General features: G+C 42.0%; 1 protein-coding gene across 1 annotated transcript; it reads right to left on the bottom strand.

Annotated features, from left to right (window-relative positions):
• Positions 1-353: 353 nt before the first annotated feature.
• Positions 354-96,932, bottom strand: CASTOR2 (cytosolic arginine sensor for mTORC1 subunit 2). Its single transcript, XM_058164300.1, has 9 exons — positions 96,464-96,932; positions 62,719-62,789; positions 22,263-22,456; positions 18,194-18,326; positions 16,863-16,986; positions 14,831-14,941; positions 13,198-13,280; positions 7,469-7,563; positions 354-3,674 (listed from the first exon to the last, which is right to left on the bottom strand). Exons 1-9 carry the CDS (start codon positions 96,592-96,594, stop codon positions 3,609-3,611), a joined length of 1,008 nt encoding a protein of 335 aa, XP_058020283.1. The 5' UTR covers positions 96,595-96,932; the 3' UTR covers positions 354-3,608.
• Positions 96,933-121,896: the final 24,964 nt, after the last annotated feature.

Genomic DNA, 121,896 nt, shown 5'->3' with positions numbered 1-121,896 from the left:
GGATCATGGTTAACCATGAGCCGAATTAGGATTGACCTCCTGGCGCTGGGCAGAGTCAGCCTGCAGTATTGCATTTTAACCACTGCGTCACCATGCCTCTTCAAGCAAAAGCGTGAAATGACACTTGACACACATTCTGATGAGAGAGGTTCCCTGAGGATGGGCTCCGGCATGAGTCCGAAAGCATGGAAAACTAAACTTCTGGTCCTGGCGACCAACCCAGATTGGATCCTGCAACATGATCCTAGGACATGTATATTCGCCTTCATTCATGAGTAGGTTATGATTTGCCATCCAGTAGAAAGTAGAATGGGCATAAAGAGGGGAGAAAACATTCAGAATGACACCAAAACTTAAATTTTGCACCAAAGATGTATTGGGAGGCCGCAGAAGGCTCTCTTAGAGGTATACAATTGCAGCAACACAGAGGAGATTTTTCTAAGTATAAGTATTCAGAAATTGTATTTTACATTTCCAAAACACTACAGCTTGGGCGCAGCCCTTTTAGTAATCTTCAATAGTTCAAGAAGGAATTACATTTTTAAAAAAAATTAAAGTACCTTTTTTTCCTCCTTGCAGCTGAACTGGATGTAAGATAATCCAAGTGCTTTGAGAGGGGGCTGGGAATTTCAAAGAATCGTAATGCCCATCTTGTTTAGAGGGCTCCAGGTTGGTGAATGTTACCCCTTGGGCAACCTGAGCCAAGAACTCGCCCATTATTATTATTATTTTTTTACACCAGATGTTGCACCCTTTCCCAAGCTGGTGAAAAAAATGAGCTAGATCATGCTGGTTGAGAATTAACGGTGCTGTGGTCCAGCACATCTGGAGAGCACCATTAGTGGATTAAGTAACAAACACACAGGTGCAAAATTCACTGCTGTTTTTAAGCAGCCTTCACCCAGACAAAGGAAAATGCTGCAGGCAGGAAGAAATTCTATGTTAGGCTTGGCTATCTGGACAAGCAGTTCAGTCTCGTCATTTCTGGCTGTAGTGGCTTTCAAGATTTCGAATAGGGAAGGATCGTTTCGCTCGGACCGGCCCTGGAACTTTTTCAGTGTGCAAACTATTCCTGCTAATTGATGGGCCAGCCAGCTCTAATCACCCAATGACATCTTGCAGTTAAAGGCTTCTCCATGGTCATTGTGGAGAAACACAATGCCTTTTTTTTGGAATCCAGATGATTTCCTTTCCTTTCTATAATCTGGAGGAAAGCAGAGAGGAACAGAAGTCCCAAGATAGATTCCTCCCCCCCCCCCGCTCCACACACACACACATACACGCACACATTCAAAGGGAGACCAGGATATGCAGAATTAGGCAATCTTTTCCACCCTTTGGGAATGCCAGAGCATGTGGGAGCTGCAATTACAAAATGGCCACTTGGGTATATGTGTGTGTGTGTTCATCCACAAAATGGCATCTGCAAATAATGCAGGTCTACCTATCACAAATCATTCATCAGAGGGAACACAATAAATGAGTCAGTTGGTGAGAGCTTTCCTGCTTGTCAGCTGCCTTTTGACTTAAGATTTTTGTTTTGTTTTTGTTTTAAAGAAAATCAGATGTGGAAGGAGGCCTGCTGTGACAGCAAGGAGAACAGTCTAGCTACGCACGTAACCATGTTTTCAGAATAAATCCAATTGTCTGTGTTAGCACAACAGTCAGAATCGCAAACTAACCAGCCAGAATATATTTCACATTCATTCTAGTCTCAGCTTGTGCAAACGTTTGTCAATGGTCATCTTAACGCATACTATTTCAGCCAAAATTTTGGGATAAAAGGCCTTTCACAAATCATTTGCTTACACATCTGGCATTGCCATCCATGCAAATTTGTGAAGACTGCTATTACTGAAGAACTGTTTGTGGTATTAATCACAGCAAGGTTATTCTTAAACATTGTGGGGTTCCATGGGAGGTCTAAACATGTGTGATCCAGTGTCCCCCCGAGTATGTGTTGATTTGGTTCCAAATCCAGGGCTTTCTATTCCTCTATTTTCCTCTCAATGCATCTTTTATTTTTCTACTTCCTTCCCAATAAAAACTGGAGCATTCAATTTTATTTTTCAGCTGCAATGTTAATAGCACAACCAGAAATATTCCTGGATTTCATACTAAATGTAGGACTATAGTCTAAAATGGTTGGTTTACTCAAAAGGAAGCAACACAATTCAACATTTTCTTCTCCTTAAGTATGCTAGTCCACCATCCATCCATACAATCTAGTTTCTGGTTGCTAACCAGCACGCTGGCACTTGCGAGCCAGGCTGGGTCATCTCGGAAGCAGCAGCTGGCAGAACACAGCTGCCAGGATCAAGAGCCACCCTTTTCCCATAGTGGCAAGTCAGAGCCAAAACAAAGACTACTATATATTTGGCTTAGTTTAATTTAAATGAACTTAAATCTGATCCATTCACATGATTACTCCCTACATATTAAACAAGTTTCCCTATCAATCACATGAACAATCTTAAATTTAGTAATTGGCAATGTTTGGAAGAGTTGTGTGTGTTGCATCCAAGGGTTGAGGGAGGGGAGACAATCTTTAAGTTCCTAGGCTAACATGAATTTATCAGAGAGGGAAATCTTAGTGTTATAATCTAAACATGGGCTCTGGCTTCTTGCTCTTCTAATCAGACCAGCTTTGTCAAATCAACTCCAGATCAGGATTTGCGGAGACAAACCAAGAGATAGGAGGATGAGCATGAAGCCTAATCAGGACTCAGCAACCTTTCGATGAGACGGATCTAATCATTCGTGATAGCAGGGACAGACAGACAGATAGACAGACACACACACACACACACACACACATATATACAAAGAGATGGGTTTTGGCAATGTCACCTGAACTCTCAAGGAGATCTTACGAAATCCTGCTAGATTTGGCCATTGCAATTGCAACGTTTCGAAGGCCGTTCTGAGTTTTGTGGGCACCCACAAGGCGTGCCCCAGGCTGGAAGGGTATCCATGAGAGCTTGTTGCCGATTCCTGAAAAGCCACGTCGGTTGAGAAGTTAGGAAAGTCCAACACATTCACAAACCTGGATTGAAAAAAAAAAGCTACTTCCTGTTCCAGTCATTTCTGGGTACGCTGACCCAATCTGGCTAAGCAAGAGGATCTCCAAACAACATGAAGCACGCTGCTTTTTTCTGATCAAATGGCACCATCAGCAATTCCAGGTTCGCATGTTCAGTGAGAATGCAACTGTGGCACATACCAACTACACCAACCAAAGGAAAAACAAAAACAACAAAAACAAACAGCATAATAGTGACATTTCGCTTCAGAGCGGAATGTCAAAAAAACAAAACAAAACCCTTCACAGTGCTTTAATCCCAAAGATTCTTTCCTCATCTCCTCCCTGCCTTGAAGATATATATTTTTTGTATTACTATTTTTGTAAAAAGCTATTGGGAGTCACTTTGCCTATGCAATAGTCTTTTGTTTCATCACTTCTTCGTGGCATGACAATATTTCTCCCGTGCTCTCTTTGGAGTAAAAAAGAAAAAAGAAAGAAAGAATCACCCACCCCATTGCTAGGAAATACTGAGAAGAATTCTTTGTCTTAAAATACACCTAGGTCCCATTCTGGGAAAAAAAAATTAATATTTTTCAGGTTGACTGACTTGGAGTGCATTGATAACACCGTTGATATTTTCTTCTGGAACCTGTGAGGGGGAAAAAAAACCAAAAACAAAGATTGGAGTTTGGCTAGCAATAACATTTAGGCTTATATACCGCCCCACTGTGCTGTTCAGCATTCTCTGGGTGGTTTACAATGTAAGCATTATTTGCCTGCTGCCCCCAACAATCTGGGTCCTCATTTTACCACCTTTGGAAGGATGGAAGGCTGAGCCGGTCAGGATCAAATTCCAGGCAATGGGCAGAATTTGCCTGCAATATTGCACTTTAACCACTGGGCCACCAGGGATTGTTTCTCCTGATCAAATTCAGCCTACCAGTGTGTTCAAGCTTTGCTGTTCTAGGTCCCCACCAGCAGTGGGAGCTCTAAGGTGGCCCCCATGTTATAACATACTTTGCATTTGTGAGGTACCTTCTTGCCTGCATTTTGCAGAGCAGAGATAGCCACCCTGTTCTGATGGGACAGTTGGTGTGGATGATAGTCCTGGTCCACATCTTTTGGATTATATTGTAGAATAGAATAGAATAGAATTTTATTGGCCAAGTGTGATTGGACACACAAGGAATTTGTCTTGGTGCATATGCTCTCAGTGTACATAAAAGAAAAGATACGTTCATCAAGGTACAACATTTACAACACAATTGATGGTCAGTGTATCAATATAAATCATAAGGATTGCCAGCAACAAGTTACAGTCATACAGTCATAAGTGGAAAGAGATTGGTGATGGGAACTATGAGAAGATTAATAGTAGTGCAGATTCAGTATTAGGTTAGGTTTATTTTTCTATTATGCTTGTAGGCCAGTACTTCTCAACCTTAGCCACTTTAAGATGAGTGGACTTCAACTCCCAGAATTCCCCAGCCAGCATAGAATTCTGGGAGTTGAAGTCCACTCATCTAAAATTGACTAAGGTTGAGAAACATTGATTTAGACCAGTAGATTGTCTGCAGAGGAAAAAGAAAAGGAAGAAACCCCAACCTTTTTTGTTAGACCCACCCTCTGCTCACCTCTGATCTGAGGTTCCCTTATATTTTCATTGGAGTGTGGGAAGTTAAGCACTATAGGAAGTCCTCAACTTACAACAGTTCATTTAGTGACCAGAGTTACAACAGCACTGAAAAAAGTGACTTATGACCATTTTTCACACTTACAACCATAGCTGCATCCCCATGGTCATGTGATCAAAATTCAAATGCTTGGCAAATGACTCATATTGATGACATTTGCAATCATCGTATGACCATTTTGTAACCATCTGACAAAACAAAATCAACGGGGAAGCCAGAATCACTTAACAACTGTGGCAGAAAAAGTCACAAAATGGGGCAAAATTCACTTTAATAACTGTCTTGCTTAACAACAGAAATTCTGGGTTCAGTTGTGGTCATAAGTCAAGGACTACCTATATTATGCTATGAACCAATCCCTTGGAAATAAAGTAAGTACAACAGAACTGAACACACTCAAAACCGTAGAAATGGTGGTAGACTTTAGGAAAAACCCTTCCATACTTCCACCTCTCACAATACTAGACAACACAGTATCAACAGTAGAAACCTTCAAATTTCTGGGTTCTATCATATCGCAAGATCTCAAATGGACAGCTAACATCAAAAACATCATTAAAAAAGGACAACAAAGAATGTTCTTTCTGCGCCAACTCAGTAAGCTCAAACTGCCCAAGGAGCTGCTGATCCAATTCTACAGAGGAATTATTGAGTCTGTCATTTGCACCTCTATAACTGTCTGGTTCGGTTCTGCAACCCAACAAGAAAAACACAGACTTCAGAGGATAATTAGAACTGCAGAAAAAATAATTGCTACCAACTTGCCTTCCATTGAGGACCTGTATACTGCACGAATCAAGAAGAGGGCCGTGAAAATATTTGCAGATCCCTCGCATCCTGGACATAAACTGTTTCAACTCCTACCCTCAAAACGACGCTATAGAGCACTGCACACCAGAACAACTAGACACAAGAACAGTTTTTTCCCGAAGGCCATCACTCTGCTAAACAAATAATTCCCTCAACACTGTCAGACTATTTACTGAATCTGCACTACTATTAATCGTTTCATAGCTCCCATCACCAATCTCCTTCCACTTATGACTGTATGACTATAACTTGTTGCTGGCAATCCTTATGATTTATATTGATATATTGATCATCAATTGTGTTGTAAATGTTGTACCTTGATGAACGTATCTTTTCTTTTATGTACACTGAGAGCATATGCACCAAGACAAATTCCTTGTGTGTCCAATCACACTTGGCCAATAAAATTCTATTCTATTCTATTCTATTCTTCTCCCATTAACATTTCACCATTTTTTTCTTCTTCCCTTTGGAAAGTACACAGCTTACTTTTATTAAGCCAAAGGAAAATGATCAAAACTAAAACTGGAATAAAGATTTGGTGTTGCAAAAAGCAGAAAAGGAGAAAATACACGAGCTACCTAAGCTTTCTCCCGTTGATTCAACAAATTCTCTGCCTGGAGCTGATTTATGGGTAGATGAGCATTAGTAAGGTGAGAGCTTCATCTGAAGAGGTAGGGCCAGATGTAGACGTTATCACATGAGTGAGAAATAGGTCAGTGTGTTAGTTTTGTGACAGGAGTGGATGGGCTTATCTCACTGCTTTGGTTAATGTTCAAGGAAAGTAAACCCAACTGATCTAATCATTTGACCTTCGCTATCTGAGATCATGTTGACTTTCTGCCCTTAAATACACACCAGCTTCCAAGCTGGAAAAAGAAGGTGATGCTAATAGCAAAGAGACAGGGGAAAAAAGGAGGTGCAGTTTGGACTTTCCTGCTCAAGCTTTTAATGGGTTAAAGGTCAGGAGGTGGAAAGGAGCTTAATGCCTTGTTAACAGCAAAAATAATGGACACCCCATGAGAATTGGAGGGGATGTGTTGGTAAGGGCAGAAATACACAGTGCCTGGCTTGAAAAGCTATATGATCCAGGTGTGGACCATATAGAAGAGGAAAAACTGTTGAGAATTTGTGTAATTCTCAACACCTCCCCATAACGATCAGGTAAAGAATGGTAAGCAATGGTAGATTTTGGCATTGACGTTTGTTGGAAGTGAATTTGCACACTTCACCCTCGTGAGATTTTTGCTGGATGAATGTGAGGTGGGCAAAATTTGGTTTCAGTTGATTCTTCTCTGAGGGGAAAATATTTTTATATTTCTTTTTTTTTTAAAGTATATAGCATGGTGGAGGGTCGTTCTAGGAGGTGTTGGAGAAGAAACCAGGATTCTCAAAAAGCCTCCAGGTTTTTCAGATATTCTTGGCTTTTTAATAAGGAAACAGGAATAAAATTCCCACAGCCATCTCATGTACAGTACTTTTCAAAAAATAAATCCTAATTTTTCTAATTTTTCTTTGGAGGGGGAGATTGCACTTTTAATGAAAATGGTAAATCAATATAAAATGAAAAGTCATCCCTACTAACAAGGGGAATTTGAAAGGTTTCAAACCTTCAGTCAAACGAAGGAGGGAATTTCCTTAGGTAGATTTCCTCTATAAGCCCCATGCAAATAAGCAACACAATCTTATTCTTTTTTATAAGGAAGATTAAGGAATTGCCTGAGGCTTAGTTGGGAAAAACATGTTTCCAATATCTGCAGGGTAAAATTACTTTTGAATCTAGGGACAACAGGTTAGTGGTCATGCAAATAAACTTTCTCCAAGTCGGGGTTCTTCTGAGGTGTTAGCCGGCTAAGCCTGTCTGGAGATTCGCAACAGATGAGAAAGGCAAGCGACAGACTGAGAGTAGCGTAGACATTATTAATCTCAATCAACTCACCAGTGCATGATCAAACTTAAAAGTACTGATGTAATAGGCAGGGATGTCTGCGGCAGCTAAAGGTTCAGAGATCTGAGCCACGATTCCACACTCATCTGCGGAGAAGAAAAGGCTCATTACAACTTCACAACGGGAAAAAAGAGAGTTTGGCTGTAATTCTCTGAGTCCCAATAACATCCAAATTAGTTTACAGCAACACTGTCCACTCTGAAGCTGGCTAGGCAGTGGCCATCTTACTATTCTACTGGGGTTTTCAATGCTGATACAGATTGGAGTTGAAGGATAGGGAGGGGAGTGTAGAGATAGCTGGGGTGCTATAACCAAAACAACAATCTTTCCCCTGGGAACCAAGGTCATGTGTGCAGGTGGTTGGGAGGTGGAGACTAAGGTCATCCCACGTCTGGACTGTGTGCTGATTGGACCATGTGACTGATGCCTCTGGGGAAGTGAAAAACTTTTAATTACAGGGAAAACCGGCGGGAACATTTAGATCCGGTTTTCACCAGCATCGTGCCAATATAACATGCTCTAATAAAATGTTCTTTGAGGAGACCTCATGCCTCAGAGTTCTTTTGTTTGGGGGTATGTTAGTTGGAACCCTGACAAATACTCTGCATAGAGTGGCCTATTCACATTATTCAGAAACCTCTGCTTAAGTTTATGAATCAGAAATCCCTTTAAGCATTGTTGCAATAGAGATTTCAGCAACTGTCCCCCGTCACCTAGACCAGGAGTCCCCAATCCCCAATCCGTGGACTGGTGCCTGAAACCGGTCCGTACAAACAAGTGAAGCCCCATTTGTGGGATGCAGGCAGCATGCAAAACCACGCCCCCTCCGGTCAGTGGAAAAACCTCCCTCCACAGAACCGGTCCATGGTGCCCAAATGGTTGGGGGCTGCTGTCCTAGACCTTGTGAAATTTCAAAGCTCATAGACAGCTCTGCTAGGGAAAACTAGTGAAATCTTGCCAGACTGGATCCATACATCCCCCCCCCCAAAAAAAAATTAACTTCAGAGCTTCAGAAAGGGCCACTTTTAGGTGCTGCATTGTTGGTAAACTGTAAATTAAATTTTAAAGCAGAAGCACACGTTTGTTTCAATCTGCATGGGCTATCGGCCCACATTTTCACTTGTTCTAAAGAGGATGCCAAATATAACAAACAGATATAAACAGTGGCATGTGTTTGATCATTTCTACCAGACCATTATTAATTTAGTGGCCTTTTGCCTATGGTAGCAATTCTTTTTTCGTCGTTCTGGGGTATGCCGGAAAAAAATAAAATGGTGGACAGTTGCAGCAGCAGCTTGCCTGTTTCATAAACATGAAATGATGGAAGACGCTAAGAAGTTGCTGCTAAAATCAGCCATGTAGCAGGAGACAGAAAGAGCTGTTCTTCCTGCCTGTTTTTTTTTTATTTTAGAAACTACAGCCGTTCAAGGCAATAAGGATAAGAGGTGAATAATACATTCCAAGAGATATTTAGTTTAGTCCTACTTATCATGTGGACACAGATATATGCAAGGTGATTTAGCTGGGGGAGGAGGGTGCATAGTTCTGGCACTATTTTTAGAGTGAGAATAAGGATTTAAATCTTCAGAACTTGTTTGTTTGCTGATTTTGCAACAAAGCAAAGCCACTCCTTCTCCATTACGTGCCTCAGTGAGGAGCATTCCAGATGTTCTGCCCCTGATCTTCTACAAACCTACCTCTCAGTGAGCGAGGACTATGGGAACTGCACTCCAAAATGCTAGAAAATAGCAGGCTAAAAATGAAGCATGGATGTGGCTCAGTTAACTGATATATGCTATTTCAGTCTCCACTTTTCCCCAAGGTGTTATAGACGTACTGAAGCTACAATTCTCTATATACAGAGCATCTAACAATGGTTGGATTATTTTGCTGACTTTCTCTATGGAAAATGGTCACAAGCAATAGTAAAAATGTGAAAGCCTCATTAATATTAATACTTTTGTGTCGGAAGCACCAATGTGCTTCTGTGGCGAAAGGATTTGCTGGTGACTCCACCGTTGCCCGGGGAAGCCCTGTTGGGGGCTCCTTCCATGTCCCCGCAAAGTTGCCCACTGGAGTGGTACCCATTCATCTACTTGCTTGCTTTCAAACAGCTGGATTAGTGGAAGCTGGAGCATGTGGCAAGAGCTCACCCTGCCCTGCGACAGCAACGGGTCCCGAACACGAGGCTGCCAATTGTCAACCTGGTGTTCTAAACTTGTGAGCCCCTGCACTCCGTTTTTGAAAGCCTCACAAAGGCCTTCTTCTCTCGTCTACTGAAGTCTCAGATTTATGAGAGGTTCCTCCCTTCCCAGCTCCATTGAAACAAAGGCCCCCTGGCATATTAGAAGAGACTGCAGAGATTGTAGCAGTGACAATATCACTGCCTTAAAAAAAAAATCTTACATTCCTGTAACTGATCCTGTAAGTTGGCTTGCAAGAAGAATTAATGGTCGCTGTCATGTAAAAACTAATGGGACATATCTGCCTTCTTTTTCTTTCTGTCTCTGAAAAAGGGATGTTTCCAGAAGGTCATCCATTCCCTTGCTCTGAGTTGTTGGTCTTCTCATACCGGCATTTCCTTGGCCTCAAAGTGTTTGTGAATGCAGGGGAGAGCCGTTAAAACAAGCCATAAACAACCATGTAGGCTACAAAGTACATAATCTTTGTTGCAAGGAGAAGGTAAGGAAGGGCTGAGAGAATAGGGGAAGCCTGCAGACTTAAAAATGTGGGATTTAGCACTGTTAAAAATCCCTCCAAGGCAAAATAACAGAGGAAGTTGAGATACGGAATAAAACTTTAGGTAATAGGGAGCAGGCTGCAACCAGGACCAGCCCTGTTATTAGACAGAATGAGGTGACCGCCTCATGCAGCAGACACTGAAATATGTTGCAATGTATTTTATTCAGACATCCTCAGCAGGGATGAAATGTAAAATTTGTTACTACCGGTTCTGTGGGCTTGGTGGGGGGAGGGTAATGTGACTGGGTGGGTGTGGCCAACTTTTTTTTTTTTTACTTTTAAAAGCATTTTTTTCTACAACCTCTTCAGCCGAAGAGGTTGTAGAAAAAAATGCTTTTAAAAGGCTCCTCTGGCGATCCCAGCTGAGTTGCCTGATCATCAGAGGCTTTTAAAAGCATTTTTACAACCTCTTCCGCTGGAAGAGGTTATAGAAAAAAAGCTTTTAAAAGCCTCTGATGATCCCACTGAGCCGCGCGATCATCAGAGGCTTTTTTTTTAACTTTTAAAAGCATTTTTTTGGCCAAAGAAAAAATGCTTTTAAAAGTAAAAAAAAAAAAAACCTCTGATGATTGTGCAGCTCAGCTGGGCATGGTGGGGGGCAGGGATTTTTGCTACTGGTTCTCCGAAATACCTGCTGCCATCACTACTGGATTGGGCGATCCGGTCTGAACCGGGAGCATTTCACCCCTGATCCTCAGCATATGGAACTATATATCATATTTCTTAACCTTTTTGCCCAGACACCAAAAATATCTCTGACTGGGCCTGGTTGCAAGGGTCTATGACAAGGGGTGTCAAACTCAATTTCATTGATGGCCGCATCAGGGTTGTGTTTGACCTCAGGGAGCCGGGGTGGAGGGGCCAGGGTGGACGTGACCAGCTCTACGTCACTCCTGTCAGGGGCGCCTGTGGTGGCCCAAATGCTCTGCCAGCGAAAACGGGCTCCTGAGCTCTGTTTCAGGCTGCCACAGCCTCCTGCAACCCTCTGCCAGTGAAAATGGAGCTCGGGAGGAGCCCAAAAAGGGTTACTTAATCCTAATACAGACAATACTCAAATCTTAAAGAGATCTGGATTCATAACATAACATAACATAACATAACATAACATAACATAACATAACATAACATAACATAACATAACATAACATAACATAACATAACATAACAACATAACATAACATAACATAACATAACATAACATAACAACAGAGTTGGAAGGGACCTTGGAGGCCTTCTATCTAGTCCAACCCCCTGCCCAGGTAGGAAACCCTACAGTCAGATGGTTATCCAACATTTTCTTAAAAATTTCCAGTGTTGGAGCATTCACAACTTCTGCAGGCAAGTCGTTCCACTTATTAATTGTTCTAACTGTCAGGAAATTTCTCCTTAGTTCTAAGTTGCTTCTTTCTTTGATCAGTTTCCACCCATTGCTTCTTGTTCTAACCTCAGGTGCTTTGGAGAACAGCCCGACTCCCTCTTCTTTGTGGCAACCCCTGAGATATTGGAACACTGCTATCATGTCTCCCCTAGTCCTTCTTTTTATTAAACTAGACATACCCAGTTCCTGCAACCGTTCTTCATATGTTTTAGCCTCCAGTCCCCTAATCATCTTTGTTGCTCTTCTCTGCACTCTTTCTAGAGTCTCAACATCTTTTTTACATCGTGGCGACCAAAACTGGATGCAATATTCCAAGTGTAGCCTTACCAAGGCATTATAAAGTGGTACTAACACTTCACGTGATCTTGATTCTATCCCTCTGTTTATGCAGCCCAGAACTGTGTTGGCTTTTTTAGCAGCTGCTGCACACTGCTGGCTCATATCTAAATCGTTATCCACTAGGACTCCAAGATCCCTCTCACAGGTACTACTATTGAGCAAGATACCACATATACGGTACCGGTGCATTTTGTTTTTTTGGCCTAAATGTAGAACCTTACTTTTTTCACTGTTGAATTTCATTTTGTTAGATAGCGCCCAATGTTCAAGTCTGTCAATTACCATTTGACCATGAAGCTCTCTGAGTCACCTTGGAACAGCTACTTTCCTATAGTTTGCAATGATTTGGTAACAGAACTGCCGATCAAAACATATTAACACAAAGTACCTCCCCCCCAATTTATATTTTTGGGGAGGTGGGAATTAAGGGGATAGAGATTTGTGCAGGTTGGAGAGAAGGTCGGATTCTGAGCCTAAGAAAACGTTCATCTCCGAGTGACATTAGATAGGTTGTAACTCTTAAAATGATTTAATGAAGTTAATGTTTAAACGAGGGATCCAATTAACCAAGTGACTGTGCAATTTTATACTTTTCCCAAGTTCTGCCTTCTCAAGTTGCCACAGATATATTTGGAAATATGGGGAAAAAAGAACCTCCAAAGAAGGGAAGGGCTTGATGGTGATATCAAAACCGTTACAACTCTTGTGTCTATTTGTTTGTAGCCTTCAACTAAGCGAAATGGAGTACCACGGGGAACCCATTTTTGAATCAACATATCTCAAATGTTCTCACTTACAGAATGCATCCAAAATCCAGGAGCCATGACTCATGTGGGATTGAAAGTTGCCAAGTTCATCATTTCTAATGCTCCTTGCCAGCTTCCTACAAGGAAAATTAATGGGAGGAAGCTGGCAAGAACTTGGAAATCACTCCTGCTCCCCCTGATTTTTATCTGCCCGTCAATTTATGACTGCTTCGCTTAGCAATGGTTCCAATTACTGCCATTAAGCAAGGACTACCTGTAATACTTTCAGAATAATGATTCCTTAACACCAGCTTGGAGGAGCATTTAGCAACAAGGGCAGTTTTCAGATAATCTTCTCAGCGGGATGCACTTTTTGACATTATTGGGGGTGTTTCAGGAATATTAGTTAAAAAACCCAACAACCCGCAACAACCACAAAAGGAGCAGAGGGCTTTCTCCTGATCCAGATGGGGCAACAGAGAAAACCAAGAGCCAACCAGTATGATGTAACATACCAAAGCCAAGAGGTTGCCCTCCAATGCGAACCATCTTCCAGAGTTCTCCTGATGCGCTTGTAAACAACAGATTATTAGGAAATCTAAACAGAGAAAAAGACAGAGAAAATAGCAGAAAAAGAAAAAAGTGTCAAAACAATATATATAAATAAATACAATCAATTCTTACAATCAATTCTGAATCAATCATTCAATGGTGGCTGAGGGATGTCTACACACATCTATCTCTATTTATTTATCATCTGTCTGTCTGTCTGACTGTCTGTCATCTGCCTATCTATCTATCTATCTATCTATCTATCTATCTATCTATCTATCTATCTATCTATCATCCATCCGTCCATCCATCCATCCATCCATCATCCTCTTTTTCAGAGGATGGTTTGGTTTAGTCCACGAAGAGGCAACTTTTATGGACTGGGAGTATAACTGGAATTTAAAGCCTACCGTATCTTAGGAAATGGCTGCCAAGAGAAACTTGTCTTTTTATAAAATGGCTATCTTGGTGGGCACGGCTAGGTTTTTTTTTTTTGCATTTATATCCCGCCCTTCTCTGAAGACTCAGGGCGGCTTACACTATGTTAGCAATAGTCTTCATTCTATTTGTATATTTATATACAAAGTCAACTTATTGCCCCTAACAATCTGGGTCCTCATTTTACCTACCTTATAAAAGATGGAAGGCTGAGTCAACCTTGGGCCTGGTGGGACTAGAACCTGCAGTAATTGCAGGCAGCTGCTGTTAATAACAGACTGCATTAGCAGCCTGAGCCACAGAGGCCCCATGAAACATCCATTTTTCAGAAGGTGGAGGAGTTCCTCAGAATACTTTCTATCTCGCTCCAATCAATTAAATATAAACAGGAATAGAATAGAATAGAATAGAATAGAATAGAATAGAATAGAATAGAATAGAATAGAATAGAATAGAAAAGATTTTTTTATTGGCCAAGTGTGGTTGGACACACAAGGCATTTGTCTTGGTGCATATGCTCTCAGGGTACATAAAAGAAAATATATGTTCATCAAGAATTCTAAGGTACAACACTTAATGATAGTCATAGGGTACAAATAAGCAATCAGGAAACAATCAATATCAATATAAATCGCAAGGATACAAGCAACAAAATTACAGTCATACAGTCATAAGTGGAAGGAGATGGATGATGGGAACGATGAGGAGATTAATAGTGCAGATTTAGTAAATAGCTCGACAGTGTTGAAGCAATTGTTTGTTTAGCAGAGTGATACAGTGTTCGGGAAAAAAACTGTTCTTGTGTCTTATGTTATAGACCAACATATATCCTACTCTAGGGAAACCTAAGCACATTCTTGAAGATAAGTGTGATTTTAAAGACTAGCATATTGACTCTGCGCAGCGTGCCTCTCTCTATCTGATTTTTTAAAATAAAAATATTTTAAAAGACTAAGAGAGTTATGGCAGCATCAAAAGATATTCCTGTAAAAAATGGTTATCTGAGGTTGGACCAAGAACCTCTTAATTATTCTGGGAATCTTTTCAGTCCCTTCTTGACAATGCACATAACTTTCAGATATCCAAAATCTTGACAAGTATTTCAGATTTGTCCCAGCTCTAAAAATCGAATAAAAATCGAATAAAATAAGCTCTTACCTTTTCTGCGTCTGTACATCCATCACCAAAGAAATGTATCCTTCAATGAGAGAAAATGAGAAAAAACGAATGTGTTCAGAATCTTCATTGCTTGCCACTAAATCTTTTACTCTGGAGTAAAGAAAAGAGCAAAACACAAGCATGGTTAGAGTCCATTCAACTTATGCAAAGTCTACTGTATATGGACTGAGGCTGTCAAATTACTGTTCCCAGTTATCATGGTTTGGAGATATATGATACAGGATTTATGAGTTTTTTTTCTCAGAGTTGTAGAAAGTTGAGAGGAGTTTTTCTAAGCATCATTTCTCAAATTGTGAATCTGCAGCCGCCATTGGATTTCAGCATTGCCTAGAAGGGTCTGGAAACCTTTTGGTTCCTAGAGAGCAAATGAGTGAAGACATTCTAGGCAAATGGCCTGAACATGTGATGTTTTCAATAATAAAAATACATTATTCTTTACTTGAATTTAACCTTAAACATTGCCCTCACAAAATTAGATGAAGGCAATCTTTCAGTAATAATTATTTGATGCTCCAGCCTTCTTTCTAGTAGCAGCCATTCAAGGATTTTTAACCTTTTCAACTATATCCCAGAATTAAGAAGTCTGAGAACCTGTTTTCTGGACCACATTCCCTTGGTATCTTATGGAGATTTTCAATCATCTTGGTCATGGTTCTTTCTTGGCTTTTTTCTTTGAAAAAGTTTTGCTTCTCATCCAAGAAGCTAACTGACTGGTGGTTATAACCCATTTATAATCTGATTCAGGTGACCCTGAAGATACAAGTAACCTCAAAAACTCAGAGAGCTAACGGCCAGGGGTGAAATTCAGCAGGTTCTGACATGTTCTGGAGAACCGGTAGCGGAAATTTTGAGTAGTTCGGAGAACCGGCAAATACCACCTCTGGCTGGCCCCAGAGTGGAGAGGGAATGGACATGTTGCAATATCCTTCTCCCAGGACTGGAGAGGGAATGAGGATTTTGCAGTATCCTTCCCCTGGAGTGGGAAGGAAATGGGGATTTTGCAGTATCCTTCCCCTGCCACGTCCACCAAGCCATACCACGCCCACCAAGCCACGCCCACAGAATTGGTAGTAAAAAAAATTCCACCACTGCTAACAGCCAGCCCTCAGAATGCTAACGACCAAATGACTGCAAAGAATAGAAATCCTTCTGGTCTCCACCAGTAGCTTAGAATGGAAGAAGCTTCTTGGATGAGAAGTGAAACATTTTCAAAGGAAAAAAAATGAAGGAAGTCCAGTTGCCTTTTGGAAAAAAGCACCTTTGGGACATGTTCCCTTGAAGAAAAAATGGAACAGTCCAAATAGCTTCCTAGAATTTGTCAAAACTGCCATGCTGTGCTAGGTATGTTTCATTATATGCCAGTGTCTGCCTTGGAGGGAGGGAGCTGTGGGGAAGTTGAAGGGGGGGGAGGGCATGTTTCTGGGGATTCGAAACGATGCATTGTGCCATCCCACGAGAACCACCGGCAGTTCCAAAATTGCATCGTGGAATGCAGCACCCACCTCTGCCCACCAACCCAACAAAACAATTTGTTGGAATGTAATTGGACGAGTACAGATAATTAAAGTGGGAGGGGGAGAAAGGGAAAAAGTTAACCATATGCTTTGGGCCTGAAAACTCAGGCCTGGCTTTGCTATGCTACAACCAATTTGTCTTAGTGAAGTATACTTCTTGTAGCCATGGGCTCAAGAGTCTCTTTGTTAGGAGCCTGACTTGGGATAGCTGACCGAATCTCAGTAAGACTACATGGTTAGCGTATTGCAGCCTTATATGAAAAACAACCAAATGTGCCTTCCCTCTATATGGGCTGGATAACAACACTTGCTGGCTGGGGAAGACTGGAGCTGTAGTCCAAGACATCTAGAGGCACCAGGGCCAAGGAAAGGCTGGTTTAGTTTGAAGAGACATTTATTGAGGAAAGATCTAACTTCACCCCACCACTCTGAGAAATATTGTTCATGAGATTAAAATAAGCAAGTTTAGAAAAGAAAATGTCCCAGTCTGAACATACCCATTGGAGTAAAACATGACATCCATAAGGAGTGTAGCAACAGAGGGAAGGGTATCAGGGTCCAAGCTGGTGACACAGAACATGTTACTTGGACTGGAAAGGGGGTGGATGACAGGCCTTTGAACTGGAAGAAAGGGAGAGAAGAGACAGCAAAGTTGAAGGCTTCATAATGGAAAAATGAAACTGCAGCATGGATTCCACATTTCTAACATGGCTAGAAATACAATAATGCAGAGATTATTTTTTTTTCAGGCAGAAAGCTAACATGACAAGGAACGTTTTCTTGGCATGCTAGCTTTCTAGACGCAACGCAAGGGTATTCAACCATCTCCATATCCTGGAGTTGCAACAGAGGTGGGTTTCAGCAGGTTCTGACCAGTTCTGGAGAACTAGTAGCGGAAATTTTGAGTAGTTCAGCGAACCGGTAGTAAAAATCGTGACTGGCCTTGCCCCATCTATTCTTTGCCTCCTGAGTCCCAGCTGATTGGAAGGAAATGTGGATTTTGCAGTGATCTTCCCCTGGATTGGGGAGGGAATGGAGATTTTACAGTATCCTTCCCTTGCCACGTCCAGGCCACGCTCACCAAGCCATGCCATGCCCACCAAGGCACACCCACAGAACCGGTAGTAAAAAAATTTGAAACCCACCACTGAGTTGCAAGACTAATGGCAGACTGCACACAATGGCAACTTGCTTGTAGTGCCAGAGATTGCAATCCAATGTGCCAAAGGAAAGCATCTTGAGGACTATAGATCAGATGTATCTCCTACAGGTAGTCCTTGACTTAACAACCATAACTATGGATCTCTTTCTCTGCTTTTCAGTGTATGGGTTGAGAAACAAATCTGCCCTTGGAAAAAACCCTGTACAGGCATACCAGCCCTTTTACCATCATTGCTACTGATAGTAGTAATGAAAAAAAGTAGAATGCTGAGGAACATTTCTTGAGTTGCAGAATTCACTATCCACCCATTTCTTTGACATGCTCCAATGACCAGAAAACAAATGACTCTCTTCCAAAATAGGAACATTAATTCTGCATCCCTTTGGAGGCAAGAGAAAAGAAGAGTGCTATCTTTAAAAAGGTAGCTGAAAAGTGGGACATCAATGGGAAAAAAAAACAAAACTCCATGTTCCTCCAGGCTACACCTATATTCCAGGAACTGAATTTTCCAGAGGGAAGGAGTTGAAAAGCAAGGATTCTTAGGCACTTATCAATGCTTTGGAAATATATTATCTCCCCTTAGGCAATCAGCTTCTGTGGGTTGGTTTAGAAAAGAAGCACTGGCCCTGAAGTGGGACAGCTGAAGAAGGGAAGAGAGTTCTTTACCCAATTTTGGTTTCATAAATCCATTGGTTATTCCCAGGTTATCGGCTGCCACCGTCTCCCCATTCACGACTCTGAGGATGGTGAACTCAGAAGCCAGGGTGTGCGTGACAAAGGCCAGATCCCGCTCGCGTACCTGAGGAAAAAAAAAAAAAATCTCCTTAGGGCAGGGGTGAAATTCAGCAGATTCTGACAGGTTCTGGAGAACTGGTAGCGGAAATTTTGAGTAGTTCGGAGAACTGGCAAATACCACCTCTGGCTGGCCCCAGAGTGGGGTTGGAATGGAGATTTTGCAATATCCTTCTCCCAGGAGTGGGGAGGGAATGGGGATTTTGCAGTATCCTTCCCCTGCCACGCCCACCAAGCAATACCATGACCACCAAGCCACGCCCACAGAACCGGTAGTAAAAAAAATTTGAATTTCACCACTGCCTTAGGAGAACAAACATCATGTCAACTTTCAGGAATTTAACTCTTCCTCAATGGAATCAATTGATCTGGGATAGATTCTTGTAGATCACAAGCATTTGCACTTTGTGTGTGAAAATTACAACCAGATTGGGCTATGGAGGACATGTTTGTCTTACAAGGTTATTGCCCTTTTCCTATCTTTTTTATCATGGATGGGTTAACATTAGATGCTCAACTCTTAGCCCTGGATTTGTTTCTTTTTTAAAAAATACAGTTGCTGCCTTCACACAATATGCTATGCCTGAATAGTTACAAATATTGAACAATGCCTCTTCTTTGAGTCTCTTGAAATGTTAGACTGACCAGGTAAGGGTTCTAAACTATTGATGAACTATTCTGAATTGAAGTAAGAGTTCAGAATTCTGAGCTTCACAAATGACAGTTAAGTAGGCCTGTCTCTAAAGCACTTCATGTTACTTAGCAGCCAAACCTTTCCTGTATTATTGGAAACTCCTTAAACCTGCTGTTCTAATTTTGCAATTGGTCAACGAATATTGATTGTTAAGCAAGAAGTTTGTTGAATATACATATGATCATAGAATAGAATAGAATAGAATAGAATAGAATAGAATAGAATAGAATAGAATAGAATAGAATAGAAGGGACCTTGGAGGGCTTCTAATCCAACTCCCTGCTCAAGCAGGATAACCTATACAATCTCAGATGAGTGTCTGTCCAGTCTCTTCTTAAAAACCACCAGTGATGGAGCGCTCACAATTTCTTTTTTTTTTTTTTTTTTATAAAAAAGTTTTATTTTTACAATCTTATCAAATAATTCATCCAATGTACAGTTATATACAATTAGTCGGGCCTGCCCAGTCACCACCCCCCTTTTTAACCTTCTTCCCTCTTCTACCTTCTTTTACTTTCCAAACCTTCCTCTCCTTCTCTTATCTACCTCCTCTCCTCCCTCCACCCTACACTCTTCTCCCTCTTCTACCCCTCTTCCTTCCTCTTCTCCTCTTTCCTACCTCCTACTCTCTTTTTCCCTCCCACCGTTCTAAAATGGCAACTGGTCAGACCCGACCCTACATTAATTATATTTATACATCTTCAATAATCCCTGTACATTAACCATCACTCCATCACTAACCTCAACCCCCCAATTCCCTTCCCCTTTACCCCCCACCCCCCACCCCGACTTCCCAGAACAAAATGCAGGGTATCAAAACTAACAATCATAATCTAAAATAATTCCTAAATTATAATCTCTAGTCTCTCCACGCTTATTCACACTCTCAATTCCCCTCTCCTTCAAAAATATATCTAATACAAATTATTTCCTAAATTTACTCATATGCTATTTGATATTTTTTTATCTGATACTTATTTTGAATATAATCAATCCACATTTTCCATTCTAAAATATATTTTTCTTGTGTATAGTCTTTCAAGTAAGCAGAAATTTTTGCCATTTCTGCCAGATTTGATACTTTAAGAGTCCATTCTTCAATTGTAGGTAATTCTTCTTTCTTCACATTCGTTGCCAAACTTTGTACTGCCATTACAAATCCTTCTTTAACTTCTTTATTTCCCACTTGAATTTCTGATATCTGCTCTTTCATTTCAGACATCTCATCAGTTATAACTTTAAATTTTTCTTCTATAAAGCCTTTTAAGTTCTCTTGTAACGCCTCTAAATTCAATGTTCTAGTCTCTGCTGTATGAGCTGGAGAGGCACCAGCTGATAAAGTTCCAGAGCTCTTTGTTACAGTAGACTTTAATTGTTTGGCTGCCATCTTCTATAAAATTATTTATTTATTTATTTCCAACTTAATATTCACTTTAAATCTTCTTAACTTCTGAAAAACACAGTCTTTTAAAGCAGTATTTAAAAAATCTCCCTAGATTCTATCAGCAGGCAGCAAAGAGTTAAAGCAGCAAGTAACATGCAAATTACCAACTGCAGAGGCACACGCTGAAAGTATCACTTTCGCTTTCCACTCGTTAACTTGTTAACAATTTGCCTCCATTTTCTTGCTGTTTTCAAGCTTGTTACAAAGTATCGGGGAATCGGCTTGGCTACTTGCTTAAAGTTCTCCCACTTTCGTTCTGTCCGGTATAATCCTTTATTGTCCAAAATAAATCTCGGCGTTTGGTCGTGGTGATTGGTTCCGCCAAAGCAGAAGAATCCTCGGATCTGGAGCACTTCGGGTTACTGGAGGGAACTTAACCCTTCAAACCCCTTTTTTCTCAGGGGCTTTAGGGAAATTCAACCTCTGCCCTCAGCTCACCCCTTCTCCTTCTCCCGAAGAGGGGGTTTTCCGAACCGCTGGACAGCAGATTTAAGCTGTCCTAGCGATTCCACATAATCCAGAGGTTGGTGATCGTAAAGATCACCGCCATCACCTACGGTACCAAACCGGAAGTCCTGGAGCGCTCACAATTTCTGAAGGCAAGCTGTTCCACTGGTTAATTATCCTCACTGTTAGGAAATTTCTCCTTAATTCCAGGTTGCTTCTCTCTTTGATTAATTTCCATCCATTGTTTCTTGTCCAGGTTGAAAACTAATCAAAGAGAGAAGCAACCTGGAATCATGTGTCACAAAATATTGCAATACAAATGCTGATGGACAGGATTACTTCTTCCTAATTTTCCATTTTGAACCCCCTGTTCTTAACCCACAACAGATATTTTTTCTCCACCAAGTGGTTTATTCCATTTTTCTACAAACAGTTCTCATTTAGTGACTGCCTCATACACTGACTGTTCATAGTAATAATGGAAAAGTAACTTTGTGTCCAATCCTTGTATTTATTTCACAGGTGTCTAAAGCAAAGGAAAGCTGAAGTAAGATTACAAGCACAATAATGGTTTCATTTAGCAACCACTTCACTTAAATGACCAAGTTGTTGGTCCCAATTGTGGTTGATAAATGAGGACTGCCTGTACTCAAAAAGCACTCAGCATTCAATTCCTGAACACTTTTGGGTCCTTGCTCTGCATGGTTGATGTAAAAGTAATGTCATTTGTTGCTTGGGAATACGGAGAGTGTTTCATCTTTTTTATTAGAGAACATTTTTAAAAAGGTCCTAAAAATGGACTGGCGGCAGTACAGCCATGATACATATTTGCAGAAGACAAAATGCACTGCCCTGTTTACTCAAAGAAGTTGAGAAAGATCTGAAGGATAACAATACAAATATTCTAAACATTTAACCAACAATCATAGATTACAGATGATTTCAAAATGTGGGTGGTAATGAATACGGGGTCGGATGGTCCTGGTTAAATTGCAATCCTGGACAATTAGGGATAAATGCAAACTATGTTTTTTTGAGCCCGGATATTTGGCTCAGCTGAGTTCAAGGAAACAAACAGGTGTGTCAAAGCTTACATGCACATTATAGCAATTTGATCCAAGGAAAAATAGCATGAGAATTTAGCTTCACCCCTACAAAAGTGTGCTTAATTCTTATTAGGATGACTATGGAGATTCTCAATCATCCAAGGTCATGGATGTCCCAAAGTTGCTTTTGAAAAGGTAATTTTCTTAATCCAGCTGCCTTTTGAAATGCACCTGTTGGGACTCTTATTAGGATCTTGGTGGAAAAAATATGCCTTCTCCTCCCAGCATTTGTTCACATCAAGTTTTCCTTACCAGAATAAAGTCTGTCTGATAAGTGGAGAGCATAAACACTGAGATATTCTGATTGGCTAGTGGAGCTATGACTGATTTGGCAATTTTGGTCACACCGATAGGCTGAGAGCCGGAGAAGCCACCTCCTCCCGAGACGACGTTGAGGGCCAGCCATGTTGCATCTGCTACACTCAAGTGTTCTGACGATGGGAGCTCTGAAACAGAAGGGTGAAAAAGCACATAAAAACAATTTTATTGATTGCCTTTTAAGGAGAAGAACATGAGCACTGCCCTGTTGGATTGGATCTCTTGCCTCACCTACAATCATCTATTGCTATTTACACTGCTGAAAGCCAATTTGGTCTAGTGTTTAAGGCACCAGGCTAGAAGCCAGGAGACTGTGAGTTCTAGTCTTGCCTTAGGCATGAAAGTCAGCTGGGTGACTTTGGGCCAATCACCAGGAGACTGAGAATTCTAGTCCCGCCTTAGGCATGAAAACCAGCTGGGTGACTTTGGGCCAATCACCAGGGGACTGAGAGTTCTAGTCCCGCCTTAGGCATGAAAGCCAGCTGGGTACCAATCATCAGGAGACTGTGAGTTCCGGTCCTGCTGGGTGACTTTGAGCCAGACATTCAATCTCAACCCAGCCCATCTCACAGGGTTGTTGTGGAGAAAGGAGGAGGAGGAAGGAATATTATTATAAAAATAATAAATGCAGGATAAAAATCTAATAAAATAAATAAGCATTGGAATTCTTTAACTGACAAAGTCCGCTGCATATCCTTCCTACCTGACTGACGTAATGGGATGAAGACGGTTTTATCATTTTAGCGCTTTAAAGGTCATAACCAACACTTTGAATTGAACCCAGAAGCAAAGCAGCATCCAATCTGATTTGTGCAGCAGAGGTGTTATATATACCAGGGGTCCCCATTGAGGACCTGCACGAATCAAGAAGAGGGCCATGAAAATATTTACAGACCCCTCGCATCCTGGACATAAACTGTTTCAACTCCTACCCTCAAAACGACGCTATAGAGCACTGCACACCAGAACAACTAAACACAAGAACAGTTTTTTCCCGAAGGCCATCACTCTGCTAAACAAATAATTCCATCAACACTGTCAAACTATTTACTGAATCTGCACTACTATTAATCGTCTCATCGTTCCCATCACCAATCTCTTTCCACTTATGACTGTATGACTATAACTTGTTGCTGGCAATCCTTATGATTTATATTGATATATTGACCATCAATTGTGTTGTAAATGTTGTACAATGATGAACGTATCTTTTCTTTTATGTACACTGAGAGCATGTGCACCAAGACAAATTCCTTGTGTGTCCAATCACACTTGGCCAATAAAATTCTATTCTATTTTATTCTATTCAACCTTGGCAACTTTAAGCCTGGTGGACTTCAACTCCCAGAATTCCCCAGCCAGCTTTGCTGGCTGGGGTATTCTGGGAGTTGAAGTCCTCCAGGCTTAGTTGCCAAGGTTGGAGACCCCTGATATATACGCAATCCTTGGGGTACCCAAGACTGCTCAGACTGCTTTTGTAACAGCTGAAGCTTCCGGTTACTTTTCAAGGGTAAATTAGAACAGCTTAGGTTAAACAGAAACAATTTTCTATTTATGGAAATTTGGAAACAGATTTTTATTAAGTTCTGAGCAAACAACTTGCATAAGTCTACATGCACACACGTGTTGGTGTTTGAGTTTCCTCTAACCTTTGGTTGCTGGATTGTAGTAATAAAAGAATTGATCCCACATGTTTGAGTCACGCACCCAGAGTAAGAAAAGGGCTCCATAAATATTTCCCAAACAGTGACGATTCAAGCATTAAAATGTTTCCTTCTTTAAAAAAAAAAGTCCAAAAAAGTGAAAACCATATTCTGCATTAGCTTCCTTGGATAGGTCGAAATTGACAACTTCCATTGAAAACACAAATGCCAAATGATATTTAATTTTCTCTTAGACCAATACTGCAAGGTTGAAAGCTGCCCAGAGTCTTTGTGCTGAAATGGGCAGCAAACAAATTTAATAAATAAATAATAAATGTGTCTTTATTTTGGTATTAAAAAACAATGTATGAAATACGTCTATAAGTATATATTTGCCTCCGTATGTATATGTTACAATTGGATTTCACAATTTCTGAAACCAAAGCTGGCTACTCTCTCTTTTGCCTAAGCCAGGGGTGTCCAAACTTGGCAACTTTAAGACTTGTGGACTTCAACTCCCAGAATTCCTCAGCCAGCTTTGGCTTTGCTGGCTGAGGAATTCTGGGAGTTGAAGTCCACAAGTCTTAAAGTTGCCAAGTTTGGACACCTCTGGCCTAAGCCGACTGCATCTCATAAATAAGGTATCTATTATTAAAAGAAAAATAATAATAATAGAAAATGATTGAAATGCAATTTCTGGGTACTTTTCTTGGCAGGCCTGATGGGTGGAAAAGTACAATTCAGGTTTATAGTAAAACAAACAAAATTTAGTAAGTGATTAAGCATAGTTGAGAATGACCTAATTGAATGTGTGGGTGGATTTTTCTGTTCAAGAGACTGAAATATACAGAGTACAAAAAAATGCCCTGAATTCCAAAACACAGCTTTACTGGATTGGGGTGAGTGGGTTCCAGAAGGCAGAAGAATTTATTAAAAAGGGAAGTAAAAAACCAGGGTGCTCAAGTGCCTTTGGTGAGAGAGAAAGGGACTCCTGCTTGCCGTTTTTAATTTAACCAGTAAATAAATAAAACTAATAATAACTGGAGCACCACTTGAAACACCATCTGCATTGATAAATCAATCAATCTTGGATTGATTTAATGATAATTTGTTTGTTTGATGATGGTGAGCAACCACAGAATCCTTACGAGTTGAGGCCTTGAGAGTCGAGGCATACAAAGTTAAATAATTACACTGGCGGGGTCCAGGAGGAAAGTCTGCCATGGCTCCTGTCCTTTGGAACATCTTATCCCCTTTGGGTTCCCATCTGCTCCCATCTCCTGACCATCCGTAAGGGCCTGAAGACCTGGTTCTGCCATTTGGCTTGGAGCCCCAATGGGGGAGTATGACGCTGGAGGAGCTTGATGGACCAATAGAGGAGGCCACCTCCCTCTCTGCGCATCTGCTCCATCCCTCCATTTCTTTTAATTATAATTTAATGATTATGTGTATCTTTATGATTAAAAATATTTATTTTTTTATGGTTGTATTACTTTTAATGTTTGTAAGATGCCCAGAGTCTCTTTGTGGGAAGATGGCCAGCAAACAAGTATAATAAGCAAGCAAACAAGAACATAAAATTTTCTTTTCTGGAAAAGAAAGACTGTGTGAGTGCATGTGTGTGTGTGTGTGACATGATAGCAGTGTTGCGATATCTGAAGGGATGCCACAAGGGAGTATGGGTCAACCTGTTCTCCAGGGCATCTGAAGGCAGGAAAAGAAGCAATGGATGAAAGCTAATCAAGAAGAGAAACAACCTAGAACTAAGGAGAAATTTCCTGACAGTTAGAAGAATTAATTAGTGGAACAGAAGGGGGGCTCCAACACTGGAGGATTTTAAGAAGAGACTGGACAATCATTTGTCTGAAATTGTATAGGTTTCGTGCCTGAGCAAGTAGTTGGACTGGAAGACCGCCAAGGTTCCTTCCAGCTCTGTTATTCTGTTAAATAAATAAAACTTATACTAACATTGGAGCACCACTTGAACACCACTATCAGCACTGACAAATTCACCATCAGTCAATTGCAAAAGGCAGCTTTACTGGGAACAGCTTACAATCTTACAATGAGTAAAATGAGGACCCAGATTGTTGGGGGGGCAATAAGTTGACTTTGTAAATATACAAATAGAATGAGACTATTGCCTTATACATTGTAAGCCGCCCTGAGTCTTCGGAGAAGGGCGGGATATAAATGTAAATTAAAAAAAAAAATCTGTGACGATACCTCTAACACCATAAAACAGAGGTATCAAACTCAAGGCCTGCGGGCTGGACCAGACCACGGCACATATCTGGCCCTTGGGGTGCTTAGATCTGGCCCATGGGGCTGCCAATGAAAACAGTGCTCTGGCCACCACAGGTGCCCCCAATAGGAGTGATGTCGAGCTGGCCACGCCCCCCTAGCCCCCCCCCCCCGGTCAAACACAACTCTGATGACCCCCTCAATGAAATCGAGTTTGACACCCCTAGTGGCAGCGTGTGGAAGCTAGTAAGAGAACTTTGAAAGATGTTGGCTTCGGAGTCTTTTCTGCAGGAGGGGTTTTCTGGAACCTTGACACCTGGTGTATTCTATCCACTCCATCCTTATTTTTTTCTATTCAAAATATGCTTGTTTTTCTAGTTTTCAAACCTGAATAATTACTATCCAAATGTATTAATTTTCATATGCCTGCCAAGAAACATGCAAGCAACAAAGCTGAAACTGTTTACTTAGCATATAATATTTTATAGTATATTTAATTTTGGAGCATTAGTTCCCCTCCAGGGCTTAAATTCTCAAGAGTTCATTGAAAAATTTAACACTTTCTAAGCAATCCAATAGTTTTGGGCTACATAATCTAAAAATGAATGAATGAAATAACAAGTCAGTCAGACACAATATTATCCAGCAAGCTAATTTTTTAAGAAAATATTTTGAAATGTACCCCAGATATTTGGGTAATGCATACATTACGTCTACTTTAGTTCTATTATCTTACTTACACTGCTAACCAGAAATACTGAATTTTCTAGAATTGCACCGAAGCTGTAGGCTGTAAAAAATAATCTTATAAATAATATAAGCATTTTTAATACCTCATCTTTTTATACATATGATGCACATGTACAAACTTTAATTACAACCTTTTTTTCTTTTTGGTTATTATTTGTTGTTACATAAATCCTATTATGAATATCTTGAATCTGAACTAAAGCAAACAACAGTAGCAGCATTTAATAAGGGCTGTTTCACCCACACACGTATGTCACTTGATTAAATCAGCCCTGACAGCCAAATATGTGGACTAATTTCCTTGAAACATGACTAGTTTTATATATTTTCATGAGCTGTCAACTATGAAGTATAATGGAAACAGGTATTACAGAATAAATACATATTTTTTGGGGGGGAAAGTATGTATATACACACTTTTCAACTTAAGTCACTCGTTTAGTGACTGTTCAAAGCATTGAAAAGAATGAATAAATGTAGTAGTTACAATGCAGTACTGCAGGCTACTTCTGCTGACTGCCTGCAGTTTGGCAGTTCTATTCTCACTGGCTCAAGGTTGACTCAGCCTTCGATCTTTCTGAGGTTGGTAAAATAAGGACCCAGATTATTGTGGGCAATAAGCTGATTCTGTAAATTGCTTACGGCTGTAAAGCATTGTGAAGCGGTATATAAGTCTATGTGCTATTGCTAAGTGCTACTGCTTATGACCGTTTTTCACACTACAAGCATTGCAGCCTCTCCATCGTCACATGATCAAAATTCGGGTGCTTGGCAACTGGCATGTGTTTATGAAACAAAGCTGTCCATTATAATAAAAGATGTAAGGTCACTAATGATACAGCAAAAAGGTGTTTTGGAATGCAGGTATGAACACGAACCTTCCTACCACTCATTAAAGCAGCTATGTCTTTTTTTGGAATCACATGGAAACCCTCTGCAGCTAGAGTACAATCTTGGGAAATGAGATGTTTGGTTTAAGGCATTGCAAACAGATGTTACATTGACAACCTTTCTTTCTCTGCCTTTTCCCTTCAAATGCACCAACTTAAAGTGTAAGGCATCTGTGTTGTTCTTGCAGACAGAAGTTATCCATTGGGATCTAGTGGTTGAATATTACGTAACTTTTTTGAAATCAGAAAGGATTTCAGCTGTTAAATAACATTAGCAACAAAATAATGTCTCTCCTGCCCTAAAATATATAGGTAGTCCTTGCTTATATAGTCCACTTGTTCAGCAACTGCTCGAAGCTGGCTCTGAACAAGATGATTTCTGATTGGTGCTTGAATTTGCAGCTGTCCCAGTGTCTTCACAATCATGTGATGGAGTGTGATTCGGGCACAAGGCAACTGGCATGTGATTATGATGGTTGCAATGTTCCGTCTCACGTGAACACCATTTGTGACCATCGCCACCAGCAAGCAAGTGAGATTGCACTTAACAACTGCAATGGGAACTTCCAGAACTGCTACTGTAAGTTGGCACAATTCTGTCATTTTTCATTTTACTTAGCATTGTTATTGCTTAGCAATGGCGTTCCCAAGCTCAATTCATTGTTCACTGAGGACTACCTGCACTGCTGAGATGAAACAACAGCTTGGAGGAACAGGAAGTGGAATTCTCTGTGTGGGAGGGATCCATTCAATTAGGGAACTCAAAACAAATTCCTTGGCAAAGGATTACTTAATTCTAGAGCTGTTTCTACACTAGCAATATTTGCCCTTTTTGGATTTCCCAACCATCCTTGAAGTGATTAAAAAAATCTATTATTGTTCTTCTTACACAATATCCTGGTTGCATGAGTCTAGAAGCCCCTATAAGTCATTGGGAGTGGGGTCAGGGGTCCTGCAGAAGTGGAGGTCTTTTTGTATCAAGCTCTGGTTGGTAGATGTTGAGCTCTAATAATAACAGAAAGTCGATAAATGCCACAAGCACCTGGTACATATTGTACCTTAAGATTCTCCCTCTTAGAAGAACAGGGGAAAAAGATGCTTAATAATTAAATTAGGAGTCTATTCTTTCAACTTTAAGCTTTAAACTTCGGTTAAGTTATTGAAAATCCAACCTTCTGTTTTCATCAAGGTAAAAGAGAAACAACAATGAAAGGAACAATAGTTGGCAAGGAAAGAGCTTGGGGCCTAGGAGACTTTTAATTGATTCATTATGTGTCATCAAATTGTTCTTAACTCTTAGCAATCATAGACAGATTTTCTCCAGGATGATCTGTCCTTAAGCTGCTCCTTTAGTTTTTCCAGTGGGACACCTATCGTCACTCTGAGTCCATCCATTTTGCTGCTGGTTCTCCTCTTCTTCTCATCTATGAGTAGAATGAGCGTTAGAACCTTCTCATCTACTAGACTGCCTCTCTCCAATTGTCTCTGTCCACCTGACAAGATCTTACTGAGTCACCATGCTCTAGGTCTTTTCAGCAAAACAAAGGCCCCTTGCAGGATCCCAAAGTCAGGTCTTCTTTACTGCTGTTCTGAACTTATGGATCAGTGGTGAAATTCAAATTTTTTTTACTACTGGTTCTGTGGGTGTGGCTTGGTGGGCGTGGTGTGACTTGGTGGGCATGGCAGGGGGGATGGATATTGCAAAATCTCTATTCCTACTCTACTCTGGGACCAGCCAGAGGTGGTATTTGCCGGTTCTCCAAACTATTCAAAATTTCCTCTACAGATTCTCTAGAACTTGTCAAAACCTGCTGGATTTCACCCCTGTTATGGATGATCATTCCTCCCAATCCTTAAGGTCCTGACCCTGTTGTTATTTAGAAAACTATATTTTCTTCCATTTTAAATGTTTATTATTGTTTTATACCAGTTAAAGCTGTTTCAGTAAATGAGGAAACAAACGCCCAGATTAGATAAACAAACAAATTTTTAGGTATGTATGAATTGGATAAGGAATTTCATTGGGTATTAACTCATAGCAGCTAAGTGTTTCAACAGCAATTTTGGTCTAATTAAACACTCTAGCAAGGCATCACATTTGTCATTGAATATGCAAAGATAAATTTTCTAATGTGTGGAGAGGATCTTATATATCATTCAGTGATTAGCCAATTCATTAATGGTGATCCCCAATGCCTCCTATGCCACAAGAAGGCTACATACCACATTGGCTCTCTCATTAAATGTGGAAATTAGGGGATGCACCTGAAAAGATATTGTACCATGAAGAAAATTGAAGGTTCTTTAATTTGGTCATATGATTTGGTCTTGTCTAGCTTTAGCTCTGTTTTGATTTCAAATTACAACCTTTGTCAGTGGCCATTTTGAGAAGACATACTATAGTAATAATCTCAATGTATTGTTGAATTACTGTAGTTTTCAGAGTATAAAATGCACCAGATTATAAAACGCACCTTAGTTTTTGGGAAGGAAAATAGGGGAAAAAATTCTGCCTACCAGGTATTTATCTGGCTAGTCCCTAGCCTAGTCAGCTTCAGCACATTAGTTCGCTCGCTGGTTTTGAGGTTGGGGCTGGTTGGAGCTAAAAAGCAGCTTCTAAAGCACAGCTGATCATCGGAGGGAGCAACAATTACAAAAGCAGGCAAAGCACAGAAGATCGCTTCGCTTGTGTTGGGGCTGAAAAACAGCTTCAAAAGCACAGCTGATCATCGGAGGGAGCTCCAGTGACTAAAGCAGGCAAAGCCTGGAAGGGGTAAGAGAAGGCAGCAGCTCTTCCAGGTAGCCATTTTGGGCACTACAAGGGGTTACATTCGGAGTATAAGACACACCCAAATTTTCAGCCTCTTTTAAAAGGGAAAAAAGTGTGTCTTATACTCTGAAAAATACGGTATATTCCTAAAACATTAATTTGACATCTTAGGAAAAATGTTGGCTCTATCAAATCTGGGGCATGGCAAGAGCATATATTTTATGCAACTGCAACAAGTCTCTTGATTTTAAGGAATGGGTGCATGATATGAATTTTTTATCTATTCTGTAAAATAAGATAAAAATTTTAGAATCTCTGTGTCCTAAAAATGAGAAGGTGACACATCATGTTCTTTATGGTCTTGTCTTTAAGGATGTCCTACTTTTCAATAAAAATAGCTAAGTTGACTTCAGAATTACAGAAACTAAAAACGTGCATAGGGTCAATGCTTTCCCAATTCACTTTGACATAAGCCAGGAGAATTCTTGTACCTAGATATACTCTTGACCAGGAGTCTCTAACCTTGGCAACTTTAAGACTTGGGGACTTCAACTCCCAGAGTTCCTCAGCCAGCTTTGCTGGCTGAGGAATTCTGGGAGTTGAAGTCCCCAAGTCTTAAAGTTGCCAAGGTTGGAGACCCCTGCTCTTGACTGAAAAGTAGTAAACTCTTATCTGGGATGCTTGTTCTCTTCCACTGAAAACACACAGCTACCGAAAAGTCACACACATGGAGTGGGGAGAGGGGGCGGAGGCACCTGCCTAGACAGCCAGATCAGCCGAATCAACTCTTGATGATCAATGGGGTGACAGATGTTGCAGCCAGATTGTCTTCACATCTGAGACGTGTAGCTGATGGCCTAAATCCTTGCAACGTAATCCAAACTGTCTGCCAAGACAAACCAAAAAGTGACGCAGCTTCATTGCCTCAGTCTGAACGCAATAAACAGCGTCTGCCTACACAATTGTGCTGTGGCACCAACTGCTTGGTTGTGAAAAGTGCCAAGTGCGGATGTGTCAGGAGGAATGCAGCAGAGCCTAAAGTTAAAATTAGGACTTTTGTACTGTGCCTCTGTTTTATCTCGTGGATAAGCAACATATGTCAGCGGTATTGGAATAAAGAGCTTGCCAGCTGGAGATTAGGAAGAAACAACCAGTGTCTGAAATATTGCTGTGTTCAACTGTTTCGGATCTCTTTGGGAGCCAAAAGGCTAACAATTTCATTGTGGCTTCATTTTTTTTTTTTTTATGATCCTACTGACGTGCCTGAATCCTTAATAGGGACAGTAGAAGTTGTAATAGCTAAATAGACAGTAGAAGTTGTAATAGCTAAGACGCTGAGCTTGTTGATCGAAAGGTCGGCAGTTCAGCGGTTCAAATCCCTAGTGCCGCATAACAGAGTGAGCTCCCGTTACTTATCCCAGCTTCTGCCAACAGTTCTGCCAACCTAGCAGTTCTAAAGCTTGTAAAAAATGCAAGTAGAAAAATAGGGACCACCTTTGGTGGGAAGGTAACAGCGTTCCATGCACCTTTGGTGTTTAGTCAGGCCGGCCACATGACCACGGAGATATCTTTGGACAGCGCTGGCTCTTTGGCTTTCAAATGGAGAGGAGCACTGCCCCCTAAAGTCGGAAACAACTAGCACATATGTGCGAGGGGAACCTTTAGCTTTACTGACGTGCCTGAATTCTTAATAAGGACAGCAGAAGTTGTAATACTGAAGTCCAGTGGATTGAAAAGAAGCAGATTCAGATATATTAGTTATCAGGTTCAGTCTTGCATATTTTTAAGAATAAGAAATCCAAAGTCTTCATCCTAGTCTAACTGTTCTGTCTGCGCCTCCTGAGCCGGGGCCAGAAAGTGACTCGGAAAGTGAGGGGGAAGGGTCATCAGGACTTACCTCCGGAGCACTGGCTTCCCTGGCTCAGCTGCAGGAGCCAGAGGCAGGCCAGTGGAGGACATAACGAGGCCTCCATTCCCTGCCTCTTTCTCCCCCAGGCCACGCCTCCAGACCCGGTTGATGGCAATTAGGCCTGGCTGGATCCTAGATTTTGTAGGCAGGAGAGGCGAGAACAACAGAAGCAGGGGTGGGGCAGGCCTAGGAAGTGCTGAGTCACAGAGCCATACCCCACAAGGTATAAAAGCAGCAAGGGCTGCTATACCACTTTGTGGTGAGCAAATCAACTGCTTAGAGAGAGAGAGAGCTTGAGCTGAAGTACTGTTTGTTCCTGGTTTCCTGGCTGACTCACCGGCATCAAGAGAGATAACAGAGAAACTTGGCAGACACTCACTAGTTTGTTGCCAGAGCTGATAGTTGCCGTGGACTGAATTGCTGGCTAATTAAGTCATCTCTCGTGTCTCCTGGACTGAAGACAGAACACTAACACATCCTTTATCTAAGTAGCCAACTAGATATCTTTGGAGTGCACACAAAGAGGATGGTGATAATGATGATGATGATGATATCTATTCAGTTGTGTCTGATTTTTGATGATTCTATGGGCCAGGTGTCTCCACATCTTCCGTTCTTGTACTACTTCTTTCAGTTGTTCTATGTTCTGGCTGGTGTCAGCTTTGATAGTGTCCAGCTACCGTGTTCTTTGTCAGCCTGGTTTCCTTTGACTGCTAACTCTTCCAAACATAACTGCTTCCTCCAGTGGCCAAAATTAATGAGATGCAGTTTTGTGATTTTTGCCTTCCAGTGACATGTCTGGTGTTATGCGCTTCAGTATTTGCTTGTTAGTCACCTTTGCTATCTAAGGAATACGCAGAAGCCTCCTCCAGCACCAGAGCTCAAATGAGTTGATTTTCTTCCTGTCTTGCTTAGTTAAGGTTTAAGGACACAGCCTTCTCCCACTGTTATTCTCCCTCAACAGGTATTTGCAAGCATGCCGACAAGCTTGGAAACAAGCTCTCCATAGGCCTGCCGTCGGTGAATGTATGCAATCCTCTTTTAAAGCCAGTCAACAACCAGATCATCTTCGGCTAAAGAATTCAACGTATTACCAATAGAAGAGAATGTCTGTTGCTCAAAGTTGAATTGTGGAGTCCTTGCTGCTCTCTGAACTTGACGGTTTTCTTGCAGATATTTCATTACCAAACTAGGTAACATCACAGTTCAGTGATAAAACGTCTGCAAGAAAACCACCAAGCTCAGAGAGCAGCAAGGACCCCACAATTCAGATTAATTAGACCTCAGGAAGGAGTCCTCTCTTTTAAATCTCCTTCCAAGCAGCTTCATTGGATGGGCCTTGGTTCTACCGTTTGGAGAGAGGAAACTTCTCCCCACCATGCCATATCTCAGGGGCTGCCACAAAGAAGAGGGAGTCAAGCTGTTCTCCAAAGCACCTGAGGGCATAAGCAGCAGCAATAGGTGGAAAGTAATCAAGGAGAGAAGCAACCTAGAACTAGGGAGAAATTTCCTGACAGTTAGAACAATTGATTAGTGGAACAACTTGCCTCCAGAAGTTGTGAATGCTCCAACACTGGAAGTTTTTAAGAAGAGATTGGATAACCATTTGTCTGAAGCGGTGTAGGGTTTCCTGCCTAAGCAGGGGTTTGGACTAGAAGACCTCCAAGGTCCCTTCCAACTCTGTTATTATATGTAGGTTTTTATACAGTCAAATAACTGCTTTTTCTTTTCTTTCCAAATGTGAGGACCAGAACTAATTTTAAATGTTTGGCATGTTTTTTTCATGTTCCATTTTATTCTGCACATAAAAATCCAGAGATCCTGCTGAATCCAGCCAAGACTCATCTCAGTCACCCATTATGATTCTCACTGAGACCAACTAGATGCCTCTGGGATGCTCTCAAGCAGGAGATGGAGACATTCCTCTCTCCTGCAGTTGTCCATGGAGACTCTCTCCCGTAATTGTCCTCCTGCAGTTGGTATTAAAATACATGTTGCTCTCAAACTTAAGGTAACATTAAGACTTCAAAATCTTCTTTTTTTAAAAAAAAAAATTCATTCAATCATGTCCGATTCTCAGAGGCTGCCAGGACAAGTCCCTGCAGTTTTCTTGGCAAGGTTTTTAAGAAGTGACTTACATGGTCTTCTTCCTAAAGCTGAAAGAAAGTGACTGGCCCAAGGTCACCCAACTGGCTTTATGCCCAAAGTGGAATGAGAACGTCTCAGACTTTCTAGACTGATGCCCTCACCACTACATCAAACTGGCTTTCTTCAAGGTCCCTAGTCCATGATAAATCACTTTACCATACATTTCCTCCATCTCCTTTGAATTTCTCTAGATTATAGAGGAACTTATTAAACTTGTGCTTCCAACCTAGCCTGAATTCACCTAGCTCTAAATCAGAATCCTCCACAAAACTATGAATTATATTTTTGTAGGTATAAAACAATTATAAACCACTCTCTCTCTCTTTCTTACATCCTTGAAACTTAAATAGACAAAGAAATAAAAGAAATAGACAAAAGAAATAAAATATAATCCTACTGACATAAATCTTACTTTTTTATAAGTAAGACCACACCTGGAATACTGCATTCAGTTTTGGTCCCCACATTACAAAAAAGATGTTGAGACTTTAGAAAAAGTGCAAAGAAGAGCAACTAAAATGATTAAGGGTCTGGGGACTAAAACATATGAAGAACAGTTTCAGGATTTGGGTATGGTCAGTCTAGAGAAAAGAAGGATTAGGGGTGACATGATAGCAGTGTTCCAGTATTTGAGGGGCTGCCACTAAGAACTTATTTTCCAAAGCACCAGAAGGAAAGGGAAGAAACAATGGATGGAAACTAACCAAGAATAGAAGCAACCTAGAATTAAGAAGAAACTTTCTAACAGTGAGGACAATTAAGCAGTTGAACAGCTTGCCTTCAGAAGTTGTAGGTGCTTCATCACTGGAAGTTTTTAAGAAAAAACTGGACAGCCACCTATCTGAAATGGTATAAGGTCTCCTGTTGAGTAATGGTTGAACTAGAATACCTCCAAGGCCCCTTCCAGCTCTGTTCGATTTGAAATGTATTCATTTCTTAATAAACTAATCTTCACAAGCCTGGACATAATAGGCAAATTTTAAGCTCATAATTAGATCCTGTAGAACCAGTTAGGGGAGAATCCATTCTTTCCAATACATCCATTTTGCATTTTAATTGCTATTAATGGAATGGTAATCTTGATTATGTAGCGCTTCCTTCTAACTTGTTTCCAAATACTTTTACAGGTCCACTGGAAATAATACACTCTGTAAGCCTTTCAGTTTAATACACTATTAACTGCTAAAAGCATTTAAATTTTTATCACAGTTGTTTAAAAAAGAGTGTCCAACAACGATCCTGATGTAGAGAATGCATCAAGTTTAATCTATTGGGTGTTAAAAAAAAACCCAATGATGCAATAGTTTATAGAAATCAAGTTTCAACTTTACTGCAAGATGTCCTTAGAATCCTAAAATCTTGAAGCTGGAAAGAGCTGTGTGGACTATTGATTTCAACTCCCTGCTCTCTGCAGGAAACTTCTCAGACAGACTGGGCATCCAGACCCTGCTTAAAACTTCAATGAAAGGAAGCCCACTCCTTCACTTGTGTTCCCTACACATACAAAGACACAAATGGACTTCGACAACTACCTGACCTTCGGACCTTTTGCCGCGAACTTAAGACTTATTTATTCCGTCTTGCTGGACTGGCTTGATTTTTTAAAATCTTAGATGATTTTATGGGTTTGTAATCTTCATTAATTTTAAAGGGTTGATCGTATTTTAATATTCGGCCAAATTGAATAAGTTTTTTAATGTTTGTTTTTAATATTGTATGTGTTGTTGTTGTATTTTGTTCTGGCTGTAAACCGCCCTGAGTCCTTCGGGAGAAGGGCGGTATACAATTTAAAATATTATTATTATTATTATTATTATTATTATTATTATTATTATTATTATTATTATTATTATTATTATTATTATTATTATTATTATTATAATATAGATTTCTCTGATGTCTGTACCTACATCTTTTCTGTTGTGACCAAGACCCAAGTAGTGATTACACAATTCAGTCCTCAACAAACTTATTTTATTAAAACAGCTGAGAATGAATTCATTCTCAGCTTTATCCACAATAAAATCCTTACGAACCAGTCCATTGGCCCCAACCTTTGATGTCTTTGGCAACCTACCAAAGGCTTTTCTTGGCAAAAACCCCACGAAGTTCAAGAGACGCTGACAAGAAGCACGGAAATCAATGTTGCTTTCTTACAAAGAACCCAACAGCTCGTTGCTGCTCTTTTAAGCCTTATGGGAGTGGCCAATCATCTTCTGGCCTTACTCCCGAGTTGTCCTTTTTTCTTCAGCTGCTCTTGCCTTCTGGCAGCTCTTCATATACGTGCACTAGGAACAGGCTCTTCCTGTTCCTCTGCCTCTCTGCAATCTGCCTCTGGAGGCTCTGGAGTCTGCGCATCACTCCCAGATGACCCTGGACCCATCTCTGCCTCCAATGAAGAGCCCTTGTCCCGGCCTTCCCCTGGCTCCAGGACTGGCCCATTGTCCTCCCCAGCCTCCTCACTGTCCTACTCCGCTGCCAGGTCTGCAGGCTGCTGGCGGACCACATCATTTTCCTGCTCTTAAATATATAGGTAGTCCTCGAGTTATGACCCCAATTGGGATCAAAATTTTGGCTGGTTAGCAAGGCGGTTGTTCAGAGAGCTGTGCCTAATTGTATGACTTTTTTTTTTGCCATGGTTATTCCGTAAAATCACATGGTCATTAAGCAAATCCTGCTTTGCCTGCTGACAGGATGTCCAGGATGCGAGGGGTCTGTAAATATTTTCACAGCCCTCTTTTTGACTCATGCAGTATACAGGTCCTCAATGGAAGGCAGGTTGGTAACAATTGTTTTTTTGTAAAGAAAACAAAAAAATTTGTAAAGAAAAGTTCTCTGTCTCTGGAAATAATGATCTATGGGGAAATTACCTGTTGCTTTTGAAGAGATTTGCTGAACCTGACTTGGCAGGACTTAAATAATTATATGTATCTTAGGTGAAGGCCTGATGGCTCATCTAATGAACTTCTTGGAATGATTGTACTTTGACATTCTTCTTTCTGAACCTTCTGGAACTTCAATGTGTATCTATTGACTATACATATTTAACAGTTGGGGCAGATATAGATACCAGAGTGTTGACTTGTAATACCAGATTAAAGATAGTGGCCTGCCTAGAATAACATGAGCATCTTTGGGATAAAACTGGATTTGGCTGTGCGTGGTGCATACTAGCCAAAATATGCAAAAACTGATCCCTTGCCATTATCAAGAAATGTGATACAAGTATGATCACAGATGATAACCTAGTTTTATGGAATAAAAACTCAAGAATACGTGCATGAAAGTGAAAATGTAGGTTTAAATTATGAATGAAAAGGCTAATACATATGTCCAAATGTTGATCTGGTATCATCTACATTGTGTGAGAATGTAACAAATTCATTGAATGGTGAAAATTGCATGTTATGTTCCTTGGAACAATGCTAATGGAATGAATTTGGGGGGGGGGGGGGAGACGTTAATTTTTTTAAAGCAGAATGGTTTATTAGTCTGATAACTAACTACAGGGGACTTTTCTAAACTTACTTGAGATGTTGTTGAGTAGAACTCTGGTGAGAAAAGACAACGAACAACAATTTGAAAAACATGATGTAGGTTTGTACCAGATATGTTTGTGCTGACCAGCTCATTGGAAAATATATGGGTAGATAATCCTTGACCTACAACCATTTTGGAGCCTGTCCATTATGGTCATAAGTTGTTAAGGTTGTAAAGAGACCCCACAGTTGTTAAATGAGCTCATTGACAGAAATGTTGTAAATTGCAGTCATGTGATTGTGGGACACTGCAAATGGCCGTAAATGTGGAATGATTGTCAACTGTCAAAAATGCGGTCACGAGGCTGCAAAGAGCAGGTGGCAGTCAGAACTTTGAAACCAGGTCTTAAGTATCCTTTTGGGGAGGTCCAATGTAAATTAACATTTGTTAAGCAACTGGTTGCAAGTCAAGGACTACCTGTATGTGACAATTTGTATTGTCAATATGTGAGAATTTTCTAAGTTGAATTGCTGTTTTTCAACTATTCACCAGAACCTGGTTTCCTGTTAATTAAATGTCCTTCTCATGTCCTCTTAAATGACCTTCTTCATTCTTCAACGAAGGAGATAAGTCCTTGAACTTCTGTATGACATTCTTCTTTGGTACTGGAGAAGTGCCAGTTCTTTCAGTAAGGTGGAACATATTGATCATTTTCCATCCTTCTTCATGAGAGGTGATAATTCCCTGGTCTTTCTCGTGACCCTTCTCTGACCCCTTCTTCTTTCTAAATCCTTCTTGAGGGCCCATTATACAAGGCAGGGTGTGTTTAAAACACCCAGATCCGGTCTGATCTGAAATGATGCATCCATTCATGCTGGGTTCTACTTCACTCAGAGGAGGACTAAAGTGTACAAACCAGATCTAAAGTTTTTTTGGTTGGTTCTGCCTGTGCCCTTGAGGTCAAAGGACATCCCACCTTGGGTGTGAGCAATTCCTTACCCCCTCTTAAATCCATGCCCCAGGACAGGATGCCCAAGATACGTGAAGCTGAGGTAACCACATACTACAATCCAAACTTGTTCAGCAGGTCCCAGTGTTGCTATAATTAGACTTGGAAAGATAACTCACCTTTGGCTGGCACTACTTCCTCTGATCAAGAATGTGTTTACATGAAACCCTAAATCTGCAGAAGCCAAGAGGCAGCCCAGCTGCCAGCCAAGTGGCAGATTTTTTTTTCAAGCACAGATGCAAGCTGCTTTCGAGCTCTACTAATCTGATGAAATACCCAGAGAGCTATGGGTAAACAGTAAAAATTAGACAGAGGCAGGTTGTTGTCAATCTGAAGCGGGGGAGAGCAAATGAAAGCGTTCTTTGTTCCCTTAGGTCAGAGATATTTAATCCTGAGGATATTGAGCCATGCAGAGATGATTGGAGTCACTGAAGCCATGAAGGATCTGACTTAATTTTTTTTAAGATTATTTTTTTTGCCGTTAGTCTAAAAATTACACAATAACAGAGTTGGATGGGACCTTGGAGGTCTTCTAGTTCAACCCCCTGCTCAGGCAGGAACCCCTGCACCATTTCAGACAAATGGTTGTCCAATCTTTTTTTAAAAACTTCCAGTGTTGGAGCATTCACAACTTCTGGAGGCAAGTTGTTCTACTGATTTAATTGTTCTACTGATTTAATTGTCAGGAAGTTTCTCCTTAGTTCTAAGTTGCTTCTCTCCTTGATCAGTTTCCATCCATTGCTTCTTGTCCTGCCTTGAGGTGCTTTGGAGAATAGCTTGACCTCCCTCTTCTTGGTGGCAGCTCCTTAGATATTGGAAGACTGCTATTCTGTCATCCATAGTCCTTCTTTTCATTAAACTAAACATACCCAATTCCAGCAACCATTCTTAGCCACCAATCCCCTTCCTTTCGTTTTTTTAAGGGAAGCTGGTATATGACAAAGCAAAGTGATTGTAGTTTTGTCTTAATTTACAAAAAAACAGTTCTGGGTCCATCTAAGTCACACAGATAAAATGTGGTGACCCTGGGTCCTTACATTGTCCACCCCTGGCTTGGACTTCAGAGCTACATGGATTTGGACACAATGCCAACTAAGGCTACAGATGGCCCTTAACTTCCAACCATTTGTTTAGCGACCGAAGTTACAACAGCACTGAAAAAAGTGACTTATGACCATTTTTCACACCACTGCAACATCCCCCTTGTCATGTGATCAAAATTTGGATGCTTGGCAACTGGTTCATATTTATGACATCTGTCATGTTCTAGGGGAGGGCTGTCAAACTCGCAGCCTGGATGCTTCACACGCTGGCGATGCCCACGCCTGCTTTAGCGGGGGGGGGGGGGGAAGAGTTCTGATACGTCACATGACGCACCGTGATGACATGAGTTTGACACCCCTGTTCTAGGGTCATGCAATCACCATTTCTGACCTTCTGATAAGCAAAGTCAATGGGGAAGCCAGATTCACTTAACAACCATGTTACTAACTGAACAACTGCAGTGACTCACTTAACAACTGTGTTAAGATCGTAAAATGGGGCAAAATTCACTTCACAAATGTCTCGCTTAGCAACAGACGTTTTGGGCACAAGTGTGGTCGTAAGTTGAGGATTACTTGTACATTGACTCTCTCTTTAGCTTTAAAGATGCTGTGGGAAGAATCCATAACCTGAGCCCTATGTTTAGCAGCCCATGAGTATGGCAATCCCCTTCTGTCAGACATGTTTATTAATCCCTCAAATTGAGAGAGAAACAGATATTCATTTCTTTCTCTAAAATGAGGAGCAGGCTTCCCGGAATTAAAAGTTAAACCAAAGTATATTTATGGTTGCCTCTTGATTATGTAAAAGTTTATTATGTAACTAACCCTAGAGTTAGGAACATTTTGTTTGGTTGACTTAAAGCATGGCAAGATTTTGGCTTTGCTGTTCAAATAGCTGCCCCCCTCCCCTCCCCCCAACAGCTTTTCAAAATAGCCAGTTAGTTCCTTGAGGTACATTAATTAAGGAATCACAGGTAGTCCAATGTAAACACTCTGACTAGATAACCAAATACTTGAGGTGTATGCACACACAAGCACTCCCCCCCCACCCTCTCTCCTCTAACCTCCCTCAGCTTTAGCCTAGAAAAAGGAATTATCCAGACCAAAAATAGAAAGCTTAATTTGGAGATGTTTTCCTTCTCCAGTTTTTGTACCTATCTTGCAAACAGGATATTTGCTCTTGAGCCTCCTAAAACAATTTATCTTTAGGCAGCCTCTTGGCATCTGTCCCCATATCGAAAGACCCCCACAGGGCCGGGAGCTGAAGAAGAAGGGGTTGCATTTTCCATTTAAAAGAGCAGTTACTTCTAAATTCAGTTTGGACCATTTTCGGAAGGCTGGTGTGTGTGTGTGTGATGTGTCATGTTTTGTTTGGCAGATGAAGAGTTATGGGAGTTGGGGCAATGCCCCCAAATCGGTGGGGCTGAATCTAGGGGTGGGGCTGCTGAGGGTTTGCAGGGGTTCGGGAGAACCTCTAGCTAAGATTCTGTGCAGTTTGGAAAACCCCCAAATCCCACTCTTGGGTGGCCCCTCCTACCCCCCGCCCCTCCCAGGAGTCTCCACGCGGCCCGTTTTATATGTAGGTAAGTGCAGGGCGCACGCACACGGAGCTTCGAGGAGAGCCTCCAGAGCTTGGGAAGGCCATTTTCGCCCTCCGGGAGGCTTGAAAAAAGCCTCAGGAGTCTGGGAGGGCAAAAACACTCCCCTTGCCATGGTGCAGGAGGCTGACTAGACCACGCCCACCATGGCCACGCCCACCCAGCAACCGGGCAGAGAACCCCTTGCTAAAATTTTTGAAGCCCACCCCTGGCTGAATCACAGATGTTAACGGGCCTTCTTCTTTTACTGTTTTCTAGATGTTTACCCCTTTATTCCCGTTTTGGAAACTTTGCTAAGATTTTCCCTTAGCTTTAACCTGTTCCTTACAACATTCTGCCACTAATTTTCAGCCGTTGTTTTTAGAGAATATTAAAAGAAACAGCTGTAAGAAACAGGCTCGGGATGTACCTAAGTCTGCAGCATGTCATCTTTTAAGAATTAAGATGAAGTGAGATCTGGTGACCGTATGGATATCTTCCAATCATTATCTTGATAATAATATTGAAGTGGTATGCGATTAGCTTCTTCTGGGAAAACCATTCAACTGTTCAACTTCTCAATTTGCCCTGTAATCCTGAAGACTGCTAATGTTCTTCTCTAAGCATATAACCAGTTCTGATGTCTATGGAGATTCTCAGTCTTGAAATCTCAGATTCTCAGTCATGGTTCATGGTTGTCCCAAAGGAGTTTTTCAAAAGGCCACTGGACTTTCTCCTGTTGGAAGAAATGTCCATCTGGGTTCAGTTCCAAGTGGGGAAAAAGACACTGGAAACATGGAGACTGCTTGGAAAGATGGTTTAATGGTGGACAGGACCACATGCCTTGATGATGTTGGGTGAGGAAAAAAAAGGAAAAAGATGCTGAGAGTGCCTGAGTTTTATACCTTCTCTGGGCTTTTGAATTTGACCTTGTATTCTGATTGGTTGTCAGACTCCCATGGGGTGGGGCTCTTAGCTAACTTTGTAGGCTGTCTGTGTCCCAGGCTTGGTTGAGCCTTGCTGGCTGATGTAATCTTCCCAGGTGTTATGTGATGAGACGGGTAGAGGGCTAATCCTATCATGTCCTGAGGGCCATGTCTTAATCCCATCACCCTGGAGATGAAAGGTGGGGGGGGGGCAGGGAGCTGCTTTGTCTTTAAAACATGTTTCTCTTTTTCTCATCCAAGGAAACATAATATTCTCCCTTTTTAATATTTCCTAAAATATTTCATTCTTCTAGGAGAGAGGTGGGTGTTAACTTCCTTCACTCTCTCTGTTTTTTTTTCTCCCTTGCAGATGTTTCTTTTCTTACCCAAGAAGCTTCTTCACTTCCGAACTGAAGAAACCTCTTGGAAGAGAAGCGAAATGTCTTCAAGGAAAAAACAACATCAAAGAAAATCCGGTGGCTTTCTTTTGAAAAGCACCTTTGGGACAACCAGTTCTTGTGAAGCTGAGCAATTTTTCAGCAATTCTGCAATTCTTACAAGCTTTTTTCAGGCAAGATTGCTTAAGCGCCCACCCTGAGCTGTCTTAGACTACTAGATTCCAGAAAAACAGCATTTTTAATTATACAGCAGCCTAGTGAAATAGTTAAAGTGAAAAAAAAGAGAGGAATATTTAACTAAGACTGAAGAGGGGTTTAAAACCGGCTCTTCCAGTCTAAATCTGTTTTACATCTAAGAATACAACCATTGGAAGACCTCAACTCCCAGAATTCTTAGTAAAAGCTGAGGTTTATATATTTGAAGGACACTAAAGTTGTGAAAGGAGAAATTTCCCAATATTTCTCTTGAAGTCTTTCAGTGCTATATCTAGTGATTATTTCAGAAAGCTGTCCTTTAGATTTATTTGCCTGGTTTTCCTCCTGCATTTTCCTTTGCAAAGCAGAGTTATAAACATAAGCATTTTTTTTCCTAATTCTTATAAGCTTTTTTCAGTTTTGCCCCCTTTTCGGGAGTTGCATGATCACTGTAGTTATGTCAGAAGATGCTAAGGATTTTTTTTCAAACGATATAAAGCATGTGTTCAGTTGCTAACCTTTGCTTGAAACAAAAAATTTCTAGGCAGGTAGTGGCGAACTTTTTACTCACTGAGTGCCAAAAAGGTCTGTGCTTTGTGCGCTTTGAGTGCATGCATGCCATCCGTGCTAATGCGCAGATCCTCCCCCATGCGTTGCACATGCAATCGCACCATGTGTGCATGAGCACAGCTTTTGCACGGCCCCCCATGTGCTGCACGTGCAACCACATCATCTGCGCATGCACACAGCTTTCGTGTGTGCGCCCCACCGTGCGCTGTGCGTGCAATCGCACCATTGGTGCATGTGTGTGGTTTTTGTACCCGCAATGCACGCGTGCAAACGCTGCCTACACATGCGTGTGCTGCACACCAGTACTCTTGTGCTCACGCGCAAACATGTGCACATGTACAGGAGAGCTGTAAAGACCAGCTGGTTCCCCTGAATTGCATGCATGCGCACTAGAGGCCCAAACACCAGCTGGGGTGTGCGCGCATGCACAGCTGCAGGTGAATTGGGCAACAGCTTGCGTGCCCGGAAAAATGGCTCTGTGTGCCACTTCTGGCACGCGTGCCAAAGGTTCGCCATCGTGGTTCTAGGCCTTGTATTTCTGATTGAAAAGTCAATTCAAATATAAACATCTGAAGCTCCTAGTCTAGAGATAAGCAAAAGTATTTGTTCACATTTACTAGCATCTATATGCAATTTCGATGGGTCTTCTTAATCATACATGGATGGATGGATGGAAAAATAGATTTTATTACAATCCGAGTTCAGAAACAAACAGTAAAACAGTAAAAAAGTAAAATGAGCTCAGAGGGTCCAAATAAAAATATTACTCACGTAGCTAGAAGTTGGCAGTTTAAAGATATTCACATCTTTTACGCAAAATTATGTATAAGAATGTTCTTACCCAACCAAGGAAGATTAACATAAAATTAATCAGACTAGCCTGGATTATATGATAATGAAGAAAAAAAAATACAGCTTCTTTAAATGTCATTGTCAAAAGATCTATAGAAGAACATGCAAAAGATGAAGTCCATCATGCCAACTCCTCATTTCTTCCCGGTGGCAAGGAGGAAGTGTATGCATTTGTTTGCAAATCTTCACTCTGAACATCTTGTCTCCTCAATATCCTGTCCCAATAATAATTTCCCTGTCCTATTTGGATTGAATAATCCATTCAAAGGACATAGACATATTCATTTGCTGAACACTTTGGCAAACTGCAACTATCTAGATAGCAACAGCAATAGCACTTGGATTTCTATACGGCTTCACAGTGCTTTACAGCAGGTGTCTCCAACCTTGGTCCCTTTAAGACTTGTGGACTTCAATTCCCAGAGTTCCTCAGCCAGCTTTGCTGGCTGAGGGCCTCTGGGAGTTGAAGTCCACAAGTCTTAAAGGGACCAAGGTTGGAGACCCCTGCTTTACAGCCCACTCTCAGCGGTTTACCGAGTCAGCACATTTCCCTCAACAATCTGGGTCCTCATTTTACAGATCTCGGAAGGATGGAAGGTTGAGTCAACCTTGAGCCAGTCAGAATCAAAATCCTGGCAGTCTGCAGACGTAACCTGCAATACCACATTCTAACCACTGTGCCACCTTGGCTCTTTGTGATGACCATCAGATGACAGCAAATGAGGTTTCGGTGGCCCCCCTTCCCCCATCTGGTATTAAATCTGGAGTTTGCAGTCCAGTTTTAGTAGATCAATTTGAACACAACAAATTCCCACATTACCCCAGGGTGGATGATTGCTTGTTACACCAACTTCACAGCCTAGTTCTGCCAATTACAGCACTGTGACTAAGCCTAACTTTGATATCTTTGGGGATGGCTAGGAAGGTCAGCTCTATTTCTGATAGAGGTGTCAATTTTATGAAAAACTGAGAAAAATAAAAACAAAAGAAAAAGATCCTATGAGAAATTGTGAAGTTTTTTTCAACAGCCATGGATTTTTATTTTTTCTTTCTGCATCCAAGTGTGTACAACTTGAAAAACAGTCCATCTTTATTGCTTTCTGATACAGCCATAATAAAATAAGGGTATTTTAAAATGGTTACAGGGCAGTTATTTATTTATTTAGCATATGATGAGAACATGACAGAAGAGAAGTAAATATATATACACAGCCCACATAATTATATACAAAACTGCTATGGGGGTACAACAGTGGCCTCATAATTGGATGTCCAATTCAGCTATCCAGGTGATCATCTCTGGTGTTCTTCTAGGTCTGGGAAGAGAAGATCTGCACTTCTAGGTGCAGATCTTCTAGGGAACCAGATGATGTACACTGTGGACAACCTTGCACAATATGTTTAATTGAGCACTTGAACTTCCCCTTTCCTAAATCCAACGTCTCTGATTCATACACCTTTTCTCTTCACACAGTACAATGTCAACTTGAGAGTTGAAAATATTTTATTTTGAAACACTGTGCTCACCACGGTAATAAATTTGTCTGCTATTAGGCAGTTGCTGGTCTGATTTCATTTGAAGAGCATGTTGCTATCTTAAAACATAGCCTAGCAGAAAACTGACTGCCTATGAGGCAGTCCTAGTAGAACAGACAGAGAGCTAAGGCCACTAGGAAACTTAATGTAGATGATGTTGGCAACAAGAACTTGCATATTGAGCAAATGGTTTCTAAACTGGCTTTCTGAGGTCATAGAAAATTGAGACTTTGGGGCGATGACAGACTATTGACAGGCTATTAAGCAATATTTGGACCTATCAAAATAAAACAAGATGTTGCATCAGAGTGGATTTCAAAAAGAAATGATATTGATGCTCCAAAGTACTTATGATATGTTGATAAATAACCACAGGGAGATAAAAGACTTAATGCATGCCATTGTGGGGAAATCAAAAAATTTTCAACAAGGGACAATGAATAAAGATCATAAAACAAAGGAAATAGAGTAGGTAATAGAAAGACCAGAGGAAAAGACAGAATAGATAAATCAACAAATAAAACAAGAAGAGAAGGAGGAGAAAACAATGAAGATTTATGAATCAAATAAGGGAGCATATATATTAAGAGATTAAAAATAGGATTGGATAAAAAGTAATATATTTTTGAAGAGAAGATAGGGGCTTGGGCAGAACCTCCGGAGATATGGCAGCAAGAGATAGTAGAGATGGATAGGAAAGATGTAGACAAAGACAAAGACCCAAGGGAGGACTTTGGGAAGCAAGTCAAAAAATGAATAAGAATTGAAATAATAAAGTGGGCAAGAGATGATGGTTAGAAAGGGAATGCTGTTTAATATAAGATTGACTTTATTGAGAGGTAGAATAGAAGTAGAAACAAGATTAAGTGGGAATATTATTATACATATTTTTTATATAATATACTAAAATTAATAGCTAGATGTAAAGATTAGATGTTGAAAGATGGTTTCACTATGTACGCTTAAATATTATGAGAGTTATTAGAATGGCACACAAAAACACTGAACAATTAAACAGTGAAGGAACATACTCTAATACAAATATGTATAATAATATCACAATTACATAAATATGATTAAAGTAACAAATGTTATTAATAGCATTTTTATTAATAACAAATAATTATTACTATTTGTTATTATTATTTGTATTTAAATGAATGATACCCAGATCCCTCCCTGTTCATATAATGATATTGATGTATATCCAAAAATAAATTAATAATAATAATAATAACAATAATAATAATAACAACAACAACAATAATAATAATAATAATAATAGAACTTGCATATAGATAGTCCTTGATTTACAATCAGTTACAACCCCTTCCCTCTCCCCTGGTACTTTCAACTCAGTCCCAAGTTCTGACACTATCTTGTTTTCTTTAATTACTGTACATGGGTATGGCCATGTACAGTAATTAAAGGTACATTTCAAAAATTGATCTCCATGATGTGTACAGTAATTAAAGGTACATTTCAAAAATTGATCTCCATGATGTGTTAAAAAGTTAAAGGTTAAGGTTCCCCTCGCACATACTTGCTAATCGTTCCTGACTCTAGGGGGCGATGCTCATCTCTGTTTCAAAGCCGAAGAGCCAGCGCCAGCGCTGTCTGAAGACGTCTTGTGGCTGGCATGACTCAACACCAAAGGCACACGGAACGCTGCTACCTTCCCACCAAAGGTGGTCCCTATTTTTCTACTTGCATTTTTTACGTGCTTTCGAACTGCTATGTTGGCAGAGGCTGGGACAAATAACGGGAGCTCACCCTGTTACGCGGCACTAGTAATTCGAACCGCTGAACTGCCGACCTTTCGATCGACAAGCTCAGTGATTTACCCATCCCATCCCATGACATGTTAAGTCCCTTATTTATTTGCAAGTTAATCTTTGTTCTTTATCCTCATGACATTGTTTGTCTCTCTTTATATGTTTTAAATCCATCTAATCCCCAAACCTCTGGAGCACCACTTGAACACTATCGGCATTGTCAAGATCAATTGTAAAAAGCAGTTTTAGTTGAAACAGCTTACATTTTGGGACAATACCTTTTAACACCATCAAATAACCTTGGAAAGGACTCAATAGGTAGATAAAAATGCCAAATTCAGTCTAAACATCTGGCTGACTACGTGACCAACCATCATAATAATAGACAGGTATGTGCTCCCGAAGTCTTTAATTACACTCCCCAGAACATTGCTTGCGGAATCGCACTTGTGTCAAAAGTGCTTTAGATAGAAAGCTTTTAAATGTACTTCATTTAATCCAGTAGTTCATAAAATTTAGTTTTTTTGTCCTGCCGTTGGCCATTCCATCTTGCCCCCTACACACTAGTCAAAGGACGAAGGGCAGCCTTGTTCAATAAAACAACTGTGAATTCTGGCATAGAGCTTGACGCTGCCGTGAGCAGGTTTGGTATCTGTGAAAACCAACCGCGAAAGGACAAGCATGTTTTTGACTTAGAAAGAGATTTAGCAGGAGGAACAGGTTCCCTCCGGATGCTCATGGGAAGTAGTGCAATTTGGAGCACATTTAATTGGCCCCAAACCATGTGTGAGATTTTAACACAAATCAGATGTAGAAAACATCCTTTTTCAAGAAGCTTTCAAGAACTGGCTATTTCAGTGTTGGTGATCTAAAAATAAAAACCACATTATTACTAAATTAAGGTTTCATCAACAAGCGTAATTCTTTACCGGGTCTCAAAACCAATAATATTGAAAACATCTGCCTTCATGATCGATTCCACAAAACTTTTTCTAGTGGCCTCTGACATAAGAGGACCGGGCAATTATCAGAATGAACTTCCAGAGGTTTTTCTGAAACAGGAGCAATAAATCATTTCCCAGTATTGACAAGCTCTCCTTGCTGTAGCAAGGGAAGGAAACTGGAGTGAGTATTTCAAGTTAACTAAAAGAAGAGAATGGGAAAAGAATCAAGCAGTTTTTTTGGTGTGCGTGCACCCAACCGTGGGTCTTTTCTCCGATGGAATTTTTCACCGGAGGAATTCATATTGCAACATTTTTTGTAGGATTACTTGTATTTGTTTATTCTTAATATCCTAAAACGGTGTGGTGGCCTAGTGGTGAACACACTCGCCTTCCATTCGGAAGATTGAGAGTTCAATCCTACAGTAGGTAGGGGCAGATGTCCCTCTTCTATCTGCTGCAAATGCTGCATAGAGGAATGGGACAACTTGGTGCAGCAAACTTGCTGCGGCCAACTCAGCATGGCCAACTAACTCCCTGTGGGACAATTTGCTACAGGACAATTCAACAATTCAATTTAAGTATTTAAAATAATTTTTTAAATATTTTAATTTGTGTCATTTACATTTCATTTTGTCTCTCCTTTTGCATCCTTTTTAAATGATTCTATTCCATCATTTCTTTGATATTAGTGTAATTCTTGTCACGGGGGAGTTGGCTATGTTGGCATCAGGAAGGGGATCCAGCTAGTAAATGCTCAGCTCCATCCAGCTGTCCCGACTCTACCCTGAATTTACAGGGTTGTAAAAAGGGAGTTTAGCTGTCTGGATCCATATAGGATGGCAAATAATTCCAGCCTAAATTAAGTTAATCAATATCAACAACAACAACAGCAATAATACATTTTTAATTAAAATGCTTTTGAGCCCTGCAAAGAAAAAATGAAAATGTTGGGAATCTACAAGCTAGTTTTGGAACTCCGCTTATCTTTTTTTAAAAAGTGGGGTGATTAAACACGATCCAGGGATTAGACAGAGCTGGTGAGATAACAATTAAATAAGAATGAACCCAGTACATGTGCAGGTAGTCCTTGACTTATGACCGCAATTGGGACCAGAATTTCTGAGGTGGTTGTTAAGTGAGTTACGCTTGATTTTATGACCCTTTTTGGCATGGTTGTTAAGTGAATCACTGCATTTATTAAGTGAATCCAATGGTTGTTAAGCAAAGTTGGATTCCCCCATTGAATTTGTTTGTTGAAAGCCAACTGGAACGATTGCAAGTGGCAATCACATGACACACACACACCCCGGATGCTGTAGCTGTCGTAAACATAGGCCCGTTGCCAAGTGCTTGAATTTTGATTATGTGACTGTGGGGATGCTAAGACAGCCATAAGTGCAAGGACCAGTGTTAAGTCACATTTTTTCCACTGCCATTGTAACTTTAAACAGTTGCTAAACGAATGATTGTAAAACAAGGAGTATCCCTGTCTTACATTAATATCCAGTCTAAGAGCTTTAAGAAGAGTACATGGGATACCTCCTGTTATATATGATGGCCTGAGACAAAATGCCAAGCAGAATCATCCACCAAGCTTCATGGCTGACAGAAGACTGAACCCTGAATACTAATCACCATACCACACTAGCCCAAAATATGGATATCTCGTGACTGGCTGTGCAGCCATTTTGTGAACAATCTAGCTGCCATTTTGTGAGACCATCAATGATGAGCTTTTGGAAACGGCAAAGCTCAAGCGCAATGCAAAATGAGAAGGTGCAATTCCTCGATTTATTTATTTTTTAAATTTATATCCCGCCCTTCTCCGGAGACTCAGGGCGGCTTACATTGTGTAAGGCAATTACAAAAGATTGCAGTATTCATAATTGTACTTATTGGAAGCTTGAAAATTAACTGGTATTAGATTGCCCAGTATATTGCAGTTGTGTATCTAATTAGATAAATTAATAAGTAATACGAGATTGCAAGAAGAGAACCGAGGAATCCATGATTAAAAGACAACACGGCTAACCTTTTCCGGACTGAGTGCCCAATTTGCACATGTTATGTCCTTGATAGGGACGAACAGACTGAGGCAAGATGATTTGTTAGAGGCTAACAAAATTTATTTGTTTAAAATTAACCTGTTTACAGGTTTGCTAGTTTGGCAGCTAGCGAGGCTGCTCGGCTAACAAGAGCAGCAGCTGTCAGCACATCTGACAGCTCCTTATATACTCGCGCCCAATTCATTCCAGCCAATCAGGGCTCAGCAGCGTCTGTGGACCGGAGTGTAGCCTGGACGCAGCAGCGCGCATGTGCCTGAACCCCCAATATGCAATGCATACTTGCTCCTGAGCATACACCCTGCCCCCACGCATGTGCATGCCCCTGCATGCGCCCTGCCCCCGTACATGCATGGGCAGCCCCCCGCACCTGCCCCAACCCATGCAACCTGCCCCAATCCCCGTACATGCCCCCACCCCCCATGCATGCACATATGGCCCCCACGCATATGTGTGGCAGAGACCTGAAGACCAGCTGGCCGATGGGAGGCGTGCACGCATGAGCAGCAGAGCTTAACTGGGGTGACAGCTCGCGTGCCCACAGCCTATACAATCCAATTTCCCCCCAAAGTTCTACTCTCTTTGTAGCCATAGTAAACATGTCTTTCTGAAAATGTATCAGTCGCAGAAGAAGAAAGGTGGGTGGGGCTCATCCCCCATCCCATTGCAGGCCAATTATTTTCAGGTTGGAGGTTTCAATTTAAACAGAAGACTGAGAGAAATGGAATCTGCACCCAATGTGATTTCTGCATATTAAGGGCACCTGAAGGTCGCTGGCCCTGAGCACTAGTGTTTGTGGACACGAAGGAAGGAAGGAAGGAGGAGGAGAAAATATGTTTTCATTTTGCATTACAATTCCCTGGACTGAAACTCACTTTGGGACCGCCATCCACTCTATAAATAAGTGTGACTTTTCATCCCTTCAAATTGTAGGCCATTTCCTTAAAGGCATAACTAGGTCTCATCAGGATAAGACTAATCTATACAACAAATTCATGACCAGCACAGATATTGAACCAGTTGTTATCACAATCACACTCCAGCACAAATGTGGGCCAATTACTAATTTGTACAGTACAGGTAGTCCTTGACTTATGATCACAATTGAGGCCAATATTTCTGTTGCTAAGCGAGACAGTTAAGTGATTCACCATCACCCCCATTTTGCAAGCTTTCTTGCCACAGTTGTTAAGTGAATCACTGCAGCTGCGGCTTCCCCATTGACTTTGCCTGTCAGAAAGTCACAAATGTCAATCACATGACACTGCAATCATCCTAAATACACACCAATTGTCAAGTGTCTGAATTTTGATCACCTGACCACGGTGATGCTGCAGCAGTCATAAGTGTGAAAAATGGTCATAAGTCACTTTTTTCAGTGCCTTTGTAACTTCAAATGATCCCTAAACGAACACAAAAACACTCCTCCTTTCCTCACATACATCTGAATTTATTTGAGCAGCATGAAGTAAAAAGGGGCCAGTATAGAACAGTAGCCTTCCCTAGTAAAAATTGGATGTAAAAATTGCTTCCAAATTGTCATCTCAAAGTGACACAAGAGGAATGTATTACTCTAAATGCTTGGAACATGACCTATTTATTACATTAACTCCACTTAAAATAAATCAAATTTAATTTTTGTCTTCCACTACATCTTTGTCCTGCCTTTCTTATATTACACAGCACTTTACAAAGGCCCTTCTAAATCTGAGTGGATATCCCTACTTTAGTAGACAAGGTTCTTGGGAAAAAGACTTAAAAATCAACGATAGGCTCCTCACAGCTTCTAGGATAGGGCAAGCTGAATTAAAACCAACATGGTAGCAGATCAGGCATGTCTCAATTTTTATTGCTCTGAGCAAATTCTTCAGCAGGATTTTATGGTTGTATGGTACCTCAATAGTTAATATATATAATTGACTAAAAAAAAAAGAACCTACCACCTGAAAGGCATGGAGATTATAAAGACATGCTATTCATCAGCCACTCCTTTGCAAAGCCTGAAATTTTTGAATGATTAGCCACGAGTTCCCAGCTCCAGTGAGAAAAATGCATTGTTAAAAAGACACTAAACATCAGAAACCTCGCAATACAGGCACTCCTTACAACCACAATTGAGACCAACATTTCTGTTTCTAAGCGAGGCAGTTGTTAAGTGAATTTTGCCCCATTTTACAACTTTTCCCGGCACTGTAGTTAAGTAAAAAAAATTTTTTAATTTGCATTTATATCCCGCCCTTCTCCGAAGACTCAGGGCGGCTTACACTATGTCAAGCAATAGTCTTCATCCATTTGTATATTATTTACAAAGTCAACTTATTGCCCCCAACAATCTGGGTCCTCATTTTACCTACCTTATAAAGGATGGAAGGCTGAGTCAACCTTGGGCCTGGTGGGGCTTGAACCTGCAGTAATTGCAAGCAGCTGCTGTTAATAACAGACTGTCTTATCAGTCTGAGCCACAGAGGCCCTCTGCAATTGCAATTGTTAAGTTAGTCATACATCGGTTAAGTGAATCTGGCTTTCCCATTGAATTTTGCTTGTCAGAAGGTTGCCAAACGTGATCACATGACCCTGGGACACTGCAACCATCATAAATGTGAGTCAGTTGCCAGGCATCTGAATTTTGATCATGTGACTATGGGGAAGCTGCAACGGTTGTAAGTGTGGAAAACGGTCAGAGCTGTTGTAACTTCGAACAGTTACTAAATGAACTATTGTAAGTCAAGGATTACCTGTACTCGGGCCCAACCGGTGATATATTTGACAAGTTTTCATGAGAAGTTACACAGTTAGTCCTCAACTTACAACAGTTCATTTAGTGACCATTTGAAGTTACAACGGCACTGAAAAAGTGACGTGACCATTTTTCACTTATGACTGATGCCATGATCATGTGATCCAAATTCAGATGCTTGGCAACTGACTCATATTTATGACGGCTGCAGTGTCCCCGGGGTCATGGGATCACATTTTGCAACCTCCTGACAAGCCAAGTCAATGGGGAAGCCAGGTTCACTTAAAAAATGTGTTCCTAACTTAACTGCAGTGGTTTACTTAATAACTGTGGCAAGAAAGATCGTAAAATGGGGCAAAACTTACTTAGCTCAACTGTGGTCGTAAGTCGAGGACTACCTGTACTCGTAGAAAAAAAAACTTCCAAGACTCCATATAAAGGAGGAATGTCCATGAAAACAGTTCCTCAGACACTCCTGTTCCAGAACTGCTTGCTATCTCAAATCTGGCAAACAGGTTGTTTATTACAAACCCCCATGAAAAACTACTTATTTTTTGTTGACTAATGAATGCTTAGAGAACCACTTTGGTGCAGTGGTCAAGGCACCAGGCTAGAAATAGAAGACCAGGGGTGAAATCTACTTACCTTCCTTACTGGTTCGAAAGTGCACATGCCGTGCGCGCGCAGACTTTCTACGCATGCACAAAACCTTCTGCATATGCGTAAAAAACACATTACTTTCTAGTTAAAACCAGGATGACACCCCAGGTGGGTGGGCAAAGCTTCGCTCCACCATCACTACCGGATCGCTGACCATGATCACTACGGGATTGCCAGATCCAGTCAGAACTGGGAGCATTTCACCCCGGCAGAGAATCTATTCCCATTGTAGGCTTAAAGGAAGCTGGGTGACCTTGTTCCAGTATTCTCTTTCTCTCTCTTAGCCCCAGGGAGAAGGTAAGGGCAAACCACTTTTGAAAAAAATCTCACCAAGAAAACTGCAGGGACTTGCAAAACGTATGTTTTTTCCTCCATTTTTAAATGATGGGTAACACTGTTTTAATTACAAATAATAATTACAGCTTTTTTGCCTTGATCTAGTAAATATTCTCATGAATCTAAGTAGATTCTTTTTTTTTTTTCAGTTAAGTCCAAGATTCTGCAATAGAGGGTCCATGGGACTTAATTTAACCTTCACCGATCTGGTATGCTATCGGTGTGTTAAAAGCAAGCAATAGCTGAGAATCCTTGAAACTGCAAATTCCAACAAACCTAGAGAATGCTTGGATGGGTAAAGCTAATTTAATCTATGGCCTTCGCCATAAAATGTGATGAATGTCACCACTGATTTGTTGCTGTCTCATCAAGTTGGTGTCCACTCTTAGCAGCTACATAGATAGATTTTTCTCCAGGAGATCTTTCAGGTTTTCCAGTGGTGCACCCCCACTGCCAGGGTAAATTCATCTTGGTGCTGTTTGTTCTCTTTTTTTCTCTTTCCTTCCACTTTTTCCAACATTGTGGAATTATCAAAACTGGATTTTTGAATAATCTGTCCAGAATATAATACATGGGGCGTAGTCATTTGTGCCTCAAATAAAAATTCTGGATTGATTTCTTCTGTGATCCGTTTGTTGTTTTCTTGGGCATCCACAATATTTTCTGGATGCTTCTCTAACATCCAGGTTTGAAAACGTAAATACACTATGTTGATTCTTTAAAGTCCAACTTCTGCTTCCAATTCCTTCCTCACTGTTCACTTTTTTGACGAAGAACGGATATGTGGAAAAAGCAGTGGAGGAGGTACATATAAGCCTTTTGACTCTCAGCTGAAAATTTAAATGATGAAGAAATAACATCCCCTTGGAACTGAACTTAACTCTTAATGTCTTCAGAGATATTTTCATGTATTTTTCTTGATAACAGTATGGTAGTGGCTTGCCATTGTCTTCTTCTGTGAAGTTTTAACCAGTATTTTAGTCTACAGTTTTGGAATACTTGATGGTCCTGAATCTAACCAAATGAACCCGGCTTAGCTTTCCAGAGCAACCTTGGAATTATCATCCATCAAAGATGCTTTTTCAAAAGGCAACTGGACTTTCTTTGTTTTTCCTTGAAGATGTTTCGCTTCTCATTCAAGAAGCTTCTAGACTTCTGTCACCTATTGAATCACCAGAGGATGAGACCATAGTTGGAAGAGAGAAGAGAAGTATCAAAAAGGATGAAAACATAGATCTGTTGCAGCCTCGTTTGAAACTAGACAAGAATATTTTCTCTAAATTTTTCCATATTATTTCCTTATAAATTCAGCAGATTCATTTCTACAGGATGGCCAACTGATTAGCACCACCTCCTCCAGCTTCTCCCGATCCAGTTCATTATCTCGGGAAATAAATCGTTCCAAGTGAAGTGTGACTTCGTGAGGGCGACTTTCTGGCTGCGGAGGCTATTAATGTTTAAGATGCAATTAGAAGAGGGGTAGAAAATAGCTTTAGCAGAGCATTTCTCAGGCCATTAGTTTAAAGAATTTTCCACATAATTTCTCCCTGACATTCATAAATAGAAAAGAAAAAAAATCTATTTCCTCTCGTTTGCTAAATGTAGCTTGATGATTCTAATCGGAAACAGTAGTAGCCATCTATTTCATATGCTCCAGTACATGATGCTTTTTCTCTCACTATACACAAAAAGATATTAGTAGAAGAGTTTGTCTCTAGCTTTCTAAGTTTCTAGTCTTCATCCCTGAAGGTCTCCTAATTTTGCCACTTATAGGGGGAAAGACTCAATGAACTGTATCAGTGTTTCTCAACCTTGACAAGTTTAAGATGGGTGGACTTCAACTCCCAGAATTCCCCAGCCAGCAATGAGGAATATCATTCTTCTTGACTATTCCTACTTCATTAAAAGCTGCACAATATGGCAGACCTCTTTCAAAGAATACACCATGGATGATTTTGAAATAGAAAGTTTAAAAATAACATCTTGAGAATATTGATGTCCTGAGTAATACTATGATAGTAATATAATAAAACATCATATATAGTATCATAATACCGTGTTTTCCCGAAAATAAGACTCTGTCTTATATTTTTTTGAACCCCGAAATAAGCGCTTGGCCTTATTTTCGGGGAAGTCTTATTATTTTGGGGCACGTGGAACAAGACGGGGCTCCTCTTGCCATCTTACCTGATTTCCAGCTCTGTCTCCCTAACCCTAACCAGAGGAAATAGCGGGGACCGACTGCGCGTGCGTTTAAATATTTTCGGTGAGTGCTTATTTTTGAGGAGGGCTTATCTTAGCACATGTGCTCAAAAGTCTGATTGGTCTTATTATCAGGGGATGTCTTATTTTCAGGGAAACACTGTATTAGGAATACTATAGTTATATTATATTCTATACAGCTGGAGTTGGGCAAAATACTAAGCTCTGCCCTATGGTTTAAAGGGCAAGGTTCACATGGCATAGAAAACCAAAATCATTGGTTTAGAACAATATATGAACCCATACCCTCATTTTACCGACCTCGGAAGGATGGAAGGCTGAGTCAACCCTGAGCTGGTGAGAATCGAACTGCTGTACTGCTGGCAGCCAGGAGTCAGCAGAAGTAGCCTGCAGTACTGCATTCTAACCACTGCACCACCATGGCTCTTAGAAAATAAAATACAGAAATACAAAAAATACAATGATAATCTGCAAAGAAGCTGAAGAAACAGTGGACCACCTATACAGAGCGACTACAGACAACAGCATGACAAAGTAGCAACAATGTTGCCTTGGAATATATGCAAGAAATACCTGAAAGCAACAGCTGGTGGTACCACAAAATAGAGAAAGCAATCAAAACGAAGAAGCTAAAGTGCTCTAGGACTTTAGAATCAAACTGATAAGCACCTGCCACATAACAACCCAGACTTAATAACTGTTGATAAGAAAGATAATAAAGTCTGGATAGTAGACGTTGCAGAACTTGGAGAGAGCAGGATAGGAGAGGAAGAACTGGAGAATATAACAAAATACAATGACCCGTAAATGGAAAGAGAATGACTGTGACAAAAGAAAGCAAAGGTAATACCAATATTAGTAAGTGCCTTGGGTGCAACCTCAAAAAAACTTGAACACCATCAGCACTAGCAAAACTCTAATCAATTACAAAATGCAGCTCTACTTGAAACAGCTTACATCCTGCCATGATGCCTTTAATACCTTCAGACAAACATCTGCTTTTGGGGAAGGACTTGGTAGGTTGATAAAAATGCCAAATCAAGTCTAAACATCCGGCAGGGTGTGCACTCAATCTTAATAATTATAATAATAAACGAACTTTTTGTTATCATCTAATGATCATCCTAGCAAAGAAAACAAACAAACGTACCAGAGAACAAATCAATCCAGAGTTCTTAGTCAAGGCACAAATGACCAGGCGCAACATATCGTATTTTGGTTACACTGTGTACAGCCCCAGCTCTCTTGAGAAATCTGTAATGCTTAGAAAAATGGAAGAAAATAGAAGAAAGGAAGACCAGCAGCAGAGTGGATAGACTCCATTATAGTGGTGATGAAGACCCGTTGGAAGACGTGAAGAATGAGGATGGAGCCAGATTGCCTTGGAGACAATCTATCTGTGTGATCGACATGATGGCATATAATCAGTCAAAAATCCTGAACAAAGGTTGTTTTCTATGTTTGGTTGGGTTTGCTCTTTCTGTTTCACCAACAGAGCTCTAAGAACCTTCAGCTGTTTTATCTCTTGGAGCTTGTCTAAAATTGAGGAGACTCTCCTGGATATGTGAACAGCAATAATCCACGTAGGACCATCCAACTGAAGTCATTGTCACCCATTCACTTCAAGCAACCAAAGTCTAAATCGAATACATACACTAGGACAATGATGGCTAACCTTGTCCGGACAGAGTGCCCAAAGCAGCCCCCCCCCCCAAAATGCATAGACGCACACCTGAACCTACAAAATGCAATGTGTGTGCGGCCCCTGTGGATGTGCATGCACCACCCTGCATGTGCCCCACCTGCCCCGTGCATGCAGCCCCCCGCACACACCCTGCACATGCGCGGCAGAGATCTGAAGACCAGCAGGCCGGCTGAATTGGGGCAATGGTTCACGTGCCATCAGAAAGGGCGCTGCGTGCCACCTCTGGCACACATGCCATAGGTTCGCCATCATCCCGCTAGGACCCCAATTACAACCCCAAGGCTAATTTTGAAAGCCAACTAGATCCATCAGGTTCTTGGGTAGACCAATTAAACAGGTCCTTCCTCCCTAAGGAGGGGGAAGGACAGAAAAGTCTAATACTAAGAGAAATCTAACCAAGGGTGAAATGCTACCGGATCGGACTGGATTGTGCGATCCGGTAATGATCGTGGCTGGTAGTTCGGCGATCCGGTAACGATGGTGGAGTGAAGGTGGTTTTTACCTTCTGCACATGCGCAGAAGGTTTTGCGCATGAGTAGGTCTGCACGTGCATTGAGGCACACACTTGTGGTGCATGCACTTCTGAGCCAGTAAGTAAAGTAAGTAGATTTCACCCCTGAATCTAATTATGATAAGGGAATAATAGTACCGTCCCCCCAAATCCGAGATCACACTATAATTGCCCTAAGATTATAACCAGATTCGACATGTCTGGACCCCTTGCTTTTCCTGAGTTAGGTTCCTAGTTCCCACAATGGGCTTGAACTCCCAGGCTACTTCTGATTCCATGCTCAGAGAAGATAGATTGAGATTCCTCAAGACTATAAAGTCTAGAAAGTTACCAGCCTGGTTCTGGTGTCCAGCAGCTCAGATAATAACCACAGCAAAGAGGTTGGTAAGTAGCAACAATCTCATCTGTTCCGTTGAGCCCAGCTTCACAAACAGGCTCTCCTATCCATCTAATCAGTGAAGCAGCAACCCTGACAAGTACGAGTCTCTCTGATGACGATGATTAGATCTGTCCAGGCCCATCTAGGATAGACATGATAAATAGGATTTGCACCAGCCAACTTACCTTGCTCTCCTCCAAAATACTATACAGGCAGTCCTTGATTTGTGACCATTCGTTTAACAACCATTTGAAATTACAACAGTGCTGGGAAAAAAGTGACCTATGGTCTACTCCTTGCGCTTATGACTGTTGCAGAAACCTTGTGGTCATATGATCACTTGGCAACTGGCATGCATGATAATTGCAGCATCTTGGGTTAGAGGATTGCCACTGGTGACCTTCCTAGATGGCTTCCGACAAGCAAAGTCAATGGGGAAGTTGGATTCGCTTAATGACCATGTCAAACAGGTTGTAAAATCAGATATGGCTCACTTAACAAGTGCCTTGCTTAGTGACAGAGGTCCCAATTGTGGTCATTTGTTGAGGACTACCTATATTCCATCCTCTCTCACTGTCCATTAGGATTCTGTCAGATAAATAATGACATTATTTGGCTGAATTCTGGTGGTGGTGGGCAATCTTCCTTAAAGAGTTATCTTAATGATTTTTCATACTACAGTTCTGAAAAGGTTAAGAGTTTTCCTAAATCATCCAGTGTTGCATTAATGGCGTCTCTTGGCTACTGAAATGATTCAGGTTTGGTGAATGAGCTTAAATTGGTATGCTCTTCCGATGTATACCTGCTGCCTTTGACCACTGATCATGCTGGCTGCGATTGAAAAGGCAGTTAAATCTACTGAAGGGAATTAGTTGAGGTGAAGACGGAATGTAGAATAACAGAACAGAATAACAGTGTTAGAAGGGACCTTGGAGGTCTTCTAGTCCAACCCACTGCTCAGGAAACTCTATGCCATTTCAGACAAATAGTTGTCCAATCTCTTCCTAAAAACCCCTAGTGTTTTTAAGTTGAGCATCCACAACTTCTGGAGGCAAGTTGTTCCAGTGATTAATTGTTCTCACGGTCTGAAAATTTCTCCTCAGTTCTAGGTTTCTTTTCTCCTTGATTAGTTTCCATCCATTGCTTCTTGTCCTGCCTGCAGATGCTTTGGAGAATAGAAGCGAAACGTCTTCAAAGATAAAACAAGAAAGTCCAGTTGCCTCCCCCCCCCCCCCAAAAAAGCACCTTGGGATAATCATGACCTGGATGACTAAGAATCTCTACAGACTTTGGAGAACAGGTTAACCCTACTTTTTCTTTGTGGCAGCCCCTTTGATATTGGAACGCTGCTACCATGTCACCCCTAGTCCTGTTTTTCATTAAACTAGACCCAATTCCAGCAACTTGTCAGAGTCGGTTTAGTGTCAGGGTTCCAAGTAATACTGTCATGATAAATAGATAGCTCAAAGAACTGATTTATTGGAAATATTATATTGGCACAGGCTGGTGAAAACCGACTCTGAATATTCCCATGGTTTTCACCAAGTTAAAAGTAAAAGGTTATTCCCCTTCCCCAAACTGTCACATGGTTCAATCATTGTATCATCTGGTTGCCTGGTAACGTCATTCGGCCTCTCGCATCACCTGTGGGAATGTCCTTGGTTCCCAAGAGAAAGTATTTTGCTTTGGCTACAAACCCCCTCTATCTCTACTCCCCCCTCCCTAACCTTCAGCTCCAGTGTGGTAGAAAATTGCCTCGCTCAGACCAACTTCAGAGTTGACACAACCATTCTTTACATGTTTTAGTCTAACGATATAAATAACATTATAATCTGGGCTGGCTAACACAATAAATGGAACGGAAATGCGGTAGCTCACCTAAAAATCCTTCTTCATCCACTATGACCGTGTAGTCTTCAGGTGTCTCAGTCAGGCTGAAAAATTTGCACCTGGAAGAGAAAAATCAGGAGGAAAAAAAGGTATGTTTAGCTCCCAGCCAACCATCAAGATTAATGCATGATTAATTTAGAAACCACACTCTCCAAATTTACCTGTTTATTAGATATTTATCCTTACTTTATTTTTGTATAAGTAACCAAAAGTACCATATTTTTGGAAGTATAAGATGCACCTTTTTCCCCCCAAAAAGAAAGTAAAAATCTGGGTGTGTCTTATACTCCGAACGTAACCCCGCTCAGCTCCTGAAACGGAGGTTTCAGGGGCTGAAAAAGCATCAGAAACGAAGCTTCAGAAACGAAGCCCCCAAACAGAGCTTCAGAAGCTTTTTTCCTGAAGCTGTTTCGGAGGCTTTCAGAAGCAGAAAAAAAAAGCAAAAAAAAAAAAAAAAAAAGCAAGGTACAGAGCTCACAACCAAGGAACCTGTTGCTAAAATTCACCTCTGGGAACAGTTGATTGGGGGTATTCCGGGAGGCCGATCCACCTGCCAATCAGCTTTTTTCTTATTTTCCTCCCAAAAAGCACCTTGGGATAATCATGACCTGGATGACTAAGAATCTCTACAGACTTTGGAGAACAGGTTAACCCTACTTTTTCTTTGTGGCAGCCCCTTTGATATTGGAACGCTGCTACCATGTCACCCCTAGTCCTGTTTTTCATTAAACTAGACCCAATTCCAGCAACTTGTCAGAGTCGGTTTAGTGTCAGGGTTCCAAGTAATACTGTCATGATAAATAGATAGCTCAAAGAACTGATTTATTGGAAATATTATATTGGCACAGGCTGGTGAAAACCGACTCTGAATATTCCCATGGTTTTCACCAAGTTAAAAGTAAAAGGTTATTCCCCTTCCCCAAACTGTCACATGGTTCAATCATTGTATCATCTGGTTGCCTGGTAACGTCATTCGGCCTCTCGCATCACCTGTGGGAATGTCCTTGGTTCCCAAGAGAAAGTATTTTGCTTTGGCTACAAACCCCCTCTATCTCTACTCCCCCCTCCCTAACCTTCAGCTCCAGTGTGGTAGAAAATTGCCTCGCTCAGACCAACTTCAGAGTTGACACAACCATTCTTTACATGTTTTAGTCTAACGATATAAATAACATTATAATCTGGGCTGGCTAACACAATAAATGGAACGGAAATGCGGTAGCTCACCTAAAAATCCTTCTTCATCCACTATGACCGTGTAGTCTTCAGGTGTCTCAGTCAGGCTGAAAAATTTGCACCTGGAAGAGAAAAATCAGGAGGAAAAAAAGGTATGTTTAGCTCCCAGCCAACCATCAAGATTAATGCATGATTAATTTAGAAACCACACTCTCCAAATTTACCTGTTTATTAGATATTTATCCTTACTTTATTTTTGTATAAGTAACCAAAAGTACCATATTTTTGGAAGTATAAGATGCACCTTTTTCCCCCCAAAAAGAAAGTAAAAATCTGGGTGTGTCTTATACTCCGAACGTAACCCCGCTCAGCTCCTGAAACGGAGGTTTCAGGGGCTGAAAAAGCATCAGAAACGAAGCTTCAGAAACGAAGCCCCCAAACAGAGCTTCAGAAGCTTTTTTCCTGAAGCTGTTTCGGAGGCTTTCAGAAGCAGAAAAAAAAAGCAAAAAAAAAAAAAAAAAAAAAGCAAGGTACAGAGCTCACAACCAAGGAACCTGTTGCTAAAATTCACCTCTGGGAACAGTTGATTGGGGGTATTCCGGGAGGCCGATCCACCTGCCAATCAGCTTTTTTCTTATTTTCCTCCCCAAAAACTAATGTGTGTCTTATACTCTGAAAAATACGGTAGTTGAACATACATAATACTCCTTCCTCCGTTTTCCCCCCCTACAACAACAACCCTATGAGGTAGGTTGGGCTAAGAGAGAGCAACGGGCTCAAAGCCACCTAGTTGGCTTTCATCCAATAGATCACACTGGAACCTTTGCTCTTATAGATCAGAGGTCTCCAACCTTGGCAACTTTAAGACTTGTGGACTTCAACTCCCAGAATTCCTCAGCCAGCTTTGCTGGGAGTTGAAGTCCACAAGTTTTAAAGCTGCCAAGGTTGGAGACCCCTGTTATAGATGACCTCATAGTTACACAGCCTATGCCTTCCTGTGATGGATGTTTAGTAAATTCCAAGAAGGAACACGAGATACAGTCCTGACTAAGCTTGTAGAATATGAGGCTGCAAGGTTTTCACGGATATATAATTATAATAATAACAGAGTTGGAAGGGACCTTGGAGGTCTTCTAGTTCAACCCCCTGCCTAGGCAGGAAACCCTATATCACTTCAGACAAATGGTTATCCAATATCTTCTTAAAAACTTCCAGTGTTGGAGCATTCACAACTTCTGGAGGCAAATTGTTCCACTGATTAATTGTTCTAACTGTCAGGAAAGTTCTCCTTAGTTCTAAGTTGCTTCTCTCCTTGATTATTTATTTATTTATTTATTTATTTTATTAAATTTTTATACCGCCCTTCTCCCGAAGGACTCAGGGCGGTATACAGCCAGAAATAAAATACAAGATATATACAATTAAAAGGAATTAAAATATAGCAATTACTAAACGGCTGATAGTTAAAAATGAATTTAAAATTTAAAATATTAATAAAACCCCAATATAAAATCAAACTAGTTTCCACCCATTGCTTCTTGTCCTGCCTTCAGGTGCTTTGGAGAATAGCTTGACTCCCTCTTCTTTGTGGCTACCCCTGAGATATTGGAACACTGCTATCATGTCTTCCCTGGTCCTTCTTTTCATTAAACTAGACATACCCAGTTCCTGCAACCTTCATATGTTTTAGCCTCCAGTCCCCTAATCATCTTTGTTGCTCTTCTCTGCACTCTTTCTAGAGTCTCAACATCTTTTTTACATAGTGGCGACCAAAACTGAATGCAATATTCCAAGTGTGGCCTTACCAAGGCATTATAAAGTGGTATTAACACTTCATGTGATCTTGTGTGTGCCTTTGAGTTAGTTTTCACTGCTGGCAAATGCTTGCAGTTCCCTGCAGTTTTCTTGGCAAGATTTCAGAAGTGGTTTCCTATTGCCTGCTTCCATGGAAAAGACTCAAGTTACCTTTAAAGTAACTCTGCAAGAGATTATTTTCTTACAAGTGCACCTTCAAAAAACCATGGCGGTGCAGTGGTTAGAAAGCAGTATTGCAGGCTAACTCTGCCCACAACCTGGAGTTTCGATCCTGATGGGCTCAAGGCTGACTCAGCCTTCCATCCTTCCAAGGCCAGTAAAATGAAGACCCAGATTGTTGGGAGCAATAGGCTGATTTTGTAAACCACTTAGAGAGAGCTGTAAAGCACTGTGAAAAATCTAAATGCTATCGCTATTTAAGAACACATTTTCAGCATGCATATTCCAGCTAGTTACTCATTATTCAAAAAGAGAGAGTAATGGCATTGCTGAAACAGGATGGGAGAAAAAGGATGCAAGCTCAGATTTGCATAAAATTAGCAATATGGTAATTCAGATAAGGACAGATAGGTGGTAGAATCTTGCGGATGTCCTAGTTCCACTCCATGAACTTCATAAAATAATGCAGTTGAAAATCCATTCCATCTACAGGGCTAGCAAGAGCTTGATACCAGTGGTGAAATCCCAAATTTTTTACTACCGGTTTTGTGGGCGTGGTTTGGTGGGCGCGGCAAGGGAAGAATACTGCAAAATCTCCATTCCCCCCCACTCCAGGGAAAGAATACTGCAAAATCTCCATTCCCACCCCACTCTGGGGCAAGCCAGAGGTGGCATTTGCCAGTTCTCCAAACAACTCAAAATTTCCGCTACCGGTTCTCCAGAACCTGTCAGAACCTGTTGGATTTCACTCGCTTGATATCATGACAAGACTTATGAATAGGATCCCTCTAAAGGGTTTATATGAAGGTGACCCCTTGCCCACATTCTTCTATCCATCTAAACCTCAACTTCTTCTATTGGTTGCCACTCTTGGGAACTGATTGCAGAACTATTACACATACTCAGGAATTGATAAAATGCAGTGAGACGTGCAGATCTGAACACTGGAGTAACAAAATAACCACTTCACAAACTCATGGCACAACATTGGAGAACAAACCCATCAGCACAAGATTCAACAGTCCCTCTGCATTTGAAAGACAAAGGTCACTCTTTTGAAGACAGCAATGTCCACACTCTGGACAGAAAGGACCGCTGGTTTGAAAAAGGGGTCAAAGAGGCCATCTACATTAAGATTGAACAGCCCTTTCTCAACAGAGGGGGGAGGCAGTGGTGGGTTTCGAATTTTTTTATTACTGGTTCTGTGGGTGTGGCTTGATGGGCGTGGCAGCGGAAAGATACTGTAAAATCTCCATTCCCACCCCACTCCAGGGGAAGGATACTGCAAAATCCCCATTTCCTCCCGATCAGCTGGAACTCGGGAGGCAGAGAATAGATGGGGGCGGCGCCAGTTAGAATTTTTACTACCGGTTGTCCGAACTACTCAAAATTTCCACTACGGTTCTCCAGAACTGGTCAGAACCTGCTGAAACCTACCTCTGGGAGGGAGGGATATGATACCACCTATTTTCTGCTTACAACACAGTCCTTTACCAGTACCAAGAAGGTTCCACATCCATTTGCACTATTCAGGTGACCCTGAGGACGTAGATAAAGTGGCCTCAATGACTCTCAGGAAGAGTGCTAATGACCAGATGACTGCAAGGAATATAACTCCTTCCATTCGCCACCATTCAGTCAGAACTGAAGAAGCTTCTTGGGTGAGAAGTGAAATGTCTTCAAGCAAAATCAAAGAAAACCCAGTTGTCTTTTGAAAGCACCATTGGGATAAAGCCAACCTGCTCCTCGTTCGAAGGTAATTGTGTGACCTTGAACACACAAGCTTTTATTTTTTTTAGAACTGGAGACAAACTTGCTGAACTTCCCAGACATCATTAGTTCTAATGAACTCTGAATTGCTGGTGAATCACTCCCAACCACCCCATCAAAGAAGATGCCCCCATACACAATTGCTTCCCTTCCTCTGCTTTAGCTTTCCTGATTAAGAATTTCCCAATTGCTCCTGCAAGACTCAGAAACTCATTTTACAAGGTTCAGCAAGAAGTCACTCTTGGGCTGCAGAACCGCCAAAAAAGCAGGCAGACATAACAAAACAAAATATCACCAAGATGATGAGCGGGGCAAGCCCTCATGAAAATCTTGAATTAGATAGATGCTATTGTGCCAGCATGGCCAAAAATATGTGGACCTCTCCTAGATGATTTTCTGCATTTCTTTGCTGTGTCTGCTCCTTAGCTCTTTATTTTCTTTCTATACCGCTCATTCTTAAAAACATCTCAAGGTGGTCCACCATAAATCCGTAAAACAGAGATGAAAACCATTAATAAAAGCGTGTATTGTGACCCTTTACAAATGCACAAAACAAAAACAGCAATAACATAAAAGAAAAGCGAAGAGTAAAAACAGGACTACGTTAAAAATATATACTCACATGCTCCCGTTGAAGGGTAAATTCCAATGTTCCTCTTCTGCTTTTTTTTTTTTTTATGGCTCCTGATCTTTGGACTGGACAGCACTTTAAATAGGGAGCAATTAACCACTTCTACTGCATCAAATAAATTAAATAAACAAATAAACAAATACTGTATTTTTTGGACTATAAGACACACTTTTCTCCCCCAAAAAACTGGGTGGAAATGTCGATGTGCCTTATAGACCAAATATGGCCCTGTTTTTGCCTCCCCCCCTCCCCCCGCACGTCCCGTTTTGGCAAAAACGGGATGTGCAGAGTGTTTGGGAGGCCTGCAGAGTGCTCCTTGGGGCTGGGGAGGGCAAAAACAGGATGCGTGGGGGTTCGGGAGGCCAAAAACTATTTTTTCCCCTTGTTTTCATCTTCAAAATTTAGGTGCGTCTTATAATCCAGTGCATTTTATAGTCCGGAAAATGCGGTAAATAAATATTTTTAAAATGCATGTTGGCATTCCCACTCCATAAGCAGCTTCTTTCTACATTTTGGAAAGGAAGGAGAGGACTGGGACTATCACGATGCTTTCTAAGTAATGGATTTCGGCTTAGCATGTTTTAGAAAGCAGGTTTACTCAGAAGCCAGACTCAAAATATACGATAGGGAGAGCCCAAAATTTATGTTGCTAAGTGAGAGGCTTTGCTCCATTTTATGACTTTCCTTGCCATTTTTGTTAAGTGAATCACTGCAGTTGATAAAAGTAATTACACGGTTGTTAAGCGAATCTGGCTTCCCCATTGACTTTGCTTGGCAGAAAGCCGCAAAAAGGGATCATGTGACCCTGGGATACTGCAAACATCATAAATATGAATCAGTGCCAAGGAACCGTATGTAAATCACATGACCATCCAGATGCTGCAACGGCTGTAAGTGTGAAAAATGGTCATACGTCACTTTTTTCAGTGCCCTTGTAACTTTGAACAGTCACTAATGGAACTGTTAAGTCAAGGACTATCTGTACTGAATGGGATTTAACCTGGACTAAGTACAGGCAGTCCTCGACTTAAGACAATTGTGCCCCAAATTTATGTTACTAAGCAAGACAGTTAAGTGAATTTTGCCCCATTTCACAACCTTTCTTGCCACAGATGTTAAGTGAATCATAGTAGATATTAAGTCAGCAGCACGGTTGTTAAGTGAATTTGGTTTCCCCATTGACTCTGTTTCTCAGAAGGTCACAAAAGGTGATTAGAGGATCTTGGGACATTGCAACCATTATAAATATGTTGCCAAGTGTCCAAATTTTGATCACGTGACCACAGGGATGCTGCAACAATTGTAAGTTGTAAGTATGAAAAAGTCATGTCACTTTTTTCAGTACCACTGTAACTTCAAATGGTCACTAAACAAACTTCTGTAAGTCGAGGACTACCTGTAATAGATTTTGGCTTAATTAGCATGTTTCAGAAAGCACGTTTACTCAGAAGCTAGACTCAATGTACTAAATAAGATTTAACCAGAACTTAATAACGTTCTACAGCCTTAATCACTCTCCTCCTCCTGTTGATTTAGTTATAGCAAGGAAGGATTTCCTGTTTTCAACCAGAGTAGGAGAAACTAGAGTTACAGAGGATGCTCAAGAAACATACGAGAAATGGATACACAGATGAACTTTACATCCCTATCAGAACAAAGGTTTGTCGGAAAGAAACGCTTATGAGCTCAGCTAACCATCTGAAGGTCAGCAGCTCCTTCAGTTATAAAGCATAGCTTCATTCCTTGAATAATAAAACACAATAAATCAAGCTATGGAAAAGATCTAGGAAACTTCATAATTTCTTTCATGCCTGCTCATATGCAGCTGTGAGCTCTGAGGAAGTACTTGAGAAGCAAATTGTGTTGTTTAAGAAGGTTCCATACATAGGAGGCATCATTGCTTTTGGTAGAACATGTGGCAAAAAGGGAACCATCACACACTGCTCTCTTCCATCTGCTTTATATCAATGGATCTGACCTCTCATATGTCCACCACCATTCTTTGCATTCTCAAGAAAAGTCCAAACTGAAGACCAGAAATAACTCTTTGTTTTAAGCCTGGACACAACATTTAATCAATGAATATGTCTCAGATTTACCTCATCCCATGTTCACCAATAATGGCTGTTGACTCTTAGCCTGGTTGACTGTATTGGCATTTGGACATCAGTAGTTTGTGTGAACTTCAGAACTAAAAAATGTTTTTCTTCTACTGATAACTCCAAAATCACTCAGGTGAAGTCTGTGATGTAGAACAGGGATCTCCAACCTTGGCCAATTTAAGCCTGGTGGACTTCAACTGAAAGCTGGCTGGGGAATTTTGGGAGTTGAAGTCCGCCAGGCTTAAACTGGCCAAGGTAGAAGAACCCTGATGTAGAACACATTCTGGATTTGTGCATTATTTTAAGTTGGAGATGGACAGCTTGAGAAGCCAAGTGGTATAATAGTTAAGGCACTTGATTGACACCAGAGAGATATAGGTTCATGTCCATCCTCAGCTATGGAAGCTCACTGGCTAAGTTTGGGCCTGGCGCTCTTATTCAACCTAAGAACCAGTATAGTATAGTACCATGGTATGGTTAAGGTGTTAGTCAGGGAGTGGGGAGACTGAGGTTTTAATTCATCTCTCGTAACTTTAGAGCCATCGTTCTTTCTCAGACAAACTTCCCTCATAGGATTGTTGTGGGAAAAACAACTATCATAAGAAGATGGTATGTGTACTATCTTAAAGCACCTGAAAGAAAGATAATTGTCACATTATTTGAGAGCTATTTTGGTCAAGCTAGACTTGAAAATCAGAGATTAAGTTCACGTTCTCCCTTAGCTATGAATGGCAGCTGGGTGACCTTGGGCCAGTCACTCTCTTTCAGCCCAATTTACCTCATAGGGTTGTTTTCATGGAGAAAATAGGAGGAAGAAGGTATGTTCAGTATGTTTAACACCTTGAGTTATTTGTAAAAATAATAAAGGCAGGATGGACATACATACATACCAGTAGTGGGATTCAAATCCTGTTGCTACAGGTTTGCTTGTGGGTGCGTGCGCATGTGACGCTTCTGTGCATGCGCAGAGACGTCCGGGTGGGTGGGCAGAGCCTCCCGCCACCGCTACCGGTTCGCCCAATCCGCCCAATGAACTAGTAGCAACCCACCACTGATACATACATACATACATACAATAATTAAACAACCAAGCTGGAGCTGTAAAATTTGCTTAACAAAGAAATTATTGCATATAGTCCTGGAGAGGACTTTATTTTCTTGTAAATTAAAATGTACATATGTTTTAAAAAGGTTTTGCTCATTTTCCATTAGTAGAAGATATCCAAATGAAGGCTGGCAGTTTTTAACTCAGAAGTGGAGGGGTGCACAATTTCTAAAACCGGGATTGACAGCACACCTCAGGAAACTGTCTTTCACTTAATTCTGAGCAATAATTTGTTAGACTAACAGACAGCAATTATTAATCCATTATGCATCTTTCAGTGAGTGTTTAAAATACACTTTAAATTCCTTTCTCCCTTTTTATATTACACAATTCACTGCCTGATGTGACAAGTATTCACACAGCCCAGTTTTTTTTGTTCCATTTTTTCTAGAAAATAAACATTCTTTTTTCCTTTAATGTTCAGACAAACATATTTATGTACACGGCATAGTTGATGGTGCTGTCAGAGCAGGATTGTGGAGCAGAAATCTGGTATCCGTTCAACAGAATGAGCAAAATGCAGCCTAGCAAGCTTTCATTTTAATGATTTCTTAATGTCACTGAAGTACTTATGATCACTATTGGGACCAGAATTTCCATTGCTAAGCAAGATGGCTATTGAGTCACACCCAATTTTATAACCTTTTTTTATCACCGCCGTTAATAACTGAATCATCTAGTTGTGCATCCAACATCCCCTGTTGACTTGGTTTGTCAGAAGCCAGCTGGGAAGACTGCAAACGGTGATCATACGATCTGGGATGCTGCAACCATGGTAAATACATACCAGTTGCCAAGCACCCAAATTTTGATCATATGACCTGGAAATGCTGTTAAATGCAAGGGGTGGTTGTAAGTTACATTCTTCAGTGCCGTCATAACTTTGAACGGTCACTAAATGAATGCTTGTAAATTGACGATTACATGTAGATCAAGGTTAGATCAATGGGGGAAGCTGATTTATCAGACTATGGTTTAGGGTAGCTTTAAAGGTAAAGGTAAAGGTTCCCCTCGCACGTACGTGCTAGTCGTTGCCGACTCTAGGGGGCGGTGCTCATCTCCGTTTCAAAGCCGAAGAGCCAGCGCTGTCCGAAGACGTCTCCGTGGTCATATGGCCGGCATGACTCAACGCCAAGGGCGCACGGAACGCTGTTACCTTCCCACCAAAGGTGGTCCCTATTTTTTCTACTTGCATTTTTACGTGCTTTCGAAACTGCTAGGTTGGCAGAAGCTGGGACAAGTAACAGGAGCTCACCCCGTTACACGGCAGCACTAGGGATTCAAACCGCCCAGTTGCCGACCTTTTGATCAACAAGCTCAACACCCTAGCCCCTGAACTTAAAAACTATATTTCAAGATAACCTAGGGCAAGGTATGCACTTTTGTTTATTACTTTCTCATCAATCTTACCATGTTTTCATGACCCAATGTTTTCCCTTGCTAATCCAGACTTCTCTTCGGAGGCAGCCAATCCAAATCACAGTTACAAACACCACCCAGTTCAAACCATGTTTTCTCTCTGAATTGGATGACTGGTAGCAAACCGCAGTTTGAGTTGGCATCGTGACACATCACACTGAAACTTCACTGCGGCCTGAGATCCAAACAGAATCGTAAAAACCAAAACCAAATCAAGCTAAACTGGAAAGCTTCCCCACCCCTCCAACCATACAAAATACCCAATTCATTTGCTTTTCCTGAGGCAACACTTTGGAAGCCACACTGCCCTTTTCAGCCAAATAAGCAACAACAGAGGAAGAGGATGAATTAAAAATAGCTCAAGGGACATGCCAACTACACATTAAGACGAATAAACAAGTGGAACTTAAGTAATTCCGAGCCAATCATTTGCAAAAGGTTAAACTACCACATAGTGTTACCACTCTGTAGTGGAATGACTTGTGCGTTAAGTGCAGTACCTACACAGGCAGATGTAGCTGATATGGAGCCTATGGCACTCAAGTCTACCTACAACCACCAGGTTCTGTCCTTCCTGTAGCCTGTCAAGCCTGAATCGCCTTCTTCCTTTACACACAACCTTTGACTGCTTCTTCCTTTTTCACTTCTCCTCTCTGACCTCTGACCATATAATTTTAAGCATTGTGTACAGTATGGAAAAGTGCAGGCAGAAAATATCTTTTTACCCCTCTTGGATATTGCTACAATACCGAAAGACATTCAGTAATTCAGAAACCCTTTCTTCGTGCACTGCATAACGGATGTTTGGAATTTGCTCCTCTAACTTTCATGAAGTGTGGCTGGGAAGGAAGGGGTGAATAGAGGCTGGTGAGGCGCCCCTTGACGTGAGTGACATTGAATTGGCCATGCCTACCCAGTCACATGACCACCTAGCCATGCCCACTCAGCTGGTCATTAGGCAGATCATATTAGTGGTCCGCGGGATTTAAAATTATTAATTTAGTGGTCCCTGAGGTCCGAAAGGTTGGAGACTCTGGCTTAGATGACTTTCAAAAGACTAGGAAGAAGAGAAGGCTCTTAATGCCCACTAGCCACAAAATTTTCCCTTACTCTTTAGGGATAGTCTCTCTCTCTCTGTATATGTAATTGCTACAGGCCATCCCCGATAATGGAGACTTATTGTCATCACGCTCTACTTGAGATTCCAAATTCTCAGTGGATCCTAGACAGAGTTTCTGCATGATCCAGTAAACTACTTCTGATTGATATTAATTTGCAATAGCTAAAGCTGGAACTTCTATAGCATGGGTGTCAAATTCAAGGCCTGGGGGCCAGATGCAGCCCACGGGTTACTTAGATCTGGCCTGCGGGGCCACGCTGGAAACAGTCACGGACTGACCCATGGTGCTTCTGCCAGCAAAAATGGGCTCCCAAGCTCTGTTTTCGGCTGCCACGGCCTCCTGCACCCTCTGCCAGTGAAAATGGAGCTTGGGAGGGCCTTGTGCAGAGCACTTGGGCCACCACAGGCGCCCCCAACATGAGTGACGTTGAGCTGGCTACGCCCCTGCCGTAAAACACAACCCTGATGTGGCCCTCAATAAAATCAAGTTTGACATCCCTGTTCTGTAGGCAAAGATAATTGTTGTGTCTTGCCCGCTCTCACCGCAGCCGGGGTCTGCTTATCTGCTTCCGAACGCTGAAGAATGTCCTCCCGGCCCCAGCCCTGGCTCCATGCCCAGACAGGCTGAGGAGGGGGCATCTCCCGGCCCCAGCCCTGGCTCCATGCCCAAGCAGGCTGCAGAGGAGGGAGCACCCCCCGGCCCCAGCCCTGGCTCCATGCCCAAGCAGGCTGCAGAGGAGGGAGCACCCCCCGGCCCCAGCCCTGGCTCCATGCCCAGGCAAACGGAGCAGCTAGACCCCTCCCCCTCCTCCACAGCATGTGAGCCTGAGGAAAGTTTATTTCCAACAGCTGCTGATTGGAGTGACCCTCGCATCAGAAGACTGGATAGGCAGAGGCAACAGAAGGAAGGGAGGGGCAGGCCTTAATGAGTGCTGAGTCATGGAGCCACACCCCACGGCCTATATAAAGGATCTGCTTTCTGGCAGTCTCTGAGTCAGGCAAAGTCGAACTTATCTTGCTGAAGTCACTTTCTGGTCTCCTGCCTGCTCTGAGGATTTTGCTAGGACTTTGGGCAGAGCTGCAGAGGCAAGCCTGATTCGGATTTCCCTGACCCAGCCGTCAGCGGAGGAGTGGGACACGACAATAATGTATTCCTAGTTCCAGAATCTATGGATATACAAGAAAGCAGGTCCAGCTCTCAAACTTCGAACTCTTTTTGAATCTTAACCTGCTAATTTTCCAAAACCTTCCCGACTTGACGGTCCCAATAGTTTTTACTATACTGAAATCCAAACTTCTGGTAAAGTTACCAAAGAATAATTCTGGCAATTTTGTCTTAACTCCGCTTATAGTCAAGTTTGTGAAGTTTTGCTGCAGCCACTAATTAGATTATTATTATTTACTTTATTCATTAAACATGAAACTCAGTCCACTGAACATTCAAAAATGCATCACAAATACCACTGACTGGTGCTAATGGTTGATACGGGTTGCTGCTAGCGTCCTAAATATCAACCAAGTACCTTCTTAAGATGTACGATGTTCCAAGTAGCGCAGTTTTTTGCAGTTCTGCTGGTGTTATTGCAGGAAGCTGCAATTTGTTGATGTCTCTTATAAAATTCTTGGACATGGTACCAAGTGCCCCGATGACAATGGGTATCACCGTTACATGTTTCATCCATAGCCGTGTAGTTCAAATATACCCTGTGTAAAGGTCAAATATACCCTGAGTAACTGCAAAGACTTAAAGCCTGTCTTCCCACAAACATATTTATTGTGGTTAAGAACCAACAAATACATTTGCAGAACCTGTTTAGTTTTTTGGGTAGCTTAATGATGATGAAACACCAGCCTGTTCTATAAACTCAGAGTGAAGTCCGTAACCAAGTTGTATGAATTCCACCAGGCTATGCAACTGGAATGTGTTAGCTGTGCGTGCACACATGCACATAACTTCTGAACCAGGGATGAAATGCTCCCGGATCGGACCAGATCGCGTGATCCGTAGCGATTGTGGCTGGTAGTTTGGCGATCCGGTAGCAATGGCGGAACAAAGCTCCGCCCACCTGTCTGGGTGTCATTACTTCCTGGTTTTAACCAAGAAGTAATGTGTTTATTACCTTCTGCGTGCGCAGAAGGTTTTGCGCATGCTCAGGTCTGTGTGCGCATGTGATGCACACACGGTGCATGCACTTCTGAGCCAGTAAGGAAGGTAAGTAGATTTCACCCCTGCCCTGAACTGTTTGGTTGTGGCTGTCTGAATTTCAAAAGTTGAATTTTTAAAAAGTGCACATCTAAAAGGGGGAAATTAGAGACACCAGGAGTTTGTATGGACTAAGGCAACAATCAATTCCCATCTCCCCAGCTTCAAAACATACCCAAGAACAAACAGGATGAATCAGGCAAAAGGTCCATTTATTCACTTGCATGGCTTTCCAAGAGTGAGCAATCAGATATCGCAAGCCAGGGATTAAAGCAGTATTTCAACTCTATTACATGTTCCCAGCAGAGCTGCTGGGATAGTTTAGATTTGTAACTAGCTTGAGGTATTGCAATCCATATCCTTCTGGGTTAAAACGTTTAGGATACTGCTTAGTTCAAAATGTGAGGACCTTCGTTTTTTTTTAACAGGGAATTCCAAAATAGATAGTGCCCTAACCTAGCAGTGTAAACTCTTATCTCCAGTAATCCTTACTGTATCCTATGGCTGCAAGTTCTACAGGTTAATCATGATTCACGCTTTCTTTTCCTTCTCTGGTTCCTTCTCATAAATTCCATCAGATAACTCAAAGGGTTGTGGGAAACACTATCTCTCTGCCTATCTTAATTAGTTATTTACGCCTTTTGCAAACTTCTATTAAGTCTCCCAAGTTGTTTACACAAATGCTTCAGCTATTTTTCAAAGGCATCATCTTACACAGCTTGGCAGAAGTAGCCTGGTGTATGCACACCTATGTATTTTGGTCTGGCTCGCATTCAAAATAAAGCCACTCCTGACCTTTTTTTGATCATGTGTCATCAAGAAGGTGTTAACTCTTAATGATTTTCCCCATAATGATCCATCCCCCAATTGGTCCTTGGTCCTGCTGTAATTAACAGCTGGACAACCTGAAGGAGTAGGTTGGAATAGATCCTCCTGTAGAACATTTACTGATGTGGTTGCCAAAAGTTGACACTGACTTGATAGCATATAATCAATCAACCAATTCAGTCCTTATCCCGCATTTTCATCATTACCCTGCATTGGCTCTTACATTTGATTTAGAGTTGCTCACAACTGTGTGTTGGCATTGCTGCATACTTACACTGAAAAGGGCTTGATGCAGAGGTGATATTCAGCAGGTTCTGACCAGTTCTGGAGAACCAATAGGAGAAATTTTGAGTAGTTTGGAGAACTGGTAAATACCACCTCTGACTGGCCCTGCCCCCCATCTATTCTCTGCCTCCTGAGTCTCAGCTGATTGGGAGGAAATGGGGATTTTGCAGTAACCTTCCCCTGGAGTGGGGAGGGAATGGAGATTTTACAGTATCCTTCCCCTGCCACGCCCACCAAGCCATGCCATGCCATGCCTACCACGCCACGCCCACAGAACCGGTAGTAAAAAGATTTGAATCCTACCACTGGCTTGATCAGTAAGCCTAATTAAGGAATAATCTAGCAAGGAATAACATTAAAGGAGGATTTGGCTGAAGGATCTGATCTCCCTTATATTACTTGGAGGATCCTGAATAGGTTGAGAATTGGCGTTCCTAAATGTAAATGTGCTCAAATGGAGGCTCTTAGCAGATAACAACATGCTATGTGATTGTGAAGAGACAGAGAGTCCAACCCATCTGCTGGTATGTGGGCTACTACCAGCAACATGTACTGATAATGACTTATTTTTGGCCAACAACAAAACCAAGGAAGTGGCTTCATTACGGCAGTTTAAAGTTTGATGAGGAGGAGGAGGAGGAGAAGGAGAGAAGGTTTGCAGATAGCTGCAGATGGGCTGATGCGCACACCTCAACTATGCAGTGTGTAGAGGTGAACATCCTGTCTGCCGATTGGTTGATGAGACTTCCTTTCCCATGCTTTACTGTTTGAGCTCCCCCTAGCCAGAATGATTTGTAGATCAGGTGTGGTATTCACTTACCTTCGCTACCAGTTCGCAAATGTGAGTGCACGCGCCTCGTCCACACATGTGCAGAGCCTTCTGCACATGTGCAGAGGGTCAAAAATGGGACGGGATGATGTCCAGCCGGGTCGGCGGAGCCTGCCGCCGGCAGCGCTACTGGATGGCACGATCCGGATAGAGCCAGCTGAATTTCACCACTATAGTAGATGCATAAATGCAATGGCAATGCAACTGTCTCCAAACAACAGATCCTACATTTCCTGATGTTCAACGACAAAGAAGTTTAATCCATACTTTAGGCTGGGAACATGAGACTGGCTCAAAGTCACCCAGGGAGCTTGTGAGGGAAACTAAAACTGTGCTTTTCCAACTCTAATCCAGCAGTCCACCACTATAGCACACCAGTTCCAATCACAGTCCAGCATCATCTGGAGAAGCACTATCTCCCCAACTGTTGTGACCAAGGGCCAAGTAGTGATTACCAAACACAATTCAGTCCTGAACAAATTTATTTTATTAAAACAGCTGAGAATGAATTCATTCTCATCTTAGTTGAAAACAAATTCTTTATAAACAATTCTTCGGCCTTATCACCAACCTTTGTTGTCTTTGCCAACCTGCCAAAGGCTTTTTTTGGCAAAACCCCCACAAAGTTCAAGAGACGCTGACAAGAAGAAATGGAATTCAAAGTTGCTTTCCTACAAAGAATCCAACGGCTCGTTGCTGCTCTTTTAAGCCTTATGGGAGTGGCCAATCATCTTCTGGCCTTACTCCCAAGTTGTCCTTTTTGCTTCAGCTGCTCTTGCCTTCTGGCAGCTCTTCTCTCTGCCTTCGACGCAGAGCCCTTGTCCAGGCCTTCTCCTGACTCCAGGACTGGCCCATCGTCCTCCCCAGCCTCCTTACTGTCCGACTCTGCTGCCAGGTCTGCAGGCTGCTGGCGGCCCACAACACCAACTTGTGTTGAATGTCACATAAAAATGGCATCCTTTAACTCTGAAGTGAGTTTCTGGTAAAGCCCTTGAACATCTCATATCTAGGACAGACTTATGCATACCAACGATATCAACCATATCAGAATTAGATATGGGAATTATATGCAATATACTTTCCACATAGAAATCGGGTAAAATATAGTTCAGCATCAGCGACAATACTTAGTAATAGTTCTCTAGCAACTAAAATCCTTGAAGCTGAAATCTCTTTTAAATGGAAAACCAGGATCTAAAGCATGAGAAATGCTACTGAAGTATAGATCTCCTTGTGCTTGCTGTTTCAATGCATTCTTTACTCAAAGGTGATTTAAAAAATAATAATTCAGGGTCATATGCTAAGAGACAGCATTCATGAAACACATTACAGTGTATTTTAATACTCAAAAGCAAAACATTTCTTTAAAGCTGAGTTTCCCAAAGTGGTGCTCATGGGTACAAACAAAGTTAAAATACCTTTCTTGATATAGAATAGAATAGAATAGAATAGAATTTTATTGGCCAAGTGTGATTGGACACACAAGGAATTTGTCTTGGTGCATATGCTCTCAGTGTACATAAAAGAAAAGATACGTTCATCAAGGTACAACATTTACAACACAATTGATGATCAATATATCAATATAAATCATAAGGATTGCCAGCAACAAGTTATAGTCATACAGTCATAAGTGGAAAGAGATTGGTGATGGGAACTATGAAACGATTAATAGTAGTGCAGATTCAGTAAATAGTCTGACAGTGTTGAGGGAATTATTTGTTTAGCAGAGTGATGGCCTTCGGGAAAAAACTGTTCTTGTGTCTAGTTGTTCTGGTGTGCAGTGCTCTATAGCGTCGTTTTGAGGGTAGGAGTTGAAACAGTTTATGTCCAGGATGCGAGGGATCTGCAAATATTTTCACAGCCCTCTGCAAGCCTCCACGGATCCTTGTTGATTAAAGTGGTCATGCTTCAAAATGAATGTCTAAATTGTAGCTGCCGCTTTTTATTTTCCAAATAAAAAAAAGATTCACCAAAGATAAAAATGACAGTGCTGCAGGCCAGAATGAAAGGAAAATTACTTTGGGAAAAACTAGCATGTGTCTGTAAAATGGGTATATGAAGAGAAAATTATGAGTTCAGCAGATTTACTTCATGAGTCATGACTCAGATTATTCTGTATCTAGTACAGGTAGTCCTTGACTTGCAGCAGTTTGTTTCGTGACTGTTCAAAGTTACAACAGCACTTTAAAAAAGTGACTTATGACCACTTTTCACACTTATGACTGTTGAAGCATCCCCATGGTCCTGCGATTTATATTTGGATGCTTGACTCACATTTATGACAGTTGCAGTATCCCAGAGTCATGTGATCCTGTTTTGCGACCTTCTTACAAGCAAAATCAATGGGGAAACCAGATTCACTTAACAACTGTGTTACTAATTTAACAACTGCAGTGATGTGACAAGAAAAGTTGTTAAAACTCACTTAACAAATTTCTCACTTAACAACATAAAATTTTGGCTCAATTGTGGTCGTAAGTTGATAACTATCTGTATTCAAGCTTTCTGGGAAAATCTTTAGCTTGCCTATTTTTTTTTTTCCTTGTAGAAAATGGTTATTTTGTGGCTGACCACATGCAATATGGCAGCCATTTTGTGAACAGGAACCCATCTGGGTGGCAGACATTTTATGATAGATGCTCAATGCAATCATCATCTATGACACTTAATTTGCTGCTGTATTTATCACATGTTTATGCTACCCAATGATAGTTCTCAGAGCGGTGAGCAATCTATCAAAATTTGTTATTACAAAATTAAAAAAATATTTAAAAAACAGCAGAGAGAAGAGCGCAATAGGAATTCAGAAACATCAAATGTCCGCTAATGACCAAAATGTATCTGCCAGCTCCAAAGAATAAATAAAATAATCAGCTAGGACAAAAATCACACAGCTGCACAAAAAAACATTCTCAAAAAATGTCTAAAAGAGAGTTGTTTTAACAAAATAAACCTGATCCACCTGGGAGCATTTAACTGAGAAGAACAATAAGAGATCAGTCTCTTACGCCCTTTGGCTGAACTGATCTGATTGTGGGCATTTAAACTAGAATTTTAAAGCAGATCTTAAAAGAAAAAAGGTTCAAATTGTCTTCATTTTTGGAAATAAACTCTTCAAATCAACCTCGGTTCCTGGAGACTTGATGGAAACTCCTTATAATAATTCCTCTGATGTTTTCTGGGATTTTTAAAAAAATCCTATTCTAACCTATAGATCTAAGATTACATTATAGTACAGATAGTCCTCGACTTACAACCACAACTGAGCCCCTAATTTCTGTTGCTAAGTGAAACATTTGTTAAGTACATTTTGTCCCATTATGAACTTTCTCGACACATTTATTAAATGAGTTACTGCAGTTATTAAATTAGTAATATGGTTGTTAAGTGAATCTGGGTTCCCCATTGACTTTGCTTGTCAGTAGGTCACAAAAGGGGATTACATGACCCTGGGACACTGCAACCGTCATAAATCTGAATCAGTTGCCGAGTGTCTAAATTTTGATTACATGACCATGGGGATGCCGCAACCTTTCTAAGTGCCAAAAATGGTCATGACACTTTTTTTCAGTGGTGATGTTCAAACCGTCACTAAACAAATTATACTGTTTCCCGCAAAATAAGACATCCCCTGATAATAAGCCCAATCGGGCTTTTGAGCACATGGCAATAAGGCCAAGCACTTATTTAAGGGTTCAAAAAAGTATAAGACAGGGTCTTATTTTTGTGGAAACACGGTAGCTGTATCCCATCCAAATACTAACCAGAATTGATCCTGCTTAGCTTCTGAGCCTAGACTGGCCAGGTGTTTCCATCTGCTTACAAGGTAGCTCTTTGGATACCTGGATAGCTACCCTCTGGGATGGGAAGTTGGGTGGCACATACATTCAATAAATTATTATTATTATTGCACTTTTTACAATGTTGCCCTACGGTCATATGCTGCATTCTGCTGAAGCTCCTCTAAAATCAGTCACTGAAGGAGGTAGAAGTAGAAAAAAGCAAAGTATTTGTTTTGTCTGTGGAAAATATCATCTTGGATTCCTGGAATCTCCCTACAGATCTGAGAAAAAAAAAAGTTCTGCCTGAACTCTGCAGTGTGAAAACAAACATCAATCCTATTTGGATCTCAATTTTTTTCTGGTCCCCAACAGTGCCATCTAGAGCAGGAAGCTGTATTTTGCAGCCTAATCAGTCCTAGACACACATTTAGATCCTTGTGAAATTCAAAATTTAAAATTGCAGCGTTACAGATTTAAGAAAGATGTTTGTGTTTTGAGAGAGATTGAATCTTATGGCGTCTAAAGACATTTATTTATTGCAGCCTAAACATTCACAGATTGAAGTCCAACTTATTTACTTCAAACTATTTCTTTTGAAAAGGAAGGTAATTTTAAAATATTATGTAGTTTGAACTTTCTTGAACTTAACAAGAAACTAGCTTTTGCTGAGTAATGAACATGCCAGTTGCAACTGAGCCTTTCAGAATATTATGACATCTTTGCATCAACCAAATGTTGTTAAAAATATTCACAAAATAATATTTGTGCGCTCTGGGCACTCAGTCCGGGAAAGGTTAGCCATCATTGCCCTGTACCATTTCAGACAAATGGTTCTCCAATCTCTTCTTAAAAACCCCCAGTGTTGAAGCACCCACAACTTCGATGCTAGAAATCCATAGCACAAGAGATGGGAAACTTCAGGGTTTTCAAGTGTTCTACTACATATCCCAACAGCCTCAGCTGAGAAGGCCAATGGGGAGGAATAATGAGAGGTGCTGCAGTATCTGGAGGGCCACAGTTTACCCAACTGAGTTCTAACACCTTGGCCACAGAACTGTCCAGGCTTTGAAGTTAAGCGCTTCTTCTAGGCAATGTTGTAGTCCGCAAGCAGCCTGCAGAGCTGGCAACGGAGTTGGACAGTGATAAGGCTGGGGAATGCCCGGATGAGGGCTCTGCGTCAGAGGCAGAGGTGGGGCCAGGGCCATCGGGGAGTGATATGCGGACTCTGGAGCTTCCAGAGGCTGATAGTAGTGAGCCAGAGAAACAGGAGGAGCCTGTTCCTAATGCACACATGAGAAGAGCTGCCAGAAGGCAAGAGCAGCTAAAGCAAAGAGGATGACTCAGGAGTAGGGCCAAGAGATGATTGGCCTCTCCCATAAGGCTTAAAAGACCAGCAAAGTTGTTTGGGTTCTTTGCTGGAAAACAACGTTGATAAGACTTGCTCCTTGTCTTGCTGCATTTACAGTATTTCTTGTTGCTGTCTTCTGCTTTTGAACTTTTGCCAAGAAAAGCCTTTGGCAATTTGCCTAATTAGACCAAGGTTGGTGATAAGACTGAAGAATTGTGTTATGAAGAATTTGCTTTGATTTAGTTTAAAATTCTCAGCTGTTCTAATAAAGTCTGTTTGTTTTTGAACTGACTGTGTCTAGTACTATCTACTTGGGCCTGGGTCACAAGGGTTTCTGTTGCCAAATTACTTTTAGTATCAAGAAATTTCTCTTAAGATTCAACTCAGATGTGTCCACCTATAATCCACACCCATAAAATTCCAGAAGATAGTATGCCTGTCTCTTCTTTATGACAGTGTTTTCAATCCAAAATAATCCAGATCCCTGACTGTTTTCCCACATTTTCTCTTTCCAAGGTAAAAACACAGTTTTCCATCTTTATTTCATCATGCGGATGTCCAATAAATCCAACTGTTGGGACACTGGTGACAAGCAGCAGACCCAAACATTTTGAAAAGGTTTACCAAAGATCCAACATAAACTCTAAAATTGGGTGTTTGGCTTTCTGCAAACTTCCATCATCCTTAATCCTGCCAAGCCTTTTTTTTTTTTTTGTCTTCGCTAATATTTTTCTCACTTACCAAGTCAAGCAACTAAATTGGCTGCATTTAACAAAGCCAGGCACTGGAAAGAATAAATAAATACATAAATCCAGATCTTGCCTGCCAAGCAAGAGAAGACAATGGCTTCTGAGACACGCTTCTTTTCTTTTTGGTGGAAATAAGGGTATTTACTTCTGCATCTACCCACTGTTGCAGCTTCTCATTCCATGCTTAAATCATATTAAATGCAACTGACATTGTATCAATCATGTGCAATAAAAACTTAACATTCCCAACTATCTATTCGTACTTTTTTGCTATTGGGTATAGGATAATTATGTGGGCAACATTTTCTTCAATTGATATAGCTAAGAATTTGAAAGTTATTTAAGACTGTTAGGTCCTTGGTGCTTTCTGAGCTTGGTTGGTTTTTTGCAGACATTTCATTACCGAACAGTGTAACATCATCAGTGCTATTTGATCAGTGCTACCAAATATTTAAGAGTTGTAATGAAACAATTAAGAATACGATTTGGCTTGCAACCTCAAATCTGTTTACTTGAAAACTGATTTCACCAGATTCAATGGGAATTACACTCTAATACAGCGTTTCTCAATCTCAACAATTGTAAGATCTGTGGATTTCAACTTCAGAATGGAATTGTGGGAATTAAAGTCCTCACATCTTAAAAGTTGTTGAGGTCATGAAATGCTGCTCCAGTAAATAGATTCAGGATTGCAGCTTCAATTGTATGTGCAAAGACGAACTTGTTTCTGGTCCACAGCATTTCAGCTTTGTGGTGACTTCACAGATATTGTAAGATAAATTCCATATGTAATATAAAGTTCCTGCATATCACAAAACAAGTGTAATAGGAAGTAGTATGCAATCTGCTACCAGCAGCTGTGTTTATGGCAGCCAATTGCTATGGCTATAAAAGATTTTAAAAGAGAATGCAATGAATTCATGGAGGATCAGACTATCAATGGCCATTAATACCATTGTGAAACCTCATTTCAAATGATTAACTAGGGGAGAGGTGGTTGTTATTCCTGAAAGTCCACTGAATCAAAGACTATTTATCATTTGCATAATGTCATCATTATGCAAATAACACAAATTGAAGCAGAATTTGGTGTGTTGCATGCAAATTCTGGAAAATCAAGGTTTTACTGTATAATGAGGTAAAGCAGGCCTGAAATATTGGTTGCTGGGAAGCAAGAATGGAAATACTCTTTTAGCCTTCAGTCCAAGCTTGTACAGGTACTCCGTAACTTACAAAAGTTCATTTAATGACCGTTTGAAGTTACAATGGCACTGAAAAAATGACTTATGACCATTTTTCACACTTAACCAACCGGTGCAGCAACCCCATGGTCACGTGATCAAAATTCAGATGCTTAGCAACTGACTCATATTTATGATGGTTGCAGTGTCCTTTTGCGATCTTCGATGGGGAAGCCAGATTCACTTAACATCCGTGTTACTAATTTAATGGTCACATATTCAAAATTTGGGTGCTTGGCAGCCGGCAGGTATGTACGATGTTTGCAGGATCCCAGGGTCATTTGATTGACATTTGTGACCTTCCTAGCCTGCTTCCGACAGGCAAATCCCATGGAGGAAGCTGGATTCAATTAATGATGCATGATTCACTTAACAACTGCAGCGATTTGCTTAACAACTGTGGTTAATAGGTCATAAAAATCAGGCACAATTCACTTAACAACCACCTTGCTTAGCGATGGGAGATTCTGGTTCCAACTGTGGTCATAAGTCGAGGACTGCCCTTCTCCTAGGGGAAGATAGCTCAGAAGAGGACAAAGCCTTACTGGAGAAGCCCAGATTAAAGCTCCAAGGCTCTGTGATGTTACTCATCAAAGTACCTGAATAACAGATAAGTACACAAGTACTTCTGTTTTGTTTGACTTTACTGATAATAGGCAAATGTTACCCAAATCAGTATCCCTTTAATGTTTTGTTTTTATTTGTCAGTATCTTTTTACTGGGGGCGAGAGGGGGTAGTTCCTCTTTTTGGAAGTAAACAGAAAGAAGATTTACCGTATATTTCCTCTTTTGCAAATGGATATAAAGCCTATTTTCAGGTTAGCTTTTAATGAGAAACCTACTGTTTTTATGGTGCTTCTGATGAAGTTCTCATTTTCCTTTTTTAAAAAAACCCCAATGTCTTATTTTACTTCCATTGGATATTGATTTGCATTCCTTTTTTTTATTGTATTCCAATTCGTTAATTATTAAGATGAGCAACCACATGAAACAGAAAACTAGCAAGCCAGGGAAAAGAAGAATAGAGAAAAGTCCACCACATTTCTCTCCTACCTAAGCTAAGTTGAGGCAATGTTTAGAATCAGTGGGCGTATCTGGAATTTGGGGAGTGTTGTGAACATTCATTTACCCAAAAGCAAATGAATCAGAATGCTCCCCACCATTGCTGTAACAGCCCATGAGTCTTTTCCATCATATTAGTTTAAATACATTTTGTGTCCTCTCAGGTTAATGTGCTTCTCAAAAAAGCAGAGTTGTACCAACCTAGTCACCCTTTTTATGGGCCTCAGGGGCTAGGACGTTGAGCTTGTCGATCGAAAGGTCAGCAGCTCAGCGGTTCGAATCCCTAGTGCTGCCGTGTAACGCGGTGAGCTCCCGTTACGTATCCCAGCTTCTGCCAACCTAGCAGTTTCGAAAGCACGTAAAAATGCAAGTAGAAAAAATAGGGACCACCTTGGTGGGAAGGTAACAGCGTTCTGTGCGCCTTTGGCGTTGAGTCATGCCGGCCACATGACCACGGAGACGTCTTCGGACAGCGCTGGCTCTTCGGCTTTGAAACGGAGATGAGCACCGCCCCCTAGAGTCAGGAACGACTAGCACATATGTGTGAGGGGAACCTTAACTTTACATTTTAGTCACCCTTTAAAATCAGTAACTCAAGTCCTTCCCCTTGGCTTCGTCTAAGTGCTATCAAGCTAGTTAACACAAAAGACAGGGCCTTTTTCACTGTGGCCCCATCATTGCAAGTTTTAAGAAAGCTTACCTTTATTTGGGAGGGGGGGTTTGCAAAGATTTTACTGGAACTTTTTCTGATTTTAGCTTTAACTGACTCTTCTTTCAATAAAATGCCGCAATAATTGGCACCACTTTGTTATACGTTTATGGGTAAGCCACCCATAGGTCATTAAAGGGGAACATACAGGTTGTCCATGACTTACAACGCTTTGTTTAGTGACCATTCAAAGTTACAAAGGCACTGAAAAAGGTGACTTATCAAAAGTTATGACCATTGCAGCAGCCCCATGGTCACATGACCAAAAGTCAGAAGCTTGGTAACCGACTCATATTTATGACGGTTGCAGTATCTCGGGGCCATGTGATCCCCTTTTGCGACCTTCTGATAAGCAAAATCAATGAGGAAGCCAGATTCACTTAACAACCACGTTACTAACTTAACAACTACAGTGACTCCCTTAACCATTATGGCAAGAAAGGTCGTAAAAATGGGGCAAAACTGACTTAACAAGTGTCTTGCTCAGCAACAGAAATTTTGGGCTCAGTTGTGGTCGTACGTAGAAGATCACCTTTATATTGCACATTTTTTTAATATATAAAAATATAAATATTTTTAATGAATAAGTAAAATGTTGTAATGCAAGTAATGCAACAGCAAAGCACATCCTATTCAGGTGGGAAGCACAATCAGTTCTGGTAAGGTAAAGGTAAACGTTCCCCTCACACATATGTGCTGGTCATTCCCGACTCTAGGTGGCAGTGCTAATCTCCGTTCAAAGCCAAAGAGCCAGCGCTGTCCGAAGATGTCTCCGTGGTCATGTGGCCGGCATGACTCAATGCCAAAGGTGCACGGAACGCTGCTATCTTCCCACCAAAGGTGGTCCCTATTTTTCTACTTGCATTTTTTACCTGCTTTCGAACTGCTAGATTGGCAGAAGCTGGGACAAGTAACGGGAGCTCACCCCGTTACGCGGCACTAGGGATTCGAACCACTGAACTGCCGACCTTTCGATCGACAAGCTCAGTGTCTTAGCCACTGAGCCACTGCATCCCATGTCATTGTGTCAGTTCTGGTAGGGCAATCTAAAATCATATTAGCCTTCCTTGCAGCTTCATCACACTGCTGGCTGAAGTTACTTTTATAACTGAAGTTGCACTAAAGGAATTAGGAGTGGAAGAACAAATAGCACTGAATGTTAGCGTTATCCTTCAGGTGGGGCTGCTTGGAGAATAAAACATGGCCCCATCCACTGGATGAAAAGAGAGAAGCTTCAAGGAACTTCCATCTCCCCTTGGTCAGAAAGAACAGTAACAGTAACAGAGTTGGAAGGGACCTTGGGGGTTATCTTGTCCAACCCCCTGCTCATGCAGCAGACCTATACTAGGGATTCGACCTGCCGATCTTTCAGTTTTCAGTTGCTCCGGATGAAGGAGGCAGCCCATATCCCCATCTGTCAGCAAAGAAATAAGCACCACTAATCAGTCTTTGGTGCAAGAACATGAACAAAGGAAGACTATCCAGGCCTGAATGGCACAGACCAATCTACTTTTAGCTCACCACTTTCCCCCCCTCTTTTTGTTCTATTTTCCTTGCCCTATGCTGATCCTCCTTTTTTTGTGTTTGTTTGTTTCCCTGGTTTTTGTTTTACAAAGTCTGAGAGTTGGGTTTTATTCTCTCTGATTCAGGAGATGAAATTTTGAAAAAGATGGTAATAAATACAGAAACAAAGCAATCAGACCAGTGGTGGCATTTAGCCGGTTCTATCAGGTTTAGTAAAACTGGTAGCGGCGGCTGCGGGAGGCTCCGCCCACACACCCGGCGTCCCGTTTTTGACGCTCTTGCGCATGCATGCTCACATTTGCGAACTGGTAGCGAAGGTAAGTGAATGCCACCCCTGAATCAGACATTGTAAGTTTATGAATAGAAATAAGGATGGGAAAAAAAATTAGAGACATCATTTCCTTGCAAAGCACCAGTGAAATGTCCAGTGGACCAGAAAAAGCCCAAATCAAAAAGAAGTGCATTTTCTTGCCCTGGTATGGATGATCTCCCTACTCCCTATGGATTCCTCCTTACTACAAGATGCAGGGTTTCAGATAGTCCTGATTTATAACTCCAACAGGGACTAGAATTTCTACTACTAAGCAAGTAAGTGCAAAGTGAGTCAGAGTTGTTAAGCAAATCAGTGCAATTTTTAAGGAAATCACATGGCTGTTAAGGAAATCCAGTTTCCCTCACCACCACCACTTCGCTTGTTGGAAGCCAGCTGAAAATGTCGTAAATGGTGATCACATGATGCCATGACACTGCAACCATCATAAATACATGCCGTCTGCCAACCACTCAAATTTCGTTCACTGAGGGTGGGGATACTGCAATGATCATAAGTCATGTTTTTTCAGTGCACTTGAAGTTGCTAAACAAATGATTGTAAATCAGGGGTTATCTGTAGATTCTATTCTCTATAGGCAATTAAAAGTATTTTAGAATTAGGGAAAAGCTTGTCTTAATCCAACCCAATGCCATGCTTAGGTTTGGATTTATACAGCACACTGTTTTATTTAAGGGTTGTTTTTTAACATAACTTTATTAATTTATAAATAATTCAAGGTGGCAAACATACCTAGCACTCCTTCCTCTTCGTATTTTCTCCTATTTCTCCAACAACTCCTCTGCGAGGTAGGTTGGACTGAGAGAGAATACAATGGCCCAAAGTCATCCAGCCGATTTTCATGCCTAAGGTAGGACTAGAACTCACAGTCGGCTGGTGATTGGCTAAAGTCACCCAGCTGGTTTTCATGCCTCAGGCAGGACTAGAACTCACAGTCTCTTGGTGCCACCTTAACCACTAAACCAAAGTGGCATTAACCACTAAGTCCATGATTGGTTTGTCATAGTATAATCTCACAGGTTACATTCATCAAAAGCCTGCCAACCACAAGAGCTTGGTTTACAAAATAAACTCTTTTATGGAACAGCGCTCTATATTAAATAGATTACAGAGTCAGTATTGGGATAGTGAAAGTTGAAGGAAGATTGTTCTTACTGAAATAATTTATAACCAAGCATTCTATTACTAGGCCTTGAAAAACAGGATCTCGAACCAACACATTCAAAGTAACCATAAAAATGCAAATGCAATAATCTTATGGCTTTTAAACAGTTTAAACTACAGATTGGGTAATATACAGAATATTCACTGCTGGTGCTAGTTACTGTCCCGGTTATTTACAGTTTAAATGCACACACCAGTGTATCTAAATCATGCCAGTTCAAGGAGTAGGCAGTAAGATAAGAAGAAAAACAAATATATGCTAAGAATTATTACTTTCCCCCACTTCAGTTTTGGACTTCCAAGAAAGAGTTTTGATGCTCTGAGACTTTGGTGTTGGGGAAATTTTGTCAGATTACCATGGACAACCAAGAAAACAAACCAATGGATCATTGAATAAATCAACTCAAGAATTCTCACCTGAGGCAAAATGACCAGGTTCAAATTACCATACTTCAAACTATGTGAAGACTCAGCTTTCTGGAGAAAGTTCTAATTTTTATATAATTAATTAATTAATTGTTTGCTGCCCATCTGACTGCAAGGAAACTCAGAAGGCCTGAAAATCAGCTGGAGCTGAACTAGGCAGGGGTCTGCAAACTTGGCTCTTTTAAGACTTGTGGACTTCAACTCCCAGAGTTCCTCAGCAAAGCTGGCTGAGGAACTCTGAGAGTTGAAGTCCACAAGTCTTAAAAGAGCCAAGTTTGCAGACCCTTGAGCTAGGGCAACGCTTGCCTACCCACAGATATGACTCCACGTGCCACCTGTGGCACGCGTGCCATAGGTTTGCCATCATGGGTATATCTTGATGGTGAACCTGTGGCATGCAGCGCCCTCTCTGATGGCACACGAGCTATCGCCCCAGTTCAGCTACACCGCACATGTGTGTACGCCTCCCTCCGGCCAGTGGTCTTCGCACAGGGTGTGTGCAGGGGGCCACAGGCACATGTGCAGGGGGCGGGGGGTGTACGGGGCAGGGGGGGCCATGCGCACATGCACGAAGGTGGGCCACGTGCAGGGGGGGCTGTGTGCGCATTGCATTTTGGGGGTTCGGGAGCATTCACGCGCATTTGTGTGTGCAAGCACGCGCTTTGGGCACTCGGTCCAGAAAAGGTTAGCCATCACTGGTATATAGTTTCCTCCTTGGGCAGGGGGATTGGACTAGAAGATCTCCCAAAACCTTCCAACTCTTTTGTTCTGCTGTTCTATTACCCTACCCAGAATACCCTGACTGACAGGATTCCTTATCTGCTGGCATGGATGGGGTGGGCCAGTCCCATAATGCTGGGAAAAGGACAACCGATAGCAAGTGGATGGAATCAATTACAATAATGATCGATGCAGTATTGGAAGGCCTGAAGGACTGGATAGGGAGAGATCTTCTGGAGAAGATCTATGTGGTCACTAACAGTTAATATCTTCATGGCACATAATCAATCAATTTCAGGAGTGGTGTGGTGGCCTAGAAGTGTAGCTCTTGCCTCTCAATCAGGCGGCTGTGAGTTTGATCCTAGGTAGAGGCAGATATTTCTCTCTCTGGGCACACTGAGAATATATCTGCTGAACAAAACTCCGCATTGGCGACAGGAAGGGCATCTGGCCATTAAAATACTCTGTTAGCTCCATTCAGTTGCTCAGACTCCACCCTGCAAGGGATTATGGGGTCATTAAAAGAACATGATGATATAATCAATCAATTTCAGCTTATAACAAGTATTCTACAGCATGGATAGCCCTTGATTTACAACCACAATCAGGACCAGTATTTCCATTGCTAAACAAGGTGGTTGTTAAATAAGTCATGCTAATTATTTTTTGCAATGATTGTTAAGTGAATCACTGCAGTGGCTAAGTGAATCACACGGGCATTAAACAAATCTGGTGTCCCCCACTGATTTCTTTGGTCGGAAGCCAGCTGGGAAGGTTGCAAATGGCGATCCCGACTCTGGGATGTTGCAAGCGTTGTAAATACATGGGGAGTGCCAAGTGCCCAAATTTTGATCACGTGACCATGAGGATGCTGCATGCAACAGCTGTAAGTGTGAGAACCAGTTGCAAGTCACTTTTTTTCAGTGCTGTTGTAATTTCAAATGGTCACTAAATGAATGGTTATACATTGAGGACAAATTGTATTTACTTCTGCCTGGACAGTTAAGGGACAGTATCTACTTTTTCCACCAGTGAAAAACAACAACAGAATAATCATTGGTTTTCTTCCCACTTTGATTTATGAAATTGTTTTCCCCAGAAATTCTACCCCAAGGTTTTCTACTTCCTTCTCCCCAACTAAGCACATGTTGTGGTCTGTCAGCAGCCTCAGAAGCTGGCAACGGAGTTGGACAGCGATGAGGCTGAGGTGAGGCCAGGGCCATCGGGAAGTGAGGTGCAGACTCCAGAGCCTCCAGAGACTGATAGTAGTGAGGCAGAGGAACAGGAGGAGCCTGTTCCCAATGCACGCATGAGAAGAGCTGCCAGAAGACAAAAGCAGCTCAAGCAGAGAGGACAACTCGGAAGCAGGGCCAAGAGATGAGTCTGTTTTAAGCCTCCCATAAGGCCTTTTGGCCTTTGCCGGAAAACAACATTGTAGCTGCGTCTTCTGCTGTGTCTTCTGCTTCCTCTACGTCTTTGTTTTTGTGGCTTCTGGACGTTTGCCAGGAAGGGCCTTTGGCAGTTTGCCTAATTGGACCAAGGTTTGCGAGATAACTGAGGAATTTGTGTTGGGAGGCATTTGTTTTATTTTGAGTTGAACGACGCTGGGAATGAAGTAATTCCCAGCTGTTCGAATAAAGTTTGTTTGTTTTTTCACAGACTGAGTTTATTACTACCTACTAGGCCTGGGTCACAACAGCACACACCAGATCTCATCTGATTACAAAAGCTAGAATTCCAACATAGTGGCTCAGTAGCTAAGATACTGAGCTTGTCGACTGAAAGGTCAGCAGTTTAGCGGTTTGAATCCCTAGTGCCGTGTAACGGGGTGAGCTCCCGTTACTTATCCCAGCTTCTGCCAACCTAGCAGTTCGAAAGCATGTAAAAAATGCAAGTAGAAAAATAGGGACCAACTTTGGTGGGAAGGTAACAGCGTTCCATGTGTTTAGTCATGCTGGTCACATGACCATGGAGACGTCTTTGGACAGTGCTGGCTCTTCGGCTTTGAAACGGAGATGAGCACTGCCTGCTAGTCGGGAACAACTAGCACATATGTGCAAGGGGAACCTTTACCTTTACCTTTTACAATCAGTCATGGGAACTGGGAATTCTGGGATTTATAGCATCTCTAAGAAAAGGAAGAACCTTTTAGTGCTTAAGGCACCAGGCTACAAATCAGGAGACTGTGAATTCTATCCCACTGAAGGCATGAAAGCTAACTAACGGCCCAGTCCCTCTTCTCAGCCCAACCCAGCTCATAGGGTTCTTGTGGGGAATTTAAGAAGAGGAAAGAGTACTAGGTATGTTGGCTGCCTTGAGTTATTTTACAAAAATAATAAAGGCGGGATATAAATAAAATAAAATAAAATAAATAAAATGCCAAAGGTACAAAAGAATAGGTGGTCAGCCTATTGTAGCTACTAAAACAAATGTTATCACATTCTCTGCCTGTCTCCCTTACCTCTAGTAAAGAATGCAAAGTATGGGGAAGCAATGAGTTATTGTTTAAGACTGGTTTCCTCTAGGTGGATCAGACTTCAGTTTCTAGAATTACACAGAAACTTCTCTTTGTTCTGTCATATATAATCTACCATAGCTAGAGAGCATAACATTGTGGCTTCTTTAGGTTTGGAGAAAACTGGAGTGGGGAATTCAATTTTCACCTTGCATCAGATTATCAGTGTAAAGCAGAAGTGGAATTCAGCTAGTTCGGACCAGTTCGAGTGAACCGGTAATAGCGACCTGTGGGTGGGCCCGTCCACCCGCTCTGGTGCTATGCCATCTTATTTAGCCACATTTTCAAGCCGTGTGCATATGTGGAAGCCGCACATGTGAGCAAAGTGTATGTGCAGAGGTCACATTTTCAGTGCTGGGCAAACTGGTAGGTAAATTCTTTGAATCCCACCCCTGGTCTAAAGCCATGTGATTTGGAAGGGAAAAGAAACAAGGACTTAATCTGAGTCGTAGAAACATTTTTCTTTTTAAATGAAAAGAGTTACTCCTTAAAACAGCTAACGAAAGTACCATTGGTTCTAAAATATCATTATGTACTTCTACTTTTACAGAATATGTATTATGCTATTTTGGGTTATAGCATCCTCTTTTAATCTTGAAGACCACACAGTCATTGAACTGTGTGATTCACATCACACCTTTCCTTTAAGGGCACAACAGCCTTGTACGGTAGGTTGGGTTGATGAGCAGCCTAAAGTCACTGAGTGACCTTCTGCAGTTGATTTGAACCTGGGTCTGGTGCCAATCCAACATTTTATCTGTCAAGAATAGGGTCAGAGTAAAAACAAATTTTAATTTGAAGAGAGTTAGATATATTTTCTACTTTGCAGTAGCTAGCCAATTTTTGCTGATATCAGAAAAGTTAGGCTGGTCAGTTTATTATTATTAGATTATCATTTTTTATATGTATAATTCAAAGTGACAAACATCTAATACTTCTGCCTCTTGTTTTTGCCACAACAACCCTGCAAGGCAGGTAGGGCTGAGACTACAGAGAGAAAATATCTTAAGACAGTGGACTGCAAAGTGCGATGAGAAAGGGCAAAAGATGTGTCTTTCAGTTTTGAGCTTGTGGAATTCCCTTTATTTTATAGAAATAAAATCACAATGGTGATTTGGCCCTTAGTCAAGCTCAACTTGCAAAGCTGTTGTTATGAATAAAAAGGAAGCGGGAGCTCATGTTTGCCATTACAATAAGAACATTCTACAATGAAATATGTTAAAATGGGTTGGGAGAAGCGGAAAGAGGAGTAAAAAGAGATGTGGGTTTTCTTCCCCCTCACTCCCCATAGATGAAAGAAAAAAAAGGATGTGCCTATAAATGTAAATAAAAATTGCTTCTCCCAAATCTCTCTCTCCTTAAATAATACTGTAACTTCATAAGTTTTCTTTTAAGAAAAAACATGAAGTGTTCAAATCTGAAAAATCCAACCTGCATTACACTACAAATTGGTACAACCCAGGATTCTATTGGTTAATGGCTGTATCCAGCAGAACCGATTGGTAAAACAGTAGTTCCTGGCTATACCACATCAGACTGATGGTGGGAGCTGAAATGTTTCAATGCACTTTAACAGGCTGGGTGGACACGGTTTCTCTACAGAGAGCACTAGTGTGCCAGAGAAAGGATCACCCTTGGCTTTATTCTGAATGAACAGGGAGTTGTTTTTCACGAAGGAACTGCAGAACTATCTCGGCAGGTGGCAGCACTGGGTCAATTTAGTCTTGAAGGAGAATCTAAAACAGGTATAAGCTTATGAACTGGTTATACTAGGATGGAACACCACTAGGAAATCTCAGAGCTGTAGGCTAGATTGTAAAAAACAAAACTTCCACCACCTCTCAGAAGACAATGGCAAAGCACTTTCAGAAGCAAACAGTTACCAATGATCAAATTGTCTATTGTACTTTCTATAGAAATATTCAGTTTTTTTAACAGAAGTAGCCTAAGTCAGGAGTCTTTTTTTTTCCAATTGCATCTGTCCAGGTCATAGAATAATTATTCTGTCCCTAGAGCAATTACATTATTGCAAAGCACAAGGGAGAATAACAACTCTACTGGCAAGGCTATCACTTCTGTAACATCAGAGTTAAGCATTCCATCACAAGCTTAACAATTTCATCCAAGAAATTGAGGCAGCCTACTAAAGAACTATATATAATAAAATGCCATTTGAGACACTGATATGAAAAGTTAAAGAAAATCGCTGGGGGGAAAAAGTTAGCAGTATTACCAGCTCCTAGCAAGGCAAAGAATCCAACTTCTGCATTCCCTTTGGCATGTGTTTTCAAGGATTTGCAATGTGTTAAGCTAGGATATAAAAGGCTGCTGTGCTGAGGTCTGAAATGCAATATTTTTAGACAAGGAGGATTTAAAGGTTATTGGTGACATTAAAAACAACAACCTTTGGGATGGTTTCCCCTCTCCCATAACACCAGAGATTAAGAATACAAGGGGGGGGGGAGTGAGTTTCGTTGACGTCCATCAACAGAATTGTGCGTGTTGTTGTTTTTTTAAAAAAATAATTGTTGTACTGTAAGCATAATACCCAGCTGAGTTATTCAAAAGAAGCTGTAAACAAGTTAGCAGTGGTAACATTACACAGCAAACCACATTAACTGCCAAGCCACAAATCAAAGGGAAATTTCAACCCAGTGAAGTTTTCATTGGAGATAAAGGACAATAATGAAATTCAATTGCAAACACCCCCATTTAACCAGGCAGATTGAGATGGAAAGAAAGGGGGTGGGGGGGGGGAAAGAAAGATTATCTTTGCATTTTTAATTTGCAATTTAGTTTCAACATGAATATGCACACTCGTTCTATTAGCAGCCTTCCCTAGGGCCATTAGGGGTGTGTGGTTATTAAAAATGGTTTTTGAAGGGGGTTCTTGTCAGCATACTTAAAAAGGCTGTACAGTCAAGAGGCAAGAACTGAGTTCAGAAATGGTTTTTCTCAACTCCCATCTCCTAGTCTAACTGCACAAAATAAGCAGAGGTGGGTAAGGAAAACCCATCTTTCTATTTACTATGCATTTGCAAGTCAAATGATTTGTGTGCGGGTGGGAGAGGAAGGAATCCAGTGATCGAACTCAACGGTCCAAACAAAAAAACATTTTTATTATTTTGTTCCGCTTGTTCATATACATATAGCTAATCCAGATCTCTTGACTTCCTCCAAAAGAACATTATTCAAAAAGAGTAAAAAAAGAAAAATAAGGCAATGTTGCAGAGAATATAACCCCCCCCTCATTTATCAATAAATCCTCCCATTCCCCAAACCTGACATGATTTTAACAGATAGGAATAAAATATGCAACCCACAAATATCTCTCGTTTTGCCCCCTCCCGTTCTTATTGCTGTTCTTTGTTGTCCTGGGCGCTGATCCTCTCTTGAGTTGTTGTTTAGACACTTACACCTCCTTATTAACATTACTATTATTATTCTTATTTATTTTTAAAGGTGAGTTTGGAAATTTGTGGAAGAGCGAGCCCCAAATCCTAAAAGCTAGTTTTCTTCAGCAACATCTTTTAAAGGAGAATTTAAAAAATCGACTCCACTGGGGGGGGGGGAAGGGAAGAAGGGGGCGTGTTTGTGCAGAAACTCAGAGTCTCTATTGAAAAGATACTAGAAAATGAAAGAAACCATTGAGAGCTCTAAGCAAGAGACTGGGGAGTACGAGATACCTATGTGTGGAGACACATCCACACACAAGTGTGTTAAAAGGGGGCTGGGTGTTATCTCCTTAAAACTAAACCCTCTATAACCTTCCCCCCCACCAACCCCCCCCCACCAAAAAAAACCTTGGTGCCTGCAAGTGATTATTATTATTATTATTATTTTTAAAAGGATCTTCCTGTGTCGCTTCCTTTGCAGGGCAATTTTCCGTCGCTTTTCACGTTTTTAACAATTCTGTGTCAACAATTAATTAATCGTTAGCTCTCTAGCCGGCTTACCTGGTCTTGGAGGAGAGGAACGCCAGTTTGATCAATCCATAGGTAAACAATTGGATGCTGTCTTTCGCTATGCTGGCTACTTTTAAACGGTGCTCTAAAATGTGCAATTCCATTTTTTTTTTCTTTCTCATTTGTAGTTCATCTGTTTCGATTCTCCGCTTTTCTTGTGGGCTGTTTCTCTCTCTCTCTCTCTCTCTCCCCCCTCCCCTTACTCAACCAGAGTATTTTTCCACTGTCTTTTCCTTTTACGTTTTCCAGCGCAGGCAGAGAGAAGCGAGAGGTGGGGGGAGTGGGGGTTTGAAGGCTAATAATGACTTTAGAAAGGGGGTGGAATCTGGTATTTATTATTAAAAAGAAAGAAAGAAACGGGGGAGGAGGAAATACAGGAAAGGAGTTATTGCTAAGTCCAGAAGTAGAAGGAATGAGGGGAAAAAAAAAAGCAAAGGAGAGGAAGGGGGGAAAATGAGGAGGGGGGGCAGCAGAAGCTGGGAAGAGAGTTGGGAGCTCGAGAGTGCAGGAAAGCTGCTGCTGTTTCAGAATGTAACAAACAACTTGCCAGTCAAACGAACCCCCAGTGGGCATGCGCGCAGAGCGGCGCTTTGTGGGAAATGTAGTTCGGAGGGCGGAGCGCTCCTAAGTTGTTTTTTCTTCTTCCTCCTCCTTTAAATAAGCAAATTGAAAAAGAGGGCGGTTGGTTTTTTCTCAAAAATAAAAGGGTGCATATATTTCTCTGTTGTTGTTGTTTTTTAACTGAGCCAATTGTCTCAGTTTCTTGATTCATTTTAAAAAAATTACTAAAAGGGACAAATGGTTTTCTTAATACTATGGGTTGTTTTTTTAAAAATTTTGTGAAGAGTGGAAAATGATAAGAGTAGCTCCTATAACGTGCTTCTATGCAAGCTAACTCGGGAATAAGCACCACTGTGGTCAATTAAATTTAGTCCCAGGTAAGTATAAAACTACATATCGCGACTGCTATTTTTATTTTTAAAAAAGATAAATAGTATTTAGTGCAATATAAAAAATGCAAATAATTTTTCTGCGGACCACCAACATTTTCTCACGGAGAAAATTGGTGGTTGGTGACCACTGCCCTAGACCTTCTTTTCATCAAACTAGACACATTCAATATCTGCAACAGCTCTTCATATGTTTTAGCCCCTAATCATCTTTGTTGCTTTTCTCTGCACTCTTTCTAGCGTCTCAACATCTTTTTTATGTAACTGTAAGCCATTTCTGTTTCTACCAATAAAGCACATTGAGTGCTGGATGATGGGCCTCTCAGGCCAGCTAACATTCAGTGTTGCTATTGAGGAAAAGGTGAGGATGTTTTGGAGTAGTGAAGGTGTTTATGACATGGGTAGATTAAAGCTCTTGGGATGTCTAGTTGCTGATGTTGTCATGCAGGGAAAGAAAATCAGGAGCTACAAAGAGAATTACAGTGGGAACGTGTGATGTAAGCAGCAGGAAGATGGGAAAACTCAACACAATAAAAGACAAAATGAGTCAGCTACACACTGACAGCAGTAGAATAGAAATAGAAATAGAATAGAATAGAATAGAATAGAATAGAATAGAATAGAATAGAATAGAATAGAATAGAATAGAATAGAATAGAATAGAATAAACAGAGTTGGATGCGACCTTGGAGGTCTTCTAGTTCAGGGGTCTCCAACCTTGGCAACTTTAAGACTTGTGGACCAACTCCCAGAATTCCTCAGCCAGCTTTGGCTTTGCTGGCTGAATTCTGGGAGTTGAAGTCCACAAGTCTTAAAGTTGCCAAGGTTGGAGACCCCTGGATTAGTCCAACCTCCCTGTTTAGGCAGGAAACCCTAAATTGAGATGGACTGGGATTGGACACTGTTAAGTTCGGGAAGTAATGAGGCTGGAGACCAGGGTAGTGACAACAGCTCTTTAATATAGGGTGAACCCAGCAACGGGCTGGGCGAAAACCCTCTCCTTTTATACAGTTCTGTTGGAGGTTTTGACCAATCAGCAACGTGCTGATTTCCCGCTCAAATATTTAAAGGTACAACACTAATACATAACACTCCTCCCCTCCCAGAAAACACTCTGCCTCTATTTACATAAATATTTACATGTTATTTTTCGACGTAGTCACGTAAATAACCTGGGCGTCTCCTAGTCCTTTCTGACCTGCGCGGTTCAGTTCTGGGTGGTGTTTTGAGCTGGTCGGAGGGGCTGTTTTCTCCTCCCAGCACTTTCTCTGGGCCAACGGGCTCCGGATTATTGGCCGACTCTTTTTCTTGGCCATCGGGCCTTGGATTACTTTTTTCAATTTCCCTGCCGCTTCCCTCGGGAACCTGATGGCGTCGCTGGAACTCTGGGATCTCAGCTAAGTCTTGCGCCTCCCCCGGGTCATTGTTGGCTGTGGAATCAAATTGGTATTGATCATGATATGTTTCGTTTGGTTCAGTTTGGTCGGTTATTCGTTTCCTTAACTGATCTATGTGGCGCCTCCACACTCTGTTGTCGGGTAGCTCTACCACGTATGATTTTGGGCCAGTTACTTTAATTATTTGTCCTGTGAGCCAACTAGGGCCGTCCCCATAGTTTCGAGCCCACACCGGGTCGCCTATGCTCATTTCCCTGGTCTTTTCTAGTTTTCCCTTGTAACCCTCTGGTGTGTAATGGGGATTCAAACGGTCCAGTGGGCACCGGAGTTTCCGTCCCATTAGCAATTCGGCTGGGCTTTTCCGTGGCGTGCTTGGGGTTCTGTGCTGGATGGCTAGGAAAGTCTATTTTGTTTGCCAGTCACCTGGCTTTAGCCTGGACAATGCCTCCTTAGCGCCCGGACGGAACGCCTGCAAGGCCATTCGACGGGGTGAAAAGGCGCAGAGAGGGCATGTCGGATGCCTTCCTCTGCCAGGTATTCTTCAAACTGGGCTGCCGTGAATTGAGGCTCATTGTCGGACACCAGAGTGTCCGCAACCCGTGAGTTGCGAATAGGTGGCGAGGGTTGCGATTACTGCTTCGGCCGTAGTGGATTTCATAAGTATGACCTCCAACCATTTAGAAAAATGCATCCACAACCACTAGAAATGTTTGGCCGTGAAAGGGGCCAGCAAAATCAATGTGGATTCTTGACCAGGGCCCTTGGGGCTTTTCCCATTCTCTGACTGGGGCCGTTGGGGGTAGAGGTCTGGATTCTTGGCAAGCCTGACATTTCCCTACCCTCTCAGCAATCTCTGCGTCCATGAGTGGCCACCATACATAGCTTCTGGCTAACCCCTTCATCCTTACGATCCCTGGGTGACCCTCGTGGAGGAGGTCCAATACCTTTCCCCTTAACTTTTCAGGAATTATTACACGATCACCCCATAACAGACACCCCCCTTGAGCTGAGAGCTCATCTCGTTTTTTGACAAATTCTTTGAACCTTTAAGCCCGGCGCATGCCACCCTCTCTGTACCCAACCGAGTACAGTCCTTAACACAATGTCCCGGTATGATGCCCGAGCCACTTCCTTAGATGTGACTGGGCCAGAGTCCAATGAGTCAATAAGGAGGATGGGTGTCCCTGGGTGGGGTCTTGATCGCCCAGGTAGTGGGCATCGGCTTAACGCGTCTGCATGCCCCACTTCTTTTCCTGGTCGATGCTGCAGCTTGTACGAGTAAGCGGCTAAGAATATAGTCCATCGGGTCAAGCGTGGCGAAAGTGCCACAGGCGTTGGCGATCGCCAGCCAGTATTCTAGTAGCGGTCTGTGGTCAGTCACGATTTCGAAATTCCGCCCAAATACATACTCGTGGAATTTCTTGACCCCTGACACAATGGCTAGTGCTTCTTTGTCTAGCTGGCTGTAGTTCCTCTCTGGGGAGGACATTGTTCTCGAATAGAACGCTATAGGGGCTTCTGTGCCGTTTGGAAGTCTATGGCTGAGTACAGCCCCCACCCCATAAGGGGAGGCGTCGCAAACCAACACTAGGGGTAATGAGTCGTGATATTGGATGAGCAGGCTATCACTTGAGAGCAGGTTCTTTACTGCTTCAAAAGCCCTATTTTCTGACTTTCCCCAAGACCAAACAGTATTTTTCCTAAGAGCCTATGCAGCGGTTCCATAGCAGTTGCTTTGTTCTTTAAAAAGACGCGTAAAAATTAACCAATCCTAGGAATGCCTGCAGCTCTGCTTTGTTTTTGGGCGCTGGAGCCTTTCTAATTGCCTTAACCTTGCTCTCAGTAGGGTGAATTCCTTTCTTGTCTATCCGGTAGCCCAAGAAATCGACGGATTCGACCCTATCTGGCATTTGTTTGTCTTGACTTTTAACCCGGCTGTCCGGAAAATGTTCAAGACCTTTCTTAACCGCTCCCCCAGTTGCTCCAAGTTTTCCCCTGAAATTAGGACATCATCGTAGTAAGGAACTACCCCTGGGAGCACTTGCAGTAGTCGTTCCATCAGGCTTTGGAACAGCCCTGGTGCCACACTGACCCCAAATTGTAATCGGTGCACTTGAAGGCACCCTGTGCGTCTGTCGTTTGGGCTTGGCTGTGCGGGCGTCTACTGGCAGTTGTTGGTAGGCTTGGGCCAAGTCTAACTTTGCAAAGACTTGCCCTTGCCCCAAAGAGTGCAATAAGTGTTGCACTACGGAACCGGTAAGCGCTTTTCTGTAAGGCTTTGTTAAGCGTCGCCTTGTAGTCAGCGCAAATTCTAATGGACCCGTCCGGTTTTATGGGGGTGACGATTGGCGTCTCCCACCTTGCGTGATCGACTGGCACCAAGATCCCTTGATTAATGAGCTTGTCCAGCTCCTTATCAATTTTGGTTTTAGGGCAAAGGACTCTCCTCGCCTTAAGCCTAATGGGGCTACCTGGGGTCTAAGTTGAAGGAAATAGGGGTCCCTTGTACTTGCCCAGGCAGTCCTTGAAGACATCTTGAACTCGTTAAAGAGAATGTCTTTCAGGTTACAGTCACTTCTGTAGATGCCAGTCACTCCCATGCCCAGGGCACGAAACCAGTCTAGTCCCAACAGACTGGGCAGAGTTCCTTCGACGATCGTGATGGGCAGGGTCTTTTGTGTGGACCATACTCGACTCGGACGGAGGTGGTCCCTCGAACAGGGATGCGATTCCCTGGTAGTCGTGCACTCGTAGCCGTTGTGCTTGCAGGTGGCGCTTTGACGGACGGCAGCGACCTCGCCAGAGTGTCCCAGGACATGATGGTGATCGCTGATCCGTGTCTACTTCAAGCCTGCACCGTACTCCCTCGATCTTGGGCTTTGTGAAGATCTTCTTTTCCACTTTGGTTGGTAGCGCGCCTATAATGACAGTCGTTTGGTTAGACTTGGCGCCTTTCTTGTTTGAACCAATCGCGGGCCGCCTTTCCGGTTCAGCGTTCTGATTGGCCGATTTGAATTTTCGGCGGGAAGGTTGGGCCGCTCTGCAGACCTGAGCTAGTGCCCTTTCTTCCCACACGCCCGGCATGTTGCGTCTTTAAACCTGCAGCGTTGGCGCTGGTGCTGCCCTCCGCAGCTTCCGCACTCGCCACGGTCCTCAATGTCGCTTTCTCGGTCCGGCAGACCCTTCCTCATCCTCGCCCTCACCGTCGGATTCGGACTGAATCTCCTCCTGGTGTACTGGCGTTGGCTGCGCTTCGCTTGGATTGAAGAGGCTTTGCAGGTCTCTGCTGCTTTAGTGGACATTTCGTGTGCTCTGGCTTCGTCCAGGCGTTGGCTGTCAGGTTGCTCTTGGCTAGCAGCCGTCGCCGTGAGCGGATGTCTTGACCCCTCGGATGAGTTGCTCGAGTAGCACCTCGTCTAGGTCTCGGTATCCGCAGTCCTTGGGCGCTCTTCTTAAAGCGGCCATGTAGTCACCGATGGACTCGCCTCCATCTGTCTCGTTCTCCGAATTCAAACCGCTGCACGATTTAGACGGCGTCGGCGAAATGGTTCTTCAGCAAGTCTGCAGAGTCGGCCACGATACCGATTGTATCGGCGTTGGCTCTGCCAGGGCTTCGCAATCTCGATGACCTCCGCCCACAATGGCTTAAGAAGTAAGCCCGTTTATGTTATCAGGGATCCCCTGTAGTTCGTTGGCTTCTAGAAAGCTTTCAAACGGGTCATATCGTTCCCATTTCTCCTTGACCGGGTTGTACGGTGCGGGTGGCGTGTTTGCCATTTCTGCGTTTCTGCCCTGAGTTTGCTGGGTTGGAACTATCGCGCTTCAGCTCGGTTCTGGTTCTCCTTAGCCTCGATATCCCATCCTCGTCGCCAATGTTAAGTTCGAAGTAATGAGGCTGGAGACCAGGTAGTGACAACAGCTCTTCATATGTTTTAGCCCCTAATCATCTTTGTTGCTTTTCTCTGCACTCTTTCTAGCGTCTCAACATCTTTTTTATGTAACTGTAAGCCATTTCTGTTTCTACCAATAAAGCACATTGAGTGCTGGATGATGGGCCTCTCAGGCCAGCTAACATTCAGTGTTGCTATTGAGGAAAAGGTGAGGATGTTTTGGAGTAGTGAAGGTGTTTATGACATGGGTAGATTAAAGCTCTTGGGATGTCTAGTTGCTGATGTTGTCATGCAGGGAAAGAAAATCAGGAGCTACAAAGAGAATTACAGTGGGAACGTGTGATGTAAGCAGCAGGAAGATGGGAAAACTCAACACAATAAAAGACAAAATGAGTCAGCTACACACTGACAGCAGTAGAATAGAAATAGAAATAGAAATAGGAATAGAATAGAATAGAATAGAATAAACAGAGTTGGATGCGACCTTGGAGGTCTTGTTAGGGTTCATCTAACTTTGATTAACTCCCAGATTCCTCAGCCAGCAAAGCTGGCTGAGGAATTCTGGGAGTTGAAGTCCACAAGTCTTAAAGTTGCCAAGGTTGGAGACCCCTGGACTAGTCCAACCTCCCTGTTTAGGCAGGAAACCCTAAATTGAGATGGACTGGGACTACGAGTCAGAAGATAATATTGTATACCCGTGATGGTGAACCTATGGCATGCATGCCCGAAGTGGCACACAGAGCCATTTTGCTTGGCAGGCACGGCATTGCCTGTTCCTCTTCCGGATTTCTGGCGCACATGCGCACACGATGATCAGCTGGCCTTTTTGCATGCAGCGGTGCCAGAAACTTGAAGAGCTGGTCTTCTGTTTTCCTGCGTGAGCATGTGCGATGGCCAGATGATCATTGTGCACACATTCATGACAGAAACCTGGAAGACTAACTGGCCAGCACGCATGCGTGCACCGGAAACCGGAAGTTAATTTTCGGGCACGCGCTGCTCCTCTTCCGGGTTTCTGGCACGCATGCGCGCACAATGATCAGCTGATTGTCGCTCCCTTTTTGGCACTTGGGGCCGAAAAGGATCGCCATCACTGCTGTATTCTATTTAGGACATGAAAAAAATGAAGAACTAAATGATACTGCTTTTTCTGTCAGCTTTTGGCTATAGAGGTAAGTCCTCGAAATACAACAGTTCATTTAGTGGCCATTCAGTGTTACAACAGCACTGAAAAAAGTGACTTATGACTGTTGCAGCATCTCCAGGGTCACGTGATCAAAATTCAGCCATTTGACAACTGACTCATTTTTATGACGGTTGCAGTGTCCCAGCGTCATGCGATCCCCTTTTGCGACCTTCTGACAAGCAAAGTCAATGGGGGAAGCCAGATTCACTTAACAACCCTGTTCCTGACTTAACAACTGCAGTGATTTACTTAACAGCTGTGGCAAGAAAAGTCGTAAAATGGGGCAAAACTCCCTTACAACTATCTCAATCAGCCACAGAAGTTTGGGGCTCAACTGTAGTCATAAGTCGAGGACTACCTGTAGTCGGTCAGTAACCAAGTAAAATCATTTCAGACTCCATGGACGGCCCTTTAAGATTATCCAGGTTTATTCCCTGATTGCTGATGCAGAAGAAGAGGTTGATGAGTTTTATGGTCAAGTTCAATCTGAAATCATCAGAGCATGTAAGCAAGATGTTCTGCTTGTGGTTGGAGACGAGAATGCCAAAACTGGAAATATTAAGGAAGAAATGTACTGTAGTTGGACTGTGTGGTCCAGGAAATGCAGCCGAGGAACAACGTATCAACTTCTGCCAATCTAATTATTGCATCATTACTAACAAGAATTTTCAACTAACGATGCCTATATAGGTGGGCATCACCAGGGAGAATACACTGAAATCAAACTGACAGCAGGTGTCCTCAACTTACAACCAAAATTGCAACCAGTATTTCTATTGAGAAGCAGGGCAGTTGTTAAGTGAGCCGCACCCAATTTTACAATCACTGCAGTTATTAAGTGAATCGTGGCCACTAAGCAAATCCAGCTTCCCCCCATTGATTTTATTTGTCTCTGAAACTGGCCCGGGAAGGTCGTAAGTGTCCATCACATGATCTTGTAAAAACATGCCGGTTGTCAAGTGCCCAAATTTTGATTATCTGATGGGGAGGAATACCCCAAAGCTTGTAATTGTGGGGGCTGGTTGTAAGTCCTGTTTTTTCTGTGCTGTTATGTAACTTTGAGGAGTCCTTGGTGCCTTCTGGTAAACTCGCAAGATATGTTACTCTTGCCATGTACATGTATATATCCGAACTAGACTGTTGTTTCTCTGTGTCATATAATATATGCGGGTGTATGCATAATTTTTTATTTATCGTATTTATGTAGTGTATATTAGAGGTGGAGAACCTTTGAGAGGGTTCTTCTCAGTGGTGAAATGTAAAATTTGTTACTACCTGTTCTGTGGGCGTGGCTTGGCAGGGGGGGGTAATGTGACTGGGTGGGCGTGGCCATTATTTTTTTTTACTTTTAAAAGCATTTTTTCTACAACCCCTTCGGCTGCATTTTTTTTTGCCTTTAAAAGAAAAAAAAGCTGACGATCAGGCAACTCAGCTGGGATTGTCAGAGGAGCCTTTTAAAAGCATTTTTTCATAGAAAAAATGCTTTTAAAAGGCTTGGATTTTCCCAGCTGAGCTGCGCGATCATCAGAGGCTTTTTTTTTTTAACTTTTAAAAGCATTTTTTCGGCCGAAGAAAAAATACTTTTAAAAGTAAAAAAAACCACCTCTGATGATCGTGTGGCTCAGCTGGGCATGTGGGGGGGAGGGAGGGAACCACCCGCCACCATCGCTACCGGATCAGGCGATACGGTCTGAACCGGGAGCATTTCACCCCGGTTCTTCTCCTTCTCCTTCCTTCTTGCTTTTTTTCTTGCAGACATTTTCTTAACCTTAACTAAGTAACGTCATCCTAGATGTTGCTACCTTGTTATGGGTAATGAAATGTCTTCAAGAAAACAAGCAAGCTCAGAGATCACTAAGGACCCCTCATTTCAACCCCGAGCTACAAATATACTCCTTTATTGTTGTAACTTTGAATGCTCGATAAATGAATGGTTGTAATTTGAGGACTTCCTGTATATTATTGGTACAAGAAGTTGGAAGTTGTCAGAGGTAGACCTTGATTTACGACCATTTGTTTACTGATCAAAATTACAATAGCACTGAAAAAACTGACTTACATCTGGTCTTTGGACCATTGCAGCATCCCCCTTAATTTATGACGATTACTGGTTTCACATGATTTGCATTTCTGGCCTTCCTAGCCAGTTTCCGACAAGCGAAAGCAATGGGGGAAGTGAGATTCATTTAATGAAAGCCCGATTAACAACTGCAGGGATTTGTGTTAAATTTATATTTACCGACAAAGAAATAAAGGGAGACTAGTATAGATCTAGTAACAACAACAACAGAGTTGGAAGGGACCTTGGAGGCCTTCTAGTCCAACCCCCTGCCCAGGCAGGAAACCCTACATCATCTCAGACAGATGGTTATCCAACATTTTCTTAAAAATTTCCAGTGTTGGAGCATTCACAACTTCTGCAGGCAAGTCATTCCACTTATTAATTGTTCTAACTGTCAGGAAATTTCTCCTTAGTTCTAAGTTGCTTCTTTCCTTGATCAGTTTCCACCCATTGCTTCTTGTTCTACCCTCAGGTGCTTTGGAGAACAGCCCGACTCCCTCTTCTTTGTGGCAACCCCTGAGATATTGGAACACTGCTATCATGTCTCCCCTAGTCCTTCTTTTTATTAAACTAGACATACCCAGTTCCTGCAACCGTTCTTCATATGTTTTAGCCTCCAGTCCCCTAATCATCTTTGTTGCTCTTCTCTGCACTCTTTCTAGAGTCTCAACATCTTTTTTACATCGTGGCAACCAAAACTGAATGCAATATTCCAAGTGTGGCCTTACCAAGGCATTATAAAGTGGCACTAACACTTCACGTGATCTTGATTCTATCCCTCTGTTTATGCAGCCCAGAACTGTGTTGGCTTTTTTGAACCTGGGTATGGCTAGCTGATGAGAGCTAAATAGCTTGAAATAGATCTATACTAATCTCCCTTTATTTCTTTGTCGGTAAATATAAATTTAACACAAAATTAGTTTGTCGCGAAAACAACTGCCTGCAAAGGCTCCTGGGTTGGGGCTAAAAGGTGAAAGTGGAAGCAGTATGCTCTGTCCCATATTTGGATAGACCAGACTGCCCTGATAAAAAAAAACTTAACTCAGTGGTGAAACCCTACCAGTTCACACTGGTTCGGGCAAACTGGTAGTGATAAAAGCTACCGGTTCGCTGAACCGGTAGTAAAAAAAAGCTAGCGGTTGGCCCAAACCAGTATTTCCGACGATCAGCTGTGCCACGCGATTTAAAATCTCTAGAAAGCAGGAAATCCTGCTTTCTAAGTGAATCTAAATCATGCTACACAGCTGTTTCCCCCCCCTCGCTTTTCTTCTTACCTTCCCAAGCCTCCTTTTTCTGTGCACAGTGCGTGTTTGGCATGTATTGTGCATGTGCACGCAGTGTGCATTTGGTGCACACTGTGCATGCGCACGCAGTGTGCGTTTGGCACATACTGTACATGCGCAGGGAGCGAACTGGTGGCAAACTGGGGAAGATTTCACCACTGACTTAACTGCAGGATTCACTTAAGAACCAAGGCAATAGTTGGGCATGACTCACTTAACAACCCCTTTGCTTAGCAATGGAAATTCTGGTTCCAGTTGTGGTTGTAGGTCGAGGGCTATGTGTGTAACCACGAAGATGTGATCAGGGGCTGACTGTGGAACAGATCATGAATTGCTTATGTGCCACTTCCACATTGAGCTAAAGCAGCAGATGAAAGCCAGCTGGTTTCCACCATCTGATCTTGAACATATATGCTCAGTTTTCAGGGAGAACATCAGGAACTGCTTTGAAGCTCTGAAGTTCATTGATAGGAATCAGAGGAACCGTAGAATTAAATCAACGAAATTGTTAAGGATGAATGTGAAAATAGATGGCAGACACCAAGAACAGGAAAAAGTAAATTAGATATCAGAGCACATGGTGGAAATTTGCCAAAAGGAAAAGGGTTTGAAGCCAAGAAAGATAACGATCTCAGAAAGAAACTTAACAAAGACTTTCAGAGAGCTGTTAGAAGAGAGAAGAAACAGTATTACAAGGATATCTGAAAAGATATTAAAGATGGAAACAGGCATGGAAAAGCAAGGAAAATCTCCCTGAAGATTTCTGAATTCAGAAGGCAGTTCTAACCCTCAAATTGATATAATGGATGCCAGTGGATAGATAATAATTGATTTCAGGAAGATCAAAGAAAGATGGAAAGAGTATGCTGTGAGTACATTGTACGGTGGAGATATTTTCCCTTTTCACAACCCTGCAATCCCTTAATTTGGGATAGAGTTGGGGTGACTGGATGGAGCATTTACTGGCTGGATGCCCTTCGTATGTCACACAAAGTTTGCAACAGATTTTTTTTTCCAGCTTTAGGAGAGAAATATCTGCCACTATCTAGGATTAAACTTTCAACCTTCTGAGTGGGAGGGAAGCGTCTTCACCACTAGCTGCTGTATAGTGGAGATATCAACACCCAAGATACAATTCCCTATTTAAAAGAATATTTAGCATTAGAAGATAAAGTTAGATCAACAGTACAACCATTACCAGATCAGAAGGCTAGAGGAATTTATGGAATATGTACAGGAAAATAGCAAGCAAGAGAAGAAGCAGCTGTGAAATTTCTAACCTGTCATGTCAGCAAGTCTGGAGAATGATGTATTGGCCAACAGATTGGAAGAGGTCAGTCCAGGGGTGAAATGCTACTGGTTTGGACCGGTTCAGCCGAAGCAGTAGCGATGGCAGTGGGTGGTTCAGAGAACTGGTACCGATGGCGGCGCAAGGCTCCGCCCACCCGCCCGGTCGTCGTTACTTCCTGGTTTTAAGCAGGAAGTAACCTGTTTTTTACCCTCTGCACATGCGCGGAAGGGTGTGTGCATGCACAGAGGGACTGTGTGTGCACATGACACACGTGAGCGACGTGTGCACGTGCGCGGGGCATGTGTACTTCTGAACCGGTAGGGAAGGTAAGTAGATTTCACCCCTGGGTCAGTCTACATACCAATACCAAAGAAAGATAATTTAACAGAGTGCAATATCATCGTATCATATCCTTAAATCCATATTCTAGTACTGGGGTTCCAGACCCCCCAGTCTATGGACTGGCACTGGTCTGCGGCATGCCAGAAACTGGGCTGCACAAAAAAGTGAAGCCCCATCCACGGAGTGTAAGCAGCACATGAAACCATGTCCCTTCCGGTTTGTGGAAAAGTCTCTCTCCATGGAACTGCTCCCTGGTGCCCAAAATGCTGGGGGGCCACTGTTTTATTAAAATAAAACTTCAGATCCTCCAATGCAGCCCTATATGGAAGAAGAGATCTCAGATGTTCAAGCTGGCTTTACAAAAAGGCCAAGAATTATGAGACATAATTGTGGATACCATCTGGATAATTGAGAAAGCAAATGAATACTAAAATAATACTCAATATGTGCTTCAGTGTGTATAGAAAAAACTTTGATTGCATCAGTCATGCCACGATGTGGTATGTGCTTAGAAAATGGGAATGCCAGAATATTTCATTGTCATGCAAAACCTAATCAGGTAGTCCTGGACTTACACCAGTTCATTTAGTGACCATTCAAAGTTACAATGGCACTGAAAAAAGTGACCTATGACCATTTTTCCACATGCATGACCTTTGCAGCAGCCCCATGGTCATGTGATCAAAATCCAGATGCTGGGCAACTGACCCATATTTATGATGCTTGCAGTATCCTGAGGTCATGTGATTCCCTTTTTCAACCTTCTGACAAGCAAAGTTATGGGGAAGCCAGATTCATTTAACAACCCCGTTACTAATTTAACCGGTGCAGTGATTCACTTAACAACTGTGGCAAGAAAGGGCCTAAAATGGGTCAGCGTTCACTTAACAACTTTCTCAATTAGCAACAGACATTTTGGAATCCATTGTGGTCGTAAATTGAGGACTACCTGTACATAGAAGATAAAATCCCAGCACAGATGGAACATGGTGAAACAAACTCTCTCTAGGTTGGCAAAAGACTGAGACAAGCCTGTATACTTCCCTCTTATTTATTCAATTTATATGCTGAATATGTCTTGGGCAATGTGAATTGGAAGAAGATAAACTTGGTTTAAGTTCAGAGGGAGAAGCATCAATAACCTGCATTATGCTACTGTCACTACTCAGATGAAAATGAAAATGATCTACAACAAGCTCTAGTAATAAAATTCAAGGAGCACAATCAAAACGTTGTGATTAAATATAAAGAAGACCAAACTCATGACAACAGATAGAGGCACCAACTTTACAGCTGATAATGAAGATGTTGAAATGGATAACTTTTGTCTGTTAGGATCAGCTATCAACAGTAAAGGAACCAGCAGTCAAAACACACACTGCAGTTATAGAGGAGACATGAAGGGCTCAGAAAAGATATTCAGATGCTTTGATGTGTCTGTACCTACAAAGATAGGTGACACTCCATTGATGTGAATGTTGGATTTTGAAGTAATACGATAGAAAGAGTATTGATGCCTTTGAACTTTGGGGTTGGAGAAGACTCTTGAGAGTTCTACGGACAGCCAAGAAAAGAACTAATGGATCATTGAACAAATCAGCCCAGAAGTTCTTACTCAAGGCACAAATGACTAGGCAGAACTAATAGTACTTTGGACATAGCACTCTGGGATCTATAATGTTGGGAAATGTGACAGGAAACAGAAGATGATGAGCAGCAGCAAAGTGGATGGATTCAATGGTAGCGTTGACGGGTGTCCCATTGGAAGATCTGAAGGACAAGATCATTCTGGAGAGTTGACACATCATCAATTAGTCAGTCATCCTGAGCTTTGCAGCTCATACTTGGTAACCCTATCTACAGCCAATGGGACATTTTAAAAATCATTTCTATATAGTGTTTGGATTCACATAACACACAACTACGTCAATTAAAGAAGTAGCTGTGTTTGTACCACATGCAACACTGAAATAGATTTTATTAGGTTTTTATTTTGATGTATAGCATACTGTGTGATCCTTGTCTGACAGTGCATTGGGGTTCAATAAATTGGAGATTTAATTTTTTAACTGGGTTGGGGAAGTGATAAAAAGCTGACATAGCTTAACCATGGTTTGAGCAAACAACAGTTGTTTGGCTTTGCATAACACAATGTGCCACAAACCATGATTTAAAATTCACAGGAGCTTGGTTTACACTTCGTACTAAGCCATACATTGGATTTCCACAATGTATGCTTGCTTACTTAGCCTGCTACATATTATTTGTGGGTATAGAATCTATTCTTAGACCTGGGTAACATTTCACCCTTAAAAGTGGGGTAGCCAGGTTTGGTGGGAACACAAATTGTTTGTGGTGGTTAACAGGCTGAAAAGTTTCTGGAGTTTCAATTACAGTGGTACCTTGGTACTCGTTAATTGGTTCCAGGAGGCATGGTGAGTAGGAAAAATGATGAGTGCCAAACTAATTTTTCTCATAAGGAGTATGGGAAGTAGTGATTTACAAGACAACCAATATCAACAAGTTCTAGTTTGTGCGTTGAGTGCTAAACAAACAATGAGTACTGGGACCAGATTTTTGTGTCAAAACGCATTGAATTCCAAATTCAATGAGTTTCAAAGCAGTTAAATATCAAGATACCACTGTACTACTTTAGACCCTTGGATGTGTATACGGAGACTAGCAGAATGAGTTAACTTTGAAATATTCTTCTTCGGACACAGGTTGTATATAGAAATGGAGTTGAGGAAGTGATCCAATAATAAAACTTAGTACAACGTTTGCATAAGATACTCTGCTTTAACCTCGTTTTGGCTCAAGACATAGATTCATATGACATGCTAGACCAAGGATGTCAAACTCAATTTTATTGAGGGCTGTATCAGGATTTTGTTTGACCTCAGGGAGGCGGGGTGGGCATGGCCAGGGTGGGCATGGGCAGCTCAATGTCACTCGTGTCAGGGATGACTGTGGTGGCCTGAGCGCTCTGCCAACGAAAATAGAGCTCAGGAGGGCAGCCCTCCTGAGTTCCATTTTCGCTGGCAGAGGGCTGCAGGCAGCCATCGCAGCTGAAAATAGAGCTCGGGTGGGCCACATGCGGCCCTCCCAAGCTCCATTGTCGCTGGCAGAGACACCGCGGGCTGGTCCTTTGCTGTTTCTCGGGTGGCCCCGCGGGCCAGATCTAAGTACCCCGTGGACTGGATCTGGCCCGTCGGCCTTGAATTTGAGACCTGTGCTAAACCGATTAGGTCTACATGACAAGATATCCAGTGATTTATTTAATTTAATTTTTAGAGCCCGTTTGACACCCTGAATCATAAACTAACCACATGGGTTGGCTTTACAAAACACAGTAATTAAATAGTGGTTGCCTAGTTTGTGATACAGTGTGTTGCATGAATGCAACCTAGGTCTTTCATTCACCTGAGTTAGTAGGCCATGTGTATTTAGTCATAGTATGGTTTCTTTTATTTTGATTATGTTCTATGAAGAAGCCATTGGCAGTAAATTAAGGCAGTAGACTGCAAAAATCTGGGTGGCTGTCAGAGGTACAGAAACTCCCATCTTTTTGCTATCTAGTGGTGGTGTGATTCTGCGGCCTAAATGTGCTAACCTAAGGTATGTTCCACATTAAATCTCGGAATAGCATGATGTGTGAATCCATTAATCCAGGGTCCATTAAATGGTCGACTGCTGCCTGCTGTCTTTTCTGCCGCTGTGGCTAGTTTGCACAAATGGGTTGTATTGTTCAGTGTGTGAGAATCCAGCTTATTTAAATGTGGGCTGCTGGAGAGGATGTGTTCCAGTCTTTTTGTTCCCTCCCTAGTTTTTTTTTTTTTTAATTGTCTCTTTTGAATGGCTCGTAAATGTGGTTTATCTCTGTGTATCTATTGAGGGCCGATTTGTCTGAATGCCAAGCTTCCAGGAATTCTCTAGCATTTTTTGGATCTGGCTCAGTTTAAAATGCTAATGGTTTCCAAATTGAACCGCTGGTTGAATCTGTCCGCGCGTTGCGAGATTGAGGAGTTTGCAACATGTCTTCTGGCTGCCAGTTGGCATTTAGGGATGCCCTCTGCTAGTCTTCTGCCTGTTCGTTCATTTTGGGTTAAGGGTTTTGATGGTGCTGCTGAGAAGCATGCAGATTTTCAAAGCTGTGAAATCCTGATCCTGAACTGAAGGGATATAAATCGACACCCCCTCCCCTCCTTGCTGCTACAGGAAAAGTTGTGGCTCTGGTTGCAGGAGGCTACAACGCCAGGCGTGCAAAGATTCTGCTGAGCTCAGCATGGCTGAAATTTTGAGAGGAAGCAGGAGTGGCTGGCAAGGACCCAGGACCCCCCAAGGCTTTCTCATGTTCCTCCCTGTCCTCCCACTTCACTGGGGCTGCTCTTTGAACAAAGGGTTCTGTTTGTCCTCCCTTGGCTGGCAAAAAATCTCTGATCTTTAGAAAAAGAAAAATCCTTTAGAGAAATGGAGAGGGGAAGCGCAGATACAACATTGCAATAAATGATAATATCTTAGAAATGCAGAACCTCTACGCTGTTTATTCCAATTCCCTCCCCCCACCCCGGGCCCCAAACATCAGCATTTTTAGGATAAGATGTTGATTGCATGTTTGGATTGAATATCTTGCCCGTTTTCCTGTCGCTTCCCAAAACGGCTAACATTTTAAACACAATAGAAAAGATTAAAAAGTTAAAAACCCCGAGAAAGCCTGACTAAAATGCAAGATAAGGTTGTAAAATTTGTTTTTCTTGAAAGTTGAAGATTTACACGATAAATGTAAATCTGGAGGGCATGCACGCCATAGCTTGAAAGTGATGGAAAATATTGCCTGTTTGCTTTTGCTAGGGTATTGTAGGAATCCAGCCATTGTGGATTTAGGAACCATGGTTGTGTGAACTCACCCAGTTGTGGTTTATTCAATAAATCCTGATTAGGCAGGCATATCTATGGGGAGTCTCAGTCATCCAGGTCATGGTTGTCCCAAAGATGCTTTTTCAAAAGGTAGCCGGACTTCTTTTTTCCTTCAAGGCATTTCGCTTCTCATCCAAGAAATTTCTTCAGTTCTGACCAAATGGTGGATGATGGAAGGTCTTATACTCTTTGCAGTTATCTGGTCTTTAAGGTAAAGGTAAAAGTTCTCCTCGCACATATGTGCTAGTTGTTCCTGACTCTAGAGGGCGGTGGTCATCTCCATTTCAAAGCCGAAGAGCCAGCACTGTCCAAAGACGTCCCCGTGGTCATGTGGCCAGCATGACTAAATGCCAAAGGCGCACAGAATACTGTTACCTTCCCACCAAAGGTGGTCCCTATTTTTCTACTTGCATTTTTTACCTGCTTTCGAACTGCTAGGTTGGCAGAAACTGGGACAAGTAATGGGAGCTCACCCCGTTACGCAGCACTAGGGATTCGAACTGCTGAACTGCCGACCTTTCGATCGACAAACTCAGTGTCTTAGCCACTGAGCTGCCACTTTCTGGTTTTTAGCCATCTACATTAAAATTGAACAGCCCTTTCTCAAAAGAGAGGGAGGGATATGGCACCACTGATCTCCTGTTTACATGGTCCTTTCTGCAGTTCCAAGAAGGTTTCACACTCATCTGCATTACTCAGGTGACCCTGAGGGCACAGATAAACCTCCAAGTGGCCTCAACTACTCTCAGAAAGAGTGCTAAGGAACAGATGATTGCAAGGAATATAAACCCTCCCATCCTCTGCCATTCGGTCAGAACTAAAGAAGCTTCTTAGATGAGAAGTGAAATATCTTCAAGGAAAAACAAAGCCTAATTGCCTTTTGAAAAAGCACTTTTGGGACATTAGGCATAATCTTTCCTTAAGCTGTCAGAGCAGAGAAATACAGATAAGTTATGCCCCTTGTATATTGGTTTTATAGGATGTCTAGCCCTTGCCCCTCCCCCGGGGGGGTGTCATTGGTGGAATTTCTCAATTTTTGATAAGAGTACAAGATCAATGTAGAGTCACTAGGAGTTCAGCTTAACTTCAGGATGTCTTTAAATACATAGAAAGCTGCAAGCCACCAACCATCAAGTCTTACATCTGTTATCTCCATGGAGCAAATGGTAACATCTGCCATTTCCTTACTTTTATTTCCAAAACCGTCTTACAAGGTAAATTAAACCCAAAGGCAATCATTAGCATTGTATTATCCAGTAAATGATTGCAGCCAGCTCCCCCAAACCTTAAACTGGGCTCTACCTGATATTACGTTTAATATATTGTTATGCAGTGGAATTTAGCCAATGAACCCTTCATTTGTTTAGGCACCCCCTCATACGCAGGGTTGGTGTATGCTGCATGTACCCAATCTTGCACAGTTATCTGGATCCATTTATTCCAAGTTCAAATCTGACTTCTCATCTTTTGTGCAGTTTCTGCCTTCCCGCACAACCCTTTTGGAAGCCTTACATTCAATTACATTCAGTTTGGCTGGTTCTTTTTCATCGGGCAATGTTCTAGGCCAGTGTTTCTCAAGCGTTAGCAATTTTAAGAGGTGTGGACTTCAACTCCCAGAATTCCCCACATCGAGTGGTGGGATTCAGCTGGCTTAGGCCGGTTCGGGTGAACCGGTAGTTAAATTGCTGGCTGGCCCCGCCCCTCTCAGGAGTCCCCATGTGCCCCATTTTGGCAGGGAGGGCAGGGAGGCCTACTAGGCCCAAAACAGGATGTGGGGGAGTGGCGCACCCCCCTCCCCCCGCCCATTTTCGCTCCCAGGAGGCTGTAGGGAGGCCTCCTAGGCTCTAGTGGGGTGTGGGGGAGGTGACATGTCTCCCCCTGTGGTCTGTTTTTCTCTCAGGGGGAGCTGAGTGCTGCCTGTCATACCCCCTGGCCATGCCTACCATGACTACGCCCACCCAGCTGGTCATTAGGGCAGAGAACCAGTTGTTAAATTATTTGAATCCCACCACTGCCCACATCCAACATAGGGAACAAAGACTAATCAGTAGAGTCTCTGATTAGTCTTTGCTGGAGGATAGCTAATTAAAAACAAAACAGATTAAAGTCTTGACTGCGGGAAGATTCATATATACTGTGTGAGCAGGGGTGAATTTAGAGGAGATTCGGCAAACATGGAGTTGAGAGTGAGGGGTATTTGTACCTTCTCTTGGGCTTTGCACTTGAACTTCCTGTTCCTGTGCAAGAACATGTATTCTGTTGGGTATTGTCAGACTCCCATGGGGCCATGTACAAATCCTTGGAGTTTGTCTGAGCTAAGTTTGGTTGAAGTTTGCTGGGGGTGATGCAATGAAGGGGTGTTGGGCAATTCCAATTGTGGCTGAAGGCTAATCCTACCTTTGTTGGATCTTGGGTGAGGGTATTTGCTTATGAACAGAGCTAGCTATCTCTTTATCTCTTAAGTGCTGACATCTGTGAGCTATTAAGGAAGGTGGGGCTGCTTTCCAAGAGCATGTTTCTCCCATTTCTCATCCAGGGAAATATAATATTCTGCCTTTTTAACATTTTTCAAAATATTTCATTCTTCTAGGAGAGGGGTGGGTGCTAACTTTCTACAGAATCACCGTCCTCTATATGTTCATGCAATATTAATGCATTTTTAAAGGGGGAGGATTTTGATCACACGATTGTGTCCACCAATTTGGCTTCCTGCCCTATGGATCGCTCTGCTCATAGACATTTTTAAGTAACATAAATTCTTAAATAAATGAAATGAAAATGCAGGCTGGCTATAGCCCCGTGTTTGGGATTTTTTTTTTTTTTTGGAAATGTGTTCAACCAACCAGGAAAATTGAAAGTTTTGAAACAGGGTATATTTGGAGGACTAGACAGAATGAGGAAGGGAGCAACCACATCAATTTACACTCAGGTTTACATAGATTTACATCTATGGTTGTGTGTGATTATCTACAGAGAGTCCTCGACCTAAGACCACAATTGGCAGCAGAATTTCCATTGCTAAGCAAGGCGGTTGTTGAGTGAGTCACGACCAATTTTATGACCTTAGGTTAAGTGAATCACTGCAGTCAGGGGGTCATTAAGTGAATCCGGCTTTCCCCATTGATTTTGGTCGTTGGAAGCTGGCTGGGAAGGCTGCAAATGGCAATCATATAGTCTAGGACCGTGATGGTGAACCTATGGCACAAGTGCCACCGGTGGCACACAGAGCCCTCTCTGTGGGCACGCCAGCCGTTGGTCGACCACACCAGCACACACGCCTCCCTCCGGCCAGCTGGTCTTCAGGTCTCTGCCTCGCATTGCATTTTGGAGGTTCGCATGCACGCTGTTGTGCCTCGCTCGCTCCCCCACCCCTGCCGCAGCCGGGCCCTTCTCATCTTCTGTTACCTCAGCCAGAAACGGATAATGAAGACGAACAGCCTGGCATGCCTCCAGCCCCCAGTCCTGGCACCATGCCCGGACAGACCAAGCAAGACGAATGGCCTGGCATGCCTTCAGCCCCCAGTCCTGGCACCATGCCCGGACAGACCAAGCAAGATGAATGGCCTGGCATGCCTTCAGCCCCCAGTCCTGGCACCATGCCCGGACAAACCAAGCAGATAAACCCCTCCCCCACAGCATGTGAACATGAGGAATATGAGGCCAGTCACGAGCTGGGATTGCCTCCACGCTTCCGGAGAATGGAGAGGCAACGTCAGCAAAAGGAAGGGAGGTGCAGGCCTGGATAAGTGCTGAGTCATGGAGCCACACCCCATGGCCTATATAAAGGATCTGCTTTCTGGCATTCTCTGAGTCAGGCAAAGTCTAACTTGGATTGCTGAAGTCACATTCTGATCTCCTGCCTGCCCTGAGAACTCTGCCAGAACTTTGGCAAAGCTGCAGAGGCTTTGCAGCCACGCTCGATACGGACTTCCCCGACCCGGCCGTCAGAGGAGGAGTGGGACACGACACACGCGCCCACCCCCGGCGCCCAGTTTTGGGCCTGGAAAGCCTCTTGCACCAACCTGGAAGCCAAAACGGGACATGGGGCACATGTCTGGGGCGTGTGCACGTGTGAATGCATGTGGGGGGCGCTTTCATTGCATTTTGGGGGTTCGGGCACACGCACGTGCGTTTGCATATGTGTGTGTGCGCTTTGGGCACTCGGCACCAAAAACGTTAACCATCACTGGTCTAGGGTGTTGCAATCATCTAAATGCATGTCAGGTGATAAGCAACCAAATTATGAAGATGTGACTCTGAGGATTCTTCAGTGGTTTTAAGTGTCAGGACAGACCACAAGTCATTAGTTTCAATGCCGTTATAACTTTAATCGGTCACTAAACAAATGGTTGTAAGTCAAGGACTACCTGCATGATGATCACCAGTGCACCATGTTGTGAGTAAATGCTCCTTTCTTCCCATTATTTGAGCTTACCAAATTGTTGTGTTGCTTTTTTCACCTTGCCTGGCAACCTTTTGCAGCAGCTGACACCCAATTCTTACACAAATGAAAGCTGGATCACAAATATGGATTAAGTTCCTTGATTGACTTGCATTGCTGGAAAAAGATTCCAGATGTTTTGTTTGCTGGGCTGCTTGAATACAAAGTCGATCTCTGTTTGAACTGTGAGGAACCTGAGACAAGTCATTGAGCCGTTGCTAAAGGACGGAACGTTTTTGATCCATTTAGTTGGTCAATTAATCAACTAAAGTTTGAGTGGATTAACAAGAATGTGGTAATTTTAAGCCAGAGGAGAATGGATTGCTTTGTGCTTGTACAATAAGTCCCTATAAAGAGATAATGATGTCATGTTCCTCCAGCTCATACCCTCTCGTGTTTGCCTGTTTAACTACTAGAAACGGTGGCTTCACTGAGGGCCTTTATATTTAAACTTAGCCAAGATCTGAATTTGCATTCTGGGTTCTGTAAATCAGTGGTGGCGGACAATAGGAGAACAGATCAAATGATGACCATGGGAGGTTTTCAAGAAAAGGTTGGTCATCCATTTGTCCGAGATGTTATAAGGTCCTCTTCGGCAGGGAGTTGGACTGGAAGACCACTAAGGTCCCTTTCAGCCAGAGGTGGGCTGCTACAGGTTCAGACCGGTTCAGGTGAACCAGTAGTTGCAACCCGTGGGTGGCCCCCAGCGTTATCCCACCCTATATCGCCATGTTTTTGAAGCCGTGCGCATGCACGGAAGGCCACATGCACACTCACATTTTTGGTGCTGGGCGAACCGGTTGTTACAACTTGCAGCAGCCTACCACTGCTTTCAGCCCTGCAATTGTATAAGCCATAGGCAAGTCTCTATTCCTGTTTTCTCTTTCTTCCATTCCATGTGTCTGATTTTCAGAGACTGCTTGGACAAGTCCCAGCAGGGTTTTTTTTTTTGGCAGGGTTTTTCAGAAGTTCAAGCAGTCCTCGACTTAAGACTGTAATTGAGCCTGGCATTATGGCCACAAGTCATGCCCGTTGTTATGTAGGCCATCATGTGACCGACCTTATTTTGCAATACTTTTTTTGTGGTGGTCATTAAATGAATCATCATGATCGTTAAATCTGCGGCTGTTAAATGAATGATGCGACTGTTAAGCAAACCCATTGACTGCAATGAGTATATTTTGCCAAAAACTAGAAGTAAACATCAGTTTTTGGCAAAAAAAAAAGTCATAAACCACAGTTACTTGACCATGGGATGCTGCAAACAGCTGTAAATGCAGACCAGTTGTGAGCTCTCAAAATGTGATCATGTGACCATTAGGGGAGGGGGCGACCATTGCAACTCTTAAGTACCATTTTTTTAGGGGGGTGTCGTTCTAATTTTGAACAGACTCAAGTTGAGGTCTACCTGTAGTTTGTCACTGTCTCCTTTCTAGGGCTGAGAAAAAGTGACTGGCCCACAGTTACCCAGCTGTCTTTGTGTCTAAGTCCCTGTGGATGTCACTCCGCTTTTCGTTGCTGACTCTAGGGGGCAGTGCTCACCTCCATTTCAAGGCCATTGAGCCAATGGTGTCTGAAGATGTTTCTGCGGTCATGTGACCAGCCCAGCATGATGTCACAGAGCACTGTTGGTGGTGTGTTGTGTCCAAGAAGGGACCAGAATTCATGGTCTCCCGGTTTCTAGCCTGATGCCTCTACTACTACACGAAACTGCTATGATGATGGTTAATGAGACTTATTTTGTTGCATGCCACCCAAATTCACATTTTGTAGAGATGGGTGGCTATACAAATTTGATTAATAAATAAATAAATATACGAGATGTATGTGTTCAGTATGGAGATGACCCTAAAGAAGAAATTTGAGATTCTGTTACGGTCAGTGGTGAAATCTAAATTTCTTTCCTACCGGTTCTGTGGGCATGGCTTGGTGGGGGTCATGTGACTGGGTGGGTGTGGCTATGTAACCATGTGACTGGGGGATCAAAAGACAGAAACTCACTAACAATGTTCTGCTGGAGCAGGGTTGGACTAGATGACCTCCAGGTCCCTTCCAGCCCTGGATTATCCTCTGAAGCTGCATCTAATACCAGGTTTGGAGTCTTTCCTTCCTCTCCTTTTTCCTTCCTTCCTCCCTCCTCCTCCTCCTCCTCCCTCCTCCCTCCTCCCTCTTTCTTTCTTTCTTTCTTTCTTTCTTTCTTTCTTTCTTTCTTTCTTTCTTTCTTTCTTCTTTTTTCTCTCTCTCTCTCAAAAGCGAACCTTCCACCCCCCATTTTTTGCCTAGAAGGCTACAGCTTTTTTACCTTAAAAAAAATGCTTTTAAAAGAAAAAAAAAGGCTCTGATGGTCAAGCACCTCAGCTGGGATTGTCAGAGCCTTTTTTTTACATTTTAAAAGCATTTTTTACAACCTATTCGGCTGAATAGGTTGTAAAAAATGCTTTTAAAAATAAAAAAAATGGCTCTGCCGATCGCGTGGTTCAGATGGGCATGGGTGGGGGGATGGGGGGGTGGAGGCAGGGATTTTTGCTACCGGTTCTCCGAACCACCCCCCACTATTGCTACCAGATTGGCTGATCCAGTCCAAACCAGGAGCATTTCACCCCTGGTTATGGTACAATTTAGCAGTGAAATAGTGTTGCAACAGTCCTTACGGTATTCTGATCTGACCTTACCCTGAAGGGCTGCAGAGATATGTGAGCGGGATAAATAAATAGAATAAAAAAATAGGATGATGCCATGTTTATTAACCCTTTACAACAGGTGTACAATTCATTGAACCACAAATGAGTGGTCTTAAGTCTAGCTTTTAATGCAAAAGCAGCTAGCATAGCAAGTTTATGGTTCACTGGGTCATGTGTTTACACAACCCTTGTTGTGAACATAGACTTTTCTTGTAATCTAGAAGCTTTTCAATATGCGTCTGTGATGGAGCATAGATGACAAATACGCTAAAGGATAAATGACATGCCATTCTTACTAAATTGTAGGTTTCATGGAATCATGGAGGTAGAAAGGGCTATTTATGAGTCCAACTACCTGCTCATTGCAAGCATCCAAATTGAAGAGAGTTTTCTAGGCTCCACACATTCAGCGAAGGGAGACCCATCACCTCTCTGGGTCATTGGTTGCACTGTCAAACCGCTTTTACGGTCTTTTTTTCTAGTGCCTCACTTGGAATTTACAGGTAGCCCTCGATTTGTAACTATCCGTTTAGTGACCATTCAAAGGCACTGTGCCATACAATGGCACTGAAAAAAGTTACTTATGGACCGTTTTTCACACTTACAACCATTGCAGCATCCTTACAGTCACGCGATCAAAATTCAGTTCGCTTGGCAAACTGGTTCTTATTTACGACGGTTGCAGTGTCCCAGGGTCACCCCCCTCCTTTTGCGACCTTCTGACAAACAGAGTCAGTGAGGGAAACCAGATTCACTTAACAACCGTGTTACTAACTTAATGAGTGCAGTGACTCAACCCTGGCAAGGCTGTAAAATTGTTCTGACCCGGCTTTAGCAAGAAATGATAAGCCGTTTACTCGCGAGTAAAAACTAACCCCTTTTCAGACAGGGTGGGAACAGTCTTTTATTCATGTGGATTAACAAAAAACCAAACGTAATTAGTCCCAACAGACCTGGTTCTGACCTAGTAATCCAAATTGCTTG

The sequence above is a fragment of the Ahaetulla prasina genome, chromosome 1 (genome assembly GCF_028640845.1).
Source record: "Ahaetulla prasina isolate Xishuangbanna chromosome 1, ASM2864084v1, whole genome shotgun sequence".
Taxonomy (NCBI): Eukaryota; Metazoa; Chordata; class Lepidosauria; order Squamata; family Colubridae; genus Ahaetulla; species Ahaetulla prasina.
This window is presented reverse-complemented; position numbering and strand designations above follow the sequence as displayed.

Excerpts from the sequence above, each read along its gene's own strand:
- CASTOR2 (XM_058164300.1), bottom strand. The coding sequence starts at position 96,594 with ATGAGAAAGAAAAAAAAAATGGAATTGCACATTTTAGAGCACCGTTTA. Across the intron at positions 22,457-62,718 it reads GGATGAAGAAGGATTTTTAG|AGCTCCCATCGTCAGAACAC; the intron begins GTGAGCTACCGC and ends CTTCTGTTTCAG. Across the intron at positions 3,675-7,468 it reads TTAAGTTTGATCATGCACTG|GTTCCAGAAGAAAATATCAA; the intron begins GTGAGTTGATTG and ends TCCCCCTCACAG.